This window comes from Narcine bancroftii, chromosome 5, assembly GCF_036971445.1.
Source record: "Narcine bancroftii isolate sNarBan1 chromosome 5, sNarBan1.hap1, whole genome shotgun sequence".
Taxonomy (NCBI): domain Eukaryota; kingdom Metazoa; phylum Chordata; class Chondrichthyes; order Torpediniformes; family Narcinidae; genus Narcine; species Narcine bancroftii.
Genome location: NC_091473.1, coordinates 198,665,556 through 198,809,734, shown reverse-complemented (window position 1 = coordinate 198,809,734; position 144,179 = coordinate 198,665,556).

The following is a 144,179-nucleotide window of genomic DNA, read 5'->3' as shown; positions in this document are numbered from 1 at the left end:
AACATCCATTGGAGCGCTTTCATCCCTAACGTCGAAGTACTCGAGATGGCAGAGGTCGACAGCATCGAGTCCACGCTGCTGAAGATCCAGCTGCGCTGGATGGGTCACGTCTCCAGAATGGAGGACCATCGCCTTCCCAAGATCGTGTTATATGGCGAGCTCTCCACTGGCCACCGCGACAGAGGTGCACCAAAGAAAAGGCACAAGGACTGCCTAAAGAAATCTCTTGGTGCCTGCCACATTGACCACCGCCAGTGGGCTGATAACGCCTCAAACCGTGCATCTTGGCGCCTCACAGTTTGGCGGGCAGCAACCTCCTTTGAAGAAGACCGCAGAGCCCACCTCACTGACAAAAGGCAAAGGAGGAAAAACCCAACACCCAACCCCAACCAACCAATTTTTCCCTGCAGCCGCTGCAACCGTGTCTGCCTGTCCCACATCGGACTTGTCAGCCACAAACGAGCCTGCAGCTGACGTGGACTTTTACCCCCTCCATAAATCTTTGTCCGTGAAGCCAATCCAAAGAAAGAAATAAAAATTTGTATATCAAAAAAAATTTATATATAAAATGTATATAAGAGATGTGTATATAAAATGTGTATATTAAAAATGTGTATATAAAAATGTGTATATAAAATGTGTAACTAGAATATGTATATATAAAATATATATACATATATATATATATATGTATATAAAATGTGAAAAAAAGTATTAAAAATGTGTATATAAAAATGTGAATACAAAATGTGTAAATAAAAAATGTGTATATAAAAAATGTGTATGAAAATTGTGTGAATAAAATGTGTATATAAAATTTGTATATAAAAGTGTATATCAATAATGTGTATATAAAACATGTACATAAAAATGTGTATACAAAACATGTATAAAAAATGTATATAAAATGTGTATATAAAAATGTGTAAATAAAAAATGTGTATATAAAAAATGTGTATGAAAATTTTGTGAATAAAATGTGTATATAAAATTTGTATATAAAATGTGTATATCAATAATGTGTATATAAAACATGTACATAAAAATGTGTATACAAAACATGTATAAAAAATGTATATAAAATGTGTATATAAAAATGTGTCTATAAAAATGTGTATATAAAAAATGTGTATTTAAAATGTGTATCTAAAAATGTGTATACAAAATGTGTATATAAAATATTTATATAAAAATGTGTATATAAAAAGTGTATATTATAAAATGTGTATATAAAATGTGCATATAAAAATGTATATAAAAAAATGTGAATATAAAATGTGTATATAAAATCTGTATATGTGTATATAAAAAATCTAACTTTAAAAATTGTATCAAAAAATTTGTATATAAAATGTGTTTCTAAAAATGTGTATATAATTAATCTATATAAAAAAATTTGCATATAAAAAATTTGTATATAAAAAAGTAAATAAAATGTGTATATAAAAAGTGTGTATATAAAATATGTATAAAAAAGTGAAAATAAAAACGTATTCAAAAATTTCTATATCAAATATATTAAAAAATCTGTATATAAAAAATTGTATATAATAATTGTGCATAAAAATTGTATATAAAAATTTATATATTAAAAAAAGTATATAAAAATGTGTATATAAATAATATGTATATAAAATGTGGGAAGGCGATGGTCCTCCATTTTGGAGACGTGACCCACCCAGCGCAAGATCGTGTTATATGGCGAGCTCTCCACTAGCCACCGTGACAGAGGTGCACCAAAGAAAAGGTACAAGGACTGCCTAAAGAAATCTCTTGGTGCCTGCCACATTGACCACCGCCAGTGGGCTGATATCGCCTCAAACCGTGCATCTTGGCGCCTCACAGTTCGGCGGGCAGCAACCTCCTTTGAAGAAGACCGCAGAGCCCACCTCACTGACAAAAGGCAAAGGAGAAAAAACCCAACACCCAACCCCAACCAACCAATTTTCCCCTGCAACCGCTGCAACCGTGTCTGCCTGTCCCGCATCGGACTTGTCAGCCACAAACGAGCCTGCAGCTGACGTGGACATTTACCCCCTCCATAAATCTTCGTCCGTGAAGCCAAGCCAAAGAATATAAAATGTGTATATAAAAAATGTGTATCTAAAAAAATATGTATACAAAATATGTATATAAAATGTGTATATAAATAAATGTGTATATAAAAATGTGTATACAAAATATGTATATAAATGTGTATATAAAAAATGTGTATATAAAAAATGTGTATGAAAAATTTGCATATAAAAAATTGTATATAAAAAATTTGTATATAAAAAGGTAAATAAAATGTGTATATAAAATGTGTATAAAAAAGTGAAAATAAAAACGTATTAAAAATTTTCTATATCAAATATATTAAAAAATCTGTATATAAAAATTGTGCATAAAAAATTGTATATAAAATTTGTATATAAAAAATTTGTATCTTGAAAGAAGTATATAAAAATGTGTATATAAAAATGTGTACATAAAATGTGTATATAAATAATATGTATATAAAATGTGTATATAAAAAATGTATATAAAAAATGTGTATCTAAAAAATATATGTACAAAATATGTATATAAAAATGTGTATATAAATAAATGTGTATATAAAATGTGTATACAAAATGTGTATATAAAAAATGTGTATGTAAAATGTGTATATGAAATGTGTACATAAAATATGAATATTAAAATTAGTATATAAATTTGTTTATAAAATGTGTATATAAAAATGTGGACAAAAATAATTTGTATATAAGAAGATTTGAAAATAACGTGTATAGAAAATGTGTATATAAAATTTGTATAAAAATTTTGTATATAAAATTTGTATATATCAATCTATATAAAATAAATGTATATAAAAATATTGTATATTAAAGGTGTATATAAAAATGCATTTAAAATGTGTATATAAAAAGTGTGTATAAATATATATATTAAATGTTTATATAAAAATTTGTATATAAAATGTGTATGTAAAAATGTGTATATAAAATGTGTATTTAAAAAATGTGTATATAAAATTTGTACATACAATTTGTATCTAAAATTTATATATTAAATTTGTACATATAATTTGTATATAAAAAATTGTATATTAAATGTGTATAAAATTAGTATATAAAATGTGTATATAAAATAATGTGCATATAAAATGTATGTATAAAAAATGTTTATATAAAATGTGTATATAAAAATGTGTATATAAAAAAATTTGTAAATAAAATGTGTAGATAAAAATGTGTATATAAACATATATATGTAAAATATGTGTATAAATATATGTGTATATATAATATAATATAATATATATAAATATATATATTACTTACCTAGGCCATGTCCACAGGTGATTTGCGACCAGGTATGGTCCGACCTAGGAGGGGAGGCAGGCCCCTCCAGCCCGGGTAAGAAACCTGCATAGGAGAAGGCCACTCTGATATAAAACCTACGACCCAAGGACCTCGCTGCCACGTCCCAGCTTGCTTGGCCATGGGTGTAAAGGGTGAGGCCAGTACTGCGCACACTGCACTCCACCTAAAAGCTCCTTTGCGCAGGCCCGAGGACATGTCCATGTCCTCCCCCTCCACATCCTCCCCCTCAAAAGATGCTCACAAACTCAAGCTAGCATGCTGGAACATCAGAACCATGCTAATCAAGGCTGACAACCACCGACCTGAACGTCCGTCTGCCCTCATCGCACATGACCTCCTCAGACTTGACATCGACATAGCCGCTCTCAGTGAAGTCTGCCTTGCAGATGTAGGCAGCCTCCAAGAACGCGGCACGGGCTACACACTCTACTGGTCTGGCAAGCCTATGGATGAACGAGCCTATCTGGTGTAGGCTTCATGGTCAAGAACTCCATTGCCTCCAAACTCGAAAACCTCCTGACAGGCCACTCAGACCGGATCATGTCCATGCGACTCCCCCTTCAAAACAAGCATCGCATCACCCTCATCAGTGTCTATGCTCCAACCCTCCAGGCGGAACCAGCAGAAAAGGACAAGTTCTACACTGATCTGCGCAACCTCATTCAACGCACCCCTACAGCCGACAAGGTTGTCATCCTTGGCGACTTCAACGCTCGCGTCGGCAAAGACTCAGAAACCTGGCCATGAATCCTGGGCAAACATGGTGTCGGCAAGTGCAACGACAACGGGCGCCTCCTGTTGGAGCTCTGCGCAGAACAATGGCTTGTCATTACAAACACCCTTTTTCAGCAGAGGGACAGCCTGCTCAAACTACAGGGGAATCACGCTGCTCTCCATTGCAAGAAAATCTTCATTGCAAGCAAAATCTTCACTAGGATTCTCCTAAATAGAATAATACCTAGTATCGGCGAGAATGTTCTCCCAGAATCACAGTGCGGCATTCGCGCAAACAGAGGAACTACTGACATGGTCTTTGCCCTCAGACAGCTCCAAGAAAAGTGCAGTGAACAAAACAAAGGACTCTACATCACCTTTGTTGACCTCACCAAAGCCTTCGACACCATGAGCAGGAAAGGGCTTTGGCAAATACTAGAGCGCCTCGGATGCCCCCCAAAGTTCCTCAACATGGTTATCCAACTGCACGAAAGCCAACAAGGTCGGGTCAGATACAGCAATGAGCTCTCTGAACCCTTCTCCATTAACAATGGCGTGAAGCAAGGCTGCGTTCTTGCACCAACTCGCTTTTCAATCTTCTTCAGCATGATGTTGAAACAAGCCATGAAAGACCTCAACAATGAAGACACTGTTTACCGCACAGATGGCAGTTTCTTCAATCTGAGACGCCTGCAAGCTCACACCAAGACACAAGAGCAACTTGTCTGTGAACTACTCTTCCCATTAGGGAATCGTGACCATGGTATGGTTGCTTTTGAGCTGCAATTAGAAAGGGAAAAAGAAAGGAAGTCGGAAGCATCTGTACTGCAGTTAAATAAAGGGGATTATGCAGCTATGAGGGAGGAGCTAGCCAAAATAAAATGGAAAGATACACTAGCTGGGAGGACAACTGGGAAAAATGGCAGATATTTTTGGACATTTTTCACAGGTTTCAGGACAAATTTATTCCAAAGTGGAGGAAAGGCTCTAGGAGATGCAAATGGCAGCCGTGGCTAACTAATGAAATCAAGTGTAATATCAAATCCAAAGGGAGTAAGTATAGGATAGCGAAGCGGAGTGGGAAGTTAGAGGATTGGGAAACCTTCAAAGTGCATCAGAGGGTAGCTAAGAAAGTCATAAGAGAGGGGAAAATTAAGTACGAGAGGAAATTAGCAAATAATATAATGGGGGATAGCAAAAGCTTTTTTAAATATGTGAAGAGGAAGAAATTGGTTTGGTCCAAAATTGGTCCATTAAGAATGGAAAAGGGTGAAATTATTACCGGAAACAAGGAGATGGCTGAGGAATTTAACAAATACTTTGCAACTGTCTTCACCAAGGAGGATATAGGTTATGGTCAGTTAGGGGGTAATGGTCATGCGGTGTCAAGAGACTTGGGGAACTTTCCTGGGGAAGTAGGGGATCTAATGGATATCCAGATCCAGAAACAGGAGGTTGTGAGTAAATTGTTGGGACTGAGGGCTGATAAATCCCCAAGGCCTGATGGGCTGCATCCCAGGGTGCTTAAAGAAGTTGCTATGGAATTTGTGGAAGCACTGGTCGACATTTTCCAAAGTTCCATAGATTCGGGGGAGGTCCCTGAGGATTGGAGAGTGGCTGATGTGGTGCCGATTTTTAAGAAGGGAGGGAGGGAGAAAAAGGGAAATTATAGACCGGTCAGCCTGATGTCGGTGGTGGGGAAGATATTGGAGTCTATCATGAAAGGAGTAATAGCAGAACACTTAGGCAGAAATAATAGTATAAGGGCTAGTCAGCATGGATTCCTTAAGGGTAAGTCATGCTTGACTAACCTTCTGGAATTTTTCGAGGATGTGACAAAAAGGGTGGACTTGGGAGAGCCTGTGGATGTGGTGTATTTGGACTTCCAGAAGGCCTTTGATAAGGTACCGCACGGGAGACTAGTGGGCAAGATCAGGGAGCATGGTATTGGAGGTAAGGTGCTGACATGGATAGGAAATTGGTTAAGAAATAGGAAACAAAGGGTTGGGGTAAGCGGGTCTTTTTCACGATGGCAGGATGTGATGAGTGGAGTGCCGCAGGGATCGGTATTGGGTCCTCAGTTGTTTGTAATTTATGTAAATGATTTGGATGAGGGGATTATTAATAACTTGAGCAAATTTGCAGATGACACGAAACTGGGTGGCGGTGTGGGGTGTGAGGAGGATGTCAGGAAAATGCAGAGGGACTTGGACAGGTTGGGGGAGTGGGCTGCTGAATGGAAGATGACGTTCAATGTAAGCAAATGTGAGGTTATCCATTTTGGGGGCAATAATAGGAAAGCTGAGTATTATTTAAATGGAGACAAGCTAGGGAGTGGGCAGGAGCAAATGGATCTGGGAGTACTTGTTCACCGGTCACTGAAGACTAGCATGCAGGTTCAGAAAGCTGTGAAGAAGGCTAATAGCATGTTGGCTTTCATAAAGAGGGGATTGGAGTATAGGAACAGAGACGCCCTTCTGCAGTTGTACAGGGCCCTGGTGAGACCCCACCTGGAGTATTGCATCCAGTTCTGGTCTCCAATTTTGAGGAAGGACATACTAGCTATAGAGGGTGTGCAGCGCAGATTTACAAGGTTAGTTCCAGGGATGGCGGGGTTGACATATGCTGAAAGGCTAGAAAAACTGGACTTGTATCCGATGGAGTTTAGAAGGATGAGGGGGGACATGATTGAGGTATACAAAATTATCAGGGGGATAGACAGGGTGAAGTCGGATTACTTGTTCCCAAGATGAGGACTAGAGGGCATAGTTTAAGAATACAGGGTAGGCCCTTTAGGACGGAGATGAGAAAACATTATTTTACCCAGAGAAGTGTGAATCTGTGGAATGCTCTGCCACAGAGGGTGGTAGAGGCAGATTCGCTGATTATGTTCAAAAGAGAGTTAGATAAGACTCTAGTGGGCAAAGGAGTTAAGGGTTATGGGGATAAGGCTGGAAAGGGGTACTGATGGTAGTGATCAGCCATGATCTGTAAAATGGTGGTGCTGGCTCGATGGGCCGAAGGGCCTACTCCAGCTCCTATTGTCTATTGTCTATTGTCTATTGACGATGCCACTTTAGTTGCCCATTCAGAGCCAGCTCTTCAGCGCTTGACGTCCTGTTTTGCGGAAACTGCCAAAATGTTTGGCCTGGAAGTCAGCCTGAAGAAAACTGAGGTCCTCCATCAGCCAGCTCCCCACCATGACTACCAGATCTCCATCGGGCACACAAAACTCAAAACGGTCAACCAGTTTACCTATCTCGGCTGCACCATTTCATCGGATGCAAGGATCGACAACAAGATAGACAACAGACTCGCCAAGGCAAATAGCGCCTTTGGAAGACTACACAAAAGAGTCTGGAAAAACAACCAACTGAAAAACCTCACAAAGATTTGTGTATACAGAGCCGTTGTCATACCCACACTCCTGTTCGGCTCCGAATCATGGGTCCTCTACCGGCATCACCTATGGCTCCTAGAACGCTTCCACCGGTGTTGTCTCCGCTCCATCCTCATCATTCATTGGAGCGACTTCATCTCCAACATCGAAGTACTTGAGATAGCAGAGGCCGACAGCATCGAATCCACCCTGCTGAAGATCAAACTGCGCTGGGTAGGTCACGTCTCCAGAATGGAGGACCATCGCCTTCCCAAGATCGTGTTATATGGCGAGCTCTCCACTGGCCACCGAGACAGAGGTGCACCAAAGAAGAGGTACAAGGACTGCCTAAAGAAATCTCTTGGTGCCTGCCACATTGATCACCGTCAGTGGGCTGATATCGCCTCAAACCGTGCATCTTGGTGCCTCACAGTTCGGTGGGCAGCAACCTGCTTTGAAGAAGACCGCAGAGCCCACCTCACTGACAAAAGACAAAAGAGGAAAAACCCAACACCCAACCCCAACCAACCAATTTTCCCTTGCAACCGCTGCAACCGTGTCTGCCTGTCCCGCATCGGACTTGTGAGCCACAAATGAGCCTGCAGCTGATGTGGACATTACCCCTCCATAAACCTTCATCCGCGAAGCCAAGCCAAAGAAAAAAATATATTAAAAAATCTGTATATGATTTTTTGGGAAATGTTTAAAATATGTTTCACACCTATGAACTGTCATCTTTAAATATTAATAACATTGTTATTAAAATGTTTAAAGAAGTTTAAAAAATATACTTTACATCCAGAAAATAAAATGTAGATAAGGAGATTCGCATTTAAATTTCAATTTCAAAAAGTATCATTAAATGCTAATATGAAGCTGCAAACATTGAAATAAATGCTTTTTAGGAAAATATTAAATAAACATAGTTTTCTCAGCTATGAACTATGTTGTTTATAGTTTAACAGCAGATATAAACATCGTCAGAGGTTGGAAAAAATAATTTTCTAAAAGAAAACAAAATGTAGATTAGGAATTTCACATCCTCATTTCAATTTTAAAAAGCATAATATAAATGCTAAAATGAAACTACAAACATTAAAATAAAGGCTCTTTTGAGAAATGTTTAAACATCGTTTCACATCTATGAACTGTCATGTTTAAATATTAATAACATTTGTAAAACATTTAAAAAAGTTTAAAAATATACTTCAGAACCAGAAAACAAAATGTAGATAAGGAAATTTGCATTTAAATTACAATTTCAAAAAGTATAAATAAATGCTAAAATGAAGCTGCAAATATTGAAATAAATTCTTTTTTGGGAAAAGGTTAAACAGTTTTCTCAGCTACGAACTACGTTGTTTAGATAATAACAGCACATTTTAAACGTTCTAAGAGGGTGGGAAATTTTTTTTTGAAAAGAAAACAAAATGTAGATCAAGAAATTGACATCCACATTTCAATTTTAAAAAGTATAAAATAAATTCTAAAATAAAACTACAAACCTGAAAATAAATGTTCTTTCGAGAAACATTTAAACATCATTTCACATCTATGACTGCCATGTTTAAATATTAATAACATTTATAAAACATTTAAAGAAGTTTAAAAATATACTTTACAACCAGAAAACAAATTGTAGATAAGTAAATTCGCATTTAAATTTCAATTTCAAAAAGTATCATTAAATGCTAATATGAAGCTGCAAACATTGAAATAAATGCTTTTTAGGAAAAGATTAAACATAGTTTTCTCAGCTATGAACTACATTGTTTATAGTTTAACAGCACATAAAACATTGTCAGAGGTTGGAAAAAATAATTTTCTAAAAGAAAACAAGATGGAGATCAGGAAATTCACATCCACATTTCAATTTTAAAAAGAATAATATAAATGCTGAAATGGAACTACAAACATTAAAATAAATGCTTTTTTGAGAAATGTTTAAACATTGTTTCACATCTATAAACTTTCATGTTTAAATATTAATAACACCTGTAAAACGTTAATGCTGCAAGCATTAAAATAAATGCATTTTAGTGAAGTTTATACATTTTTTGAAAATTACGATTTGTGTTTTGTATTTGTTAAAAGCACATGTAAAATGTTGTCAGAAGTTGGAAAAAATACTTTTCTACAAGAAAATAAAATGTAGATCAGGAAATTCATGTCCACATTTCCATTTTAAAAAGTATAATATAAATGCTAAAATGAAACATTAAAATAAACATTTAAACCATTTCACATCTATAAACTATCATGCTTAAATTTTAATAACACTTGTAAAACGTTTAAAGAAGTTTAAAAATATACTTTGAGAGCAAATTGTAATGAGGATGTGGAGAGTCTGCAGAGGGATATAGTTAAGCTGGATGAGTGGGCAAAGGTCTGGCAGATGGAGTACAATGTTATTAAGTGTGAGGTTATCCACTTTGGCATGAAAAATAAAAGCTGAATGTTATTTCTTTCTTTGGCTTGGCTTCGCGGATGAAGATTTATGGAGGGGTATGTCCACGTCTGCTGCAGGCTCGTTGATGACTGATAAGTCTGATGCGGGACAGGCAGGCATGGTTGCAGCGGTTGCAAGGAAAAATTGGTTGGTTGGGGTTGGGTGTTGGGTTTTTTCTCCTTTGTCTTTTGTCAGTGAGATGGGCTCTGCGGTCTTCTTCAAAGGAGGTTGCTGCCCGCCCAACTGTGAGGCGCCAAGATGCACGGTTGGAGGTGATATCAGCCCACTGGCGGTGGTCAATGTGGCAGGCACCAAGAGATTTCTTTAAGTAGTCCTTGTACCTCTTCCTTGGAGCACCTCTGTCTCAGTGGCCAGTGGAGAGCTCGCTATATAACATGATCTTGGGAAGGCGATGGTCCTCCATTCTGGAGACGTGACCCACCCAGCGCATGGATTTCGAATATTATTTAAAGGGTGAAAAACTACAGCATGCTGTTGTGCAGAGGGATTTGGGAGTGCTTGTGCATGAATCGCAAAAAGTTAGGTTGCAGGTGCAGCAGGTTATTAAGAAGGCAAATGGAATGTTGGCCTTCATCGCTCGAGGAATTGAATTCAGGAGTAGGGAGGTAATGTTGCAACTGTATAAGGTACTGGTGAGACCCCACCTGGAGTACTGTGTCCAGTTCTGGTCTCCATATTTGAGGAAGGATATCCTGGCTTTGGAGACGGTCCAGAGGAGGTTTACTAGGTTGATCCCTGGGATGAAGGGGTTGACTTTTGATAAAGATTAAATCGTCTAGGATTGTATTCACTCGAGTTCAGAAGAATGAGAGGAGATCTTATAGAAACATATCGGATTATGAAGGGTATGGATAGGATAGATGTAGGAAGGTTTTTTGAGTTGGCCGGGTAAACTAAAATGAGAGGACACAGTCTCAAGATTCGGGGGAGTAGATTTAGGATAGAGATGAGGAAAAATAGTTTATCCCAGAGAGTAGTGAATGTTTGGAATTCTCAAACCAGGGAAGTGGTTGAGGCTGCCTCATTAAACATATTTAAAATTCGGTTAGATAAATTTTTACATGATAGAGGAATTAGGGGATATGGGGAGAAGGCAGGTAGGTGGAGTTAGGTCATAAATTAGATCAGCCATGAATGTATTGAAAATGGCTCGATGGGCCATTTTTGGTCTACCAGAAAATAAAATGTAGATAAGGAAATTCGCATTTAAATTTAAATTTCAAAAAGTATAAATAAATGCTAATATGAAGCTGCAAGCATTGAAATAAATGCTTTTTAGGAAAATATTAAACATAGTTTTCTCGGCTATGAACTACGTTGTTTATAGTTTAACAGCACATGTAAAACGTTTGTCAGAGGTTGCAAAAATACTTTTCTAAAAGAAAACAATATGTAGATTAGGAAATTCACATCCACATTTCCAATTCAATAAAGCATAATATAAATTCTAAAATGAAGCTACAAAAATTAAAATAAATGTGTGTCTACTAATTCATATACATCCCTGGGCCTCATGGTGGATTTTAGGTGTATCTACTTATTCATATGCATCCCTGGGCCTCATGGTGGTGTGAGAAACAGAAGTACCTTCACAGAAATTGCTCGAGACAAAAATTGAGAACAAAGAACATTTATTATACAACAATGCAAAGTTGGGTGCTTTCCCCTTACCCTGGGAATACACACACACACTACTGGGGCTCACCCAACTTTTATACAGTTTATTTCAGTATAGAAGTACCCTCCCCCTTACATTCTTCTGCCTCCTGGATGAGTTTGGCATTAAGCAATCCTGTCTGCCTACATGCTGTTTCTGTGAACTTGGAGGACCAGGGGGTATCCTGTCAGTGTCCCATCATGTAATTGTCCTTATTCACACCTTCCCGACTCTCAGGGCTTACTAACTTCTTATATGTAGAACTTGCTAATTCTGTCTAAGGCTTACTAATTACATATACGGAACTTGCTGATTCTGTCTAAAAGGCTAGAAGTCACTTATCTTATTCAGACTAACTTTACTTCCTACATTCTATTATCTATTATCTATCCTTTTATACTAGCTTTATTCATCTCTCATATTTTCATATTAGTTTTACTCATCTCTCACAATCCTCACTTTTCTTTTAGCTATGCTTCGTGAATTCTTAACTGGAATATAACTTGGTCTTTTTCCCACGAGTCAGTAAACGAACTGCAGTCTCAGCATCATCAGACAGAATTTGGGAAACATACATCCTTTGGGTTATAGTGATCTAGCGAGGGGTCCGTTGAATTAAATACTGCACACGTCTTTAGGCAGGGGAGCACCATAATGGCTAGAATAGCTAGAATAGGCTGTGGGTATCAGACTCCAGTTACCAATAAAAAGTCTAGTCCATCCCACACCGGACCAAGGTGGCCAAGTCTGAACCTGGGCATGGGATACTCCTGAAGAAGTATCTTTAACTGCCTGACCGTTGTGAGCATTGTCATTAACCAGTCTTTCACAAACGCTGCCTTCAGCAGCCAACGAGTAATCGAGAGCCAGGTGGTTTTTTTCAACTGTGGCTCGTATCTGTCGTCTTTCTTCAGCCCATAAGTTCAGGGCAATCGCTGTCTGTTCGGTGATGATCTCCAAGGCTGCCTGGAGTCTGATTAAATGATTTAAATGCCAAGCAGCTGTGGTGTTCTGGAGCAGCTTACATTGTTTACAACTGGAACTCCCCTTACAGTGGTGGTGCTTAACATTCTGAATGTCTGTGTGACCCAAAGGATGATTTACAGGAGACCAAGTTGGGGAGGGGTGTTTCTTGTCACTTAGCCTGTGAGTTGCAGCTTGTCTGCGAACATTAGCATAAGTATCAATGAACCTGTGAGTTGCAGCCTGTTTGTGAACATTAGCATCTGTATTCACTCTATCTCTGCCACATGTATAATTCTGACTAACATTCTGTCTGTCATTGTCCCACCATCTTCTTTGTGTCATCTCTTTAAAACTCCTCTTTTTAATACCTGTAGAGGCCGAAATACAAATCAAATCTACTCTCCTAGGGCCGTTCTGTTCCCCTGGTCCATGTTGGGATCCTATATTAACCCATGCCCCACTATGACTATACTCTATACCTGTCCTTGTCTACATTCTAAAGGTAAATAATTGTCACCTCTGCTGCCCCTGTTCCAGGAGGACTTAATACATTGTGAGCAATTTGGTGATTTCCCAAAAATTGGGAACCAACAAGTAAACAAAACAGCAAATGGTCAAAACAACATTACAGCAGTTTTTCCCGGCGTAGTGTAACTTTCAGATCAGAAGGATGAAGGACTGCACGCCAGGTGGAGGGTAGATTATCAATGTCTTTAGTCCGTGGGTCAGCAGCTTGTTTAATTCATTGTATGTGAGTCCACCCCTTTTCTTTCGTTCGCACGGCAGTGTCTGTAAACAAAAGTATACAATAGGGGCTGTCCCAGACAGGTTTTAGTTGGTGATCTTGCCATGCTTTTACATATACCCAATAACCAGATTTAATAAAATGAATAGGATGCTCCAGGGGTGGGTTTTGAACTAATAAACCCTTTTGTCTTAATTAACTGCCTATGTATTCCCAGGATTTATTAGTTCACGATCCTGTTTACTTGGTGAAATGCTAATTAAGGGTGAATAGCTGCAATTTAATGCCTTATCTGTTTTTACAATAGTTTTCAAAATCGTGGGGCAAGACACCGTTTACCATAACAATCTGACTTCTTTGTGTTAGTGTTAATATTATATTTAGAATTCTACTCGAGATGGCAGAGGTCGACAGCATCGAGTCCACGCTGCTGAAGATCCAGCTGTGCTGGATGGGTCACGTCTCCAGAATGGAGGACCATCGCCTTCCCAAGATCGTGTTATATGGCGAGCTCTCCACTGGCCACCGTGACAGAGGTGCACCAAAGAAAAGGTACAAGGACTGCCTAAAGAAATCTCTTGGTGCCTGCCACATTGACCACCGCCAGTGGGCTGATATCGCCTCAAACTGTGCATCTTGGCGCCTCACAGTTTGGCGGGCAGCAACCACCTTTGAAGAAGACAGCAGAGCCCACCTCAATGACAAAAGGCAAAGGAGGAAAAACCCAACACCCAACCCCAACCAACCAATTTTCCCCTGCAGCCGCTGCAACCGTGTCTGCCTGTCCCGCATCGGACTTGTCAGCCACAAACGAGCCTGCAGCTGACGTGGACTTTTACACCCTCCATAAATCTTCGTCCGCGAAGCCAAGCCAAAGAAAGATATTTAGAATTATTGTAAAAGAAACACAAACCATATTTCCATGGGTTTTGAATATATTCTTTTTTTTTTCTTTCTTTGGCTTGGCTTCGCGGACGAAGATTTATGGAAGGGTAATGTCCAGCTGCAGGCTCGTTTGTGGCTGACAAGTCCGATGCAGGACAGGCAGACACGGTTGCAGCGGTTGCAAGGGAAAATTGGTTGATTGGGGTTGGATGTTGGGATTTTCCTCCTTTGTCTTTTGTCAGTGAGGTGAACTCTGCGGTCTTCTTCAAAGGAGGATGCTGCCCGCTGAACTGTGAGGCGCCAAGATGCACAGTTTGAGGCAATATCAGCCCACTGGCAGTGGTCAATGTGGCAGGCACCAAGAGATTTCTTTAGGCAGTCCTTGTACCTCTTCTTTGGTGCACCTCTGTCACGGTGGCCAGTGGAGAGCTCGCCATATAACACGATCTTGGGAAGGCGATGGTCCTCCATTCTGGAGACGTGACCTACCCAGCACAGTTGGATCTTCAGCAGCGGATTCAATGCTGTCGGTCTCTGCCATCTCGAGTACTTCGATGTTAGGGATGAAGTCGCTTCAATGAATGTTGAGGATGGAGCGGAGACAACGCTGGTGGAAGCGTTCTAGGAGCCGTAGGTGATGCCGGTAGAGGACCCATGATTCGGAGCCGAACAGGAGTGTGGGTATGACAACGGCTCTGTATACGCTAATCTTTGTGAGGTTTTTCAGTTGGTTGTTTTTCCAGACTCTTTTGTGTAGTCTTCCAAAGGTGCTATTTGCCTTGGCGAGTCTGTTGTCTATCTCGTTGTCGATCCTTGCATCCGATGAAATGGTGCAGCTGAGATAGGTAAACTGGTTGACTGTTTTGAGTTTTGTGTGCCCGATGGAGATATAGGGAGGGCTGGTAGTTATGGTGGGGAGCTGGCTGATGGAGGACCTCAGTTTTCTTCAGGCTGACTTCCAGGCCAAACATTTTGGCAATTTCCGCAAAACAGGACATCAAGCACTGAAGAGCTGACTCTGAATGGGCAACTAAAGCGGCATCATCTGCAAAGGGTAGTTCACGGACAAGTTGCTCTTTTGTCTTGGTATGAGCTTGCAGGCGCCTCAGATTGAAGAGACTGGCATCCGTGTGGTACCGGATGTAAACAGCGTCTTCATTGTTGAGGTCTTTCATGGCTTGTTTCAGCATCATGCTGAAGAAGATTGAAATGAGGGTTGGTGCGAGAACGCAACCTTGTTTCACGCCATTGTTAATGGAGAAGTGTTCAGAGAGCTCATTGCTGTATCTGACCCGACCTTGTTGGTTTCGTGCAGTTGGATAACCATGTTGAGGAACTTTGGGGGGCATCCGAGGCACTCTAGTATTTGCCAAAGCCCTTTCCTGCTCACGGTGTCGAAGGTGAGGTCAACAAAGGTGATGTAGAGTCCTTTGTTTTGTTCTCTGCACTTTTCTTGGAGCTGTCTGAGGGCAAAGACCATGTCAGTAGTTCCTCTGTTTGCGCGAAAGCCGCACTGTGATTCTGGGAGAACATTCTCCGCGACACTATTTATTATTCTATTTAGGAGAATCCTAGTGAAGATTTTGCCTGCAATGGAGAGCAGCATGATTCCCCTGTAGTTTGAGCAGTCTGATTTCTCGCCTTTGTTTTTGTACAGGGTGATGATGATGGCATCACGAAGGTCCTTGTCTCTATGGAGCAACCAACCTGCAATTTGTTAGAGTGAGTACATAACAGACATTGCAGCACAAGAGCCCCTGCGAGAGAACTTGAAACATATTCAACCTTTAGTTCTGCCTTAAGTACACAATTAGCCATAATGATTCGGCGAGTGATATTAACTGTATTCTAAAATGAATTTGTTTTAAAAATAGCCGAGTGGGAATAAGACATGTCTTTGTCACTGCAGATGGCAACGAATTTGATGATTATTTAACGTCGCTATTGTAATTTAAACATTAAATGCCTTGCGCCACAGCCCACAGGAGCTGGCCTTATTTAAAGCAATCTGTAAAACCAGCACCGAAAAACATTTAAATTATGTTCTTATGAAGATTGCACACACAATCATTTAAGTACAGGATGGTTTCTATTATATTCCACTTAAAGTTCTGCTGCATGAATCCTGGAGCTTGTGGAGTCATTATTGAATCAAGAAATATTGGTGCCATGCCAATCTCTCTGTAACATGCCAATTTTTCCAGTCCTTAAGCCGAGACGTACTGAATAGCATCTGGTACAAGATCTGTGAGCTATTAAAGATATTGTTATGCCTATGCACCCAATTGTTCTGAACAATGCCACTAATTTAAATCATATTCCAGCTATTGCAGTACTCACAAACCAGTTCGCAGGTTTATTTCTCCATTAGGCTAAATCCAGTCGCGCAGGGTTTACCTCCGTGATTATTTACAATGTAACTTCCGCACGACCGGATTTAAATATAAACCTGATGAATGGGGGAAGTTATCGTGAACTAAATTACAGCGGCAATACAGAGAAATTGTGCTGAGGCATGAGTTTCACTCCGAAGGAAAATGTACCAGAGAAATCAATCATTAAACTTATTGGATTCCCCAGAGATTTCTTTATTCTCCGGAGGTGGGTGATCTTTAAGCTCACGGACCTTGACGCTGAATGTGTAGAACAAATGTACTAAACCTATTGAGAGGGCTCCATAACGCTAACTGCAAGACAGGAGCCTGGAGCCTCAGTTTCAAGAGAACAGAATACAATTCATTAGTGCCACGACGCGCTTAAAGGGACATGCACACTCCCCCTTCAACAGGCTGATCCAGCCACTTTACACATCAGATCCTTTCTTTATCTTACATACACTTAAAACATAAGACTTATAGAACTCATCCTATTTGCGCAAACATTTCTCCCTGCAAATGTTATAACATCGCTCAACTCTCACGTACTCCCTGTGCAAAATGACGTTTGAATACAATTTATTTCATAAAATGAAATTAACTGGTAGTTAACTTCGCTCATTCTACAGTATTGATAAACCATCATTTATGACATTTACATTTTAGCATGAATTTTAATTAATATTGATCAGTGACTGAAGTGAGAAGTTGTGATTTATGAAATTATCTCTGGTCTCTACTCTCCCACTCCCGGTGCTTCTCCCAACGTCCAGGAGCTGGCACACAGCCTCAAACATTTCCCTGTTGTCCCTCCACAACTTCCTTGACTGCCTGCATCAAAATCTTAGCCTTTCCCTTCTGTTTATCCTCAGACCTCTGGATGTATGCCCTTTGTGCGATCTGTAAAAGCTGTGTTATTCCCTGTTCATGCCAATTCTCAGTCTTCTGCAATTTTCTCCTGATGACTGGGGCTGTGTTGTAACGAAGACCGTTAATACCAATTGTTCACCCACTGGGGATTCTATATCCAGACCCCCATATTGCTGTATGGCCGTACGCAATCTATTCAGAAATGCAGAGGGGCTCTCCTCGGGACCTTGGGGAACCTCAAATGCTTTCTTAAAATTCTGTCCCTTTGGAACAAATTCCCTGATTCCATTTATCAGATTAACCCTATATTCCTCCATTAATGTGCGACCATCATTATTATTCTTATCCCAATTTGGTTTTGCCAGGGGGAATTTAAGTTCCCCAGGTATCGCCTCTCGTCCCTCTTGGTGTTCCCTATCCCAGACTCTAATCCCTGCCTGGCGAATCATTCCATGTTCATCCAAAGTGAACCCTAAAGATCGATGTTAACTCATCCCATGTATATATATTTGGTCCCAAAAATTGATCTAATTGTTCGGCACATCCCTGAGGATCCTCTATCAGGGAGGTCATTTCTCTTTTAAAGTTACGCACCTCCATATTAGTCAGGGGCACATTTACGAACCCGAGACCCACTCCCATGGGAACTTCCTGTAAAGGTCTCATCCAGTTAATTTCTGGCTTATCCTCTCCTTTATAATGTCTAGGTTCCTGCTCTCCGGGAAATGAATCAAAGGGTTCTGCCCTTTCCTCCCGGAGGGTCTCACACTGTTCTGAATCCAAGTCTCCTCCCTCTCTTGTCAATTGAGGTGGTAATCTAGTACTTTATGAACGGGTCATCATACCACCCCTACTTTCTTCTCCTTTCTTTAGCTGTGGGGGAGGAGGGGAAGGTGAAGAAGGGTAGAGCATAGGAGAGAGGGGTAAGATAGGAGCCGGCATAGGAGGAGCATAAGGTGGAGGAAGGGAATGTAACACATCTCATCCTTGTGTGTCAGGGACAAAAGGTTCCTCATCCTTCTTGTCCTTACATTCCTTTTCATTCAAAACCAGTTGATCAACCGATCCACTGAACCAGCAGGCTGCATATTTTCTGCTCTCAATATTGTCTCGTTGGTTTTGATAGAGCCAGATGTTCAATGCCTGACACATCCAGTCCTCATTGGATCCGAACTTTGGCCAATATACCGAATTCCCCTTTATCGGATTTTTAACCCATTCCAGACAGCAATACCTGACCATGGTCTGTTTGTCTTTCCCGCGGGTTCTCCCCGCACCCCAATCAGATAGCATTAATCCTAACTTTGCTTAGTTATCTGATCGTCCCGTCCTTCCTGAGGACTATTTCCCTTGCTACTCACACCTCCCATACTAACAGGTAAGTAAAATTCCTCTTACTGGGATCCAGTAGCTATTCCTAGCGCGCTTCCTTAACGTCCTCCCGTCGTTTGTTCTCAATGCCTCTTCTTGGATTTCACTTGCTTCATCCACTGATAAGTCACCCGCCGTCCGTGAGTCCAGCTGAATCAGCCGGGGTGCACCTACCCTCACCGTCGGGCACTCTGTCAGTGGAGGGAGTGGGATCCCGGACGACCCCCCATTTGTGAGAAACAGAAGTACCTTCACAGAAATTGCTTGAGACAAAAATTGAGAACAAAGAACATTTATTATACAACAATGCAAAGTTGGGTGCTTTCCCCTTACCCTGGGAATATGCACACACACTGGGGCTCACCCAACTTTTATAGTTTATTTCAGTATAGAAGTACCCTCCCCCTTACATTCTTCTGCCTCCTAGTCCTTATCTTATTCAGACTAACTTTACTTCCTATATTCTATTATCTATTATCTATCCTTTCATACTGGCTTTATTCATCTCTCATATTTTCATATTAGTTTTACTCATCTCTCACAGTGGAATTTAGGTGTATCTACTAATTCATATGCATCCCTGGGCCCCATAGTGTAAATTAGATTATGTCTTCCTATGCAACTGCATCCCTGGGCCTCATAGTGTAAATTAGATTATGTCTGCTGATTCTAAAAAATAAGCAGGTTCTCAGCCTTGCAGAACCAAAGGCTCCAATAGTAAAAAACACAGTTTAAATCTTCCATTACATTCCACCCCTTGGTCACAGGCTGTCAGACACGAGACTTAACAAGCATAAGAGTACGGAAGCAGCGAAAAAGAGAAACTAAAACTATAATAAACACAAAAATAAGCAATAATGCGAGCAACCAACGGAGAATATTGTGGCCCAGTCCCCCAAATGTACCATTTAACCATGAAAAAGGATTCCAATCAAGGCTCAAACTATCCTTGTGGGCACAATACCCAGACACCGAAGCTCATGAACAGATTTTGAAACATGCTTAACAATATCAGATTTCTTAGTCGATACATCGGGCCGTGTCCCTCACGGGCAATTCCCTCGGAATGTCCTCAACATTACAAATCCAATTGCTGGCATCAAAGCAGCGGTTAAGTCAGATCAACAGGAGTGCAAGACGGAGGACCTGGAACAGAGAAGCCTGACATATGTCACTCACGATGCCGTAAGCATTCAGTATTTAAACAAACTAAACCATACTGTCCCTCAATAGCTACCCACCAAGTGTTACCCTGGGCAGGTGTCACTATTTCCCCTTTTACAGGTGGGCCACTACCTGTTAGTGCCACCCATACCTTTTGTCCAGCAATGACTGTTTTTCCTCTGGAATCAGAAGTGTGAAGAAGTCGGTGGAAAGGTGTACCTCCCTTCAAAGGGCGATGATTCAAATTGTGGACTGCTTGCTGCAGCACATGACACCACCCCTTCAGGGTTCCCAGTGGTGTTAACAAACGAATTTGTTCCTTCAGTAAGCCTTCGTTCAACTAACCTGGCACCCTGCGGGTAATAAGGAATATGGTGGACCCATAAAATTCTGTTGTCAGCTGTCCAATCATAGATTGCCTTCCCAGAGAAGTGCGAGCCATTATCAGACTGAATTTCCTCTGGTACATCATAATGAGAAATTAAATGGTTTAGTCCTTGGATAGCCGTTTTGGTGGGAAAAGCAAAAACCAGGCCCGAAAAGGTGTCAACTATTATTAGGACATAATGTTTACCCATACAGTCTGGCATAGGGCCGATGTAATCAATTTGCCAGACCGCAGCTGAGCGAGCTCCCCATCTTATTCGGCCATGTGGACAAGGAAGAACGGTGCAGGACTTCACAAGCTGGCATGCTGGGCATGTAAGCACGAACATGTGGACATCGTCCTAATGGACGGTTAAGGCATGTGTACAGGCCCACATAGCTGATCCCTTCTACCCCAAATGGCCACTCTGTTCATGTGCACATCGAACAGGGGGACGGTATCAGCGCTACTGCATTACGCTGTGCCATGTTCGTCGTCGCATTGGTATGGGCGTCAACGTGATATACGGTTATCTCATGATGATGGGAAGCATGCCACAACAGCTGCCACAACTGTTTTCCCCATGTACCAGCCAGTCATTCTTTTGCCAATTAGGCATCCATACCACTAGTCCATTAGCCACAGCCCAGGAATCAGTAAACAAGTGAAGAGGGTGAAGTAATGGAAGATTCTAACCTATTTTTTAACCTGTTTTTTAAAATTTCCAGCTCTTGGTTCTGCAGAGCTGAGAACCTTTTTTTTAAAACTTGCAGCTTTGGGTTCTGCAAGGCTGAGAATCTAATTGTTTTTAGACTCAGCAGACATAAGCAAAATTCCACCGAGGGGCCAGAGATGCTGTTATCTGACGAAAGGACATCTGTGTACCAAGAACATTTAATCTTCCTGCTTGTTTTGGTCACAGACTGTCAGAGGCCTAGCCTTGATGCAGAATAAACCATTGTATTAAAAATGATAAGCTGAAAATTATGTTATTCCTTAATTAACCTAGCATGCTAGCTTGCTTGCTTATCTTTCTTGCTGTGCTGGGAATAGGTGTTTGGGTAATATAAGCCATGGTCCCGCTGCTGAAGTGGGAGACTCTCCGAGAGGTGGCAACATCTCTCAGCAAAAAGAAGAAGAACTTCTGGAGTCCAGCCAACGTCCCGGTCAGGGGAGGTGGAGAAGCTGCTACCTGCGTCCTGACAACCTACTACAAGTGTGCAGTCGTTGCCTCGCTTCGGCAGTTGGGACCAGTCCAAGCGTTGATAAGTATAGTTGGGAAGGGCTTGCATATTGTAGTGTGAAATCAGCTTTTGAATTTGTAATAAACATTTGTATAATCTGAACTGCTCTCGGTGTGTGTCTATTTTCTTTCGGTAGCTCAAACACTGTGACCAATCTAAAACGAACAAAGTGTGAGGTACAAGTTTACCCAAGACAATTGGCACAGCGAGCAGGGTTGGTCTCAAGATGTTTCGCCGAAAGAAAGAGGTGAGCCCTGAGCAGTTCTTGATTCCTGGATGGATTTCCAAAGACGATGGGTTTGGCATGTTGGCCAATACCCTGTCTTTGTTGGGACCACCCATTATTTGGGGTGAGAAGTTAGGTTCATCAAGTGCACCTCTGGGAGAGCGGGTTGCCACTCTCCTTAGAGAAAGAAAATTTCCTGATAAAAAGGGGACGCTGACGGATGGTTTTTGGTTGCTAGCGTGAAGCAGAATCAGTTCAAAGAGAAGTAGAATCTCAGAGCAAGAGAAAGCAATTAGAGGAGGAGCTAGAAGTCATGCGACAACGCTGCTCCATGATGAGCGAAATTGTTCGCACCAGTCAGGACAGAGCCAAAGAATTGGAAGATAAGCATGTCCAAACGATCTGCCGTAATATTAAACTCCGGCAGCAGCTCTCTGCAGATAAGTAAAGGCAAGGAGTAGAACCCGATCCACATCGTATTCATGCCATGATAATGAATGGTGACGATCCTGATGTAATTGAGGATTGGGATGGGAATATCTGGAATGATGACCATGGTAATAATGCAGATACTCCTCAGCATGTGCCTAACATACTACCCTCTCCACCCGCTGTTCACACCCGCCCCATAAGGCAGCAGACTTCCCAAACAGACAGAGGGGGGATGATGTAAGGGTAGAGATTGAAGGGATAGATACCCCGGTCTCTCAAGTGGACCCAAGGGAAAATACCCAAACCCCTGCTTATGCTCTATGGCCTACTCCCTCTACGGGATGGCCTCGGCCTCCTCCCCTAGACTGGGTGGAGGGCCCTGTGGACCAAAGTGGGAACAGGGGTCAGAAGACATCAATGATACGTGACTTCTCTCTGTAAAAGAGCTGGCTGCCATTGGAGATCGATGTAGGCAACAGGCAGGAGAAACTCTGGCAGCCTGGCTCCTGCGTGTCTGGGAACAAGGAGGGGGTAATGTATTTTTAACCCCTAAGGAATTGTTAGGATTAGGAACATTGTCTACTGATATCAGGGTCACTGCTGAGCTGCGGGGTAGAGGGAGAGAGGTGGATTACTTACTTACTACTCTAGGGGATGCCCTGCTACGAGTATACCCATCACCAGTAGACTGAGATTTACATTTGCAGAACAATTGGAGAACCCCAGAGGAGGGCATAGCAGTTATTCGTCAACAGGCCCTGGCCCCTGCCTTGTATGCAGGGCGTTTGAGGCTGTGGGTACACGGGGGGAGCCCTGATGAAGAGATATTCACGGCCGGAATGCATACCAGATTGATTCGTTCTGCCCAAACCACTACATGGGGGCTGGTTCTGTCCATAACTAGCCCACTAATTGGGCACCCTGTGTCTGAGTCAGTGCATGCCTTATCTGGGCTTTGAGAATCAGAACTGGGAGGTAAAATCCACTCATGTACAGCCCAGGTTACATCAGACAAGCAGGATGAAAAGAGAGGGACTGCTGCTAATAACGGACCGACAAGAAAGGACCTTTTTCTAACCTTGTTAAAGTTAGGTGTACCTAAAAGTGATATTGATGGGAAACCTACTGCGGTCCTTTATGCCCTTTATAAGAGAAAGGCAGGGGAACATCATCCCCAGCTGCTGAGTCCTCCTGGCCCAGCTGTGCCCTCTGCTCCCCCTGCTGCTTCTATCGAGCAGGCTTCTCCTGCTCCAGTTACCCGTGATGAGGTACAACAAATGGTTAACAAGGCTCTAATGGATAATAGGCCTGGAAGCCCCTGAAACCTACTAAAGCATGAAGGTGTGGGCAGGGCTCCCGTGTCTACACCATTGAGATACAGCGGATACACTGGGACCCACGGCCCTACATACCGTTAACAATCCATTGGGGTGGGGGTAATGACCGCCAATATTTGGCCTTGGTCAATACCGGTGCGGAGCACTCGGTGATTCCGGGTAACCCCGACCTCTGGACTGGACTGACCTTTCGAATAGAGGGGTTGGGAGGAGCGGTCACCCTGGCAAAGGAAATAAAAGTCCGTGCCACGGTGGGTGATAGCCCTTCCCCTATCTGGTTACATGCCCTGGTGGCTGCTACTGACGAGTGTATCCTGGGTATTAATATGTTGGCCGGTACGGCCCTTAATACTAACCAAGGGGGATTTGCATTTGGAATTCGGACCATTACAAAAAAACTAGTAGTGGATCAGGCTAAGTGAGATCTTGTGATGGTGCCACCCCCCATGAAACCAGTGTGCATTCCACAATATTGCCTCCCTGTAGGGCAAGAAGAGATTAGTGCCACCATTGATACTTTGCAAGAAGAAGGGGTAGTGAGGCCCGCAACGTTGCCCTTTAATAGCCCTGTTTGGCCGGTCCAGAAGCCGGACGGGTCCTGGAGAATGACAGTTGATTATCGCTTTTTGAACAAACATGCCCCACCACTTGCTTCAGCAGTTCTGGACATTGTTACCCTTTTCAAAAACATTGCTACTGGGAGCTCAGGAACATGGTATGCTGTCATTGATCTTGCTAACGCCTTCTTCAGTATTCTTATAGCTGAGGACTCACAGGATCAGTTCGCCTTTACGTGGAACGGGCGCCATTATACCTTCACTCGCCTCCCTCAGGGTTATGTACACTCTCCCACTATTTGCCATAGCCTAATTGCCCGTGACCTGGAGACAGTGCCAGTATCGCCTTCCCTCTCAATTCACCATTATATTGATGACGTGATGATCCAAAAGGCCACAGAAGAGATGGTACAGGAAGGTTTGGAGAGTGTCCAAGATACCCTGATGCAAAGAGGGTGGGCCATTAACTCCGCCAAGGTACAGGGCCCGTCCCAGACAGTTATTTTCCTTGGAATTCAGTGGCATGCTGGAGAACAAGTGGTTCCCAATAAAGTTCGCAATAAAATCGCAGACTTGGCCACTCCTACTAACAAACAAGAGACCCAGCGTTTCCTGGGGTTATTGGGATACTGGCGACGCCATATTCCACACTTGGCATTGCTTTTAAGTCCTCTGTATAAGGTTACCCGAAAGAAAACAGACTTTGTATGGGGTGACGATCAAAAAAGGGCATTCCAGTCCGCCAAGCAGGCTATTCTTCAGGCCCTGCCCTTTGCTCCCCGCATCTCAGATACCCGCTACGAACTACAGGTCTCCGTTACTGACGATGTGGCCTGCTGGAGAGGGTCGCCGAGTCCCGCTGGGATTCTAGTCACGTACCATGCCTGAGGCTGCCACTCGTTATTCTGCTTTTGAACAACAGTTACTAGCCTGTTACTGGGGCCTGCTGGAGACTGAAAGAATGACAGGTGATGCAGATGTTCAATTGAGACCTGCACTTCCAATAATGAATTGGGTTTTGGCTAATGATGCTAATCTAAAGATTGGGCGGGCGCAGCAGTCTTCTATTGTTAAATAGAAGTGGTATATTTAGAGTCGTGCAACCAGAGGGCCTGAAGGGGTGGGCCGCATACACGAACAGGTGGCTGAACTTCCGTCTCGTCATGAGGACGTTGAACCTGCCTTGCCCCCTCCTTTACCCCCTTCACCAGTTCAGTGGGGTAAACCATATGATTTGCTCACTCCAGCAGAACAAGAGGATGCCTGGTTTACTGATGGTAGCAGCCGGTGGGTGCAAGGAAAGCAAAAGTGGAAGGCAGTGGCTTACCATCCCAAGTCAGGAACTCACTTATCAGAGGAGGGGGATGGTGGCTCCAGTCAGTATGCTGAGTTGAAGGCAGTCACTTTACCACTAGATCCCCATGATCACCCTCTTCGCCTGTTTACTGATTCCTGGGCTGTGGCTAATGGACTTGTAGTATGGATGCCTGATTGGCAAAAGAATGACTGGATGATACATGACCGCCCAGTGTGGGGCAAAGAGCTGTGGCAGCTGTTGTGGGATGCTTCCCACCACCATGAGATAACTGTGTATCACTTTGATGCCCATACTAATGTGGCGACTAACATGGCACAACATAATGCAGTTGCAGATCAGCTTGCCACCATCAGCCGTGCTGATACCGTCCCCCTGGCTCGATGGGCACATGAACAGAGTGGTCATTTGGGGGAGAAGGGATCAGCTATGTGGGCCCGAACACATGCTTTATCCGTCCATCAGGATGATGTCTGCATGGTCGTGTGTACATGCCCAGAATGTCAACTTGTGAAGTCCTGTGTCGTTCCTCCTGGTCCTCATGGCCGAATAAAACAGGGTGCTCGCCCAGCTACGGTTTGGCAAATTGATTACATTGGCCCCATGCCAGTCTGTATGGGTAAACGTTACATCCTAGTAATGGTTGACACCTTTTCGGACCTGGTTTTTTCCCACCAAGACGGCTGACCAAGCTAGTACTATCCAAGGACTAAATCATTTAGTTTCTCATTATGATGTTCCAGAGGAGATTCAGTCTGATAATGGCTCACACTTCTCCGGGAAAGCAATCTGTGATTGGGCAAATGACAATGGTATCTTACGGGTTACCAAATTCCTTATTACCTGAAGGCTGCTGGGTTAGTTGAACGAATGAATGGCTTACTGAAGGAACAAATTCGTTTGTTAACACCACTGAAGGGGTGGTGTCATGTGCTGCAGCAGGAAGTCATCAATTTAAATCATCACCCTTTAAAAGGAGGTTCACCTTTCCACCGACTTCTTCATGCTTCTGAACTACAGCCTATTCCAGAGTAAAAACAGTCATTGCCCCCCACTCCTGAGCTAGAGAATTCTGGACGAAAGGTATGGGTGGCACCACCAGGTAGTGGCCCTCCTGTTAGTGACACCTGCGCAGGGTAACACTCGATGGGTAACTATTGAGGGACAAGATGATTTAGTCTGTTTAAACACTGAACGCTTACGGTATCGTGAGTGACATGTGTCAGGCTTCTTTGTTCCAGGTTCTCTGTTTTACGCTCCTGGTGATCTGGCTTAACAGCTGCTTTGGTGCCAACAATTGGATTTGTAATAACGAGGACATTCCGAGGGAGTTGCCTGTGTGAGACACGGTCCGATGCATTACATCAAGGAAGTCCTCGGTCACCCGCCTCAAGTGCAGCTTATAAATATGTTATTGTTCAGCATGTTTCAAAATCTGTTAGTGAGCACCAGTGTCTGGGTATTGTGGCCAACAAGAATAATGTGAGCCTTGGTTGGAATCCTTTTTCATGGTTAGCTGGTACATTTGGGGGTTGGGCCACACTAATCTCTGTTGGTTGTTCACTTTATTGCTTGTTTTTGTGATTATTGTAGTTTTGATTTCTCTTTTATGCTCTTTTTGTACTCAAATGCTTGTCAAGTCTTGTGTCTGACAGCCTGTGACCAAGGGGTGGAATGTAATGGAAGATTCTAACTTATTTTTTAACCTGTTTTTTTTAAATTTCCAGCTCTTGGTTCTGCAGAGCTGAGAACCTTTTTTTTAAAACTTGCAGCTTTGGGTTCTACAAGGCTGAGAACCCAATTGTTTTTAGACTCAGCAGATATAAGCAAAATTCCACCGAGGGGCCAGAGATGCTGTTATCTGACGAAAGGACATCTGTGTACCAAGAACATTTAATCTTCCTGCTTGTTTTGGTCACAGACTGTCAGAGGCCTAGCCTTGATGTAGAATAAACCATTGTATTAAAAATGATAAGCTAAAAATTATGTTATTCCTTAATTAACCTAGCATGCTAGCTTGCTTGCTTATCTTTCTTGCTGTGCTGGGAATAGGTGCTTGGGTAAGCAGTTTTTGGGTAATATAAGCCATGGTCCCGCTGATGAAGTGGGAGACTCTCCGAGAGGTGGCAACATCTCTCAGTAAGAAGAAGAACTTCTGGAGTCCAGCCAATGTCCCGGTCAGGGGAGGTGGAGAAGCTGCTACCTGCGTCCTGACAACCTACTACAAGTGTGCAGTCGTTGCCTCGCTTCGGCAGTTGGGACCAGTCCAAGCGTTGATAAGTATAGTTGGGAAGGGCTCGCATATTGTAGTGTGAAATCAGCTTTTGAATTTGTAATAAACATTTGTATAATCTGAACTGCTCTCGGTGTGTGTGTCTATTTTCTTTCGGTAGTTCAAACACTGTGACCAATCTAAAACGAACAAAGTGTGAGGTACAAGTTTACCCAAGACAGGTGATCAGGCGGTCTAGTGGTAAAGTGACCGCCTTCAACTCAGCATACTGACTGGAGCCATCATCCCCCTCCTCCAATAAGTGAGTTCCTGACCTGGGGTGGTAAGCCACCGTCTTCCACTTCTGCTTTCCTTGCACCCACCGGCTGCTACCATCAGTAAATCAGGCATCCTCTTGTTCTGCTGGAGTGAGCGAATCATATAGTTTACCCCACTGAAGTGGTGAAGGGAGTAGGAGAGGGAGAAAGGCGGGTTCAACGGCCTCATGATGAGATGGAAGATCAGCCACCTGTTCGTGTATGCGGCTCATCCCTTCAGGCCATCTATTTAACAATAGAAGACTGCTGAGCCAGCCCGATCTTTATACCCAGTTCATTATTGGAAGTGCAGGTCACAATTGAACATCTTTATTACCTGTCATTCTTTCAGTCTCCAGCAGGGCCCAGTAACAGGCTAGTAACTGTTGTTCAAAAGCAGAATAACGAGTGGCAGCCTCAGGCATGGTACGTGACTAGAATCCCAGCGGCACTCGGCGACCCTCTTGTTTCTGCCAGAGGTTCCAGCAGGCCACATCGTCAGTAACGGAGACCTGTAGTTCGTAGGGGGTATCTGGGATGCGGGGTGCATTGGGCAAGGCCTGAAGAATAGCCTGCTTGGCGGACTGGAACGCCCTTTCCTGATCTTCACCCCATAAAAAGTCTGCTTTCTTTTGGGTAATCTTGTATAGAGGATGTAAAAGCAATGCCAAGTGAGGAATATGGTGTTGCCAGTATCCCAATAACCCTAGGAAATGCTGGGTATCCTTTTTACTAGAAGGAGTGGCCAAGATTGCGATCTTATTGTGAACTTTATCGGGAACCACCTGTTCTCCAGCATGACACTGAATTCCAAGGAAGATAACCGTGTGGGATGGGCCCTGTACCTTGGCGGGGTTAATGGCCCACCCTCTCCATACCTTCCTGTACCATCTGTTCCGTGGCCCCTTGGATCATCACATCATCAATATAATGGTGAATTGAGAGGGAAGGCGATACTGGCACTGTCTCCAAATCATGGGGAATTAGGCTGTGGCAAATAGTGGGAGAGTGCCTCCCTCAGGGAGGCAGGTGAAGGTATACTGGCACCCCTTCCAGGTAAAGGCGAACTGATCCTGTGAGACCTCATCTATAAGAATACTGAAGAAGGCATTAGCGAGATCAATGACAGCATACTATGTTCCTGAGTTCGCAGTAGCAATGTTTTCAATAAGGGTAACAATGTGCGGAACTGCCGAAGCAAGTGGTGGGCCATGTTTGTTCAAAAAACGATAGTCAACTGTCATTCTCCAGGAGCCATCCTGCCTCTGGATCGGCCAAGCAGGGCTATTAAAGGGCGACGTTGCGGGCCTCACTACCCCTTCTTCTTGCAAAGCATCGATAGTGGCAGTAATCTCTTCCTGCCCTCTAGGGAGACAGTATTGTGGAATGCATGCTGATTTCGAGGGGGAGGTGGGGTAGGCATCATCACAGGATCCCACTTAGCCCGACCCACCACTAGTCTTTTTGAAATACTCCAAATTCCAAATGCAAATTACCCTTGGCGAGTATTAAGGGTCGTTCCGGCCTACATATTAATACCCAGGATACACTCGTCAGTGGCAGCCACCAGGGCATGTAACCATATAGGGGAAAGGCCATCACCCACCATGGTGCGGACTTTTATTTCCTTCGCCAGGGTAATCACTCCTCCCATCCCCTCTATTCAAAATGTCGGGCCAGTCCAGAGGTTGAAGTTACCAGGAATCACCAAATGCTCCGCAGCGGTGTCGACCAAGGCTAATTATTAGCGTTCATTACCCCCATCCCAATGGATTGTTAATGGTATGTAGGGCCGCAGGTCCCCATGTTTCCGCCATGTCTCAATAGAGTAGACACGGGGCCCTGCCCACACCCTCATGCTTTAGTAGGGTTCGGGGGCTTCCAGGCCCACATGCCACTATTATCCATAAGAGCCTTTTAAACCAATTGTTGTATCCCATCACAGGTAACTGGAGCAAGAGAAGCTGGCTTGATTGGAGCAGCAGTGGGAGCAGAAGTCACAGCTGGGCCAGGAGGACTGAACAGCTGGGCATGATGTTCCCCTGACTTCCTCTTATAAAGGGCATAAAGGACCGCGGTAGGTTTCCCATCAATATCACTTTTAGGTCTTTCTTTCTTCTTTGGCTTGGCTTCGCGGATGAAGATTTATGGAGGGGGTAAAAAGTCCACGTCAGCTGCAGGCTCGTTTGTGGCTGACCAGTCCGATGCGGGACAGGCAGACACGATTGCAGCGGTTGCAAGGGAAAATTGGTTGGTTGGGGTTGGGTGTTGGGTTTTTCCTCCTTTGCCTTTTGTCAGTGAGGTGGGCTCTGCGGTCTTCTTCAAAGGAGGCTGCTGCCCGCCAAACTGTGAGGCGCCAAGATGCACGGTTTGAGGCGTTATCAGCCCACTGGCGGTGGTCAATGTGGCAGGCACCAAGAGATTTCTTTAGGCAGTCCTTGTACCTTTTCTTTGGTGCACCTCTGTCACGGTGGCCAGTGGAGAGCTCGCCATATAATACGATCTTGGGAAGGCGATGGTCCTCCATTCTGGAGACGTGACCCATCCAGCGCAGCTGGATCTTCAGCAGCGTGGACTCGATGCTGTCGACCTCTGCCATCTCGAGTACCTCGACGTTAGGGGTGTGAGCGCTCCAATGGATGTTGAGGATGGAGCGGAGACAACGCTGGTGGAAGCGTTCTAGGAGCCGTAGGTGGTGCCGGTAGAGGACCCATGATTCGGAGCCGAACAGGAGTGTGGGTATGACAACGGCTCTGTATACGCTTATCTTTGTGAGGTTTTTCAGTTGGTTGTTTTTCCAGACTCTTTTGTGTAGTCTTCCAAAGGCGCTATTTGCCTTGGCGAGTCTGTTGCCTATCTCATTGTCGATCCTTGCATCTGATGAAATGGTGCAGCCGAGATAGGTAAACTGGTTGACCGTTTTGAGTTTTGTGTGCCCGATGGAGATGTGGGGGGGCTGGTAGTCATGGTGGGGAGCTGGCTGATGGAGGACCTCAGTTTTCTTCAGGCTGACTTCCAGGCCAAACATTTTGGCAGTTTCCGCAAAGCAGGACGTCAAGCGCTGAAGAGCTGGCTCTGAATGGGCAACTAAAGCGGCATCATCTGCAAAGAGTAGTTCACGGACAAGTTTCTCTTGTGTCTTGGTGTGAGCTTGCAGGCGCCTCAGATTGAAGAGACTGCCATCCGTGCGGTACCGGATGTAAACAGCGTCTTCATTGTTGGGGTCTTTCATGGCTTGGTTCAGCATCATGCTGAAGAAGATTGAAAAGAGGGTTGGTGCGAGAACACAGCCTTGCTTCACGCCATTGTTAATGGAGAAGGGTTCAGAGAGCTCATTGCTGTATCTGACCCGACCTTGTTGGTTTTCGTGCAGTTGGATAATCATGTTGAGGAACTTTGGGGGACATCCGATGCGCTCTAGTATTTGCCAAAGCCCTTTCCTGCTCACGGTGTCGAAGGCTTTGGTGAGGTCAACAAAGGTGATGTAGAGTCCTTTGTTTTGTTCTCTGCACTTTTCTTGGAGCTGTCTGAGGGCAAAGACCATGTCAGTGGTTCCTCTGTTTGCGCGAAAGCCGCACTGTGATTCTGGGAGAATATTCTCGGCGACACTAGGTATTATTCTATTTAGTAGAATCCTAGCGAAGATTTTGCCTGCAATGGAGAGCAACGTGATTCCCCTGTAGTTTGAGCAGTCTGATTTCTCGCCTTTGTTTTTGTACAGGGTGATGATGGTGGCATCACGAAGATCCTGAGGCAGTTTACCTTGGTCCCAACAAAGCTTGAAAAACTCATGCAGTTTGGCATGCAGAGTTTTGCCGCCAGCCTTCCAGACTTCTGGGGGGATTCCATCCATACCTGCTGCTTTGCCACTTTTCAGTTGTTCGATTGCCTTATATGTCTCATCCAGGGTGGGAACCTCATCCAGCTCTAGCCTTAGGGGCTGTTGAGGGAGCTGGAGCAGGGCGGAATCTTGGACTGAGCGGTTGGTACTGAAAAGAGATTGGAAGTGTTCTGACCATCGGTTGAGGATGGAGATCTTGTCGCTGAGGAGGACTTTGCCGTCTGAGCTGCGCAGCGGGCTTTGGACTTGGGGTGAGGGGCCGTACACAGCCTTTAGAGCCTCGTAGAAACCCCTGAAGTCGCCAATGTCCGCGCTGAGCTGTGTTCGTTTGGCGAGGCTAGTCCACCACTCATTTTGGATCTCCCGGAGTTTGCGCTGAAGATGGCTGCATGCGCGACGGAAGGCTTGTTTTTTCTCTGGACAGGACGGCTTTGTAAGGTGAGCCTGGTGGGCAGCTCGCTTCTTTGCCAGCAGCTCCTGGATTTCCTGGCTGTTTTCGTCAAACCAGTCCTTGTTTTTCCTGGAGGAGAAGCCCAGTACCTCTTCAGTGGATTGCAGTATGGTAGTCTTCAACTGATCCCAGAGGGTTTCAGGGGACGGGTCCGGGAGGCGGGTTGCAACGTCGAGCTTTGCTTTGAGGTTTGCCTGGAAGTTTCCTCTCGCTTCGTCTGACTGCAGTTTTCCAACATTGAACCTCTTTCTGGGGGCTTTATTGTTCCTGGGGCCTAACTTTAACAAGGTTAGAAAAAGGTCCTTTCTTGTCGGTCCGTTATTACCAGCAGCCCCTCTCTTTTCATCCTGCTTGTCTGATTTAACCTGGGTTGTACGTGAGTGGATTTTACCTCCCAACTCTAATTCTCTAAGCCCAGATAAGGCGTGCACCGCCTCAGACACAGGGTGCCCAATTAGCGGAGTAGTTACGGACAGAACCAATCCCCGTATAGAGGGTTGGGCGGAACGAACCAATCGGGTATGCATTATGGCTGTGAATATGTCTTCATCAGGGCTCCCCCCATGTACCCACACCCTTAAAAGCCCTACATACAAGGCAGAGGCCAGGGCCTGCTGACGAATTACTGCTGTACCCTCCTCTGGGGTACCAGTTGTTCTGCAAATGTAAATCCCAATCTACTGGTGATGGGTATGCTTGTAGCAGGGCATCCCCTACAGTGGCAAGTAAGTGATCCACCTCTCTTCCTCTTCCCCATAGCTCAGCAGTGACACGGATATCAGTAGTCAATGTTCCTAATCCCAACAATTCATCAGGGGTTAAATATACATTACCCCCTCCTTGCTCCCAAGCATTCCCACCAAACATCTCTTCACAACATTACTTCTACCACACTTCCTCGCACCACATGCCCTCCCACCACACACCCTTCACTGCACTCTTTCTTCCACACTGCTCCCTACACTAACTTTCACCACACACCCATGCACCAAACACCCTCTCACCATACACACTTCATCACACTCCTTCTCCCACACTTCCTCGCGCCATACGTACTCCCAACAAACGCCCTCCCAACACACACCCTCACACCACACGCCCTCCCACCACATGCCCTCCCACCACATGCCCTCAAACCAAACTCCCTTCACCACATTCCTTCTCCCACATTCCCTCCCACCACATGCTTTCACACCATACATGCTCCCAGCACGCACCATCTCACCACCACACTCCCCCTCCCACATTCCTCCCTACACTACCTTGCCCCACACTCCCTCGCATGACACACCCTCTCACCACACACCTTCCCACCATAGTCTTTCTCCCATACGACCTCCCACCACATTCCCTCGCACCACACGGCCTCCCATCACACACCCTCCCACCACACGCCATCCCATCACAAACCCTTCACCAAATTCCTTCTCCCACACTCTCTCGCACCACAAGCCTTCCCACCACATGGCCTCCCAGAACACGTCCTCCCATCACAACCCTCCTTCTCCCACATTCCTCTACACACTACCATACATCCACCCACCACACTCCCTTCATCCCATTCCTTCTCCCATACACCCTCGCACCACACACCCTCCCACCACACTCTCTCGCACCACAACCACTCCATCCACACACCGCCCCACCACACCCCCTTCACCACACTCCTTCTCCCAGACTCCTCCTCACACTACCTTCACCACACTCCTTCATGTACACTCCCTCCCACCACACACCTGTCCACCACACACCCTCGCACCACACTCACTTCACCACCTTCTACCACACTCACTCGCTCCACATACCTTACAACCACACGCAGTCCCAGCACACGCCCTGCCACAACCACACTCCTTCTCCCCCATTCCTCACCACACTACCTTTCCCGACACACCCTCGCATGACACGCCCTCTCATCACACGACATCCCACCACAGTCCTTCTCTCATACGGCCTCCCACTACATTCCCTCGCACCACACTCCCTCACACCACATTCCCTCCCACTGCATGCTTTCACACCATACATGCTCCCAGCATGCACCATCTCACCACCACACTCCCCCTCCCACATTCCTCCCTACACTACCTTGCCCCACACTCCCTCGCATGATACGCCCTCTCACCACACACCTTCCCACCATAGTCTTTCTCCCATACGACCTCCCACCACATTCCCTCGCACCACACGACCTCCCATCACACGCCCTCCCACCACACGCCATCCCATCACAAACCCTTCACCAAATTCCTTCTCTCACACTCCCTCGCACCACAAGCCTTCCCACCACATGCCCTCCCAGAACACGTCCTCCCATCACCACCCTCCTCCTCCCACATTCCTCTCCACACTACCTTTTACCACATTTCCCCACAGCATACTTCCACCCACCACACTCCCTTCATCACCTTCCTTCTCCCATACACCCTCGCACCACCCACCCTCCCACCACATGCCCTCACAGAACAAACCTTTCACCAACTCCTTCTCACACACAACCTCGCACCAGAAGCCCACCCACCACACACTCTCCCACCATATGCCCTCCCACCACACACCCTCAAACCAAACTCCATTCAACACATTACTTCTCCCACATTCCCTCGCACCACATGCCTTCCCACCACACGCACTCCCAGCACACACTATGCCACCACCACACTACTGATCACACATTCCCCTCCACACTCCCTCGCACGATACGCACACTCAGCACACGCCTTCCCACCTCAGTATTTTTCCCATACAGACTCCCACAACATTCCCTAACACCACACGTCCTTTCACCACAATCCCTTCATCAAACTACTTCTTAAACACAACCTCGCAACAGACGCCCTCCCAACACACACCCTCCCACCACAAGCCCTCAGACCAAACTCCTTTCACCACATTCCTTCTCCCACACTCCATCACACCACATGCCTTCCCACCACACGCCCGTCCAGCACACGCCCTCCAATCATCAGCCTACTTCTCCCACATACCTCCGCGCACTACCTTTCCCCACATTCCCTCGCATGACACGCCTTCTCACCACACACCCTCACACCACATTACCCTGCAGCACAAGCCCTCCCACCATACTCCCTTCATCACACTCCTTCTCCCGCATTCCCTCACACCAGATATCCTTCTACCACACTCCCTTCACCACATTCCTTCTCCCACACTCCCTCGTACCACACGCCCACCCACCACACACCCTCGCACCAAACATCCTCCAACCACACTCCCTTCACAACACTCCTTCTCCCACAGTCCCTCGCCCCTCACGTACCTCCACCACACACCATCCCACCACAAATCTTTCATTGCACTCCTCCCACATTCCTCTCCAAACTAAGCTTCACCACACAAACTTGCACATGTCCTCCCACCACACTTCTTCAATCAGACAGCTTCTTGCACACTTCATTCCCCCACACACCTCCCCACACTAACTTACACCACACTCCCTCACATCACACAACCTCCCAACACACTCCCTTCATCACATGACTTCTCCCAAACTCAATCGCACCACACGCCCTCCCACAACACACACTCCCACCACAAGCCCTCAAGCCAAATTCCCTTCACCACATTCTGTCTCCCACACTCCCTCGCACAACATGCCATCCCACCACACGCCCTCCCAGCACATGCCCTCCCAACAACACCATCCTTCTCCCACATTCCTCTCCACACTACCTTTCCGCACACTCCCTCGCATGATACACCTTCTCAGTACACACCCTCACAGCACAGACCCTGCACCACACTACTTTTCCCAGACTCCTCCACACACTACCTTTCACCACATTCCCCCACAGCAACCGCACTCCCACCATACTCCCTTCATCACACTTCTTCTCCCACACTTCCTCACACCACAGGCCCTCCCACCACACTTGCACCACCGCACTCATTCTCCCACACTCCCTCACACCACACGCCCTACCCCCACGCGCCCTCCCACCACAGGTCCTCCCACCAGACTTCTTTCACCACACTCCTTCTCCCACATTCCTCCCACAATACCTTTCCCCATAAGACACAGCTTCTCCCACACGGACTCCCAATACTTTCCATCACACCACATGCCCTCCCACCACGAACCCTACACCAAACTCCTTCTCACACACAACTACGCACCAGACGCTCTTACACCACACGCCCTCAAACCAAAGTCCTGTCAACACATTACTTCTCCCACATTCCCTCGCACCACATGCCCTCCCAACATCACCCTACTTCTCCCACATACCTCCCCACACTACCTTTCCCCACACGCTCTCGCACGACACGCCTTCTCACCACACACTCTCACACCACAGTCCTTGCACCACACTACTTTTCTCACACTCCTCCACACACTACCTGTTACCAAATACCCCCACAGCACACGCTCTCCCACCATACTCCCTTCATCACACTCCTTATCCCACACTTCCTCGAACCACATGCCCACCCACCACACTGGCACGACCACTCTCCTCCCACAATTCATTGCACCACACACCCTCCCGCCACACCCACCACCACACTCATTCTCCCACACTCCCTCACACTGCACGCACTCACCCAACATGCCCTCCCACCACAGTTCCTCCCACCACACTTCTTTCACCACATTCCTTCTCCCACAATCCTCCTACAATAACTTTCCCCATAAGACCTCCCACCACACACCTTCTCCCACACGGTCCCAAAACATTCAATCGCACTACACAACCTCCCACCAAACTCCCTTCACCAAATTCCTTCTCCAGCACTCCCTCGCACCACATGCCTTCCCAACACACGCCATCCCAGCACGCGCCCTCTCAACATCACCCTTCTTTTCCCACATACCTCCCCATACTACCTTTGCCCACACTCCCTCGTACGATATGCCTACTCACCACAAACCCTCACAGCACACTCCCTGCACACACTACGTTCCCATTCTCCTCCACACACTACCTTTCACCACATTCCCCCGCAGCAAACCCCCTCCCACCATACTCTCTTCATCACACTCCTTCTCCCATACTTCCTTGCAATACATGCCCTCCTACCACACTCCCTTCACCACACTCCTTATCGCACACTGCCTCCCACCACACACCCACCCACCACACGCCTTCCCACCACACTCCCTTCACCACCTTCTACCACACTCCCACGGACCACATTCCTTCCAACCACATGATGTCCCAGCACATGCCCTGCCACCAGCACACTACTTCTCCCACATTCCTCCCCACACTACCTTTCGCCACACTCCCTCGCACGACACACCCTCTCAACACACGCCTTCCCACCACAGTCCTTCTCCCATACGGCCTCCCACTACATTCCCTCACACCACACACCCTCACACCACACGCCCTCCCACCACAAACCATTCACCACACTCCTTCTCATACACAACCTCGCTCCAGACACCCTCCCACTAGACGACCTCCCACCACAAGTGCTCAAACCAAATTCCCTTCACCAAATTCCTTCTCCCACACTCCCTCTCACCACATGCCTTCCCACCACATGCCCTCCCAGCACAAGCCCTCCCAACAACACCATCCTTCTCCCACATTCCTCTCCACACTACCTTTCCCCACACTCCTTCGCACTAAATGCTCTCTCACCACCCAACGTCCAAGCCCACGCCCTGCCACCACCACAATACTTCTCCCACATTCCTCCCCACACTCCATCGCATGACACGCCCTATCAACACACGCCTTCCCACCACAGTCCTTCTCCCATACGGTCTCCCACTGCATTCCCTCGCACCACATGCCCTCCCACCATATGGCCTCCCACCACACGCCCTCAAACCAAACTTCTGTCAATACATTACTTCTCCCACATTCCCTCACACCACATGCCTTGCCACCACACGCCCTCCCAGCGCACGCCCTCCCAACATCACCCTACTTCTCCCACATACGTCCCCACATTACCTTTTCGCACATTCCCTCGCATGACACGCCTTCTCACCACAAACCATTCACCAAACTCCTCCTCACACACAACCACGCACCAGAATCTCACCCATCACATGCCCTCCCACCATATGGCCTCCCACACTCTCACACTACAGTCCCTGTACCACACTACTTTTCTCACACTCCTCCACACACTACCTGTCACCACATTCCCCCGCAGCACACTCCCTCCCACCATACTCCTTTCATCACACTCCTTCTCCCACACTTCATCGCACCACACGCCCTACCATCACACGCACCACCACACACATTCTTCCACATTCCCTCACACCGCACGCGCTCTCCCACCACAGTTCCTCCCACCACACTTCTTTCACCACATTCCTTCTTCCACAATCCTCCCACAATAACTTTCCGCATAAGACCCACCACACACCTTCTTCCACAGGGACTCCCAACACATTCCATTGCACCACATGCCATCCCATCACAAAACCTTTACCAAACTCCTTCTCACACACAACCACGCACCAGATGCCCTCCCACCACACACCCTCTCACTATGCGTCCTCCCACCACACTCCCTCAAACCAAACTCCCTTCACCATATTCCAACTTCCACACTCCCTCGCACCACATGCTTTCCCACCACACGCCCGCCGAGCACACGCCCTCCCACCACCACCCTCCTCCCACATTCCTCTCCACACTACGTTTCACCACAATCTCCCGCACCACAGGCACGAACACCACACTCCCTTCATCGCAATCCTCTTCCCACACTCCCTCGTACCACATGCCTTCCCACCACACCCCTGCTGAGCACATGCCCTCCCACAACCACCCTCCGTCTCCCACACTCCTCCCCACACTACATTTCCACACACTCCCTCACACCACATGCCCTCCTACCACACTACTTCTCCCACACTCACTCACGCCACACGCCCGTCCACCACACACCCTCCCACCACAATCCTTTCACCACCATCCACCACACTCCCTCGCACCACACGCCCTCCCACAAAACGTCCTACCACCACATTCTCTTCACCAACACACTCTTTCTCCCAATGTTCCTCGCACCACAAGTACTCCCACATAAGACTGTCCCACAACACATCCATCACCACACGCCTCCCTCACTCCTCTCCAAACTAACCTTCACCACACTGACTCGCAGAACACGCCCTCCCACCACACATCCTTCATCACACACCTTATTCCACACTTCTATCTCAAAACACCTCCACACTAACTTATAACACTCTCCCTCGCACCACACGCCCTCCCAACACACTCCTTTCATCACATCACTTCTCCCACACTTACTCGCACCACACTCTCTCCCACCACACGTCCTCCCACCAAACTCCCGTTATCACACTCCTTCTCACACACTTACTCGCACCACACGCCCTCCCACTATACGCCCTCCCACCGCATGGCCTCAAACCAAACTCCCTTCACCACATTCCAACTTCCACGCTCCCTCACAGCACATGCCTTCCCAACACACTCCCTCCCAGCGCATGACCTCCTACCACCACCCTCCTTCTCCCACATTCCACCCCACAATACCTTTCACCACATTTCCGAGCACTAAACGCCCTCTCACTGCACTCCCTTCACCACACTCCTTCTCCCACACCAACTTGCACCACACGCCCTCTCACCACACTCCCTTCACTACACTCCTTTTCCCAAACTCACACGTATCACATGTCCTCCCATCACACGCCCCCCACCACACTTCCTCCACTAAACTCCTTCTCCCACACTCCCTCGTACCACACGCACTCCCTCCACAGTCCCTCCCACCACACATGCTTCACCACACTCCTTCTCCAACACTCCCTCACACCACACGCCCTCCCACCAAACTCCCTTAACCACATTCCTTCTCCCACACTCCCTCGCACCACATGCCCTCCCACCACACTCACTTCACCACACTGCTTCTTCCACACTTGCACGCATCACACATCCTCCCACCACACTCTCTTCACTAAACTCCTTCTCCCACATTCCTCCCCACACTACCTTTCCCCACATTACGTCGCACCGCACGGCCTCCCACAAACCTTCCGTCACCACACTCCTTCTCCCACAGTCCCTCGCAACATACCCCTTCACTCTACATGCCATCCCACCATGATCCCTCCCGTCAAACGTCCTCTCACAACACTTCTTTCACCACACTCATTCGCATCACACATCCTCGCACCACATGCCCTCCCACCACACTTCCTTCACCAAACACTTCCACACTAACTCGCATCACACATCCTCCCACCACACGCCCTCCCATCACACTTTCTCCCACAAACTCCTTTTCCCACACTCCCTCACACCACACGCATTCCCAGCACAATGTGAGGGTGTGTGTTGCGAGGGAGTGTGTGAGCAAGAGAGTGGCGAAGAGAGTTTGGTGGGAGGGCGTGTGGGGAATGGTATTGTAGGGAAAGGTATTGTGGGGAGGAGTGTAGGAGAAGGAGTGTGGTGAATGAAGTGTGGTGGGAGGATGTGTGGTGAGAGAGCGATTGGTGGGAGGGCGTGTGATGTGAGGGAGTGTGGGAGAAGGAGTTTGGTGGAGGAAGTGTGGTGGGAGGGCTTGTGGTGAGAGGGCGTTTTGTGCGAGGGAGTGTGGGGAAACTTAATGTGGGAGGAATGTGGGAGAAGGAGGGTGGTGGTGCGAAGGCGTCTGGAGTGAGGTTGTGTTTGAGAAGAAGATTGGTGAAGTGTTTGTGGTGGGAGGGCGTGTGGTGCGAGGGAATGTGCTGTGAGTCTGTATGGGAGAAGGAGTGTGGTGGGAGGACTTGTGGGGAAAGGTATAGAGAGGAGGAGTATGGGAGAAGGAGGGTTGTGAAAGAAGTGTGCTGGATGGGCGTGTTGTGCTAGGGCGTGTGGTTTGTGGGAGTGTGGGAGAAAGAATGTGGTGAAGAGTAGAAGGAGGGCTTGTGGTGCGAGGTAGTGTGGGGAAAGGTAGTGTCGGGAGAAATGTGGGAGAAGGAGTGTGGTGAAGGGAGTGTGGTGGGACGGTGTGTGGTGGGAGTAAGTGTGGTGCGAGGGAGTGTGGTGGGAGGGCGTGTGTTGCGAGGGAGTTTGGTAGAAGAAATTTGGTGAGGAAAGTGTTGTGGGAGGGCATGTGGTGGGAGGGCATGTGGTGGGAGGGCATGTGGTGTGAGGGAGTGTGGGAGAAGCAGTTTCATGGAGGAAGTGTGGCTGGGGGGCGTGTGCTGCGGGGAATGTGGTGAAAGGTAGTGTGGGGTGGAGTGTGGGAGAAGTAGAGTGGTGAAGTGAGTGTGGTGTGAGGGCGTGTGGTGAGAGGGTATGTCGTGCGAGGGAGTGTGGGGAAACATAGTGTGGGAGGATTGTGGGAGAAGGAGGGTGGTGGGGGAAGGTGTGTGGTGTGAAAGGAATTTGGTGCAAGGGAGTGTGCGAGAAGGAATGTGGGGAAGCGAGTTTGGTTTGAGGGCGTGTGGTGGGAGGTAGTCTGGTGCGAGATGTGTGAGAAGGATTTTGTTTAAGGGGTTGTGGTTGGAGGGCGTGTGGTGTGAGGGCGTGTGGTGGGAGAGCTTGTGGCGAAAGGTATTGTTGGGAGGATTGTGGGAGAAGGAGTGTGGTGAAGGAAGTATGGTGGGAAGGACTGTGGTGGGAGTGCGTGTGGAGTGAGGAAGTGTGGGAGAAGGAGTTTCATGGAGGAAGTGTGGCTGGAGGGCGTGTGCTGCGGGGAATGTGGTGAAAGGTAGTGTGGGGTGGAGTGTGGGAGAAGTAGAGTGGTGAAGTGAGTGTGGTGTGAGGGTGTGTGGTGAGAGGGTATGTTGTGCGAGGGAGTGTGGGGAAATGTAGTGTGGGAGGAATGTGGGAGAAGGAGGGTTGTGGGGGAAGGCGTGTGGTGTGAAAGGAATGTGGTGCGAGGGAGTGTGCGAGAAGGAATGTGGGGAAGCGAGTTTGGTTTGAGCGCGTGTGGTGGGAGGTCGTCTGGTGCGAGATGTATGAGAAGGAGTTTGTTTAAGGGTTTGTGGTTGGAGGGCATGTGGTGTGAGGGCGTGTGGTGGGAGAGCTTGTGGCGAAAGTTATTGTTGGGAGTACTGTGGGAGAAGGAGTGTGGTGAAGGAAGTGTGGTGAGAGGGGGTGTGGTGCGAGGGTGTGTGTTATGTTAGTGTGGGGAAGAGTCTGGGAGAAGGAGTGCGGTGAAGGATGTGTGGTGGGAAGGACTGTGGTGGGAGTGCATGTGGAGTGAGGAAGTGTGGGAGAAGGAGTGTAATGACTGGAGTGCGGTGGGAGGGCGTGTGCTGCGGGGGAGTGTGGTGAAATGTACAGTGGGGAGGAGTGTGGGAGAAGAAGTGTGCTGAAGGGTGCGTGGTGGGAGGGACTGTGGTGGGGAGCATGTGGTGCGAGGTAGTGTGGGAGAAGAAGTTTGGTGGAGGATGTGTTGTGGGAGGGCAGAGGGCGTGTCATCCGAGGTTGTGTGGGAGAAGGAGTGTGATGAAGGGAGTGTGGTGGGAGGGTGTGTCGTGCGAGGTATTGTGGTTTAAGATAGTCTGGTGAGGAGTTGTGTAGAAGGACTGCAGTGAAGGGTGTGTGGTGGGAGGGATGGTGGTGGGAGTGCGTGTCGTGTGAGGGAGTGTAGGAGAATGAGTTTATTGGAGGAAGTGTGGTGGGAGGGCTTGTGGTGTGAGGTAGTCAGGGAAAGGAATGCGATTAAGTGAGTGTAATGGGAGGGTGTGTGCTGCGGGGTGTGTGGTGAAAGGTACTGTGGGGAGGAGTGTGGAGAAGTAGTGTGGTAAACTGAGTGTGTCTGAGTGTGTGTGGTGAGAGGGCGTTGTCTTGCGAGGGAGTGTGGGGAAAGGTAGTGTGGGGATGAATGTGGGAGAAGGAGGATGGTGGTGGGAGGGCGTTTTGGGTCAGGGCCTGTGGTGGGAAGGCATGTCGTGCGAGGGAGTGTGGGAGAAGGAAAGTGGTGAAGGGAATTTGGTTTGAGGGCATGTGGTGGGAAGGCGTGTGGTGTGAGTGAGTGTGGGAGAAGGAATGTGATGAAGGGAGTTTGGTTTGAGGGCATGTGGTGGGAGGGCGTCTGGTACGAGGGTGTGTGTAAGAAGGAGTTTGGTGAAGGGTGTTTGGTGGGAGGGCGTGTGGTGGGAGGGCATGTGATGGGAGGGCATGTGGTGGGAGGGCGTATGTTGCGAGGGAATGTGGTGGGAGTCCGTGTGGGAGAAGTAGTGTGGTGAACAGCAATGAACTAGGTTGTTTATATATAAAAAGTACATGTAAAATGTGAGGCCATGTGGGAGAAGGAGTGTGTTGAACAGGTATGTTTATATTTCAAGAGCACATGTAAAACGTTTGTCAGAGGTTGTAAAAATGCTTTTCTGAAAGGAAATAAAATTTAAAAAATAAATTCACATCTACATTTCCAATTTAAAAAAGCATAATATCATTTCCAAAATGAAACTAGAAACATTAATATAAATGCATATTTGGGAAATGTTTAAACATCTATGAACTTTCATGTTTAAATAATCTTTCTTTGGCGTGGCTTCGCGGATGAAGATTTATGGAGGGGGTAAATGTCCACGTCAGCTGCAGGCTCGTTGGTGGCTGACAAGTCCGATGCGGAACAGGCAGGCACGGTTGCAACGGTTGCAGGGGAAAATTGGTTGGTTGAGGTTGGGTGTTGGGTTTTTCCTCCTTTGCCTTTTGTCAGTGAGGTGGGCTCTGCAGTCTTCTTCAAAGGAGGTTGCTGCCCGCCAAACTGTGAGGCGCCAAGATGCACAGTTTGAGACGATATCAGCCCACTGGCGGTGGTCAATGTGGCAGGCACCAAGATATTTCTTTAGGCAGTCCTTGTACCTTTTCTTTGGTGCACCTCTGTCACGGTGGCCAGTGGAGAGCTCGCCATATAACACGATCTTGGGAAGGCGATGGTCCTCCATTCTGGAGACGTGACCCACCCAGCGCAGCTGGATCTTCAGCAGCGTGGACTCGATGCTGTCATCCTCTGCCATCTCGAGTACTTCGACATTAGGGATGAAAGCGCTCCAATGAATATTGAGGATGGAGCAGAGACAACGCTGGTGGAAGCGTTCTAGGAGACGTAGGTGATGCCGGTAGTTTACCCATGATTTGGAGCCGAACAGGAGTGTGGTATGAAAACGGCTCTGTATACGCTTATCTTTGTGAGGTTGTCTTTGTGGTTGTTTTTCCAGACTCTTTTGTGTAGTCTTCCAAAGGCGCTATTTGCCTTGGCGAGTCTGTTGTCTATCTCGTTGTCGATCCTTGCATCTGATGAAATGGTGCAGCCGAGATAGGTAAACTGGTTGACTGTTTTGAGTTTTCTGTGCCCGATGGAGATGTGGTGGGGGGTGCTGGTAGTCATGGTGTGGTGCTGGCTGATGGAGGACCTCAGTTTTCTTCAGGCTGACTTCCAGGCCGAACATTTTGGCAGTTTCCGCAAAACAGGACGTCAAGTGCTGAAGAGCTGGCTCTGAATGGGCAACTAAAGCGGCATCATCTGCAAAGAGTAGTTCACGGACAAGTTTCTCTTGTGTCTTGGTATGAGCTTGCAGGCGCCTCAGATTGAAGAGACTGTCATCCGTGCGGTACCGGATGTAAACAGCGTCTTCATTGTTGAGGTCTTTCATGGCTTGGTTCAGCATCATGCTGAAGAAGATTAAAAAGAGGGTTGGTACGAGGACACAGCCTTGCGTCACGCCATTGTTAATGGAGAAGGGTTCAGAGAGCTCATTGCTGTATCTGACCCGACCTTGTTGGTTTTCGTGGAGTTGGATAATCATGTTGAGGAACTTTGGGGGGCATCCGATGCGCTCTAGTATTTGCCAAAGCCCTTTCCTGCTCACGGTGTCAAAGGCTTTGGTGAGGTCAACAAAGGTGATGTAGAGTCCTTTGTTTTGTTGGAACTGTCTGAGAGCAAAGACCATATCAGTAGTTCCTCTGTTTGCACGAAAGCCGCACTGTGATTCTGGGAGAATATTCTCGGTGACACTAGTTATTATTCTATTTAGTAGAATCCTTGCGAAGATTTTGCCTGCAATGGAGAGCAGCGTGATTCCCCTGTAGTTTGAGCAGTCTGATTTCTCGCCTTTGTTTTTGTACAGGGTGATGATGGTGGCATCACGAAGGTCCTGAGGCAGTTTTCCTTGGTCCCAACAAAGCTTGAAAAACTCATGCAGTTTGACATGCAGAGTTTTGCCGCCAGCCTTCCAGACCTCTGGGGGTATTCCATCCATACCTGCTGCTTTGCCACTTTTCAGTGTTTCGATTGCCTTATATGTCTCATCCTGGGTGAGGACCTCATCCAGCTCTAGCCTTAGGGGCTGTTGAGGGAGCTGGAGCAGGGCGGAATCTTTGACTGAGCGGTTGGCACTGAAAAGAGATTGGAAGTGTTCTGACCATCGGTTGAGGATGGAGATCTTGTCGCGGAGGAGGACTTTGCCGTCTGAGCTGCGCAGCGGGCTTTGGACTTGGGGTGAGGGGCCGTACACAGCCTTTAGAGCCTCGTAGCAACCCCTGAAGTCGCCAATGTCCGCGCTGAGCTGGGTTCGCTTGGCGAGGCTAGTCCACCACTCATTTTGGATCTCCCGGAGTTTGCGCTGAAGATGGCTGCATACGCGATGGAAGGCTTGTTTCTTCTCTGGACAGGACGGCTTTGTAAGGTAAGCCTGGTGGGCAGCTCGCTTCTTTGCCAGCAGCTCCTGGATTTCCTGGCTGTTTTCGTCAAACCAGTCCTTGTTTTTCCTGGAGGAGAAGCCCAGTACCTCTTCAGTGGATTGCAGTATGGTAGTCTTCAACTGATCCCAGAGGGTTTCAGGGGACGGGTCCGTGAGGCAGATTGCATCGTCGAGCTTTGCTTTGAGGTTTGCCTGGAAGTTTCCTCTCGCTTCGTCTGACTGCAGGTTTCAAACATTGAACCTCTTTCTGGGGCCTTTACTGTTCCTGGGCTTTGGCTTGAAGTGAAGGTTGAGCTTGCAGCGAACCAGCCGGTGGTCAGTGTGGCATTCCGTGCTGGGCATGACCCTGGTGTGGAGCACATCTCGTTTGTCACTTTCTTGCACCAGGATGTATTTCAGGAGGTGCCAGTGTTTGGATCGGGGATGCATCCAGGTAGTCTTAAGGCTGTCCCTCTGCTGAAAAAGGGTGTTTGTAATGACAAGCTGCTGTTCTGCGCAGAGCTCCAACAGGAAGCACCCATTGTCGTTGCACTTGTTTAAAGAATTTTTAAAATATACTTTGCAACCAGAAAACAAAATGTAGATAAGGAAATTCGCATTTAAATTTCAATTTTAAAGGTATAAATAAATGCCAATATGTATCTGCAAACATTGAAATAAATGCTTTTTTTTGGGAAAAGATTAAACATAATTTTCTCAGCTATTAACTATGTTGTTTATAGTTTAACAGCATATGTGAAACGTGAGTCATAGGTTGAAAAGAACTTTTTTTCAAGAAACCAAAATGTAGATCAGGAAATTGACATACACATTTCATTTAAAAAGAATATTATAAATGCTAAAATGAAACTCCAAACATAAAAATAAATGCTTTTTTCAGAAATATTTAAACATTGTTTCACACCTATGAACTGCTATGTTTAAATATTAACAGCCTTTGTAAAACGTTTAAAAAAGTTTAAAAATATACTTTACAACCAGAAAACAAAATGAAGATAAAGATATTCGCATTTAAATTTCAAATTCAAAAAGTAAAAATAAATGCCAATATGTATCTGTAAACTGAAATAAATGCTTTTTAGGAAAAGATTAAACCTAGTTTTCTCAGCTATTAAGTACGTTGTTTATAGTTTAACAGCACATTGTGAAACATTAGTCAAAGGTTGAAAAAGTACCTTTTTACAAGAATCCAAAATGTAGATCAGGAATTGACATCCATATTTCACTTAAAAAAATTATATCAATGCTAAAATGAAATGACAAACATAAAAATAAATGTTTTTATGAGAAATGTTTAAACATTGTTTCATGTCTATGAATTTTCATGTTTAAATATTAATAACATGTAAAAGTGTAAAGAAGTTGAAAAATATACCAGGAAACCAGGAAACAAAATGTAGGTAAGGAAATTCGCTTTAAATTTCAATTTCATCAAGAACCAATAAATGTTCAAATGAAGCTACAAACATTGAATTAATGTTTCTTTGTGAAGAGGTTAAACATAGTATTCTCAGCTATGAACTGTGATGTTTATATTTAACAGCACATGTCAAATATTTGTCAGAGTTTTTACAAATACTTTTCTAAGAGGAAATAAAATGTAGAAAAGTAAATTCACATCTACATTTCCAATTTTAAAAACCATAATATGATTTCTAAAATGAAGCTACATGAATGCATTTTTGGGAAATGTTTGAACATCTATGAACTTTCATGTTTAAATATTGATAACACGTAAAACGTTTAAGAATGTTGTAAAATATACTTTACAACTTTTCTGCAAGAAACAGAATGAAGATCAGGAAACTGACAATTTCAAATTAAAATGTAATATAAATGCTAAAATGAAACTACAAACATGAAAATAAATGCTATTTTGAGAAATGGTTAAACATTGTTTCACATATATGAACTTTCATGTATAAATATTAATAACACACAAAACTTTTAAAGAAGTTGAAAAATGCACTTTATAACCAGAAAACAAAATGTAGATAAGGAAATTTGCATTTAATTTCAAATTCAAAAAGTATAAATAAAGTATAAATAAATATGAAGCTGCAAACATTGAAATAATGTTTCTTTGGGAATAGGCTGTTTTAGGCTTATAGTGTTTTCATCTATGAATTACGTTGTTTATATCTAAACAGAACATGTAAAACGTTTGTCAGAGGTTGTAAAAATCATTTTCTAAAAGGAAATAAAATGTAGAACAGTAAATTCACATCTACATTTCCAATTTAAAAAAGCATAATATAATTTCTGCAATGAAGTTACAAACATTAATACAAATACATTTTTGGGAAATGTTTAATTAATGTTTCACACCTATCAACTGTAATTTTTAAATATTAATAGCCTTTGTAAAATGTTTTAAAATATATTTGACAATGAGAAAACAAAATGTAGATAAGGAAATTCGCATTTAAATTTCAATTTCAAAAAGTATAAATAAATGCCAATATGCATCTGTAAACATTGAAATAAATGCTTTTTAGGAAAAGATTAAACATTGTTTACTCAGCTATGAACTACGTTGTTTATAGTTTAACAGCACACGTGGAACATTTGTCAGTGGTAAAACTACTTTTCTACAAGAAACCAAAATGTAGATCAGAAAATTCACATCCACATTTCAATTTTAAAAACAATAATATAAATGCTAAAATGAAACTAGAAACATCAAAATAAATGCTTTTTTGAGAAATGTTTAAACATTGTTTCACATCTATTAATTTTCATGTATAAATATTAATAACACATAAAATGTTTAAAGAAGTTGAAAAATATACTTCGCAATAAAGCATTTAAATTGATGTTTCTAGTTTCATTTTAGCATTTTAGCATTTCTTTTTGAAATTGAATGTGGATGTGAATTTACTGATCTACGTTTTGGTTACTCGTAGAAAAGTACTTTAACAACCTTTGAGAAACGTTTTACATGTGCTGTTAAATTATAAACAACATCGTTCATAGATGAGTAAACTGTTTAATCTTTTCCAAAAAAAACATTTATTTCAATATTTATAGCCTCATATAAGCATTAATTTATACTTTTTGAAATTGAAATTAAACGTGAATTTTCTTATCTACATATATTTTCTGGTTGTGAAGTATATTTTTAAATTGCTTTAAACGTATTACATGTTACTAAAATTTAAAAATGAAAGTTCATACATGTAAAACAATGAATGGATAAATATTTCTCAAAGAAGCATTTATTTTTTGTTATTTAATTTTAGCATTTATATTATTCTTTATAAAATAGAAATGTGGATGTGAATTTCCTGTTCGACATTGATTTCTTTTAGAAAATAACTTTTTCCAACCTCTGACAATGTTTTATGTGTGCTCTTAAACTATATACAACGTTGTTCATATCTGAGAAAACTGTTTAAACTATTCCCAAAAAAGCATTTATTTCAATGTTTCCAGCCATTTATTTATACTTTTTGAAATTGAAATATAAACTATTAACTACGTTGTTTATAGTTTAACAGCACATGTGAAACGTTAGTCATAGGTTGAAAAAGTACCTTTTTACATGAAACCAAATGTAGATCAGGAAATTGACATCCATATTTCACTTAAAAAATAATATGAATGCTAAAATGAAACGACAAAGATAAAAATAAATGCTTTTTTGAGAAATGTTTAAACATTGTTTCACGTTTATGAATTTTCATGTTTAAATATTAATAACATGTAAAACATGCAAAGAAGTTGAAAAATATACCAGGAAACCAGGAAACAAAATGTAGATAAAGAAATTTGCTTTTAAATTTCAATTTCATCAAGAATAAATAAATGCTAAAATGAAGCTGCAAACATTGGGAAAATGTTAAACAGCTATTTGTTGTTGTTTATATATAAACAGGAGGAAAAACCCAACACCCAACCCCAACCAACCAATTCCCCTGCAACCGCTGTTCCCCTGCAACCGCTGCAACCGTGTCTGCCTGTCCCGCATCGGACTTGTCAGCCACAAACGAGCCTGCAGCTGACGTGGACTTTTTACCCCCTCCATAAATCTTCGTCCGCGAAGCCAAGCCAAAGATATATAAACAACGCATGTAAAACGTTTGTCAGAGGTTGTAAAAATGCTTTTCTAAAAGGAAATAAAATTTTAAACAGTAAATTCACATCTACATTTTCATTTTAAAAAAGCATAATATAATTTCTAAAATGAAGCTGCATTAAAGTACTTTAACAACTTTGAGAAATGTTTTACATGTGCTGTAAAACTATAAACAACATCATTCATAGATGTGAAAACTCTGAAATAAATGTTTTTTTGGGAAAAGATTAAACATTTGTTTATATCTAAACAGAACATGTAAAACGTTTGTCAGAGGTTGTAAAAATAATTTTCTAAAAGGAAATAAAATGTAGAACAGTAAATTCACATCTACATTTCCAATTAAAAAAACCATAATATAATTTCTACAATGAAGTTACAAACATTAATTAAACATTTCCCAAAAATGTATTCGTAGTAATGTTTGTAACTTCATTGTACACTCGCATTCCCACCACAGTCCCATGCACCACACACACTTCACCTCACTCCTTCTCCCACACTCCTCCCCACACTAACTTTTGCCACATTCCCTCGCACCACACACCCTCCCACTACACTCCTTTCAGCACACTCCTTCTCCCACATTTACACGTACCACATGTCCATGCACCAGACTCCCATCACCACACTCCTTTCCCACACCAACTCGCAGCAAATGCCCTCCCACCCACAAGCCCATCCACTTATTCCCTTCACTATACTCTTCTCAAACTCATTCACATCACATGTCTGCCTACCACATGTCCTCCCATCACACATCCTCCACTAAACTCCATTTCCCACATTCCCTCACACAACACGCACTCCCACCACAGACCCTCCCACCACACATCCTTCACCACACTCTTTCTCACACACAACCTCGAACCACAAGCCTTCCCAGCACACTACCTCCCACCATATGCCCTCACTCCACGCACGCTCCCACTAAACTCCCTTCACCACATTCCTTCTCCCACACTCCCTCGCACCATAAGCTTTCCCAACACACGCCCTCCCAGCAGACTCCCTCCCACCACCACACTCCTTCTCCCACACTCCACCCCACACTACCTTTCACCACACTCCAGCACACGCCTTTCCACCACACTCCCTTCACCCCACTCCTTCTCGCACACTAACTCCACAACTCGTCCTCCCAACACACGCCCTCCCACCACACTTCCTCCACCAAACTCCTTCTTCCACACTCCCTCATAACACACGCATTCCCACCACAGCCCCATGCACCACACACACTTAATCACACTCCTCCCACACTCCTCCCCACACTAACTTTCACCACATTCCCTTGCACCACACGCCCTGCCACCACACTCCTTTCAGCACACTCCTTCTCCCACATTCACACGCACCACACGTCCTCGCACCAGACTCCCTTCACCACACTCCTTTCCCACACCAACTCGCAGCAAATGCCCTCCCACCCACAGGCCCACCCACTTATTCCCTTCACTATACTCTTCTAAAACTCATTCACATCACACGTCTGCCTACCACATGTCCTCCCACCACACATCCTCCACTAAACTCCATCTCCCACATTCCCTCACACAACACGCACTCCCACCACAGACCCTCCCACCACACATCCTTCACCACACTCTTTCTCACACACAACCTCGAACCACAAGCCTTCCCAGCACACTTCCTCCCACCATATGCCCTCACTCCACGCACGCTCCCACTAAACTCCCTTCACCACATTCCTTCTCCCACACTCCCTCGTACCACATGCTTTCCCACCACACGCGCTCCCAGCACATGCCCTCCCAACATCACCCTACTTCTCCCACATACCTCCCTACTCTCTTTCCCCACACTCCCTCGCATGACACGCCTTCTCACCACACACCCTCACACCACAGTCCCTGCTCCAAACTACTTCTCCCACACTCCTCCACACACTACCTTTCACCACATTACCCCGCAGCACAAGCCCTCCCACCATACTCCCTTCATCACACTCCTTCTCCCACACTCCTTCGCACCACATGCCCTCCTACCAAACTCCCTTCACCACACGCCCTCCAACCATACATCCTCCCACCACACTCCCTTCACCAAACTCCTACTCCCACAGTCCCTTGCACCACACGTACTCCCACCACAGACTGTCCCACCACACATCCTTAACTGCACTCCTCCCACACTCCTCTCCAAACTAACCTCCAGCAACACACCCTCCCACCACACTCCCTCAATCAGACAGCTTCTTTCACACTGCCTTCTCCCACACACCACCCCACACTAACTTACACCACACTCAATCGCACCACACGCCCTCCATCACACGACTTCTCCCACACTCCCTCGCACCACACGCCCTCCCACCACACTCCCATCATCACACTCCTTCTCCCACTCTTCCTTGCACCACAAGCCCTCCCACCACACTTGCCCCACCACACTCCTTCTCCCACATTCCTCCCACAATACTTTTCCCCATGAAACTTCCCACCACACACCTTCTCCCACACAGACTCCCAACACATTCCACCACATAACACACCCTCCCACCACAAACCCTTCACCAAACTCCTTCTCACACAGAACCACGCCCCAGACGCCCTAGCACCACATGCCCTTCCACCACACTCACTTAAACCAAAATGCCTTCACCACATTCCTACTTCCACACCGCCTCGCACTACACGCCTTCCCACCACACTCCCCCGCACCACACCCACTCCATCCACATGCCGTCCAAACACAACAGCTTCAAAACACTCCTTCTCCCACACTCTCCCCACATTACCTTTCCCCACACTCCCTTGCACCACATGCCCTCCAACCACATTCCCTTCACCACACTCCTTCTCGCACACTCCCTCCCACCACACTCCCGCCCACCACACACCCTCCCACCACACTCACTTCAACACCTTCTACCACACTTTCTTGCAAAACATGCCTTCCCACCACATGCCCGCAGAGCACACGCCCTCCCACAATTACCCTCCTTCTCCCACATTCCTCTCCACACTACCTTTCACCACATTCCCCTGCAGCACACGCAGGACCACCACCCTCCCTTCATCACAATCCTTCTCTGACATTTCCTCGCACCACACGCCCTCCCGCCACCAAACTCCTTCTCCCACACTCGCTTGCACCATACCCACTCCATCCACACTCCCTTCACCACACTCCTTCTCGCACACTCCCTCCCACCGCACGCCCGTCCATCACAAACCATTCACCAAACTCCTTCTCACACACAACCTCACACCAGATGCCCTCCCAACACATGCCCTATCACCACACGCCCTCCCACCACACTCCCTCAAACCAAACTCCCTTCACCACATTCCTACTTCCACACTCCCTCGCACCACATGCCTTCCCACCAAACGCCCTGCCAGCACACTTCCTCCCACCACCACCCTCCTCCCACATGTCCTCTTATCACACGCCCTCCCACCACCAAACTCCTTCTCCCACACTCCCTCAAACCACACACCCTCGCACCACACTCCCTCGCACCACACCCACTCCATCCACAAGCCGTCCCGCCACATCCCATTCACAAAACTCCTTCTCCCACATACCTCCCCACACTACCTTTCCCCACATATGATACTCATTCTCACCACACACCCTTACAGCACACTCCCTGCACTACACTACTTTTCCCATTCTCCTCCACACACTACCTTTAACCACATTCCCCGCATCACACGCCCTCCGTCCACACTCCCTCAAACCACACGCCCTCCCACCACACTCCCTTGCACCACACCCACTCCATCCACAAGCCGTCCCGCCACACCCCATTCACAAAACTCCTTCTCCCACATACCTCCCCACACTACCTTTCCCCACATACGATACTCATTCTCACCACACACCCTTACAGCACACTCCCTGCACCACACTACTTTTCCCATTCTCCTCCACACACTACATTTCACCACATTCCCCGCATCACACGCCCTCCGTCCACACCCTCAAACCACACGCCCTCCCACCACACTCCCTCGCACCACACCCACTCCATCCACAAGCCGTCCCGCCACACCCCATTCACAAAACTCCTTCTCCCACATACCTCCCCACACTACCTTTCCCCACATACGATACTCATTCTCACCACACACTCTTACAGCACACTCCCTGCACCACACTACTTTTCCCATTCTCCTCCACACACTACCTTTCACCACATTCCCCGCATCACACGCCCTCCGTCCACACTCTCGCTGAGCACACGCCCTCCCACCACCACCCTCCTTTTCCAACATTCCTCTCCACACTACCTTTCACCACATTCCCCCACAGCATATGCATGACCACCACACTCCTTTCATCACAATCCTTCTCCCACATTTCCTCGCACCACACACCCTCCCACCACCAGATTCCTTCTCCCACACTCCTTCGCACCACACGCCCTCCCACCACACTCTCTCCCACCACACCCACTCCATCCTCACGCCGTCCCACCACTCCTCCTTCACCACACTCGTTCTCCCACCCTCCTAGCCATATTACCTTTCACCACAATTCCACCCACCACACGCCCGCCCACCACACGCCTTCCCACCACACTCCCTTCACCACCTTCTACCACGCTCCCTCACACCACATGCCTTCCAACCACACGACATCCCAGCACACAACCTGTCACCACCACACTACTTGTCCCACATTCCTCCCCACACTACCTTTCCGCACAGTTCCTCGCACAACTGGCCCTTTCAACACAAGCCTTCCCACCACAGTCCTTCTCCCATATGGCCTCCCACTACATTCCCTCGCACCACACGCCCTCACACCACAGGCCCTCCCACCACAAATCATTCACAAAACTCCTTCTCACACACAACCAAAACCCAGATGCACTCCGACCACAGGCCCTCCCACCACAAGCGCTCAAACAAAACTCCCTTTACCAAATTATTTCTCCCACAGTCCCTCTCACCACATGCCTTCCCATGACACGCCCTCCCAGCACACGCCCTCCGAACATCACCCTCCTTCTCCCAAATACCTCCCCACACTACCTTTCCCCACACTCCCTCACTCGATACACCTTCTCCCCACACACCCACACAGCACACTCTCTGCACCACACTACTTTTCACACACTCCTCCACACATTACCTTTCACCACATTCCCCCGCAGCACATGCCCTCCCACCATATTCCCTTAATCACACTCCTTCTCCCACACTTCATCGACCACACGCCCTCCAACCACACACACCACCACACATATTCTCCAACACTCCCTCACACCTCACACCCTCCTTCCATGCGCCATCCCACCACAAGTCCTCCCTACACACTTCCTTCACCACATTCCTTCTCCCACATTCCTCCAACAATAACATTCCCCATAAGACCTCCCACCACACACCTTCTCCCACACGGACTTCCAGTACATTCCATCGCACCACACGTCCTCCGACCACAAACCCTTCAACAAACACTTTCTCACACACAACCACGCACCAGATGCCTTCCCACCACATACCCTCCCACCACACTCCCTTCAACCCACTCCTTCTCCCACACTCCCTAGCACAACAGGCACTCCCACTACCGACCCTCCCACCACACAGCCTTCACTACAATTCTCCCACACTCCCTCGCACTTTTCACACACTTCCTTCACCACATTCCTTCTCACACACAACCTCGCACCACACGCCTTCCCAACACATGTCCTCCCACCATACGCCCTCCCACCAAACTTGCTTTACCACATTCCTTTTCCACACTCCCTAGCACCATAAGCCTTCCCACCACACGCCCTCCCAGCAGACTCCCTCCCACCACCACACTCCTTCTCCAACACTCCACCCCATGCTTCCATCACCACACACCTTCTCCCACACTGACTCCACAGCACGTCCTCTCAACACATGCCCTACCACCACACTTCCTCCACAAAACTCCTTCTCCCACTCTACTTCCCACACTAACTTTTACCATATTCCCTCGCACCACACGTCCTCCCACCGCACTCCTTTCCACACACTCCTTCTCTCACACTCCCTATCGCACACCAATTCACACCAAACGCCCTCCCACCACGCTCACTCGCACCACACACCCACACTTCCTCACACCATGTGCCCTCCCACCACACTCACTTCACCACGCTGCTTCTCCCACACTCGCACACATCACACATCCTCCCACCACACACCATCCCACCACACGCCCCGCACCACACTTCCTCCACTAAACTCCTTCTCCCACACTCCCTCGCACCACATGCCCTCCCACCACACTCACTTCACCACACTGCTTCTCCCACACTCGCACACATCACACATCCTCCCACAACACTCTCTTCCCTAAACTCCTTCTCCCACATTCCTCCCCACACTACCTTTCCCCACATTACGTAGCACCGCATGGCTTCCGACAAACCTTCCTTCACCACACTCCTTCTCCCACAGTCCCTCGCACCATACCCCTCCCACCACTAGCCATCCCACCACGTCTTTCACCACACTCATTCGCATCACACTCATTCGCATCGCACATCCTCGCGCCACATGCCCTCCCACCACACTTCCTTCACCAAACACTTCCACACTAGCTTGCATCACACATCCTCCCACCACACGCCCTCCCACCACACTTTCTCTCACAAACTCCTTTTCCCACATTCCCTCACACCACACACATTCCCAGCACAATGTGAGGGCGTGTGTTGCGAGGGAGTGTGTGAGCAGCAGAATGGCGAAGAAAGTTTGGTGGGATGGCGTGTGGCAAATGGTATTGTGGGGAAAGGTATTGTGGGGAGGAGTGTGTGAGAAGGATTTTGGTGAATGAAGTATGGTGGGAGGACGTGTGGTGGAGGGTGATTGGTGGGAGGGCGAGTGGTGTGAGGGAGAGTCGGAGAAGGAGTTTGGTGGAGGAAGTGTGGTGGGAGGGCTTGTGATGAGAGGGCGTTTCGTGTGAGGGTATTAATAGCAAGGCTATTAATATTTAAACATGAAAATTCATAGATGTGAAACAAAGTTTAAACATTTCACAAAAAAGCATGCAATTTAAAGTTTGTAGTTTGATTTTAACATTTATGTTATTCTTTTTAAAATTGAAATGTAGAAGTGAATTTACAGATCTACATTTTGCTGTCTTGTAGAAAAGTACTTTTTACATGTGCTGTTTCATAGATGTGAAACCATGTTTAATCATTTCTCAAAAAAGCATTTATTTTTTATGTTTGCAATTTCATTTTACCATTTATATTATTCTTTTCAAAATTGAAATCTGGATGTGAATTTCCATATCTACATTTTATTTGCTTGGAGAAAATTACTTTACAACCTTTGAAAAACGTTTTACATGTACTGTTTATATATTAACAATGAAGTTCATGGATGAGAAGACTATCATTCATCTTTACCTAAAATGCATTTATTTAATGTGTGAACATTTATTTTAGCAGATATTTTTACTTTTTCACATTGAAATTGAAAAGCGTATTTATTTTTCTACATATTCTTCTGGATGTGACTTTCCAGATCTACATTATATTTGCTTGTAGAAAAGTACTTTACAACCTATGAAAAACTTTTTACATGTACTGTTTATATATTAACAATGAAGTTCATGGATGAGAAATCTATGTTTCATCTTTTCCAAAAATGCATTTATTTCAATGTGTGAACATTCATTTTAGCAGTTATTTTAACTTTTTCAAATTGAAATTTAAAAGCGTATTTATTGTTCTACATTTTCTTTTCTAGTTGTAAACTATATTTTTAAACTTTGTTAAAAACTTTACAAAGGCTATTAATATTTAAACATGAAAATTCATAGATGTGAAACAAAATTTAAACATTTCTCAAAAAAGCATGTATTTTAAAGTTTGTAGTTTTATTTTAACATTTATGTTATTCTTTTTAAAATTGAAATTTAGAAGTGAATTTACAGATCTACATTTTGCTATCTTGTAGAAAAGTACGTTTTACATGTGCTGTTTCATAGATGTGAAACCATGTTTAATCATTTCTCAAAAAAGCATTTATTTTTTATGTTTGCAATTTCATTTTACCATTTATATTATTCTTTTCAAAATTGAAATCTGGATGTGAATTTCCATATCTACATTTTATTTGCTTGGAGAAAATTACTTTACAACCTTTGAAAAACGTTTTACATGTACTGTTTATATATTAACAATGAAGTTCATGGATGAGAAGACTATCATTCATCTTTACCTAAAATGCATTTATTTAATGTGTGAACATTTATTTTAGCAGATATTTTTACTTTTTCACATTGAAATTGAAAAGCGTATTTATTTTTCTACATATTCTTCTGGATGTGACTTTCCAGATCTACATTATATTTGCTTGTAGAAAAGTACTTTACAACCTATGAAAAACTTTTTACATGTACTGTTTATATATTAACAATGAAGTTCATGGATGAGAAATCTATGTTTCATCTTTTCCAAAAATGCATTTATTTCAATGTGTGAACATTCATTTTAGCAGTTATTTTAACTTTTTCAAATTGAAATTTAAAAGCGTATTTATTGTTCTACATTTTCTTTTCTAGTTGTAAACTATATTTTTAAACTTTGTTAAAAACTTTACAAAGGCTATTAATATTTAAACATGAAAATTCATAGATGTGAAACAAAATTTAAACATTTCTCAAAAAAGCATGTATTTTAAAGTTTGTAGTTTTATTTTAACATTTATGTTATTCTTTTTAAAATTGAAATGTAGAAGTGAATTTACAGATCTACATTTTGCTATCTTGTAGAAAAGTACTTTTTACATGTGCTGTTTCATAGATGTGAAAACATTTTTAATCATTTCTCAAAAAAGCATTTATTTTTCATGTTTGCAATTTCATGTTACCATTTATATTATTCTTTTCAAAATTGAAAACTGGATGTGAATTTCCAGATCTACATTTTATTTGCTGGTAGAAAAGTACTTTAAAACCACTGAAAAACGTTTCACATGCACTGTTTATATATTAACAATGAAGTTCATGGATGAGAAAACTATGTTTCATCTTTTCCCAAAATGCATTTATTTCAATGTTTGAACATTCATTTTAGCAGTTATTTTAACTTTTTCAAATTGAAATTTAAAAGCGTATTTATTTTTCTACATTTTCTTTTCTAGTTGTAAACTATATTTTTAAACTTTGTTAAAAACTTTACAAAGGCTGTTAATATTTAAACATGAATATTCATAGATGTGAAACAAAGTTTAAACTTTTCACAAAAAAGCATATAATTTAAAGTTTGTAGTTTGATTTTAACATTTATGTTATTCTTTTTAAAATTGAAATGTAGAAGTGAATTTACAGATCTACATTTTGCTGTCTTGTAGAAAAGTACTTTTTACATGTGCTGTTTCATAGATGTGAAACCATGTTTAATCATTTCTCAAAAAAGCATTTATTTTTCATGTTTGCAATTTCATTTTACCATTTATATTATTCTTTTCAAAACTGAAATCTGGATGTGAATTTCCAGATCTACATTTTATTTGCTGGTAGAAAATTACTTTACAACCTTTGAAAAACGTTTTACATGTACTGTTTATATATTAACAATGAAGTTCATGGATGAGAAAACTATGTTTCATCTTTTCCTAAAATGCATTTATTTCAATGTTTGAGCATTCATTTAAGCAATTATTTTAACTTTTTCAAATTGAAATTTAAAAGCGTATTTATTGTTGTACATTTTCTTTCCTAGTCGTAAACTATATTTTTAAACTTTGTTAAAAACTTTACAACGGCTATTAATATTTAAACATGAAAATTTATAGATGTGAAACAAAGTTTAAACATTTCTCAAAAAAGCATGTATTTTAAAGTTTGTAGTTTGATTTTAACATTTATGTTATTCTTTTTAAAATTGAAATTTAGAAGTGAATTTACAGATCTACATTTTGCTGTCTTGTAGAAAAGTACTTTTTACATGTGCTGTTTCAGAGATGTGAAACCATGTTTAATCATTTCTCAAAAAAGCATTTATTTTTCATGTTTGCAATTTCATTTTACCATTGATATTATTCTTTTCATAATTGAAATCTGGGTGTGAATTTCCATATCTACATTGTATTTGCTTGGAGAAAACTACTTTACAACTTCTGAAAAACGTTTCAAATGTACTGTTTATATATTAACAATGAAGTTCATGGATGAGAAAACTATGTTTCATCTTTACCTAAAATGCATTTATTTCAATGTTTGAACATTCATTTTAGAAGTTATTTTAACTTTTTCAAATTGAAATTTAAAAGCGTATTTATTTTTCTACATATTCGTTTCTAGTTGTAAACTATATTTTTAAACTTTTTTAAAAACTTTACAAAGGCTGTTAATATTTAAACATGAAAATTCATAGATGTGAAACAAAGTTTAAACATTTCACAAAAAAGCATGTATTTTAAAGTTTGTAGTTTGATTTTAACATTTATGTTATTCTTTTTAAAATTGAAATGTAGAAGTGAATTTACAGATCTACATTTTGCTGTCTTGTAGAAAAGTACTTTTTACATGTGCTGTTTCATAGATGTGAAACCATGTTTAATCATTTCACAAAAAAGCATTTATTTTTAATGTTTGCCATTTCATTTTACCATTTATATTATTCTTTTCAAAACTGAAATCTGGATGTGAATTTCCAGATCTACATTATATTTGCTTGTAGAAAAGTACTTTACAACCTATGAAAAACATTTTACATGTTCTGTTTATATATTAACAATGAAGTTCATGAATGAGAAAACTATTTTTCATCTTTTCCTAAAATGCATTTATTTCAATGTGTGAACATTCATTTTAGCAGTTATTTTAACTTTTGCAAATTGAAATTTAAAAGCGTATTTAAGTTTCTACATTTTCTTTTCTAGTTGTAAACTATATTTTTAAACATTGTTAAAAACTTTACAAAGGTTGTTAATATTTAAACATGAAAATTCATAGATGTGAAACAAAGTTTAAACATTTCACAAAAAAGCATATAATTTAAAGTTTGTAGTTTGATTTTAACATTTATGTTATTCTTTTTAAAATTGAAATGTAGAAGTGAATTTACAGATCTACATTTTGCTGTCTTGTAGAAAAGTACTTTTTAAATGTGCTGTTTCTTAAATGTGAAACCATGTTTAATCATTTCTCAAAAAAGCATTTATTTTTCATGTTTGCAATTTCATGTTACCCTTTATATTATTCTTTTCAAAATTGAAGTCTGGATGTGAATTTCAAGATCTACTTTTTATTTTCTGGTACAAAAGAACTTTAAAACCTCTGAAAAACGTTTCACATGCACTGTTTATATATTAACAATGAAGTTCATGGATGAGAAAACTATGTTTCATCTTTTCCCAAAATGCATTTATTTCAATGTTTGAACATTCATTTTAGCAGTTATTTTAACTTTTTCAAATTGAAAATTAAAAGCGTATTTATTTTTCTACATTTTCTTTTCTAGTTGTAAACTATATTTTTAAACTTTGTTAAAAACTTTACAAAGGCTGTTAATATTTAAACACGAAAATTCATAGATGTGAAACAAAGTTTAAACATTTCACAAAAAAGCATATAATTTAAAGTTTGTAGTTTGATTTTAACAAATATGTTTTTCTTTTTAAAATTGAAATGTAGAAGTGAATTTACAGATCTACATTTTGCTGTCTTGTAGAAAAGTACTTTTTACATGTGCTGTTTCATAGATGTGAAACCATGTTTAATCATTTCTCAAAAAAAGCATTTATTTTTCATGTTTGCAATTTCATGTTACCCTTTATATTATTCTTTTCAAAATTGAAATCTGGATGTGAATTTCCAGATCTACATTTTATTTTCTGGTAGAAAAGTACTTTAAAACCTCTGAAAAACGTTTCACATGCACTGTTTATATATTAACAATGAAGTTCATGGATGAGAAATCTATGTTTCATCTTTTCCTAAAATGCATTTATTTCAATGTGTGAACATTCATTTTAGCAGTTATTTTGACTTTTTGAAATTGAAATTTAAAAGCGTATTTATTTTTCTACATTTTTTTTCAAGTTGTAAACTATATTTTTAAACTTTGATAAAAGCTTTACAAAGGCTGTTAATATTTAAACATGAAAATTCATAGATGTGAAACAAAGTTTAAATATTTCACAAAAAAGCATATAATTTAAAGTTTGTAGTTTGATTTTAACATTTATGTTATTCTTTTCAAAATTGAAATCTGGATGTGAATTTCCATATCTACATTTTATTTGCTTGGAGAAAATTACTTTACAACCTTTGAAAAACGTTTTACATGTACTGTTTATATATTAACAATGAAGTTCATGGATGAGAAATCTATGTTTCATCTTTTCCAAAAATGCATTTATTTCAATGTGTGAACATTCATTTTAGCAGTTATTTTAACTTTTTCAAATTGAAATTTAAAAGCGTATTTATTGTTCTACATTTTCTTTTCTAGTTGTAAACTATATTTTTAAACTTTGTTAAAAACTTTACAAAGGCTATTAATATTTAAACATGAAAATTCATAGATGTGAAACAAAATTTAAACATTTCTCAAAAAAGCATGTATTTTAAAGTTTGTAGTTTTATTTTAACATTTATGTTATTCTTTTTAAAATTGAAATGTAGAAGTGAATTTACAGATCTACATTTTGCTATCTTGTAGAAAAGTACTTTTTACATGTGCTGTTTCATAGATGTGAAACCATGTTTAATCATTTCTCAAAAAAGCATTTATTTTTCATGTTTGCAATTTCATGTTACCCTTTATATTATTCTTTTCAAAATTGAAAACTGGATGTGAATTTCCAGATCTACATTTTATTTGCTGGTAGAAAAGTACTTTAAAACCTCTGAAAAACGTTACACATGCACTGTTTATATATTAACAATGAAGTTCATGGATGAGAAAACTATGTTTCATCTTTTCCCAAAATGCATTTATTTCAATGTTTGAACATTCATTTTAGCAGTTATTTTAACTTTTTCAAATTGAAATTTAAAAGCGTATTTATTTTTCTACATTTTCTTTTCTAGTTGTAAACTATATTTTTAAACTTTGTTAAAAACTTTACAAAGGCTGTTAATATTTAAACATGAATATTCATAGATGTGAAACAAAGTTTAAACATTTCACAAAAAAGCATATAATTTAAAGTTTGTAGTTTGATTTTAACATTTATGTTATTCTTTTTAAAATTGAAATTTAGAAGTGAATTTACAGATCTACATTTTGCTGTCTTGTAGAAAAGTACTTTTTACATGTGCTGTTTCATAGATGTGAAACCATGTTTAATCATTTCTCAAAAAAGCATTTATTTTTCATGTTTGCAATTTCATTTTACCATTTATATTATTCTTTTCAAAACTGAAATCTGGATGTGAATTTCCAGATCTACATTTTATTTGCTGGTAGAAAATTACTTTACAACCTTTGAAAAACGTTTTACATGTACTGTTTATATATTAACAATGAAGTTCATGGATGAGAAAACTATGTTTCATCTTTACCTAAAATGCATTTATTTCAATGTTTGAACATTCATTTTAGAAGTTATTTTAACTTTTTCAAATTGAAATTTAAAAGCGTATTTATTTTTCTACATATTCGTTTCTAGTTGTAAACTATATTTTTAAACTTTTTTAAAAACTTTACAAAGGCTGTTAATATTTAAACATGAAAATTCATAGATGTGAAACAAAGTTTAAACATTTCACAAAAAAGCATGTATTTTAAAGTTTGTAGTTTGATTTTAACATTTATGTTATTCTTTTTAAAATTGAAATGTAGAAGTGAATTTACAGATCTACATTTTGCTGTCTTGTAGAAAAGTACTTTTTACATGTGCTGTTTCATAGATGTGAAACCATGTTTAATCATTTCACAAAAAAGCATTTATTTTTAATGTTTGCCATTTCATTTTACCATTTATATTATTCTTTTCAAAACTGAAATCTGGATGTGAATTTCCAGATCTACATTATATTTGCTTGTAGAAAAGTACTTTACAACCTATGAAAAACATTTTACATGTTCTGTTTATATATTAACAATGAAGTTCATGAATGAGAAAACTATTTTTCATCTTTTCCTAAAATGCATTTATTTCAATGTGTGAACATTCATTTTAGCAGTTATTTTAACTTTTGCAAATTGAAATTTAAAAGCGTATTTAAGTTTCTACATTTTCTTTTCTAGTTGTAAACTATATTTTTAAACATTGTTAAAAACTTTACAAAGGTTGTTAATATTTAAACATGAAAATTCATAGATGTGAAACAAAGTTTAAACATTTCACAAAAAAGCATATAATTTAAAGTTTGTAGTTTGATTTTAACATTTATGTTATTCTTTTTAAAATTGAAATGTAGAAGTGAATTTACAGATCTACATTTTGCTGTCTTGTAGAAAAGTACTTTTTAAATGTGCTGTTTCTTAAATGTGAAACCATGTTTAATCATTTCTCAAAAAAGCATTTATTTTTCATGTTTGCAATTTCATGTTACCCTTTATATTATTCTTTTCAAAATTGAAGTCTGGATGTGAATTTCAAGATCTACTTTTTATTTTCTGGTACAAAAGAACTTTAAAACCTCTGAAAAACGTTTCACATGCACTGTTTATATATTAACAATGAAGTTCATGGATGAGAAAACTATGTTTCATCTTTTCCCAAAATGCATTTATTTCAATGTTTGAACATTCATTTTAGCAGTTATTTTAACTTTTTCAAATTGAAAATTAAAAGCGTATTTATTTTTCTACATTTTCTTTTCTAGTTGTAAACTATATTTTTAAACTTTGTTAAAAACTTTACAAAGGCTGTTAATATTTAAACACGAAAATTCATAGATGTGAAACAAAGTTTAAACATTTCACAAAAAAGCATATAATTTAAAGTTTGTAGTTTGATTTTAACAAATATGTTATTCTTTTTAAAATTGAAATGTAGAAGTGAATTTACAGATCTACATTTTGCTGTCTTGTAGAAAAGTACTTTTTACATGTGCTGTTTCATAGATGTGAAACCATGTTTAATCATTTCTCAAAAAAAGCATTTATTTTTCATGTTTGCAATTTCATGTTACCCTTTATATTATTCTTTTCAAAATTGAAATCTGGATGTGAATTTCCAGATCTACATTTTATTTTCTGGTAGAAAAGTACTTTAAAACCTCTGAAAAACGTTTCACATGCACTGTTTATATATTAACAATGAAGTTCATGGATGAGAAATCTATGTTTCATCTTTTCCTAAAATGCATTTATTTCAATGTGTGAACATTCATTTTAGCAGTTATTTTGACTTTTTGAAATTGAAATTTAAAAGCGTATTTATTTTTCTACATTTTTTTTCAAGTTGTAAACTATATTTTTAAACTTTGATAAAAGCTTTACAAAGGCTGTTAATATTTAAACATGAAAATTCATAGATGTGAAACAAAGTTTAAATATTTCACAAAAAAGCATATAATTTAAAGTTTGTAGTTTGATTTTAACATTTATGTTATTCTTTTCAAAATTGAAATCTGGATGTGAATTTCCATATCTACATTTTATTTGCTTGGAGAAAATTACTTTACAACCTTTGAAAAACGTTTTACATGTACTGTTTATATATTAACAATGAAGTTCATGGATGAGAAATCTATGTTTCATCTTTTCCAAAAATGCATTTATTTCAATGTGTGAACATTCATTTTAGCAGTTATTTTAACTTTTTCAAATTGAAATTTAAAAGCGTATTTATTGTTCTACATTTTCTTTTCTAGTTGTAAACTATATTTTTAAACTTTGTTAAAAACTTTACAAAGGCTATTAATATTTAAACATGAAAATTCATAGATGTGAAACAAAATTTAAACATTTCTCAAAAAAGCATGTATTTTAAAGTTTGTAGTTTTATTTTAACATTTATGTTATTCTTTTTAAAATTGAAATGTAGAAGTGAATTTACAGATCTACATTTTGCTATCTTGTAGAAAAGTACTTTTTACATGTGCTGTTTCATAGATGTGAAACCATGTTTAATCATTTCTCAAAAAAGCATTTATTTTTCATGTTTGCAATTTCATGTTACCCTTTATATTATTCTTTTCAAAATTGAAAACTGGATGTGAATTTCCAGATCTACATTTTATTTGCTGGTAGAAAAGTACTTTAAAACCTCTGAAAAACGTTACACATGCACTGTTTATATATTAACAATGAAGTTCATGGATGAGAAAACTATGTTTCATCTTTTCCCAAAATGCATTTATTTCAATGTTTGAACATTCATTTTAGCAGTTATTTTAACTTTTTCAAATTGAAATTTAAAAGCGTATTTATTTTTCTACATTTTCTTTTCTAGTTGTAAACTATATTTTTAAACTTTGTTAAAAACTTTACAAAGGCTGTTAATATTTAAACATGAATATTCATAGATGTGAAACAAAGTTTAAACATTTCACAAAAAAGCATATAATTTAAAGTTTGTAGTTTGATTTTAACATTTATGTTATTCTTTTTAAAATTGAAATTTAGAAGTGAATTTACAGATCTACATTTTGCTGTCTTGTAGAAAAGTACTTTTTACATGTGCTGTTTCATAGATGTGAAACCATGTTTAATCATTTCTCAAAAAAGCATTTATTTTTCATGTTTGCAATTTCATTTTACCATTTATATTATTCTTTTCAAAACTGAAATCTGGATGTGAATTTCCAGATCTACATTTTATTTGCTGGTAGAAAATTACTTTACAACCTTTGAAAAACGTTTTACATGTACTGTTTATATATTAACAATGAAGTTCATGGATGAGAAAACTATGTTTCATCTTTACCTAAAATGCATTTATTTCAATGTTTGAACATTCATTTTAGAAGTTATTTTAACTTTTTCAAATTGAAATTTAAAAGCGTATTTATTTTTCTACATATTCGTTTCTAGTTGTAAACTATATTTTTAAACTTTTTTAAAAACTTTACAAAGGCTGTTAATATTTAAACGTGAAAATTCATAGATGTGAAACAAAGTTTAAACATTTCACAAAAAAGCATGTATTTTAAAGTTTGTAGTTTGATTTTAACATTTATGTTATTCTTTTTAAAATTGAAATGTAGAAGTGAATTTACAGATCTACATTTTGCTGTCTTGTAGAAAAGTACTTTTTACATGTGCTGTTTCATAGATGTGAAACCATGTTTAATCATTTCACAAAAAAGCATTTATTTTTAATGTTTGCCATTTCATTTTACCATTTATATTATTCTTTTCAAAACTGAAATCTGGATGTGAATTTCCAGATCTACATTATATTTGCTTGTAGAAAAGTACTTTACAACCTATGAAAAACATTTTACATGTTCTGTTTATATATTAACAATGAAGTTCATGAATGAGAAAACTATTTTTCATCTTTTCCTAAAATGCATTTATTTCAATGTGTGAACATTCATTTTAGCAGTTATTTTAACTTTTGCAAATTTAAATTTAAAAGCGTATTTAAGTTTCTACATTTTCTTTTCTAGTTGTAAACTATATTTTTAAACATTGTTAAAAACTTTACAAAGGTTGTTAATATTTAAACATGAAAATTCATAGATGTGAAACAAAGTTTAAACATTTCACAAAAAAGCATATAATTTAAAGTTTGTAGTTTGATTTTAACATTTATGTTATTCTTTTTAAAATTGAAATTTAGAAGTGAATTTACAGATCTACATTTTGCTGTCTTGTAGAAAAGTACTTTTTACATGTGCTGTTTCAGAGATGTGAAACCATGTTTAATCATTTCTCAAAAAAGCATTTATTTTTCATGTTTGCAATTTCATTTTACCATTGATATTATTCTTTTCATAATTGAAATCTGGGTGTGAATTTCCATATCTACATTGTATTTGCTTGGAGAAAACTACTTTACAACTTCTGAAAAACGTTTCAAATGTACTGTTTATATATTAACAATGAAGTTCATGGATGAGAAAACTATGTTTCATCTTTACCTAAAATGCATTTATTTCAATGTTTGAACATTCATTTTAGAAGTTATTTTAACTTTTTCAAATTGAAATTTAAAAGCGTATTTATTTTTCTACATATTCGTTTCTAGTTGTAAACTATATTTTTAAACTTTTTTAAAAACTTTACAAAGGCTGTTAATATTTAAACATGAAAATTCATAGATGTGAAACAAAGTTTAAACATTTCACAAAAAAGCATGTATTTTAAAGTTTGTAGTTTGATTTTAACATTTATGTTATTCTTTTTAAAATTGAAATGTAGAAGTGAATTTACAGATCTACATTTTGCTGTCTTGTAGAAAAGTACTTTTTACATGTGCTGTTTCATAGATGTGAAACCATGTTTAATCATTTCACAAAAAAGCATTTATTTTTAATGTTTGCCATTTCATTTTACCATTTATATTATTCTTTTCAAAACTGAAATCTGGATGTGAATTTCCAGATCTACATTATATTTGCTTGTAGAAAAGTACTTTACAACCTATGAAAAACATTTTACATGTTCTGTTTATATATTAACAATGAAGTTCATGAATGAGAAAACTATTTTTCATCTTTTCCTAAAATGCATTTATTTCAATGTGTGAACATTCATTTTAGCAGTTATTTTAACTTTTGCAAATTGAAATTTAAAAGCGTATTTAAGTTTCTACATTTTCTTTTCTAGTTGTAAACTATATTTTTAAACATTGTTAAAAACTTTACAAAGGTTGTTAATATTTAAACATGAAAATTCATAGATGTGAAACAAAGTTTAAACATTTCACAAAAAAGCATATAATTTAAAGTTTGTAGTTTGATTTTAACATTTATGTTATTCTTTTCAAATTGAAATGTAGAAGTGAATTTACAGATCTACATTTTGCTGTCTTGTAGAAAAGTACTTTTTAAATGTGCTGTTTCATAAATGTGAAACCATGTTTAATCATTTCTCAAAAAAGCATTTATTTTTCATGTTTGCAATTTCATGTTACCCTTTATATTATTCTTTTCAAAATTGAAATCTGGATGTGAATTTCAAGATCTACTTTTTATTTTCTGGTACAAAAGAACTTTAAAACCTCTGAAAAACGTTTCACATGCACTGTTTATATATTAACAATGAAGTTCATGGATGAGAAAACTATGTTTCATCTTTTCCCAAAATGCATTTATTTCAATGTTTGAACATTCATTTTAGGAGTTATTTTAACTTTTTCAAATTGAAATTTAAAAGCGTATTTATTTTTCTACATTTTCTTTTCTAGTTGTAAACTATATTTTTAAACTTTGTTAAAAACTTTACAAAGGCTGTTAATATTTAAACACGAAAATTCATAGATGTGAAACAAAGTTTAAACATTTCACAAAAAAGCATATAATTTAAAGTTTGTAGTTTGATTTTAACAAATATGTTATTCTTTTTAAAATTGAAATGTAGAAGTGAATTTACAGATCTACATTTTGCTGTCTTGTAGAAAAGTACTTTTTACATGTGCTGTTTCATAGATGTGAAACCATGTTTAATCATTTCTCAAAAAAAGCATTTATTTTTCATGTTTGCAATTTCATGTTACCCTTTATATTATTCTTTTCAAAATTGAAATCTGGATGTGAATTTCCAGATCTACATTTTATTTTCTGGTAGAAAAGTACTTTAAAACCTCTGAAAAACGTTTCACATGCACTGTTTATATATTAACAATGAAGTTCATGGATGAGAAATCTATGTTTCATCTTTTCCTAAAATGCATTTATTTCAATGTGTGAACATTCATTTTAGCAGTTATTTTGACTTTTTGAAATTGAAATTTAAAAGCGTATTTATTTTTCTACATTTTTTTTCAAGTTGTAAACTATATTTTTAAACTTTGATAAAAGCTTTACAAAGGCTGTTAATATTTAAACATGAAAATTCATAGATGTGAAACAAAGTTTGAATATTTCACAAAAAAGCATATAATTTAAAGTTTGTAGTTTGATTTTAACATTTATGTTATTCTTTTCAAAATTGAAATCTGGATGTGAATTTCCATATCTACATTTTATTTGCTTGGAGAAAATTACTTTACAACCTTTGAAAAACGTTTTACATGTACTGTTTATATATTAACAATGAAGTTCATGGATGAGAAGACTATCATTCATCTTTACCTAAAATGCATTTATTTAATGTGTGAACATTTATTTTAGCAGATATTTTTACTTTTTCACATTGAAATTGAAAAGCGTATTTATTTTTCTACATATTCTTCTGGATGTGACTTTCCAGATCTACATTATTTTTGCTTGTAGAAAAGTACTTTACAACCTATGAAAAACTTTTTACATGTACTGTTTATATATTAACAATGAAGTTCATGGATGAGAAATCTATGTTTCATCTTTTCCAAAAATGCATTTATTTCAATGTGTGAACATTCATTTTATCAGTTATTTTAACTTTTTCAAATTGAAATTTAAAAGCGTATTTATTGTTCTACATTTTCTTTTCTAGTTGTAAACTATATTTTTAAACTTTGTTAAAAACTTTACAAAGGCTATTAATATTTAAACATGAAAATTCATAGATGTGAAACAAAATTTAAACATTTCTCAAAAAAGCATGTATTTTAAAGTTTGTAGTTTTATTTTAACATTTATGTTATTCTTTTTAAAATTGAAATGTAGAAGTGAATTTACAGATCTACATTTTGCTATCTTGTAGAAAAGTACTTTTTACATGTGCTGTTTCATAGATGTGAAACCATGTTTAATCATTTCTCAAAAAAGCATTTATTTTTCATGTTTGCAATTTCATGTTACCCTTTATATTATTCTTTTCAAAATTGAAAACTGGATGTGAATTTCCAGATCTACATTTTATTTGCTGGTAGAAAAGTACTTTAAAACCTCTGAAAAACGTTACACATGCACTGTTTATATATTAACAATGAAGTTCATGGATGAGAAAACTATGTTTCATCTTTTCCCAAAATGCATTTATTTCAATGTTTGAACATTCATTTTAGCAGTTATTTTAACTTTTTCAAATTGAAATTTAAAAGCGTATTTATTTTTCTACATTTTCTTTTCTAGTTGTAAACTATATTTTTAAACTTTGTTAAAAACTTTACAAAGGCTGTTAATATTTAAACATGAATATTCATAGATGTGAAACAAAGTTTAAACATTTCACAAAAAAGCATATAATTTAAAGTTTGTAGTTTGATTTTAACATTTATGTTATTCTTTTTAAAATTGAAATGTAGAAGTGAATTTACAGATCTACATTTTGCTGTCTTGTAGAAAAGTACTTTTTACATGTGCTGTTTCATAGATGTGAAACCATGTTTAATCATTTCTCAAAAAAGCATTTATTTTTCATGTTTGCAATTTCATTTTACCATTTATATTATTCTTTTCAAAACTGAAATCTGGATGTGAATTTCCAGATCTACATTTTATTTGCTGGTAGAAAATTACTTTACAACCTTTGAAAAACGTTTTACATGTACTGTTTATATATTAACAATGAAGTTCATGGATGAGAAAACTATGTTTCATCTTTTCCTAAAATGCATTTATTTCAATGTTTGAGCATTCATTTAAGCAATTATTTTAACTTTTTCAAATTGAAATTTAAAAGCGTATTTATTGTTGTACATTTTCTTTCCTAGTCGTAAACTATATTTTTAAACTTTGTTAAAAACTTTACAAAGGCTGTTAATATTTAAACATGAAAATTCATAGATGTGAAACAAAGTTTAAACATTTCTCAAAAAAGCATGTATTTTAAAGTTTGTAGTTTGATTTTAACATTTATGTTATTCTTTTTAAAATTGAAATTTAGAAGTGAATTTACAGATCTACATTTTGCTGTCTTGTAGAAAAGTAATTTTTACATGTGCTGTTTCAGAGATGTGAAACCATGTTTAATCATTTCTCAAAAAAGCATTTATTTTTCATGTTTGCAATTTCATTTTACCATTTATATTATTCTTTTCAAAACTGAAATCTGGATGTGAATTTCCAGATCTACATTTTATTTGCTGGTAGAAAATTACTTTACAACCTTTGAAAAACGTTTTACATGTACTGTTTATATATTAACAATGAAGTTCATGGATGAGAAAACTATGTTTCATCTTTTCCTAAAATGCATTTATTTCAATGTTTGAGCATTCATTTAAGCAATTATTTTAACTTTTTCAAATTGAAATTTAAAAGCGTATTTATTGTTGTACATTTTCTTTCCTAGTCGTAAACTATATTTTTAAACTTTGTTAAAAACTTTACAAAGGCTGTTAATATTTAAACATGAAAATTCATAGATGTGAAACAAAGTTTAAACATTTCTCAAAAAAGCATGTATTTTAAAGTTTGTAGTTTGATTTTAACATTTATGTTATTCTTTTTAAAATTGAAATTTAGAAGTGAATTTACAGATCTACATTTTGCTGTCTTGTAGAAAAGTACTTTTTACATGTGCTGTTTCAGAGATGTGAAACCATGTTTAATCATTTCTCAAAAAAGCATTTATTTTTCATGTTTGCAATTTCATTTTACCATTGATATTATTCTTTTCATAATTGAAATCTGGGTGTGAATTTCCATATCTACATTGTATTTGCTTGGAGAAAACTACTTTACAACTTCTGAAAAACGTTTCAAATGTACTGTTTATATATTAACAATGAAGTTCATGGATGAGAAAACTATGTTTCATCTTTACCTAAAATGCATTTATTTCAATGTTTGAACATTCATTTTAGAAGTTATTTTAACTTTTTCAAATTGAAATTTAAAAGCGTATTTATTTTTCTACATATTCGTTTCTAGTTGTAAACTATATTTTTAAACTTTGTTAAAAACTTTACAAAGGCTGTTAATATTTAAACATGAAAATTCATAGATGTGAAACAAAGTTTAAACATTTCACAAAAAAGCATGTATTTTAAAGTTTGTAGTTTGATTTTAACATTTATGTTATTCTTTTTAAAATTGAAATGTAGAAGTGAATTTACAGATCTACATTTTGCTGTCTTGTAGAAAAGTACTTTTTACATGTGCTGTTTCATAGATGTGAAACCATGTTTAATCATTTCACAAAAAAGCATTTATTTTTAATGTTTGCCATTTCATTTTACCATTTATATTATTCTTTTCAAAACTGAAATCTGGATGTGAATTTCCAGATCTACATTATATTTGCTTGTAGAAAAGTACTTTACAACCTATGAAAAACATTTTACATGTTCTGTTTATATATTAACAATGAAGTTCATGAATGAGAAAACTATTTTTCATCTTTTCCTAAAATGCATTTATTTCAATGTGTGAACATTCATTTTAGCAGTTATTTTAACTTTTGCAAATTGAAATTTAAAAGCGTATTTAAGTTTCTACATTTTCTTTTCTAGTTGTAAACTATATTTTTAAACATTGTTAAAAACTTTACAAAGGTTGTTAATATTTAAACATGAAAATTCATAGATGTGAAACAAAGTTTAAACATTTCACAAAAAAGCATATAATTTAAAGTTTGTAGTTTGATTTTAACATTTATGTTATTCTTTTTAAAATTGAAATGTAGAAGTGAATTTACAGATCTACATTTTGCTGTCTTGTAGAAAAGTACTTTTTACATGTGCTGTTTCAGAGATGTGAAACCATGTTTAATCATTTCTCAAAAAAGCATTTATTTTTCATGTTTGCAATTTCATTTTACCATTGATATTATTCTTTTCATAATTGAAATCTGGGTGTGAATTTCCATATCTACATTGTATTTGCTTGGAGAAAACTACTTTACAACTTCTGAAAAACGTTTCAAATGTACTGTTTATATATTAACAATGAAGTTCATGGATGAGAAAACTATGTTTCATCTTTACCTAAAATGCATTTATTTAATGTGTGAACATTTATTTTAGCAGATATTTTTACTTTTTCACATTGAAATTGAAAAGCGTATTTATTTTTCTACATATTCTTCTGGATGTGACTTTCCAGATCTACATTATATTTGCTTGTAGAAAAGTACTTTACAACCTATGAAAAACTTTTTACATGTACTGTTTATATATTAACAATGAAGTTCATGGATGAGAAATCTATGTTTCATCTTTTCCAAAAATGCATTTATTTCAATGTGTGAACATTCATTTTAGCAGTTATTTTAACTTTTTCAAATTGAAATTTAAAAGCGTATTTATTGTTCTACATTTTCTTTTCTAGTTGTAAACTATATTTTTAAACTTTGTTAAAAACTTTACAAAGGCTATTAATATTTAAACATGAAAATTCATAGATGTGAAACAAAATTTAAACATTTCTCAAAAAAGCATGTATTTTAAAGTTTGTAGTTTTATTTTAACATTTATGTTATTCTTTTTAAAATTGAAATGTAGAAGTGAATTTACAGATCTACATTTTGCTATCTTGTAGAAAAGTACTTTTTACATGTGCTGTTTCATAGATGTGAAACCATGTTTAATCATTTCTCAAAAAAGCATTTATTTTTCATGTTTGCAATTTCATGTTACCCTTTATATTATTCTTTTCAAAATTGAAAACTGGATGTGAATTTCCAGATCTACATTTTATTTGCTGGTAGAAAAGTACTTTAAAACCTCTGAAAAACGTTACACATGCACTGTTTATATATTAACAATGAAGTTCATGGATGAGAAAACTATGTTTCATCTTTTCCCAAAATGCATTTATTTCAATGTTTGAACATTCATTTTAGCAGTTATTTTAACTTTTTCAAATTGAAATTTAAAAGCGTATTTATTTTTCTACATTTTCTTTTCTAGTTGTAAACTATATTTTTAAACTTTGTTAAAAACTTTACAAAGGCTGTTAATATTTAAACATGAATATTCATTGATGTGAAACAAAGTTTAAACATTTCACAAAAAAGCATATAATTTAAAGTTTGTAGTTTGATTTTAACATTTATGTTATTCTTTTTAAAATTGAAATGTAGAAGTGAATTTACAGATCTACATTTTGCTGTCTTGTAGAAAAGTACTTTTTACATGTGCTGTTTCATAGATGTGAAACCATGTTTAATCATTTCTCAAAAAAGCATTTATTTTTCATGTTTGCAATTTCATTTTACCATTTATATTATTCTTTTCAAAACTGAAATCTGGATGTGAATTTCCAGATCTACATTTTATTTGCTGGTAGAAAATTACTTTACAACCTTTGAAAAACGTTTTACATGTACTGTTTATATATTAACAATGAAGTTCATGGATGAGAAAACTATGTTTCATCTTTTCCTAAAATGCATTTATTTCAATGTTTGAGCATTCATTTAAGCAATTATTTTAACTTTTTCAAATTGAAATTTAAAAGCGTATTTATTGTTGTACATTTTCTTTCCTAGTCGTAAACTATATTTTTAAACTTTGTTAAAAACTTTACAAAGGCTGTTAATATTTAAACATGAAAATTCATAGATGTGAAACAAAGTTTAAACATTTCTCAAAAAAGCAAGTATTTTAAAGTTTGTAGTTTGATTTTAACATTTATGTTATTCTTTTTAAAATTGAAATTTTGAAGTGAATTTACAGATCTACATTTTGCTGTCTTGTAGAAAAGTACTTTTTACATGTGCTGTTTCAGAGATGTGAAACCATGTTTAATCATTTCTCAAAAAAGCATTTATTTTTCATGTTTGCAATTTCATTTTACCATTGATATTATTCTTTTCATAATTGAAATCTGGGTGTGAATTTCCATATCTACATTGTATTTGCTTGGAGAAAACTACTTTACAACTTCTGAAAAACGTTTCAAATGTACTGTTTATATATTAACAATGAAGTTCATGGATGAGAAAACTATGTTTCATCTTTACCTAAAATGCATTTATTTCAATGTTTGAACATTCATTTTAGAAGTTATTTTAACTTTTTCAAATTGAAATTTAAAAGCGTATTTATTTTTCTACATATTCGTTTCTAGTTGTAAACTATATTTTTAAACTTTTTTAAAAACTTTACAAAGGCTGTTAATATTTAAACATGAAAATTCATAGATGTGAAACAAAGTTTAAACATTTCACAAAAAAGCATGTATTTTAAAGTTTGTAGTTTGATTTTAACATTTATGTTATTCTTTTTAAAATTGAAATGTAGAAGTGAATTTACAGATCTACATTTTGCTGTCTTGTAGAAAAGTACTTTTTACATGTGCTGTTTCATAGATGTGAAACCATGTTTAATCATTTCACAAAAAAGAATTTATTTTTAATGTTTGCCATTTCATTTTACCATTTATATTATTCTTTTCAAAACTGAAATCTGGATGTGAATTTCCAGATCTACATTATATTTGCTTGTAGAAAAGTACTTTACAACCTATGAAAAACATTTTACATGTTCTGTTTATATATTAACAATGAAGTTCATGAATGAGAAAACTATTTTTCATCTTTCCTAAAATGCATTTATTTCAATGTGTGAACATTCATTTTAGCAGTTATTTTAACTTTTGCAAATTGAAATTTAAAAGCGTATTTAAGTTTCTACATTTTCTTTTCTAGTTGTAAACTATATTTTTAAACATTGTTAAAAACTTTACAAAGGTTGTTAATATTTAAACATGAAAATTCATAGATGTGAAACAAAGTTTAAACATTTCACAAAAAAGCATATAATTTAAAGTTTGTAGTTTGATTTTAACATTTATGTTATTCTTTTTAAAATTGAAATTTAGAAGTGAATTTACAGATCTACATTTTGCTGTCTTGTAGAAAAGTACTTTTTACATGTGCTGTTTCAGAGATGTGAAACCATGTTTAATCATTTCTCAAAAAAGCATTTATTTTTCATGTTTGCAATTTCATTTTACCATTGATATTATTCTTTTCATAATTGAAATCTGGGTGTGAATTTCCATATCTACATTGTATTTGCTTGGAGAAAACTACTTTACAACTTCTGAAAATCGTTTCAAATGTACTGTTTATATATTAACAATGAAGTTCATGGATGAGAAAACTATGTTTCATCTTTACCTAAAATGCATTTATTTCAATGTTTGAACATTCATTTTAGAAGTTATTTTAACTTTTTCAAATTGAAATTTAAAAGCGTATTTATTTTTCTACATATTCGTTTCTAGTTGTAAACTATATTTTTAAACTTTTTTAAAAACTTTACAAAGGCTGTTAATATTTAAACATGAAAATTCATAGATGTGAAACAAAGTTTAAACATTTCACAAAAAAGCATGTATTTTAAAGTTTGTAGTTTGATTTTAACATTTATGTTATTCTTTTTAAAATTGAAATGTAGAAGTGAATTTACAGATCTACATTTTGCTGTCTTGTAGAAAAGTACTTTTTACATGTGCTGTTTCATAGATGTGAAACCATGTTTAATCATTTCACAAAAAAGCATTTATTTTTAATGTTTGCCATTTCATTTTACCATTTATATTATTCTTTTCAAAACTGAAATCTGGATGTGAATTTCCAGATCTACATTATATTTGCTTGTAGAAAAGTACTTTACAACCTATGAAAAACATTTTACATGTTCTGTTTATATATTAACAATGAAGTTCATGAATGAGAAAACTATTTTTCATCTTTTCCTAAAATGCATTTATTTCAATGTGTGAACATTCATTTTAGCAGTTATTTTAACTTTTGCAAATTGAAATTTAAAAGAGTATTTAAGTTTCTACATTTTCTTTTCTAGTTGTAAACTATATTTTTAAACATTGTTAAAAACTTTACAAAGGTTGTTAATATTTAAACATGAAAATTCATAGATGTGAAACAAAGTTTAAACATTTCACAAAAAAGCATATAATTTAAAGTTTGTAGTTTGATTTTAACATTTATGTTATTCTTTTTAAAATTGAAATGTAGAAGTGAATTTACAGATCTACATTTTGCTGTCTTGTAGAAAAGTACTTTTTACATGTGCTGTTTCATAGATGTGAAACCATGTTTAATCATTTCTCAAAAAAGCATTTATTTTTCATGTTTGCAATTTCATTTTACCATTTATATTATTCTTTTCAAAACTGAAATCTGGATGTGAATTTCCAGATCTACATTTTATTTGCTGGTAGAAAATTACTTTACAACCTTTGAAAAACGTTTTACATGTACTGTTTATATATTAACAATGAAGTTCATGGATGAGAAAACTATGTTTCATCTTTTCCTAAAATGCATTTATTTCAATGTTTGAGCATTCATTTAAGCAATTATTTTAACTTTTTCAAATTGAAATTTAAAAGCGTATTTATTGTTGTACATTTTCTTTCCTAGTCGTAAACTATATTTTTAAACTTTGTTAAAAACTTTACAAAGGCTGTAAATATTTAAACATGAAAATTCATAGATGTGAAACAAAGTTTAAACATTTCTCAAAAAAGCAAGTATTTTAAAGTTTGTAGTTTGATTTTAACATTTATGTTATTCTTTTTAAAATTGAAATTTTGAAGTGAATTTACAGATCTACATTTTGCTGTCTTGTAGAAAAGTACTTTTTACATGTGCTGTTTCAGAGATGTGAAACCATGTTTAATCATTTCTCAAAAAAGCATTTATTTTTCATGTTTGCAATTTCATTTTACCATTGATATTATTCTTTTCATAATTGAAATCTGGGTGTGAATTTCCATATCTACATTGTATTTGCTTGGAGAAAACTACTTTACAACTTCTGAAAAACGTTTCAAATGTACTGTTTATATATTAACAATGAAGTTCATGGATGAGAAAACTATGTTTCATCTTTACCTAAAATGCATTTATTTCAATGTTTGAACATTCATTTTAGAAGTTATTTTAACTTTTTCAAATTGAAATTTAAAAGCGTATTTATTTTTCTACATATTCGTTTCTAGTTGTAAACTATATTTTTAAACTTTTTTAAAAACTTTACAAAGGCTGTTAATATTTAAACATGAAAATTCATAGATGTGAAACAAAGTTTAAACATTTCACAAAAAAGCATGTATTTTAAAGTTTGTAGTTTGAGTTTAACATTTATGTTATTCTTTTTAAAATTGAAATGTAGAAGTGAATTTACAGATCTACATTTTGCTGTCTTGTAGAAAAGTACTTTTTACATGTGCTGTTTCATAGATGTGAAACCATGTTTAATCATTTCACAAAAAAGAATTTATTTTTAATGTTTGCCATTTCATTTTACCATTTATATTATTCTTTTCAAAACTGAAATCTGGATGTGAATTTCCAGATCTACATTATATTTGCTTGTAGAAAAGTACTTTACAACCTATGAAAAACATTTTACATGTTCTGTTTATATATTAACAATGAAGTTCATGAATGAGAAAACTATTTTTCATCTTTTCCTAAAATGCATTTATTTCAATGTGTGAACATTCATTTTAGCAGTTATTTTAACTTTTGCAAATTTAAATTTAAAAGCGTATTTAAGTTTCTACATTTTCTTTTCTAGTTGTAAACTATATTTTTAAACATTGTTAAAAACTTTACAAAGGTTGTTAATATTTAAACATGAAAATTCATAGATGTGAAACAAAGTTTAAACATTTCACAAAAAAGCATATAATTTAAAGTTTGTAGTTTGATTTTAACATTTATGTTATTCTTTTTAAAATTGAAATGTAGAAGTGAATTTACAGATCTACATTTTGCTGTCTTGTAGAAAAGTACTTTTTACATGTGCTGTTTCAGAGATGTGAAACCATGTTTAATCATTTCTCAAAAAAGCATTTATTTTTCATGTTTGCAATTTCATTTTACCATTGATATTATTCTTTTCATAATTGAAATCTGGGTGTGAATTTCCATATCTACATTGTATTTGCTTGGAGAAAACTACTTTACAACTTCTGAAAATCATTTTACATGTTCTGTTTATATATTAACAATGAAGTTCATGAATGAGAAAACTATTTTTCATCTTTTCCTAAAATGCATTTATTTCAATGTGTGAACATTCATTTTAGCAGTTATTTTAACTTTTGCAAATTGAAATTTAAAAGAGTATTTAAGTTTCTACATTTTCTTTTCTAGTTGTAAACTATATTTTTAAACATTGTTAAAAACTTTACAAAGGTTGTTAATATTTAAACATGAAAATTCATAGATGTGAAACAAAGTTTAAACTTTTCACAAAAAAGCATATAATTTAAAGTTTGTAGTTTGATTTTAACATTTATGTTATTCTTTTTAAAATTGAAATGTAGAAGTGAATTTACAGATCTACATTTTGCTGTCTTGTAGAAAAGTACTTTTTACATGTGCTGTTTCATAGATGTGAAACCATGTTTAATCATTTCTCAAAAAAGCATTTATTTTTCATGTTTGCAATTTCATTTTACCATTTATATTATTCTTTTCAAAACTGAAATCTGGATGTGAATTTCCAGATCTACATTTTATTTGCTGGTAGAAAATTACTTTACAACCTTTGAAAAACGTTTTACATGTACTGTTTATATATTAACAATGAAGTTCATGGATGAGAAAACTATGTTTCATCTTTTCCTAAAATGCATTTATTTCAATGTTTGAGCATTCATTTAAGCAATTATTTTAACTTTTTCAAATTGAAATTTAAAAGCGTATTTATTGTTGTACATTTTCTTTCCTAGTCGTAAACTATATTTTTAAACTTTGTTAAAAACTTTACAAAGGCTGTAAATATTTAAACATGAAAATTCATAGATGTGAAACAAAGTTTAAACATTTCTCAAAAAAGCAAGTATTTTAAAGTTTGTAGTTTGATTTTAACATTTATGTTATTCTTTTTAAAATTGAAATTTTGAAGTGAATTTACAGATCTACATTTTGCTGTCTTGTAGAAAAGTACTTTTTACATGTGCTGTTTCAGAGATGTGAAACCATGTTTAATCATTTCTCAAAAAAGCATTTATTTTTCATGTTTGCAATTTCATTTTACCATTGATATTATTCTTTTCATAATTGAAATCTGGGTGTGAATTTCCATATCTACATTGTATTTGCTTGGAGAAAACTACTTTACAACTTCTGAAAAACGTTTCAAATGTACTGTTTATATATTAACAATGAAGTTCATGGATGAGAAAACTATGTTTCATCTTTACCTAAAATGCATTTATTTCAATGTTTGAACATTCATTTTAGAAGTTATTTTAACTTTTTCAAATTGAAATTTAAAAGCGTATTTATTTTTCTACATATTCGTTTCTAGTTGTAAACTATATTTTTAAACTTTTTTAAAAACTTTACAAAGGCTGTTAATATTTAAACATGAAAATTCATAGATGTGAAACAAAGTTTAAACATTTCACAAAAAAGCATGTATTTTAAAGTTTGTAGTTTGATTTTAACATTTATGTTATTCTTTTTAAAATTGAAATGTAGAAGTGAATTTACAGATCTACATTTTGCTGTCTTGTAGAAAAGTACTTTTTACATGTGCTGTTTCATAGATGTGAAACCATGTTTAATCATTTCACAAAAAAGAATTTATTTTTAATGTTTGCCATTTCATTTTACCATTTATATTATTCTTTTCAAAACTGAAATCTGGATGTGAATTTCCAGATCTACATTATATTTGCTTGTAGAAAAGTACTTTACAACCTATGAAAAACATTTTACATGTTCTGTTTATATATTAACAATGAAGTTCATGAATGAGAAAACTATTTTTCATCTTTTCCTAAAATGCATTTATTTCAATGTGTGAACATTCATTTTAGCAGTTATTTTAACTTTTGCAAATTGAAATTTAAAAGCGTATTTAAGTTTCTACATTTTCTTTTCTAGTTGTAAACTATATTTTTAAACATTGTTAAAAACTTTACAAAGGTTGTTAATATTTAAACATGAAAATTCATAGATGTGAAACAAAGTTTAAACATTTCACAAAAAAGCATATAATTTAAAGTTTGTAGTTTGATTTTAACATTTATGTTATTCTTTTTAAAATTGAAATGTAGAAGTGAATTTACAGATCTACATTTTGCTGTCTTGTAGAAAAGTACTTTTTACATGTGCTGTTTCAGAGATGTGAAACCATGTTTAATCATTTCTCAAAAAAGCATTTATTTTTCATGTTTGCAATTTCATTTTACCATTGATATTATTCTTTTCATAATTGAAATCTGGGTGTGAATTTCCATATCTACATTGTATTTGCTTGGAGAAAACTACTTTACAACTTCTGAAAAACGTTTCAAATGTACTGTTTATATATTAACAATGAAGTTCATGGATGAGAAAACTATGTTTCATCTTTACCTAAAATGCATTTATTTAATGTGTGAACATTTATTTTAGCAGATATTTTTACTTTTTCACATTGAAATTGAAAAGCGTATTTATTTTTCTACATATTCTTCTGGATGTGACTTTCCAGATCTACATTATATTTGCTTGTAGAAAAGTACTTTACAACCTATGAAAAACTTTTTACATGTACTGTTTATATATTAACAATGAAGTTCATGGATGAGAAATCTATGTTTCATCTTTTCCAAAAATGCATTTATTTCAATGTGTGAACATTCATTTTAGCAGTTATTTTAACTTTTTCAAATTGAAATTTAAAAGCGTATTTATTGTTCTACATTTTCTTTTCTAGTTGTAAACTATATTTTTAAACTTTGTTAAAAACTTTACAAAGGCTATTAATATTTAAACATGAAAATTCATAGATGTGAAACAAAATTTAAACATTTCTCAAAAAAGCATGTATTTTAAAGTTTGTAGTTTTATTTTAACATTTATGTTATTCTTTTTAAAATTGAAATGTAGAAGTGAATTTACAGATCTACATTTTGCTATCTTGTAGAAAAGTACTTTTTACATGTGCTGTTTCATAGATGTGAAACCATGTTTAATCATTTCTCAAAAAAGCATTTATTTTTCATGTTTGCAATTTCATGTTACCCTTTATATTATTCTTTTCAAAATTGAAAACTGGATGTGAATTTCCAGATCTACATTTTATTTGCTGGTAGAAAAGTACTTTAAAACCTCTGAAAAACGTTACACATGCACTGTTTATATATTAACAATGAAGTTCATGGATGAGAAAACTATGTTTCATCTTTTCCCAAAATGCATTTATTTCAATGTTTGAACATTCATTTTAGCAGTTATTTTAACTTTTTCAAATTGAAATTTAAAAGCGTATTTATTTTTCTACATTTTCTTTTCTAGTTGTAAACTATATTTTTAAACTTTGTTAAAAACTTTACAAAGGCTGTTAATATTTAAACATGAATATTCATTGATGTGAAACAAAGTTTAAACATTTCACAAAAAAGCATATAATTTAAAGTTTGTAGTTTGATTTTAACATTTATGTTATTCTTTTTAAAATTGAAATGTAGAAGTGAATTTACAGATCTACATTTTGCTGTCTTGTAGAAAAGTACTTTTTACATGTGCTGTTTCATAGATGTGAAACCATGTTTAATCATTTCTCAAAAAAGCATTTATTTTTCATGTTTGCAATTTCATTTTACCATTTATATTATTCTTTTCAAAACTGAAATCTGGATGTGAATTTCCAGATCTACATTTTATTTGCTGGTAGAAAATTACTTTACAACCTTTGAAAAACGTTTTACATGTACTGTTTATATATTAACAATGAAGTTCATGGATGAGAAAACTATGTTTCATCTTTTCCTAAAATGCATTTATTTCAATGTTTGAGCATTCATTTAAGCAATTATTTTAGCTTTTTCCAATTGAAATTTAAAAGCGTATTTATTGTTGTACATTTTCTTTCCTAGTCGTAAACTATATTTTTAAACTTTGTTAAAAACTTTACAAAGGCTGTTAATATTTAAACATGAAAATTCATAGATGTGAAACAAAGTTTAAACATTTCTCAAAAAAGCAAGTATTTTAAAGTTTGTAGTTTGATTTTAACATTTATGTTATTCTTTTTAAAATTGAAATTTTGAAGTGAATTTACAGATCTACATTTTGCTGTCTTGTAGAAAAGTACTTTTTACATGTGCTGTTTCAGAGATGTGAAACCATGTTTAATCATTTCTCAAAAAAGCATTTATTTTTCATGTTTGCAATTTCATTTTACCATTGATATTATTCTTTTCATAATTGAAATCTGGGTGTGAATTTCCATATCTACATTGTATTTGCTTGGAGAAAACTACTTTACAACTTCTGAAAAACGTTTCAAATGTACTGTTTATATATTAACAATGAAGTTCATGGATGAGAAAACTATGTTTCATCTTTACCTAAAATGCATTTATTTCAATGTTTGAACATTCATTTTAGAAGTTATTTTAACTTTTTCAAATTGAAATTTAAAAGCGTATTTATTTTTCTACATATTCGTTTCTAGTTGTAAACTATATTTTTAAACTTTTTTAAAAACTTTACAAAGGCTGTTAATATTTAAACATGAAAATTCATAGATGTGAAACAAAGTTTAAACATTTCACAAAAAAGCATGTATTTTAAAGTTTGTAGTTTGATTTTAACATTTATGTTATTCTTTTTAAAATTGAAATGTAGAAGTGAATTTACAGATCTACATTTTGCTGTCTTGTAGAAAAGTACTTTTTACATGTGCTGTTTCATAGATGTGAAACCATGTTTAATCATTTCACAAAAAAGAATTTATTTTTAATGTTTGCCATTTCATTTTACCATTTATATTATTCTTTTCAAAACTGAAATCTGGATGTGAATTTCCAGATCTACATTATATTTGCTTGTAGAAAAGTACTTTACAACCTATGAAAAACATTTTACATGTTCTGTTTATATATTAACAATGAAGTTCATGAATGAGAAAACTATTTTTCATCTTTTCCTAAAATGCATTTATTTCAATGTGTGAACATTCATTTTAGCAGTTATTTTAACTTTTGCAAATTGAAATTTAAAAGCGTATTTAAGTTTCTACATTTTCTTTTCTAGTTGTAAACTATATTTTTAAACATTGTTAAAAACTTTACAAAGGTTGTTAATATTTAAACATGAAAATTCATAGATGTGAAACAAAGTTTAAACATTTCACAAAAAAGCATATAATTTAAAGTTTGTAGTTTGATTTTAACATTTATGTTATTCTTTTTAAAATTGAAATTTAGAAGTGAATTTACAGATCTACATTTTGCTGTCTTGTAGAAAAGTACTTTTTACATGTGCTGTTTCAGAGATGTGAAACCATGTTTAATCATTTCTCAAAAAAGCATTTATTTTTCATGTTTGCAATTTCATTTTACCATTGATATTATTCTTTTCATAATTGAAATCTGGGTGTGAATTTCCATATCTACATTGTATTTGCTTGGAGAAAACTACTTTACAACTTCTGAAAATCGTTTCAAATGTACTGTTTATATATTAACAATGAAGTTCATGGATGAGAAAACTATGTTTCATCTTTACCTAAAATGCATTTATTTCAATGTTTGAACATTCATTTTAGAAGTTATTTTAACTTTTTCAAATTGAAATTTAAAAGCGTATTTATTTTTCTACATATTCGTTTCTAGTTGTAAACTATATTTTTAAACTTTTTTAAAAACTTTACAAAGGCTGTTAATATTTAAACATGAAAATTCATAGATGTGAAACAAAGTTTAAACATTTCACAAAAAAGCATGTATTTTAAAGTTTGTAGTTTGATTTTAACATTTATGTTATTCTTTTTAAAATTGAAATGTAGAAGTGAATTTACAGATCTACATTTTGCTGTCTTGTAGAAAAGTACTTTTTACATGTGCTGTTTCATAGATGTGAAACCATGTTTAATCATTTCACAAAAAAGCATTTATTTTTAATGTTTGCCATTTCATTTTACCATTTATATTATTCTTTTCAAAACTGAAATCTGGATGTGAATTTCCAGATCTACATTATATTTGCTTGTAGAAAAGTACTTTACAACCTATGAAAAACATTTTACATGTTCTGTTTATATATTAACAATGAAGTTCATGAATGAGAAAACTATTTTTCATCTTTTCCTAAAATGCATTTATTTCAATGTGTGAACATTCATTTTAGCAGTTATTTTAACTTTTGCAAATTGAAATTTAAAAGCGTATTTAAGTTTCTACATTTTCTTTTCTAGTTGTAAACTATATTTTTAAACATTGTTAAAAACTTTACAAAGGTTGTTAATATTTAAACATGAAAATTCATAGATGTGAAACAAAGTTTAAACATTTCACAAAAAAGCATATAATTTAAAGTTTGTAGTTTGATTTTAACATTTATGTTATTCTTTTTAAAATTGAAATGTAGAAGTGAATTTACAGATCTACATTTTGCTGTCTTGTAGAAAAGTACTTTTTACATGTGCTGTTTCATAGATGTGAAACCATGTTTAATCATTTCTCAAAAAAGCATTTATTTTTCATGTTTGCAATTTCATTTTACCATTTATATTATTCTTTTCAAAACTGAAATCTGGATGTGAATTTCCAGATCTACATTTTATTTGCTGGTAGAAAATTACTTTACAACCTTTGAAAAACGTTTTACATGTACTGTTTATATATTAACAATGAAGTTCATGGATGAGAAAACTATGTTTCATCTTTTCCTAAAATGCATTTATTTCAATGTTTGAGCATTCATTTAAGCAATTATTTTAACTTTTTCGAATTGAAATTTAAAAGCGTATTTATTGTTGTACATTTTCTTTCCTAGTCGTAAACTATATTTTTAAACTTTGTTAAAAACTTTACAAAGGCTGTTAATATTTAAACATGAAAATTCATAGATGTGAAACAAAGTTTAAACATTTCTCAAAAAAGCAAGTATTTTAAAGTTTGTAGTTTGATTTTAACATTTATGTTATTCTTTTTAAAATTGAAATTTAGAAGTGAATTTACAGATCTACATTTTGCTCTCTTGTAGAAAAGTACTTTTTACATGTGCTGTTTCAGAGATGTGAAACCATGTTTAATCATTTCTCAAAAAAGCATTTATTTTTCATGTTTGCAATTTCATTTTACCATTGATATTATTCTTTTCATAATTGAAATCTGGGTGTGAATTTCCATATCTACATTGTATTTGCTTGGAGAAAACTACTTTACAACTTCTGAAAAACGTTTCAAATGTACTGTTTATATATTAACAATGAAGTTCATGGATGAGAAAACTATGTTTCATCTTTACCTAAAATGCATTTATTTCAATGTTTGAACATTCATTTTAGAAGTTATTTTAACTTTTTCAAATTGAAATTTAAAAGCGTATTTATTTTTCTACATATTCGTTTCTAGTTGTAAACTATATTTTTAAACTTTGTTAAAAACTTTACAAAGGCTGTTAATATTTAAACATGAAAATTCATAGATGTGAAACAAAGTTTAAACATTTCACAAAAAAGCATGTATTTTAAAGTTTGTAGTTTGATTTTAACATTTATGTTATTCTTTTTAAAATTGAAATGTAGAAGTGAATTTACAGATCTACATTTTGCTGTCTTGTAGAAAAGTACTTTTTACATGTGCTGTTTCATAGATGTGAAACCATGTTTAATCATTTCACAAAAAAGAATTTATTTTTAATGTTTGCCATTTCATTTTACCATTTATATTATTCTTTTCAAAACTGAAATCTGGATGTGAATTTCCAGATCTACATTATATTTGCTTGTAGAAAAGTACTTTACAACCTATGAAAAACATTTTACATGTTCTGTTTATATATTAACAATGAAGTTCATGAATGAGAAAACTATTTTTCATCTTTTCCTAAAATGCATTTATTTCAATGTGTGAACATTCATTTTAGCAGTTATTTTAACTTTTGCAAATTGAAATTTAAAAGCGTATTTAAGTTTCTACATTTTCTTTTCTAGTTGTAAACTATATTTTTAAACATTGTTAAAAACTTTACAAAGGTTGTTAATATTTAAACATGAAAATTCATAGATGTGAAACAATGTTTAAACATTTCACAAAAAAGCATATAATTTAAAGTTTGTAGTTTGATTTTAACATTTATGTTATTCTTTTTAAAATTGAAATTTAGAAGTGAATTTACAGATCTACATTTTGCTCTCTTGTAGAAAAGTACTTTTTACATGTGCTGTTTCAGAGATGTGAAACCATGTTTAATCATTTCTCAAAAAAGCATTTATTTTTCATGTTTGCAATTTCATTTTACCATTGATATTATTCTTTTCATAATTGAAATCTGGGTGTGAATTTCCATATCTACATTGTATTTGCTTGGAGAAAACTACTTTACAACTTCTGAAAAACGTTTCAAATGTACTGTTTATATATTAACAATGAAGTTCATGGATGAGAAAACTATGTTTCATCTTTACCTAAAATGCATTTATTTCAATGTTTGAACATTCATTTTAGAAGTTATTTTAACTTTTTCAAATTGAAATTTAAAAGCGTATTTATTTTTCTACATATTCGTTTCTAGTTGTAAACTATATTTTTAAACTTTTTTAAAAACTTTACAAAGGCTGTTAATATTTAAACATGAAAATTCATAGATGTGAAACAAAGTTTAAACATTTCACAAAAAAGCATGTATTTTAAAGTTTGTAGTTTGATTTTAACATTTATGTTATTCTTTTTAAAATTGAAATGTAGAAGTGAATTTACAGATCTACATTTTGCTGTCTTGTAGAAAAGTACTTTTTACATGTGCTGTTTCATAGATGTGAAACCATGTTTAATCATTTCACAAAAAAGAATTTATTTTTAATGTTTGCCATTTCATTTTACCATTTATATTATTCTTTTCAAAACTGAAATCTGGATGTGAATTTCCAGATCTACATTATATTTGCTTGTAGAAAAGTACTTTACAACCTATGAAAAACATTTTACATGTTCTGTTTATATATTAACAATGAAGTTCATGAATGAGAAAACTATTTTTCATCTTTTCCTAAAATGCATTTATTTCAATGTGTGAACATTCATTTTAGCAGTTATTTTAACTTTTGCAAATTGAAATTTAAAAGCGTATTTAAGTTTCTACATTTTCTTTTCTAGTTGTAAACTATATTTTTAAACATTGTTAAAAACTTTACAAAGGTTGTTAATATTTAAACATGAAAATTCATAGATGTGAAACAAAGTTTAAACATTTCACAAAAAAGCATATAATTTAAAGTTTGTAGTTTGATTTTAACATTTATGTTATTCTTTTTAAAATTGAAATGTAGAAGTGAATTTACAGATCTACATTTTGCTGTCTTGTAGAAAAGTACTTTTTACATGTGCTGTTTCATAGATGTGAAACCATGTTTAATCATTTCTCAAAAAAGCATTTATTTTTCATGTTTGCAATTTCATTTTACCATTTATATTATTCTTTTCAAAACTGAAATCTGGATGTGAATTTCCAGATCTACATTTTATTTGCTGGTAGAAAATTACTTTACAACCTTTGAAAAACGTTTTACATGTACTGTTTATATATTAACAATGAAGTTCATGGATGAGAAAACTATGTTTCATCTTTTCCTAAAATGCATTTATTTCAATGTTTGAGCATTCATTTAAGCAATTATTTTAACTTTTTCAAATTGAAATTTAAAAGCGTATTTATTGTTGTACATTTTCTTTCCTAGTCGTAAACTATATTTTTAAACTTTGTTAAAAACTTTACAAAGGCTGTTAATATTTAAACATGAAAATTCATAGATGTGAAACAAAGTTTAAACATTTCTCAAAAAAGCATGTATTTTAAAGTTTGTAGTTTGATTTTAACATTTATGTTATTCTTTTTAAAATTGAAATTTAGAAGTGAATTTACAGATCTACATTTTGCTGTCTTGTAGAAAAGTACTTTTTACATGTGCTGTTTCAGAGATGTGAAACCATGTTTAATCATTTCTCAAAAAAGCATTTATTTTTCATGTTTGCAATTTCATTTTACCATTGATATTATTCTTTTCATAATTGAAATCTGGGTGTGAATTTCCATATCTACATTGTATTTGCTTGGAGAAAACTACTTTACAACTTCTGAAAAACGTTTCAAATGTACTGTTTATATATTAACAATGAAGTTCATGGATGAGAAAACTATGTTTCATCTTTACCTAAAATGCATTTATTTCAATGTTTGAACATTCATTTTAGAAGTTATTTTAACTTTTTCAAATTGAAATTTAAAAGCGTATTTATTTTTCTACATATTCGTTTCTAGTTGTAAACTATATTTTTAAACTTTGTTAAAAACTTTACAAAGGCTGTTAATATTTAAACATGAAAATTCATAGATGTGAAACAAAGTTTAAACATTTCACAAAAAAGCATGTATTTTAAAGTTTGTAGTTTGATTTTAACATTTATGTTATTCTTTTTAAAATTGAAATGTAGAAGTGAATTTACAGATCTACATTTTGCTGTCTTGTAGAAAAGTACTTTTTACATGTGCTGTTTCATAGATGTGAAACCATGTTTAATCATTTCACAAAAAAGCATTTATTTTTAATGTTTGCCATTTCATTTTACCATTTATATTATTCTTTTCAAAACTGAAATCTGGATGTGAATTTCCAGATCTACATTATATTTGCTTGTAGAAAAGTACTTTACAACCTATGAAAAACATTTTACATGTTCTGTTTATATATTAACAATGAAGTTCATGAATGAGAAAACTATTTTTCATCTTTTCCTAAAATGCATTTATTTCAATGTGTGAACATTCATTTTAGCAGTTATTTTAACTTTTGCAAATTGAAATTTAAAAGCGTATTTAAGTTTCTACATTTTCTTTTCTAGTTGTAAACTATATTTTTAAACATTGTTAAAAACTTTACAAAGGTTGTTAATATTTAAACATGAAAATTCATAGATGTGAAACAAAGTTTAAACATTTCACAAAAAAGCATATAATTTAAAGTTTGTAGTTTGATTTTAACATTTATGTTATTCTTTTTAAAATTGAAATGTAGAAGTGAATTTACAGATCTACATTTTGCTGTCTTGTAGAAAAGTACTTTTTACATGTGCTGTTTCAGAGATGTGAAACCATGTTTAATCATTTCTCAAAAAAGCATTTATTTTTCATGTTTGCAATTTCATTTTACCATTGATATTATTCTTTTCAAAACTGAAATCTGGATGTGAATTTCCAGATCTACATTTTATTTGCTGGTAGAAAATTACTTTACAACCTTTGAAAAACGTTTTACATGTACTGTTTATATATTAACAATGAAGTTCATGGATGAGAAAACTATGTTTCATCTTTTCCTAAAATGCATTTATTTCAATGTTTGAGCATTCATTTAAGCAATTATTTTAACTTTTTCAAATTGAAATTTAAAAGCGTATTTATTGTTGTACATTTTCTTTCCTAGTCGTAAACTATATTTTTAAACTTTGTTAAAAACTTTACAAAGGCTGTTAATATTTAAACATGAAAATTCATAGATGTGAAACAAAGTTTAAACATTTCTCAAAAAAGCATGTATTTTAAAGTTTGTAGTTTGATTTTAACATTTATGTTATTCTTTTTAAAATTGAAATTTAGAAGTGAATTTACAGATCTACATTTTGCTGTCTTGTAGAAAAGTAATTTTTACATGTGCTGTTTCAGAGATGTGAAACCATGTTTAATCATTTCTCAAAAAAGCATTTATTTTTCATGTTTGCAATTTCATTTTACCATTTATATTATTCTTTTCAAAACTGAAATCTGGATGTGAATTTCCAGATCTACATTTTATTTGCTGGTAGAAAATTACTTTACAACCTTTGAAAAACGTTTTACATGTACTGTTTATATATTAACAATGAAGTTCATGGATGAGAAAACTATGTTTCATCTTTTCCTAAAATGCATTTATTTCAATGTTTGAGCATTCATTTAAGCAATTATTTTAACTTTTTCAAATTGAAATTTAAAAGCGTATTTATTGTTGTACATTTTCTTTCCTAGTCGTAAACTATATTTTTAAACTTTGTTAAAAACTTTACAAAGGCTGTTAATATTTAAACATGAAAATTCATAGATGTGAAACAAAGTTTAAACATTTCTCAAAAAAGCATGTATTTTAAAGTTTGTAGTTTGATTTTAACATTTATGTTATTCTTTTTAAAATTGAAATTTAGAAGTGAATTTACAGATCTACATTTTGCTGTCTTGTAGAAAAGTACTTTTTACATGTGCTGTTTCAGAGATGTGAAACCATGTTTAATCATTTCTCAAAAAAGCATTTATTTTTCATGTTTGCAATTTCATTTTACCATTGATATTATTCTTTTCATAATTGAAATCTGGGTGTGAATTTCCATATCTACATTGTATTTGCTTGGAGAAAACTACTTTACAACTTCTGAAAAACGTTTCAAATGTACTGTTTATATATTAACAATGAAGTTCATGGATGAGAAAACTATGTTTCATCTTTACCTAAAATGCATTTATTTCAATGTTTGAACATTCATTTTAGAAGTTATTTTAACTTTTTCAAATTGAAATTTAAAAGCGTATTTATTTTTCTACATATTCGTTTCTAGTTGTAAACTATATTTTTAAACTTTGTTAAAAACTTTACAAAGGCTGTTAATATTTAAACATGAAAATTCATAGATGTGAAACAAAGTTTAAACATTTCACAAAAAAGCATGTATTTTAAAGTTTGTAGTTTGATTTTAACATTTATGTTATTCTTTTTAAAATTGAAATGTAGAAGTGAATTTACAGATCTACATTTTGCTGTCTTGTAGAAAAGTACTTTTTACATGTGCTGTTTCATAGATGTGAAACCATGTTTAATCATTTCACAAAAAAGCATTTATTTTTAATGTTTGCCATTTCATTTTACCATTTATATTATTCTTTTCAAAACTGAAATCTGGATGTGAATTTCCAGATCTACATTATATTTGCTTGTAGAAAAGTACTTTACAACCTATGAAAAACATTTTACATGTTCTGTTTATATATTAACAATGAAGTTCATGAATGAGAAAACTATTTTTCATCTTTTCCTAAAATGCATTTATTTCAATGTGTGAACATTCATTTTAGCAGTTATTTTAACTTTTGCAAATTGAAATTTAAAAGCGTATTTAAGTTTCTACATTTTCTTTTCTAGTTGTAAACTATATTTTTAAACATTGTTAAAAACTTTACAAAGGTTGTTAATATTTAAACATGAAAATTCATAGATGTGAAACAAAGTTTAAACATTTCACAAAAAAGCATATAATTTAAAGTTTGTAGTTTGATTTTAACATTTATGTTATTCTTTTTAAAATTGAAATGTAGAAGTGAATTTACAGATCTACATTTTGCTGTCTTGTAGAAAAGTACTTTTTACATGTGCTGTTTCAGAGATGTGAAACCATGTTTAATCATTTCTCAAAAAAGCATTTATTTTTCATGTTTGCAATTTCATTTTACCATTGATATTATTCTTTTCATAATTGAAATCTGGGTGTGAATTTCCATATCTACATTGTATTTGCTTGGAGAAAACTACTTTACAACTTCTGAAAAACGTTTCAAATGTACTGTTTATATATTAACAATGAAGTTCATGGATGAGAAAACTATGTTTCATCTTTACCTAAAATGCATTTATTTAATGTGTGAACATTTATTTTAGCAGATATTTTTACTTTTTCACATTGAAATTGAAAAGCGTATTTATTTTTCTACATATTCTTCTGGATGTGACTTTCCAGATCTACATTATATTTGCTTGTAGAAAAGTACTTTACAACCTATGAAAAACTTTTTACATGTACTGTTTATATATTAACAATGAAGTTCATGGATGAGAAATCTATGTTTCATCTTTTCCAAAAATGCATTTATTTCAATGTGTGAACATTCATTTTAGCAGTTATTTTAACTTTTTCAAATTGAAATTTAAAAGCGTATTTATTGTTCTACATTTTCTTTTCTAGTTGTAAACTATATTTTTAAACTTTGTTAAAAACTTTACAAAGGCTATTAATATTTAAACATGAAAATTCATAGATGTGAAACAAAATTTAAACATTTCTCAAAAAAGCATGTATTTTAAAGTTTGTAGTTTTATTTTAACATTTATGTTATTCTTTTTAAAATTGAAATGTAGAAGTGAATTTACAGATCTACATTTTGCTATCTTGTAGAAAAGTACTTTTTACATGTGCTGTTTCATAGATGTGAAACCATGTTTAATCATTTCTCAAAAAAGCATTTATTTTTCATGTTTGCAATTTCATGTTACCCTTTATATTATTCTTTTCAAAATTGAAAACTGGATGTGAATTTCCAGATCTACATTTTATTTGCTGGTAGAAAAGTACTTTAAAACCTCTGAAAAACGTTACACATGCACTGTTTATATATTAACAATGAAGTTCATGGATGAGAAAACTATGTTTCATCTTTTCCCAAAATGCATTTATTTCAATGTTTGAACATTCATTTTAGCAGTTATTTTAACTTTTTCAAATTGAAATTTAAAAGCGTATTTATTTTTCTACATTTTCTTTTCTAGTTGTAAACTATATTTTTAAACTTTGTTAAAAACTTTACAAAGGCTGTTAATATTTAAACATGAATATTCATTGATGTGAAACAAAGTTTAAACATTTCACAAAAAAGCATATAATTTAAAGTTTGTAGTTTGATTTTAACATTTATGTTATTCTTTTTAAAATTGAAATGTAGAAGTGAATTTACAGATCTACATTTTGCTGTCTTGTAGAAAAGTACTTTTTACATGTGCTGTTTCATAGATGTGAAACCATGTTTAATCATTTCTCAAAAAAGCATTTATTTTTCATGTTTGCAATTTCATTTTACCATTTATATTATTCTTTTCAAAACTGAAATCTGGATGTGAATTTCCAGATCTACATTTTATTTGCTGGTAGAAAATTACTTTACAACCTTTGAAAAACGTTTTACATGTACTGTTTATATATTAACAATGAAGTTCATGGATGAGAAAACTATGTTTCATCTTTTCCTAAAATGCATTTATTTCAATGTTTGAGCATTCATTTAAGCAATTATTTTAACTTTTTCAAATTGAAATTTAAAAGCGTATTTATTGTTGTACATTTTCTTTCCTAGTCGTAAACTATATTTTTAAACTTTGTTAAAAACTTTACAAAGGCTGTTAATATTTAAACATGAAAATTCATAGATGTGAAACAAAGTTTAAACATTTCTCAAAAAAGCAAGTATTTTAAAGTTTGTAGTTTGATTTTAACATTTATGTTATTCTTTTTAAAATTGAAATTTTGAAGTGAATTTACAGATCTACATTTTGCTGTCTTGTAGAAAAGTACTTTTTACATGTGCTGTTTCAGAGATGTGAAACCATGTTTAATCATTTCTCAAAAAAGCATTTATTTTTCATGTTTGCAATTTCATTTTACCATTGATATTATTCTTTTCATAATTGAAATCTGGGTGTGAATTTCCATATCTACATTGTATTTGCTTGGAGAAAACTACTTTACAACTTCTGAAAAACGTTTCAAATGTACTGTTTATATATTAACAATGAAGTTCATGGATGAGAAAACTATGTTTCATCTTTACCTAAAATGCATTTATTTCAATGTTTGAACATTCATTTTAGAAGTTATTTTAACTTTTTCAAATTGAAATTTAAAAGCGTATTTATTTTTCTACATATTCGTTTCTAGTTGTAAACTATATTTTTAAACTTTTTTAAAAACTTTACAAAGGCTGTTAATATTTAAACATGAAAATTCATAGATGTGAAACAAAGTTTAAACATTTCACAAAAAAGCATGTATTTTAAAGTTTGTAGTTTGATTTTAACATTTATGTTATTCTTTTTAAAATTGAAATGTAGAAGTGAATTTACAGATCTACATTTTGCTGTCTTGTAGAAAAGTACTTTTTACATGTGCTGTTTCATAGATGTGAAACCATGTTTAATCATTTCACAAAAAAGAATTTATTTTTAATGTTTGCCATTTCATTTTACCATTTATATTATTCTTTTCAAAACTGAAATCTGGATGTGAATTTCCAGATCTACATTATATTTGCTTGTAGAAAAGTACTTTACAACCTATGAAAAACATTTTACATGTTCTGTTTATATATTAACAATGAAGTTCATGAATGAGAAAACTATTTTTCATCTTTTCCTAAAATGCATTTATTTCAATGTGTGAACATTCATTTTAGCAGTTATTTTAACTTTTGCAAATTGAAATTTAAAAGCGTATTTAAGTTTCTACATTTTCTTTTCTAGTTGTAAACTATATTTTTAAACATTGTTAAAAACTTTACAAAGGTTGTTAATATTTAAACATGAAAATTCATAGATGTGAAACAAAGTTTAAACATTTCACAAAAAAGCATATAATTTAAAGTTTGTAGTTTGATTTTAACATTTATGTTATTCTTTTTAAAATTGAAATTTAGAAGTGAATTTACAGATCTACATTTTGCTGTCTTGTAGAAAAGTACTTTTTACATGTGCTGTTTCAGAGATGTGAAACCATGTTTAATCATTTCTCAAAAAAGCATTTATTTTTCATGTTTGCAATTTCATTTTACCATTGATATTATTCTTTTCATAATTGAAATCTGGGTGTGAATTTCCATATCTACATTGTATTTGCTTGGAGAAAACTACTTTACAACTTCTGAAAATCGTTTCAAATGTACTGTTTATATATTAACAATGAAGTTCATGGATGAGAAAACTATGTTTCATCTTTACCTAAAATGCATTTATTTCAATGTTTGAACATTCATTTTAGAAGTTATTTTAACTTTTTCAAATTGAAATTTAAAAGCGTATTTATTTTTCTACATATTCGTTTCTAGTTGTAAACTATATTTTTAAACTTTTTTAAAAACTTTACAAAGGCTGTTAATATTTAAACATGAAAATTCATAGATGTGAAACAAAGTTTAAACATTTCACAAAAAAGCATGTATTTTAAAGTTTGTAGTTTGATTTTAACATTTATGTTATTCTTTTTAAAATTGAAATGTAGAAGTGAATTTACAGATCTACATTTTGCTGTCTTGTAGAAAAGTACTTTTTACATGTGCTGTTTCATAGATGTGAAACCATGTTTAATCATTTCACAAAAAAGCATTTATTTTTAATGTTTGCCATTTCATTTTACCATTTATATTATTCTTTTCAAAACTGAAATCTGGATGTGAATTTCCAGATCTACATTATATTTGCTTGTAGAAAAGTACTTTACAACCTATGAAAAACATTTTACATGTTCTGTTTATATATTAACAATGAAGTTCATGAATGAGAAAACTATTTTTCATCTTTTCCTAAAATGCATTTATTTCAATGTGTGAACATTCATTTTAGCAGTTATTTTAACTTTTGCAAATTGAAATTTAAAAGCGTATTTAAGTTTCTACATTTTCTTTTCTAGTTGTAAACTATATTTTTAAACATTGTTAAAAACTTTACAAAGGTTGTTAATATTTAAACATGAAAATTCATAGATGTGAAACAAAGTTTAAACATTTCACAAAAAAGCATATAATTTAAAGTTTGTAGTTTGATTTTAACATTTATGTTATTCTTTTTAAAATTGAAATGTAGAAGTGAATTTACAGATCTACATTTTGCTGTCTTGTAGAAAAGTACTTTTTACATGTGCTGTTTCATAGATGTGAAACCATGTTTAATCATTTCTCAAAAAAGCATTTATTTTTAATGTTTGCCATTTCATTTTACCATTTATATTATTCTTTTCAAAACTGAAATCTGGATGTGAATTTCCAGATCTACATTATATTTGCTTGTAGAAAAGTACTTTACAACCTATGAAAAACATTTTACATGTTCTGTTTATATATTAACAATGAAGTTCATGAATGAGAAAACTATTTTTCATCTTTTCCTAAAATGCATTTATTTCAATGTGTGAACATTCATTTTAGCAGTTATTTTAACTTTTGCAAATTGAAATTTAAAAGCGTATTTAAGTTTCTACATTTTCTTTTCTAGTTGTAAACTATATTTTTAAACATTGTTAAAAACTTTACAAAGGTTGTTAATATTTAAACATGAAAATTCATAGATGTGAAACAAAGTTTAAACATTTCACAAAAAAGCATATAATTTAAAGTTTGTAGTTTGATTTTAACATTTATGTTATTCTTTTTAAAATTGAAATGTAGAAGTGAATTTACAGATCTACATTTTGCTGTCTTGTAGAAAAGTACTTTTTACATGTGCTGTTTCAGAGATGTGAAACCATGTTTAATCATTTCTCAAAAAAGCATTTATTTTTCATGTTTGCAATTTCATTTTACCATTGATATTATTCTTTTCATAATTGAAATCTGGGTGTGAATTTCCATATCTACATTGTATTTGCTTGGAGAAAACTACTTTACAACTTCTGAAAAACGTTTCAAATGTACTGTTTATATATTAACAATGAAGTTCATGGATGAGAAAACTATGTTTCATCTTTACCTAAAATGCATTTATTTAATGTGTGAACATTTATTTTAGCAGATATTTTTACTTTTTCACATTGAAATTGAAAAGCGTATTTATTTTTCTACATATTCTTCTGGATGTGACTTTCCAGATCTACATTATATTTGCTTGTAGAAAAGTACTTTACAACCTATGAAAAACTTTTTACATGTACTGTTTATATATTAACAATGAAGTTCATGGATGAGAAATCTATGTTTCATCTTTTCCAAAAATGCATTTATTTCAATGTGTGAACATTCATTTTAGCAGTTATTTTAACTTTTTCAAATTGAAATTTAAAAGCGTATTTATTGTTCTACATTTTCTTTTCTAGTTGTAAACTATATTTTTAAACTTTGTTAAAAACTTTACAAAGGCTATTAATATTTAAACATGAAAATTCATAGATGTGAAACAAAATTTAAACATTTCTCAAAAAAGCATGTATTTTAAAGTTTGTAGTTTTATTTTAACATTTATGTTATTCTTTTTAAAATTGAAATGTAGAAGTGAATTTACAGATCTACATTTTGCTATCTTGTAGAAAAGTACTTTTTACATGTGCTGTTTCATAGATGTGAAACCATGTTTAATCATTTCTCAAAAAAGCATTTATTTTTCATGTTTGCAATTTCATGTTACCCTTTATATTATTCTTTTCAAAATTGAAAACTGGATGTGAATTTCCAGATCTACATTTTATTTGCTGGTAGAAAAGTACTTTAAAACCTCTGAAAAACGTTACACATGCACTGTTTATATATTAACAATGAAGTTCATGGATGAGAAAACTATGTTTCATCTTTTCCCAAAATGCATTTATTTCAATGTTTGAACATTCATTTTAGCAGTTATTTTAACTTTTTCAAATTGAAATTTAAAAGCGTATTTATTTTTCTACATTTTCTTTTCTAGTTGTAAACTATATTTTTAAACTTTGTTAAAAACTTTACAAAGGCTGTTAATATTTAAACATGAATATTCATTGATGTGAAACAAAGTTTAAACATTTCACAAAAAAGCATATAATTTAAAGTTTGTAGTTTGATTTTAACATTTATGTTATTGTTTTTAAAATTGAAATGTAGAAGTGAATTTACAGATCTACATTTTGCTGTCTTGTAGAAAAGTACTTTTTACATGTGCTGTTTCATAGATGTGAAACCATGTTTAATCATTTCTCAAAAAAGCATTTATTTTTCATGTTTGCAATTTCATTTTACCATTTATATTATTCTTTTCAAAACTGAAATCTGGATGTGAATTTCCAGATCTACATTTTATTTGCTGGTAGAAAATTACTTTACAACCTTTGAAAAACGTTTTACATGTACTGTTTATATATTAACAATGAAGTTCATGGATGAGAAAACTATGTTTCATCTTTTCCTAAAATGCATTTATTTCAATGTTTGAGCATTCATTTAAGCAATTATTTTAACTTTTTCAAATTGAAATTTAAAAGCGTATTTATTGTTGTACATTTTCTTTCCTAGTCGTAAACTATATTTTTAAACTTTGTTAAAAAATTTACAAAGGCTGTTAATATTTAAACATGAAAATTCATAGATGTGAAACAAAGTTTAAACATTTCTCAAAAAAGCAAGTATTTTAAAGTTTGTAGTTTGATTTTAACATTTATGTTATTCTTTTTAAAATTGAAATTTTGAAGTGAATTTACAGATCTACATTTTGCTGTCTTGTAGAAAAGTACTTTTTACATGTGCTGTTTCAGAGATGTGAAACCATGTTTAATCATTTCTCAAAAAAGCATTTATTTTTCATGTTTGCAATTTCATTTTACCATTGATATTATTCTTTTCATAATTGAAATCTGGGTGTGAATTTCCATATCTACATTGTATTTGCTTGGAGAAAACTACTTTACAACTTCTGAAAAACGTTTCAAATGTACTGTTTATATATTAACAATGAAGTTCATGGATGAGAAAACTATGTTTCATCTTTACCTAAAATGCATTTATTTCAATGTTTGAACATTCATTTTAGAAGTTATTTTAACTTTTTCAAATTGAAATTTAAAAGCGTATTTATTTTTCTACATATTCGTTTCTAGTTGTAAACTATATTTTTAAACTTTTTTAAAAACTTTACAAAGGCTGTTAATATTTAAACATGAAAATTCATAGATGTGAAACAAAGTTTAAACATTTCACAAAAAAGCATGTATTTTAAAGTTTGTAGTTTGATTTTAACATTTATGTTATTCTTTTTAAAATTGAAATGTAGAAGTGAATTTACAGATCTACATTTTGCTGTCTTGTAGAAAAGTACTTTTTACATGTGCTGTTTCATAGATGTGAAACCATGTTTAATCATTTCACAAAAAAGAATTTATTTTTAATGTTTGCCATTTCATTTTACCATTTATATTATTCTTTTCAAAACTGAAATCTGGATGTGAATTTCCAGATCTACATTATATTTGCTTGTAGAAAAGTACTTTACAACCTATGAAAAACATTTTACATGTTCTGTTTATATATTAACAATGAAGTTCATGAATGAGAAAACTATTTTTCATCTTTTCCTAAAATGCATTTATTTCAATGTGTGAACATTCATTTTAGCAGTTATTTTAACTTTTGCAAATTGAAATTTAAAAGCGTATTTAAGTTTCTACATTTTCTTTTCTAGTTGTAAACTATATTTTTAAACATTGTTAAAAACTTTACAAAGGTTGTTAATATTTAAACATGAAAATTCATAGATGTGAAACAAAGTTTAAACATTTCTCAAAAAAGCATATAATTTAAAGTTTGTAGTTTGATTTTAACATTTATGTTATTCTTTTTAAAATTGAAATTTAGAAGTGAATTTACAGATCTACATTTTGCTGTCTTGTAGAAAAGTACTTTTTACATGTGCTGTTTCAGAGATGTGAAACCATGTTTAATCATTTCTCAAAAAAGCATTTATTTTTCATGTTTGCAATTTCATTTTACCATTGATATTATTCTTTTCATAATTGAAATCTGGGTGTGAATTTCCATATCTACATTGTATTTGCTTGGAGAAAACTACTTTACAACTTCTGAAAATCGTTTCAAATGTACTGTTTATATATTAACAATGAAGTTCATGGATGAGAAAACTATGTTTCATCTTTACCTAAAATGCATTTATTTCAATGTTTGAACATTCATTTTAGAAGTTATTTTAACTTTTTCAAATTGAAATTTAAAAGCGTATTTATTTTTCTACATATTCGTTTCTAGTTGTAAACTATATTTTTAAACTTTTTTAAAAACTTTACAAAGGCTGTTAATATTTAAACATGAAAATTCATAGATGTGAAACAAAGTTTAAACATTTCACAAAAAAGCATGTATTTTAAAGTTTGTAGTTTGATTTTAACATTTATGTTATTCTTTTTAAAATTGAAATGTAGAAGTGAATTTACAGATCTACATTTTGCTGTCTTGTAGAAAAGTACTTTTTACATGTGCTGTTTCATAGATGTGAAACCATGTTTAATCATTTCACAAAAAAGCATTTATTTTTAATGTTTGCCATTTCATTTTACCATTTATATTATTCTTTTCAAAACTGAAATCTGGATGTGAATTTCCAGATCTACATTATATTTGCTTGTAGAAAAGTACTTTACAACCTATGAAAAACATTTTACATGTTCTGTTTATATATTAACAATGAAGTTCATGAATGAGAAAACTATTTTTCATCTTTTCCTAAAATGCATTTATTTCAATGTGTGAACATTCATTTTAGCAGTTATTTTAACTTTTGCAAATTGAAATTTAAAAGCGTATTTAAGTTTCTACATTTTCTTTTCTAGTTGTAAACTATATTTTTAAACATTGTTAAAAACTTTACAAAGGTTGTTAATATTTAAACATGAAAATTCATAGATGTGAAACAAAGTTTAAACATTTCACAAAAAAGCATATAATTTAAAGTTTGTAGTTTGATTTTAACATTTATGTTATTCTTTTTAAAATTGAAATGTAGAAGTGAATTTACAGATCTACATTTTGCTGTCTTGTAGAAAAGTACTTTTTACATGTGCTGTTTCATAGATGTGAAACCATGTTTAATCATTTCTCAAAAAAGCATTTATTTTTCATGTTTGCAATTTCATTTTACCATTTATATTATTCTTTTCAAAACTGAAATCTGGATGTGAATTTCCAGATCTACATTTTATTTGCTGGTAGAAAATTACTTTACAACCTTTGAAAAACGTTTTACATGTACTGTTTATATATTAACAATGAAGTTCATGGATGAGAAAACTATGTTTCATCTTTTCCTAAAATGCATTTATTTCAATGTTTGAGCATTCATTTAAGCAATTATTTTAACTTTTTCAAATTGAAATTTAAAAGCATATTTATTGTTGTACATTTTCTTTCCTAGTCGTAAACTATATTTTTAAACTTTGTTAAAAACTTTACAAAGGCTGTTAATATTTAAACATGAAAATTCATAGATGTGAAACAAAGTTTAAACATTTCACAAAAAAGCATATAATTTAAAGTTTGTAGTTTGATTTTAACATTTATGTTATTCTTTTTAAAATTGAAATGTAGAAGTGAATTTACAGATCTACATTTTGCTGTCTTGTAGAAAAGTACTTTTTACATGTGCTGTTTCAGAGATGTGAAACCATGTTTAATCATTTCTCAAAAAAGCATTTATTTTTCATGTTTGCAATTTCATTTTACCATTGATATTATTCTTTTCATAATTGAAATCTGGGTGTGAATTTCCATATCTACATTGTATTTGCTTGGAGAAAACTACTTTACAACTTCTGAAAAACGTTTCAAATGTACTGTTTATATATTAACAATGAAGTTCATGGATGAGAAAACTATGTTTCATCTTTACCTAAAATGCATTTATTTAATGTGTGAACATTTATTTTAGCAGATATTTTTACTTTTTCACATTGAAATTGAAAAGCGTATTTATTTTTCTACATATTCTTCTGGATGTGACTTTCCAGATCTACATTATATTTGCTTGTAGAAAAGTACTTTACAACCTATGAAAAACTTTTTACATGTACTGTTTATATATTAACAATGAAGTTCATGGATGAGAAATCTATGTTTCATCTTTTCCAAAAATGCATTTATTTCAATGTGTGAACATTCATTTTAGCAGTTATTTTAACTTTTTCAAATTGAAATTTAAAAGCGTATTTATTGTTCTACATTTACTTTTCTAGTTGTAAACTATATTTTTAAACTTTGTTAAAAACTTTACAAAGGCTATTAATATTTAAACATGAAAATTCATAGATATGAAACAAAATTTAAACATTTCTCAAAAAAGCATGTATTTTAAAGTTTGTAGTTTTATTTTAACATTTATGTTATTCTTTTTAAAATTGAAATGTAGAAGTGAATTTACAGATCTACATTTTGCTATCTTGTAGAAAAGTACTTTTTACATGTGCTGTTTCATAGATGTGAAACCATGTTTAATCATTTCTCAAAAAAGCATTTATTTTTCATGTTTGCAATTTCATGTTACCCTTTATATTATTCTTTTCAAAATTGAAAACTGGATGTGAATTTCCAGATCTACATTTTATTTGCTGGTAGAAAAGTACTTTAAAACCTCTGAAAAACGTTACACATGCACTGTTTATATATTAACAATGAAGTTCATGGATGAGAAAACTATGTTTCATCTTTTCCCAAAATGCATTTATTTCAATGTTTGAACATTCATTTTAGCAGTTATTTTAACTTTTTCAAATTGAAATTTAAAAGCGTATTTATTTTTCTACATTTTCTTTTCTAGTTGTAAACTATATTTTTAAACTTTGTTAAAAACTTTACAAAGGCTGTTAATATTTAAACATGAATATTCATTGATGTGAAACAAAGTTTAAACATTTCACAAAAAAGCATATAATTTAAAGTTTGTAGTTTGATTTTAACATTTATGTTATTCTTTTTAAAATTGAAATGTAGAAGTGAATTTACAGATCTACATTTTGCTGTCTTGTAGAAAAGTACTTTTTACATGTGCTGTTTCATAGATGTGAAACCATGTTTAATCATTTCTCAAAAAAGCATTTATTTTTTATGTTTGCAATTTCATTTTACCATTTATATTATTCTTTTCAAAACTGAAATCTGGATGTGAATTTCCAGATCTACATTTTATTTGCTGGTAGAAAATTACTTTACAACCTTTGAAAAACGTTTTACATGTACTGTTTATATATTAACAATGAAGTTCATGGATGAGAAAACTATGTTTCATCTTTTCCTAAAATGCATTTATTTCAATGTTTGAGCATTCATTTAAGCAATTATTTTAACTTTTTCAAATTGAAATTTAAAAGCGTATTTATTGTTGTACATTTTCTTTCCTAGTCGTAAACTATATTTTTAAACTTTGTTAAAAACTTTACAAAGGCTGTTAATATTTAAACATGAAAATTCATAGATGTGAAACAAAGTTTAAACATTTCTCAAAAAAGCAAGTATTTTAAAGTTTGTAGTTTGATTTTAACATTTATGTTATTCTTTTTAAAATTGAAATTTTGAAGTGAATTTACAGATCTACATTTTGCTGTCTTGTAGAAAAGTACTTTTTACATGTGCTGTTTCAGAGATGTGAAACCATGTTTAATCATTTCTCAAAAAAGCATTTATTTTTCATGTTTGCAATTTCATTTTACCATTGATATTATTCTTTTCATAATTGAAATCTGGGTGTGAATTTCCATATCTACATTGTATTTGCTTGGAGAAAACTACTTTACAACTTCTGAAAAACGTTTCAAATGTACTGTTTATATATTAACAATGAAGTTCATGGATGAGAAAACTATGTTTCATCTTTACCTAAAATGCATTTATTTCAATGTTTGAACATTCATTTTAGAAGTTATTTTAACTTTTTCAAATTGAAATTTAAAAGCGTATTTATTTTTCTACATATTCGTTTCTAGTTGTAAACTATATTTTTAAACTTTTTTAAAAACTTTACAAAGGCTGTTAATATTTAAACATGAAAATTCATAGATGTGAAACAAAGTTTAAACATTTCACAAAAAAGCATGTATTTTAAAGTTTGTAGTTTGATTTTAACATTTATGTTATTCTTTTTAAAATTGAAATGTAGAAGTGAATTTACAGATCTACATTTTGCTGTCTTGTAGAAAAGTACTTTTTACATGTGCTGTTTCATAGATGTGAAACCATGTTTAATCATTTCACAAAAAAGAATTTATTTTTAATGTTTGCCATTTCATTTTACCATTTATATTATTCTTTTCAAAACTGAAATCTGGATGTGAATTTCCAGATCTACATTATATTTGCTTGTAGAAAAGTACTTTACAACCTATGAAAAACATTTTACATGTTCTGTTTATATATTAACAATGAAGTTCATGAATGAGAAAACTATTTTTCATCTTTTCCTAAAATGCATTTATTTCAATGTGTGAACATTCATTTTAGCAGTTATTTTAACTTTTGCAAATTGAAATTTAAAAGCGTATTTAAGTTTCTACATTTTCTTTTCTAGTTGTAAACTATATTTTTAAACATTGTTAAAAACTTTACAAAGGTTGTTAATATTTAAACATGAAAATTCATAGATGTGAAACAAAGTTTAAACATTTCACAAAAAAGCATATAATTTAAAGTTTGTAGTTTGATTTTAACATTTATGTTATTCTTTTTAAAATTGAAATTTAGAAGTGAATTTACAGATCTACATTTTGCTGTCTTGTAGAAAAGTACTTTTTACATGTGCTGTTTCAGAGATGTGAAACCATGTTTAATCATTTCTCAAAAAAGCATTTATTTTTCATGTTTGCAATTTCATTTTACCATTGATATTATTCTTTTCATAATTGAAATCTGGGTGTGAATTTCCATATCTACATTGTATTTGCTTGGAGAAAACTACTTTACAACTTCTGAAAATCGTTTCAAATGTACTGTTTATATATTAACAATGAAGTTCATGGATGAGAAAACTATGTTTCATCTTTACCTAAAATGCATTTATTTCAATGTTTGAACATTCATTTTAGAAGTTATTTTAACTTTTTCAAATTGAAATTTAAAAGCGTATTTATTTTTCTACATATTCGTTTCTAGTTGTAAACTATATTTTTAAACTTTTTTAAAAACTTTACAAAGGCTGTTAATATTTAAACATGAAAATTCATAGATGTGAAACAAAGTTTAAACATTTCACAAAAAAGCATGTATTTTAAAGTTTGTAGTTTGATTTTAACATTTATGTTATTCTTTTTAAAATTGAAATGTAGAAGTGAATTTACAGATCTACATTTTGCTGTCTTGTAGAAAAGTACTTTTTACATGTGCTGTTTCATAGATGTGAAACCATGTTTAATCATTTCACAAAAAAGCATTTATTTTTAATGTTTGCCATTTCATTTTACCATTTATATTATTCTTTTCAAAACTGAAATCTGGATGTGAATTTCCAGATCTACATTATATTTGCTTGTAGAAAAGTACTTTACAACCTATGAAAAACATTTTACATGTTCTGTTTATATATTAACAATGAAGTTCATGAATGAGAAAACTATTTTTCATCTTTTCCTAAAATGCATTTATTTCAATGTGTGAACATTCATTTTAGCAGTTATTTTAACTTTTGCAAATTGAAATTTAAAAGCGTATTTAAGTTTCTACATTTTCTTTTCTAGTTGTAAACTATATTTTTAAACATTGTTAAAAACTTTACAAAGGTTGTTAATATTTAAACATGAAAATTCATAGATGTGAAACAAAGTTTAAACATTTCACAAAAAAGCATATAATTTAAAGTTTGTAGTTTGATTTTAACATTTATGTTATTCTTTTTAAAATTGAAATGTAGAAGTGAATTTACAGATCTACATTTTGCTGTCTTGTAGAAAAGTACTTTTTACATGTGCTGTTTCATAGATGTGAAACCATGTTTAATCATTTCTCAAAAAAGCATTTATTTTTCATGTTTGCAATTTCATTTTACCATTTATATTATTCTTTTCAAAACTGAAATCTGGATGTGAATTTCCAGATCTACATTTTATTTGCTGGTAGAAAATTACTTTACAACCTTTGAAAAACGTTTTACATGTACTGTTTATATATTAACAATGAAGTTCATGGATGAGAAAACTATGTTTCATCTTTTCCTAAAATGCATTTATTTCAATGTTTGAGCATTCATTTAAGCAATTATTTTAACTTTTTCAAATTGAAATTTAAAAGCGTATTTATTGTTGTACATTTTCTTTCCTAGTCGTAAACTATATTTTTAAACTTTGTTAAAAACTTTACAAAGGCTGTTAATATTTAAACATGAAAATTCATAGATGTGAAACAAAGTTTAAACATTTCTCAAAAAAGCAAGTATTTTAAAGTTTGTAGTTTGATTTTAACATTTATGTTATTCTTTTTAAAATTGAAATTTTGAAGTGAATTTACAGATCTACATTTTGCTGTCTTGTAGAAAAGTACTTTTTACATGTGCTGTTTCAGAGATGTGAAACCATGTTTAATCATTTCTCAAAAAAGCATTTATTTTTCATGTTTGCAATTTCATTTTACCATTGATATTATTCTTTTCATAATTGAAATCTGGGTGTGAATTTCCATATCTACATTGTATTTGCTTGGAGAAAACTACTTTACAACTTCTGAAAAACGTTTCAAATGTACTGTTTATATATTAACAATGAAGTTCATGGATGAGAAAACTATGTTTCATCTTTACCTAAAATGCATTTATTTCAATGTTTGAACATTCATTTTAGAAGTTATTTTAACTTTTTCAAATTGAAATTTAAAAGCGTATTTATTTTTCTACATATTCGTTTCTAGTTGTAAACTATATTTTTAAACTTTTTTAAAAACTTTACAAAGGCTGTTAATATTTAAACATGAAAATTCATAGATGTGAAACAAAGTTTAAACATTTCACAAAAAAGCATGTATTTTAAAGTTTGTAGTTTGATTTTAACATTTATGTTATTCTTTTTAAAATTGAAATGTAGAAGTGAATTTACAGATCTACATTTTGCTGTCTTGTAGAAAAGTACTTTTTACATGTGCTGTTTCATAGATGTGAAACCATGTTTAATCATTTCACAAAAAAGAATTTATTTTTAATGTTTGCCATTTCATTTTACCATTTATATTATTCTTTTCAAAACTGAAATCTGGATGTGAATTTCCAGATCTACATTATATTTGCTTGTAGAAAAGTACTTTACAACCTATGAAAAACATTTTACATGTTCTGTTTATATATTAACAATGAAGTTCATGAATGAGAAAACTATTTTTCATCTTTTCCTAAAATGCATTTATTTCAATGTGTGAACATTCATTTTAGCAGTTATTTTAACTTTTGCAAATTGAAATTTAAAAGCGTATTTAAGTTTCTACATTTTCTTTTCTAGTTGTAAACTATATTTTTAAACATTGTTAAAAACTTTACAAAGGTTGTTAATATTTAATCATGAAAATTCATAGATGTGAAACAAAGTTTAAACATTTCACAAAAAAGCATATAATTTAAAGTTTGTAGTTTGATTTTAACATTTATGTTATTCTTTTTAAAATTGAAATTTAGAAGTGAATTTACAGATCTACATTTTGCTGTCTTGTAGAAAAGTACTTTTTACATGTGCTGTTTCAGAGATGTGAAACCATGTTTAATCATTTCTCAAAAAAGCATTTATTTTTCATGTTTGCAATTTCATTTTACCATTGATATTATTCTTTTCATAATTGAAATCTGGGTGTGAATTTCCATATCTACATTGTATTTGCTTGGAGAAAACTACTTTACAACTTCTGAAAATCGTTTCAAATGTACTGTTTATATATTAACAATGAAGTTCATGGATGAGAAAACTATGTTTCATCTTTACCTAAAATGCATTTATTTCAATGTTTGAACATTCATTTTAGAAGTTATTTTAACTTTTTCAAATTGAAATTTAAAAGCGTATTTATTTTTCTACATATTCGTTTCTAGTTGTAAACTATATTTTTAAACTTTTTTAAAAACTTTACAAAGGCTGTTAATATTTAAACATGAAAATTCATAGATGTGAAACAAAGTTTAAACATTTCACAAAAAAGCATGTATTTTAAAGTTTGTAGTTTGATTTTAACATTTATGTTATTCTTTTTAAAATTGAAATGTAGAAGTGAATTTACAGATCTACATTTTGCTGTCTTGTAGAAAAGTACTTTTTACATGTGCTGTTTCATAGATGTGAAACCATGTTTAATCATTTCACAAAAAAGCATTTATTTTTAATGTTTGCCATTTCATTTTACCATTTATATTATTCTTTTCAAAACTGAAATCTGGATGTGAATTTCCAGATCTACATTATATTTGCTTGTAGAAAAGTACTTTACAACCTATGAAAAACATTTTACATGTTCTGTTTATATATTAACAATGAAGTTCATGAATGAGAAAACTATTTTTCATCTTTTCCTAAAATGCATTTATTTCAATGTGTGAACATTCATTTTAGCAGTTATTTTAACTTTTGCAAATTGAAATTTAAAAGCGTATTTAAGTTTCTACATTTTCTTTTCTAGTTGTAAACTATATTTTTAAACATTGTTAAAAACTTTACAAAGGTTGTTAATATTTAAACATGAAAATTCATAGATGTGAAACAAAGTTTAAACATTTCACAAAAAAGCATATAATTTAAAGTTTGTAGTTTGATTTTAACATTTATGTTATTCTTTTTAAAATTGAAATGTAGAAGTGAATTTACAGATCTACATTTTGCTGTCTTGTAGAAAAGTACTTTTTACATGTGCTGTTTCATAGATGTGAAACCATGTTTAATCATTTCTCAAAAAAGCATTTATTTTTCATGTTTGCAATTTCATTTTACCATTTATATTATTCTTTTCAAAACTGAAATCTGGATGTGAATTTCCAGATCTACATTTTATTTGCTGGTAGAAAATTACTTTACAACCTTTGAAAAACGTTTTACATGTACTGTTTATATATTAACAATGAAGTTCATGGATGAGAAAACTATGTTTCATCTTTTCCTAAAATGCATTTATTTCAATGTTTGAGCATTCATTTAAGCAATTATTTTAACTTTTTCAAATTGAAATTTAAAAGCGTATTTATTGTTGTACATTTTCTTTCCTAGTCGTAAACTATATTTTTAAACTTTGTTAAAAACTTTACAAAGGCTGTTAATATTTAAACATGAAAATTCATAGATGTGAAACAAAGTTTAAACATTTCTCAAAAAAGCAAGTATTTTAAAGTTTGTAGTTTGATTTTAACATTTATGTTATTCTTTTTAAAATTGAAATTTTGAAGTGAATTTACAGATCTACATTTTGCTGTCTTGTAGAAAAGTACTTTTTACATGTGCTGTTTCAGAGATGTGAAACCATGTTTAATCATTTCTCAAAAAAGCATTTATTTTTCATGTTTGCAATTTCATTTTACCATTGATATTATTCTTTTCATAATTGAAATCTGGGTGTGAATTTCCATATCTACATTGTATTTGCTTGGAGAAAACTACTTTACAACTTCTGAAAAACGTTTCAAATGTACTGTTTATATATTAACAATGAAGTTCATGGATGAGAAAACTATGTTTCATCTTTACCTAAAATGCATTTATTTCAATGTTTGAACATTCATTTTAGAAGTTATTTTAACTTTTTCAAATTGAAATTTAAAAGCGTATTTATTTTTCTACATATTCGTTTCTAGTTGTAAACTATATTTTTAAACTTTTTTAAAAACTTTACAAAGGCTGTTAATATTTAAACATGAAAATTCATAGATGTGAAACAAAGTTTAAACATTTCACAAAAAAGCATGTATTTTAAAGTTTGTAGTTTGATTTTAACATTTATGTTATTCTTTTTAAAATTGAAATGTAGAAGTGAATTTACAGATCTACATTTTGCTGTCTTGTAGAAAAGTACTTTTTACATGTGCTGTTTCATAGATGTGAAACCATGTTTAATCATTTCACAAAAAAGCATTTATTTTTAATGTTTGCCATTTCATTTTACCATTTATATTATTCTTTTCAAAACTGAAATCTGGATGTGAATTTCCAGATCTACATTATATTTGCTTGTAGAAAAGTACTTTACAACCTATGAAAAACATTTTACATGTTCTGTTTATATATTAACAATGAAGTTCATGAATGAGAAAACTATTTTTCATCTTTTCCTAAAATGCATTTATTTCAATGTGTGAACATTCATTTTAGCAGTTATTTTAACTTTTGCAAATTGAAATTTAAAAGCGTATTTAAGTTTCTACATTTTCTTTTCTAGTTGTAAACTATATTTTTAAACATTGTTAAAAACTTTACAAAGGTTGTTAATATTTAAACATGAAAATTCATAGATGTGAAACAAAGTTTAAACATTTCACAAAAAAGCATATAATTTAAAGTTTGTAGTTTGATTTTAACATTTATGTTATTCTTTTTAAAATTGAAATGTAGAAGTGAATTTACAGATCTACATTTTGCTGTCTTGTAGAAAAGTACTTTTTACATGTGCTGTTTCATAGATGTGAAACCATGTTTAATCATTTCTCAAAAAAGCATTTATTTTTCATGTTTGCAATTTCATTTTACCATTTATATTATTCTTTTCAAAACTGAAATCTGGATGTGAATTTCCAGATCTACATTTTATTTGCTGGTAGAAAATTACTTTACAACCTTTGAAAAACGTTTTACATGTACTGTTTATATATTAACAATGAAGTTCATGGATGAGAAAACTATGTTTCATCTTTTCCTAAAATGCATTTATTTCAATGTTTGAGCATTCATTTAAGCAATTATTTTAACTTTTTCAAATTGAAATTTAAAAGCGTATTTATTGTTGTACATTTTCTTTCCTAGTCGTAAACTATATTTTTAAACTTTGTTAAAAACTTTACAAAGGCTGTTAATATTTAAACATGAAAATTCATAGATGTGAAACAAAGTTTAAACATTTCTCAAAAAAGCAAGTATTTTAAAGTTTGTAGTTTGATTTTAACATTTATGTTATTCTTTTTAAAATTGAAATTTTGAAGTGAATTTACAGATCTACATTTTGCTGTCTTGTAGAAAAGTACTTTTTACATGTGCTGTTTCAGAGATGTGAAACCATGTTTAATCATTTCTCAAAAAAGCATTTATTTTTCATGTTTGCAATTTCATTTTACCATTGATATTATTCTTTTCATAATTGAAATCTGGGTGTGAATTTCCATATCTACATTGTATTTGCTTGGAGAAAACTACTTTACAACTTCTGAAAAACGTTTCAAATGTACTGTTTATATATTAACAATGAAGTTCATGGATGAGAAAACTATGTTTCATCTTTACCTAAAATGCATTTATTTCAATGTTTGAACATTCATTTTAGAAGTTATTTTAACTTTTTCAAATTGAAATTTAAAAGCGTATTTATTTTTCTACATATTCGTTTCTAGTTGTAAACTATATTTTTAAACTTTTTTAAAAATAAAAACAAAGTTTAAACATTTCACAAAAAAGCATATAATTTAAAGTTTGTAGTTTGATTTTAACATTTATGTTATTCTTTTTAAAATTGAAATGTAGAAGTGAATTTACAGATCTACATTTTGCTGTCTTGTAGAAAAGTACTTTTTACATGTGCTGTTTCATAGATGTGAAACCATGTTTAATCATTTCTCAAAAAAGCATTTATTTTTCATGTTTGCAATTTCATTTTACCATTTATATTATTCTTTTCAAAACTGAAATCTGGATGTGAATTTCCAGATCTACATTTTATTTGCTGGTAGAAAATTACTTTACAACCTTTGAAAAACGTTTTACATGTACTGTTTATATATTAACAATGAAGTTCATGGATGAGAAAACTATGTTTCATCTTTTCCTAAAATGCATTTATTTCAATGTTTGAGCATTCATTTAAGCAATTATTTTAACTTTTTCAAATTGAAATTTAAAAGCGTATTTATTGTTGTACATTTTCTTTCCTAGTCGTAAACTATATTTTTAAACTTTGTTAAAAACTTTACAAAGGCTGTTAATATTTAAACATGAAAATTCATAGATGTGAAACAAAGTTTAAACATTTCTCAAAAAAGCATGTATTTTAAAGTTTGTAGTTTGATTTTAACATTTATGTTATTCTTTTTAAAATTGAAATTTAGAAGTGAATTTACAGATCTACATTTTGCTGTCTTGTAGAAAAGTACTTTTTACATGTGCTGTTTCAGAGATGTGAAACCATGTTTAATCATTGCTCAAAAAAGCATTTATTTTTCATGTTTGCAATTTCATTTTACCATTGATATTATTCTTTTCATAATTGAAATCTGGGTGTGAATTTCCATATCTACATTGTATTTGCTTGGAGAAAACTACTTTACAACTTCTGAAAAACGTTTCAAATGTACTGTTTATATATTAACAATGAAGTTCATGGATGAGAAAACTATGTTTCATCTTTACCTAAAATGCATTTATTTCAATGTTTGAACATTCATTTTAGAAGTTATTTTAACTTTTTCAAATTGAAATTTAAAAGCGTATTTATTTTTCTACATATTCGTTTCTAGTTGTAAACTATATTTTTAAACTTTGTTAAAAACTTTACAAAGGCTGTTAATATTTAAACATGAAAATTCATAGATGTGAAACAAAGTTTAAACATTTCACAAAAAAGCATGTATTTTAAAGTTTGTAGTTTGATTTTAACATTTATGTTATTCTTTTTAAAATTGAAATGTAGAAGTGAATTTACAGATCTACATTTTGCTGTCTTGTAGAAAAGTACTTTTTAAATGTGCTGTTTCATAGATGTGAAACCATGTTTAATCATTTCACAAAAAAGCATTTATTTTTAATGTTTGCCATTTCATTTTACCATTTATATTATTCTTTTCAAAACTGAAATCTGGATGTGAATTTCCAGATCTACATTATATTTGCTTGTAGAAAAGTACTTTACAACCTATGAAAAACATTTTACATGTTCTGTTTATATATTAACAATGAAGTTCATGAATGAGAAAACTATTTTTCATCTTTTCCTAAAATGCATTTATTTCAATGTGTGAACATTCATTTTAGCAGTTATTTTAACTTTTGCAAATTGAAATTTAAAAGCGTATTTAAGTTTCTACATTTTCTTTTCTAGTTGTAAACTATATTTTTAAACATTGTTAAAAACTTTACAAAGGTTGTTAATATTTAAACATGAAAATTCATAGATGTGAAACAAAGTTTAAACATTTCACAAAAAAGCATATAATTTAAAGTTTGTAGTTTGATTTTAACATTTATGTTATTCTTTTTAAAATTGAAATGTAGAAGTGAATTTACAGATCTACATTTTGCTGTCTTGTAGAAAAGTACTTTTTACATGTGCTGTTTCAGAGATGTGAAACCATGTTTAATCATTTCTCAAAAAAGCATTTATTTTTCATGTTTGCAATTTCATTTTACCATTGATATTATTCTTTTCATAATTGAAATCTGGGTGTGAATTTCCATATCTACATTGTATTTGCTTGGAGAAAACTACTTTACAACTTCTGAAAAACGTTTCAAATGTACTGTTTATATATTAACAATGAAGTTCATGGATGAGAAAACTATGTTTCACCTTTACCTAAAATGCATTTATTTAATGTGTGAACATTTATTTTAGCAGATATTTTTACTTTTTCACATTGAAATTGAAAAGCGTATTTATTTTTCTACATATTCTTCTGGATGTGACTTTCCAGATCTACATTATATTTGCTTGTAGAAAAGTACTTTACAACCTATGAAAAACTTTTTACATGTACTGTTTATATATTAACAATGAAGTTCATGGATGAGAAATCTATGTTTCATCTTTTCCAAAAATGCATTTATTTCAATGTGTGAACATTCATTTTAGCAGTTATTTTAACTTTTTCAAATTGAAATTTAAAAGCGTATTTATTGTTCTACATTTTCTTTTCTAGTTGTAAACTATATTTTTAAACTTTGTTAAAAACTTTACAAAGGCTATTAATATTTAAACATGAAAATTCATAGATGTGAAACAAAATTTAAACATTTCTCAAAAAAGCATGTATTTTAAAGTTTGTAGTTTTATTTTAACATTTATGTTATTCTTTTTAAAATTGAAATGTAGAAGTGAATTTACAGATCTACATTTTGCTATCTTGTAGAAAAGTACTTTTTACATGTGCTGTTTCATAGATGTGAAACCATGTTTAATCATTTCTCAAAAAAGCATTTATTTTTCATGTTTGCAATTTCATGTTACCCTTTATATTATTCTTTTCAAAATTGAAATCTGGATGTGAATTTCCAGATCTACATTTTATTTGCTGGTAGAAAAGTACTTTAAAACCTCTGAAAAACGTTACACATGCACTGTTTATATATTAACAATGAAGTTCATGGATGAGAAAACTATGTTTCATCTTTTCCCAAAATGCATTTATTTCAATGTTTGAACATTCATTTTAGCAGTTATTTTAACTTTTTCAAATTGAAATTTAAAAGCGTATTTATTTTTCTACATTTTCTTTTCTAGTTGTAAACTATATTTTTAAACTTTGTTAAAAACTTTACAAAGGCTGTTAATATTTAAACATGAATATTCATTGATGTGAAACAAAGTTTAAACATTTCACAAAAAAGCATATAATTTAAAGTTTGTAGTTTGATTTTAACATTTATGTTATTCTTTTTAAAATTGAAATGTAGAAGTGAATTTACAGATCTACATTTTGCTGTCTTGTAGAAAAGTACTTTTTACATGTGCTGTTTCATAGATGTGAAACCATGTTTAATCATTTCTCAAAAAAGCATTTATTTTTCATGTTTGCAATTTCATTTTACCATTTATATTATTCTTTTCAAAACTGAAATCTGGATGTGAATTTCCAGATCTACATTTTATTTGCTGGTAGAAAATTACTTTACAACCTTTGAAAAACGTTTTACATGTACTGTTTATATATTAACAATGAAGTTCATGGATGAGAAAACTATGTTTCATCTTTTCCTAAAATGCATTTATTTCAATGTTTGAGCATTCATTTAAGCAATTATTTTAACTTTTTCAAATTGAAATTTAAAAGCGTATTTATTGTTGTACATTTTCTTTCCTAGTCGTAAACTATATTTTTAAACTTTGTTAAAAACTTTACAAAGGCTGTTAATATTTAAACATGAAAATTCATAGATGTGAAACAAAGTTTAAACATTTCTCAAAAAAGCAAGTATTTTAAAGTTTGTAGTTTGATTTTAACATTTATGTTATTCTTTTTAAAATTGAAATTTTGAAGTGAATTTACAGATCTACATTTTGCTGTCTTGTAGAAAAGTACTTTTTACATGTGCTGTTTCAGAGATGTGAAACCATGTTTAATCATTTCTCAAAAAAGCATTTATTTTTCATGTTTGCAATTTCATTTTACCATTGATATTATTCTTTTCATAATTGAAATCTGGGTGTGAATTTCCATATCTACATTGTATTTGCTTGGAGAAAACTACTTTACAACTTCTGAAAAACGTTTCAAATGTACTGTTTATATATTAACAATGAAGTTCATGGATGAGAAAACTATGTTTCATCTTTACCTAAAATGCATTTATTTCAATGTTTGAACATTCATTTTAGAAGTTATTTTAACTTTTTCAAATTGAAATTTAAAAGCGTATTTATTTTTCTACATATTCGTTTCTAGTTGTAAACTATATTTTTAAACTTTTTTAAAAACTTTACAAAAGCTGTTAATATTTAAACATGAAAATTCATAGATGTGAAACAAAGTTTAAACATTTCACAAAAAAGCATGTATTTTAAAGTTTGTAGTTTGATTTTAACATTTATGTTATTCTTTTTAAAATTGAAATGTAGAAGTGAATTTACAGATCTACATTTTGCTGTCTTGTAGAAAAGTACTTTTTACATGTGCTGTTTCATAGATGTGAAACCATGTTTAATCATTTCACAAAAAAGAATTTATTTTTAATGTTTGCCATTTCATTTTACCATTTATATTATTCTTTTCAAAACTGAAATCTGGATGTGAATTTCCAGATCTACATTATATTTGCTTGTAGAAAAGTACTTTACAACCTATGAAAAACATTTTACATGTTCTGTTTATATATTAACAATGAAGTTCATGAATGAGAAAACTATTTTTCATCTTTTCCTAAAATGCATTTATTTCAATGTGTGAACATTCATTTTAGCAGTTATTTTAACTTTTGCAAATTGAAATTTAAAAGCGTATTTAAGTTTCTACATTTTCTTTTCTAGTTGTAAACTATATTTTTAAACATTGTTAAAAACTTTACAAAGGTTGTTAATATTTAAACATGAAAATTCATAGATGTGAAACAAAGTTTAAACATTTCACAAAAAAGCATATAATTTAAAGTTTGTAGTTTGATTTTAACATTTATGTTATTCTTTTTAAAATTGAAATTTAGAAGTGAATTTACAGATCTACATTTTGCTGTCTTGTAGAAAAGTACTTTTTACATGTGCTGTTTCAGAGATGTGAAACCATGTTTAATCATTTCTCAAAAAAGCATTTATTTTTCATGTTTGCAATTTCATTTTACCATTGATATTATTCTTTTCATAATTGAAATCTGGGTGTGAATTTCCATATCTACATTGTATTTGCTTGGAGAAAACTACTTTACAACTTCTGAAAAACGTTTCAAATGTACTGTTTATATATTAACAATGAAGTTCATGGATGAGAAAACTATGTTTCATCTTTACCTAAAATGCATTTATTTCAATGTTTGAACATTCATTTTAGAAGTTATTTTAACTTTTTCAAATTGAAATTTAAAAGCGTATTTATTTTTCTACATATTCGTTTCTAGTTGTAAACTATATTTTTAAACTTTTTTAAAAACTTTACAAAGGCTGTTAATATTTAAACATGAAAATTCATAGATGTGAAACAAAGTTTAAACATTTCACAAAAAAGCATGTATTTTAAAGTTTGTAGTTTGATTTTAACATTTATGTTATTCTTTTTAAAATTGAAATGTAGAAGTGAATTTACAGATCTACATTTTGCTGTCTTGTAGAAAAGTACTTTTTACATGTGCTGTTTCATAGATGTGAAACCATGTTTAATCATTTCACAAAAAAGCATTTATTTTTAATGTTTGCCATTTCATTTTACCATTTATATTATTCTTTTCAAAACTGAAATCTGGATGTGAATTTCCAGATCTACATTATATTTGCTTGTAGAAAAGTACTTTACAACCTATGAAAAACATTTTACATGTTCTGTTTATATATTAACAATGAAGTTCATGAATGAGAAAACTATTTTTCATCTTTTCCTAAAATGCATTTATTTCAATGTGTGAACATTCATTTTAGCAGTTATTTTAACTTTTGCAAATTGAAATTTAAAAGCGTATTTAAGTTTCTACATTTTCTTTTCTAGTTGTAAACTATATTTTTAAACATTGTTAAAAACTTTACAAAGGTTGTTAATATTTAAACATGAAAATTCATAGATGTGAAACAAAGTTTAAACATTTCACAAAAAAGCATATAATTTAAAGTTTGTAGTTTGATTTTAACATTTATGTTATTCTTTTTAAAATTGAAATGTAGAAGTGAATTTACAGATCTACATTTTGCTGTCTTGTAGAAAAGTACTTTTTACATGTGCTGTTTCAGAGATGTGAAACCATGTTTAATCATTTCTCAAAAAAGCATTTATTTTTCATGTTTGCAATTTCATTTTACCATTGATATTATTCTTTTCATAATTGAAATCTGGGTGTGAATTTCCATATCTACATTGTATTTGCTTGGAGAAAACTACTTTACAACTTCTGAAAAACGTTTCAAATGTACTGTTTATATATTAACAATGAAGTTCATGGATGAGAAAACTATGTTTCATCTTTACCTAAAATGCATTTATTTAATGTGTGAACATTTATTTTAGCAGATATTTTTACTTTTTCACATTGAAATTGAAAAGCGTATTTATTTTTCTACATATTCTTCTGGATGTGACTTTCCAGATCTACATTATATTTGCTTGTAGAAAAGTACTTTACAACCTATGAAAAACTTTTTACATGTACTGTTTATATATTAACAATGAAGTTCATGGATGAGAAATCTATGTTTCATCTTTTCCAAAAATGCATTTATTTCAATGTGTGAACATTCATTTTAGCAGTTATTTTAACTTTTTCAAATTGAAATTTAAAAGCGTATTTATTGTTCTACATTTTCTTTTCTAGTTGTAAACTATATTTTTAAACTTTGTTAAAAACTTTACAAAGGCTATTAATATTTAAACATGAAAATTCATAGATGTGAAACAAAATTTAAACATTTCTCAAAAAAGCATGTATTTTAAAGTTTGTAGTTTTATTTTAACATTTATGTTATTCTTTTTAAAATTGAAATGTAGAAGTGAATTTACAGATCTACATTTTGCTATCTTGTAGAAAAGTACTTTTTACATGTGCTGTTTCATAGATGTGAAACCATGTTTAATCATTTCTCAAAAAAGCATTTATTTTTCATGTTTGCAATTTCATGTTACCCTTTATATTATTCTTTTCAAAATTGAAAACTGGATGTGAATTTCCAGATCTACATTTTATTTGCTGGTAGAAAAGTACTTTAAAACCTCTGAAAAACGTTACACATGCACTGTTTATATATTAACAATGAAGTTCATGGATGAGAAAACTATGTTTCATCTTTTCCCAAAATGCATTTATTTCAATGTTTGAACATTCATTTTAGCAGTTATTTTAACTTTTTCAAATTGAAATTTAAAAGCGTATTTATTTTTCTACATTTTCTTTTCTAGTTGTAAACTATATTTTTAAACTTTGTTAAAAACTTTACAAAGGCTGTTAATATTTAAACATGAATATTCATTGATGTGAAACAAAGTTTAAACATTTCACAAAAAAGCATATAATTTAAAGTTTGTAGTTTGATTTTAACATTTATGTTATTCTTTTTAAAATTGAAATGTAGAAGTGAATTTACAGATCTACATTTTGCTGTCTTGTAGAAAAGTACTTTTTACATGTGCTGTTTCATAGATGTGAAACCATGTTTAATCATTTCTCAAAAAAGCATTTATTTTTCATGTTTGCAATTTCATTTTACCATTTATATTATTCTTTTCAAAACTGAAATCTGGATGTGAATTTCCAGATCTACATTTTATTTGCTGGTAGAAAATTACTTTACAACCTTTGAAAAACGTTTTACATGTACTGTTTATATATTAACAATGAAGTTCATGGATGAGAAAACTATGTTTCATCTTTTCCTAAAATGCATTTATTTCAATGTTTGAGCATTCATTTAAGCAATTATTTTAACTTTTTCAAATTGAAATTTAAAAGCGTATTTATTGTTGTACATTTTCTTTCCTAGTCGTAAACTATATTTTTAAACTTTGTTAAAAACTTTACAAAGGCTGTTAATATTTAAACATGAAAATTCATAGATGTGAAACAAAGTTTAAACATTTCTCAAAAAAGCAAGTATTTTAAAGTTTGTAGTTTGATTTTAACATTTATGTTATTCTTTTTAAAATTGAAATTTTGAAGTGAATTTACAGATCTACATTTTGCTGTCTTGTAGAAAAGTACTTTTTACATGTGCTGTTTCAGAGATGTGAAACCATGTTTAATCATTTCTCAAAAAAGCATTTATTTTTCATGTTTGCAATTTCATTTTACCATTGATATTATTCTTTTCATAATTGAAATCTGGGTGTGAATTTCCATATCTACATTGTATTTGCTTGGAGAAAACTACTTTACAACTTCTGAAAAACGTTTCAAATGTACTGTTTATATATTAACAATGAAGTTCATGGATGAGAAAACTATGTTTCATCTTTACCTAAAATGCATTTATTTCAATGTTTGAACATTCATTTTAGAAGTTATTTTAACTTTTTCAAATTGAAATTTAAAAGCGTATTTATTTTTCTACATATTCGTTTCTAGTTGTAAACTATATTTTTAAACTTTTTTAAAAACTTTACAAAGGCTGTTAATATTTAAACATGAAAATTCATAGATGTGAAACAAAGTTTAAACATTTCACAAAAAAGCATGTATTTTAAAGTTTGTAGTTTGATTTTAACATTTATGTTATTCTTTTTAAAATTGAAATGTAGAAGTGAATTTACAGATCTACATTTTGCTGTCTTGTAGAAAAGTACTTTTTACATGTGCTGTTTCATAGATGTGAAACCATGTTTAATCATTTCACAAAAAAGCATTTATTTTTAATGTTTGCCATTTCATTTTACCATTTATATTATTCTTTTCAAAACTGAAATCTGGATGTGAATTTCCAGATCTACATTATATTTGCTTGTAGAAAAGTACTTTACAACCTATGAAAAACATTTTACATGTTCTGTTTATATATTAACAATGAAGTTCATGAATGAGAAAACTATTTTTCATCTTTTCCTAAAATGCATTTATTTCAATGTGTGAACATTCATTTTAGCAGTTATTTTAACTTTTGCAAATTGAAATTTAAAAGCGTATTTAAGTTTCTACATTTTCTTTTCTAGTTGTAAACTATATTTTTAAACATTGTTAAAAACTTTACAAAGGTTGTTAATATTTAAACATGAAAATTCATAGATGTGAAACAAAGTTTAAACATTTCACAAAAAAGCATATAATTTAAAGTTTGTAGTTTGATTTTAACATTTATGTTATTCTTTTTAAAATTGAAATTTAGAAGTGAATTTACAGATCTACATTTTGCTCTCTTGTAGAAAAGTACTTTTTACATGTGCTGTTTCAGAGATGTGAAACCATGTTTAATCATTTCTCAAAAAAGCATTTATTTTTCATGTTTGCAATTTCATTTTACCATTGATATTATTCTTTTCATAATTGAAATCTGGGTGTGAATTTCCATATCTACATTGTATTTGCTTGGAGAAAACTACTTTACAACTTCTGAAAAACGTTTCAAATGTACTGTTTATATATTAACAATGAAGTTCATGGATGAGAAAACTATGTTTCATCTTTACCTAAAATGCATTTATTTCAATGTTTGAACATTCATTTTAGAAGTTATTTTAACTTTTTCAAATTGAAATTTAAAAGCGTATTTATTTTTCTACATATTCGTTTCTAGTTGTAAACTATATTTTTAAACTTTTTTAAAAACTTTACAAAGGCTGTTAATATTTAAACATGAAAATTCATAGATGTGAAACAAAGTTTAAACATTTCACAAAAAAGCATGTATTTTAAAGTTTGTAGTTTGATTTTAACATTTATGTTATTCTTTTTAAAATTGAAATGTAGAAGTGAATTTACAGATCTACATTTTGCTGTCTTGTAGAAAAGTACTTTTTACATGTGCTGTTTCATAGATGTGAAACCATGTTTAATCATTTCACAAAAAAGAATTTATTTTTAATGTTTGCCATTTCATTTTACCATTTATATTATTCTTTTCAAAACTGAAATCTGGATGTGAATTTCCAGATCTACATTATATTTGCTTGTAGAAAAGTACTTTACAACCTATGAAAAACATTTTACATGTTCTGTTTATATATTAACAATGAAGTTCATGAATGAGAAAACTATTTTTCATCTTTTCCTAAAATGCATTTATTTCAATGTGTGAACATTCATTTTAGCAGTTATTTTAACTTTTGCAAATTGAAATTTAAAAGTGTATTTAAGTTTCTACATTTTCTTTTCTAGTTGTAAACTATATTTTTAAACATTGTTAAAAACTTTACAAAGGTTGTTAATATTTAAACATGAAAATTCATAGATGTGAAACAAAGTTTAAACATTTCACAAAAAAGCATATAATTTAAAGTTTGTAGTTTGATTTTAACATTTATGTTATTCTTTTTAAAATTGAAATTTAGAAGTGAATTTACAGATCTACATTTTGCTGTCTTGTAGAAAAGTACTTTTTACATGTGCTGTTTCAGAGATGTGAAACCATGTTTAATCATTTCTCAAAAAAGCATTTATTTTTCATGTTTGCAATTTCATTTTACCATTGATATTATTCTTTTCATAATTGAAATCTGGGTGTGAATTTCCATATCTACATTGTATTTGCTTGGAGAAAACTACTTTACAACTTCTGAAAAACGTTTCAAATGTACTGTTTATATATTAACAATGAAGTTCATGGATGAGAAAACTATGTTTCATCTTTACCTAAAATGCATTTATTTCAATGTTTGAACATTCATTTTAGAAGTTATTTTAACTTTTTCAAATTGAAATTTAAAAGCGTATTTATTTTTCTACATATTCGTTTCTAGTTGTAAACTATATTTTTAAACTTTTTTAAAAACTTTACAAAGGCTGTTAATATTTAAACATGAAAATTCATAGATGTGAAACAAAGTTTAAACATTTCACAAAAAAGCATGTATTTTAAAGTTTGTAGTTTGATTTTAACATTTATGTTATTCTTTTTAAAATTGAAATGTAGAAGTGAATTTACAGATCTACATTTTGCTGTCTTGTAGAAAAGTACTTTTTACATGTGCTGTTTCATAGATGTGAAACCATGTTTAATCATTTCACAAAAAAGCATTTATTTTTAATGTTTGCCATTTCATTTTACCATTTATATTATTCTTTTCAAAACTGAAATCTGGATGTGAATTTCCAGATCTACATTATATTTGCTTGTAGAAAAGTACTTTACAACCTATGAAAAACATTTTACATGTTCTGTTTATATATTAACAATGAAGTTCATGGATGAGAAAACTATGTTTCATCTTTTCCCAAAATGCATTTATTTCAATGTTTGAACATTCATTTTAGCAGTTATTTTAACTTTTTCAAATTGAAAATTAAAAGCGTATTTATTTTTCTACATTTTCTTTTCTAGTTGTAAACTATATTTTTAAACTTTGTTAAAAACTTTACAAAGGCTGTTAATATTTAAACACGAAAATTCATAGATGTGAAACAAAGTTTAAACATTTCACAAAAAAGCATATAATTTAAAGTTTGTAGTTTGATTTTAACAAATATGTTATTCTTTTTAAAATTGAAATGTAGAAGTGAATTTACAGATCTACATTTTGCTGTCTTGTAGAAAAGTACTTTTTACATGTGCTGTTTCATAGATGTGAAACCATGTTTAATCATTTCTCAAAAAAAGCATTTATTTTTCATGTTTGCAATTTCATGTTACCCTTTATATTATTCTTTTCAAAATTGAAATCTGGATGTGAATTTCCAGATCTACATTTTATTTTCTGGTAGAAAAGTACTTTAAAACCTCTGAAAAACGTTTCACATGCACTGTTTATATATTAACAATGAAGTTCATGGATGAGAAATCTATGTTTCATCTTTTCCTAAAATGCATTTATTTCAATGTGTGAACATTCATTTTAGCAGTTATTTTGACTTTTTGAAATTGAAATTTAAAAGCGTATTTATTTTTCTACATTTTTTTTCAAGTTGTAAACTATATTTTTAAACTTTGATAAAAGCTTTACAAAGGCTGTTAATATTTAAACATGAATATTCATAGATGTGAAACAAAGTTTAAACATTTCACAAAAAAGCATATAATTTAAAGTTTGTAGTTTGATTTTAACATTTATGTTATTCTTTTTAAAATTGAAATGTAGAAGTGAATTTACAGATCTACATTTTGCTGTCTTGTAGAAAAGTACTTTTTACATGTGCTGTTTCATAGATGTGAAACCATGTTTAATCATTTCTCAAAAAAGCATTTATTTTTCATGTTTGCAATTTTATTTTACCATTTATATTATTCTTTTCAAAACTGAAATCTGGATGTGAATTTCCAGATCTACATTTTATTTGCTGGTAGAAAATTACTTTACAACCTTTGAAAAACGTTTCAAATGTACTGTTTATATATTAACAATGAAGTTCATGGATGAGAAAACTATGTTTCATCTTTTCCTAAAATGCATTTATTTCAATGTTTGAGCATTCATTTAAGCAATTATTTTAACTTTTTCAAATTGAAATTTAAAAGCGTATTTATTGTTGTACATTTTCTTTCCTAGTCGTAAACTATATTTTTAAACTTTGTTAAAAACTTTACAAAGGCTGTTAATATTTAAACATGAAAATTCATAGATGTGAAACAAAGTTTAAACATTTCTCAAAAAAGCATGTATTTTAAAGTTTGTAGTTTGATTTTAACATTTATGTTATTCTTTTTAAAATTGAAATTTAGAAGTGAATTTACAGATCTACATTTTGCTGTCTTGTAGAAAAGTACTTTTTACATGTGCTGTTTCAGAGATGTGAAACCATGTTTAATCATTTCTCAAAAAAGCATTTATTTTTCATGTTTGCAATTTCATTTTACCATTGATATTATTCTTTTCATAATTGAAATCTGGGTGTGAATTTCCATATCTACATTGTATTTGCTTGGAGAAAACTACTTTACAACTTCTGAAAAACGTTTCAAATGTACTGTTTATATATTAACAATGAAGTTCATGGATGAGAAAACTATGTTTCATCTTTACCTAAAATGCATTTATTTCAATGTTTGAACATTCATTTTAGAAGTTATTTTAACTTTTTCAAATTGAAATTTAAAAGCGTATTTATTTTTCTACATATTCGTTTCTAGTTGTAAACTATATTTTTAAACTTTTTTAAAAACTTTACAAAGGCTGTTAATATTTAAACATGAAAATTCATAGATGTGAAACAAAGTTTAAACATTTCACAAAAAAGCATGTATTTTAAAGTTTGTAGTTTGATTTTAACATTTATGTTATTCTTTTTAAAATTGAAATGTAGAAGTGAATTTACAGATCTACATTTTGCTGTCTTGTAGAAAAGTACTTTTTACATGTGCTGTTTCATAGATGTGAAACCATGTTTAATCATTTCACAAAAAAGCATTTATTTTTAATGTTTGCCATTTCATTTTACCATTTATATTATTCTTTTCAAAACTGAAATCTGGATGTGAATTTCCAGATCTACATTATATTTGCTTGTAGAAAAGTACTTTACAACCTATGAAAAACATTTTACATGTTCTGTTTATATATTAACAATGAAGTTCATGAATGAGAAAACTATTTTTCATCTTTTCCTAAAATGCATTTATTTCAATGTGTGAACATTCATTTTAGCAGTTATTTTAACTTTTGCAAATTGAAATTTAAAAGCGTATTTAAGTTTCTACATTTTCTTTTCTAGTTGTAAACTATATTTTTAAACATTGTTAAAAACTTTACAAAGGTTGTTAATATTTAAACATGAAAATTCATAGATGTGAAACAAAGTTTAAACATTTCACAAAAAAGCATATAATTTAAAGTTTGTAGTTTGATTTTAACATTTATGTTATTCTTTTTAAAATTGAAATGTAGAAGTGAATTTACAGATCTACATTTTGCTGTCTTGTAGAAAAGTACTTTTTACATGTGCTGTTTCAGAGATGTGAAACCATGTTTAATCATTTCTCAAAAAAGCATTTATTTTTCATGTTTGCAATTTCATTTTACCATTGATATTATTCTTTTCATAATTGAAATCTGGGTGTGAATTTCCATATCTACATTGTATTTGCTTGGAGAAAACTACTTTACAACTTCTGAAAAACGTTTCAAATGTACTGTTTATATATTAACAATGAAGTTCATGGATGAGAAAACTATGTTTCATCTTTACCTAAAATGCATTTATTTCAATGTTTGAACATTCATTTTAGAAGTTATTTTAACTTTTTCAAATTGAAATTTAAAAGCGTATTTATTTTTCTACATATTCGTTTCTAGTTGTAAACTATATTTTTAAACTTTTTTAAAAACTTTACAAAGGCTGTTAATATTTAAACATGAAAATTCATAGATGTGAAACAAAGTTTAAACATTTCACAAAAAAGCATGTATTTTAAAGTTTGTAGTTTGATTTTAACATTTATGTTATTCTTTTTAAAATTGAAATGTAGAAGTGAATTTACAGATCTACATTTTGCTGTCTTGTAGAAAAGTACTTTTTACATGTGCTGTTTCATAGATGTGAAACCATGTTTAATCATTTCTCAAAAAAAGCATTTATTTTTCATGTTTGCAATTTCATGTTACCCTTTATATTATTCTTTTCAAAATTGAAATCTGGATGTGAATTTCCAGATCTACATTATATTTGCTTGTAGAAAAGTACTTTACAACCTATGAAAAACATTTTACATGTTCTGTTTATATATTAACAATGAAGTTCATGAATGAGAAAACTATTTTTCATCTCTTCCTAAAATGCATTTATTTCAATGTGTGAACATTCATTTTAGCAGTTATTTCAACTTTTGCAAATTGAAATTTAAAAGCGTATTTAAGTTTCTACATTTTCTTTTCTAGTTGTAAACTATATTTTTAAACATTGTTAAAAACTTTACAAAGGTTGTTAATATTTAAACATGAAAATTCATAGATGTGAAACAAAGTTTAAACATTTCACAAAAAAGCATATAATTTAAAGTTTGTAGTTTGATTTTAACATTTATGTTATTCTTTTTAAAATTGAAATGTAGAAGTGAATTTACAGATCTACATTTTGCTGTCTTGTAGAAAAGTACTTTTTAAATGTGCTGTTTCATAAATGTGAAACCATGTTTAATCATTTCTCAAAAAAGCATTTATTTTTCATGTTTGCAATTTCATGTTACCCTTTATATTATTCTTTTCAAAATTGAAATCTGGATGTGAATTTCAAGATCTACTTTTTATTTTCTGGTACAAAAGAACTTTAAAACCTCTGAAAAACGTTTCACATGCACTGTTTATATATTAACAATGAAGTTCATGGATGAGAAAACTATGTTTCATCTTTTCCCAAAATGCATTTATTTCAATGTTTGAACATTCATTTTAGCAGTTATTTTAACTTTTTCAAATTGAAAATTAAAAGCGTATTTATTTTTCTACATTTTCTTTTCTAGTTGTAAACTATATTTTTAAACTTTGTTAAAAACTTTACAAAGGCTGTTAATATTTAAACACGAAAATTCATAGATGTGAAACAAACTTTAAACATTTCACAAAAAAGCATATAATTTAAAGTTTGTAGTTTGATTTTAACAAATATGTTATTCTTTTTAAAATTGAAATGTAGAAGTGAATTTACAGATCTACATTTTGCTGTCTTGTAGAAAAGTACTTTTTACATGTGCTGTTTCATAGATGTGAAACCATGTTTAATCATTTCTCAAAAAAAGCATTTATTTTTCATGTTTGTAATTTCATGTTACCCTTTATATTATTCTTTTCAAAATTGAAATCTGGATGTGAATTTCCAGATCTACATTTTATTTTCTGGTAGAAAAGTACTTTAAAACCTCTGAAAAACGTTTCACATGCACTGTTTATATATTAACAATGAAGTTCATGGATGAGAAATCTATGTTTCATCTTTTCCTAAAATGCATTTATTTCAATGTGTGAACATTCATTTTAGCAGTTATTTTGACTTTTTGAAATTGAAATTTAAAAGCGTATTTATTTTTCTACATTTTTTTTCAAGTTGTAAACTATATTTTTAAACTTTGATAAAAGCTTTACAAAGGTTGTTAATATTTAAACATGAAAATTCATAGATGTGAAATAAAGTTTAAATATTTCACAAAAAAGCATATAAAGTTTGTAGTTTGATTTTAACATTTATGTTATTCTTTTCAAAATTGAAATCTGGATGTGAATTTCCATATCTACATTTTATTTGCTTGGAGAAAATTACTTTACAACCTTTGAAAAACGTTTTACATGTACTGTTTATATATTAACAATGAAGTTCATGGATGAGAAGACTATCATTCATCTTTACCTAAAATGCATTTATTTAATGTGTGAACATTTATTTTAGCAGATATTTTTACTTTTTCACATTGAAATTGAAAAGCGTATTTATTTTTCTACATATTCTTCTGGATGTGACTTTCCAGATCTACATTATTTTTGCTTGTAGAAAAGTACTTTACAACCTATGAAAAACTTTTTACATGTACTGTTTATATATTAACAATGAAGTTCATGGATGAGAAATCTATGTTTCATCTTTTCCAAAAATGCATTTATTTCAATGTGTGAACATTCATTTTAGCAGTTATTTTAACTTTTTCAAATTGAAATTTAAAAGCGTATTTATTGTTCTACATTTTCTTTTCTAGTTGTAAACTATATTTTTAAACTTTGTTAAAAACTTTACAAAGGCTATTAATATTTAAACATGAAAATTCATAGATGTGAAACAAAATTTAAACATTTCTCAAAAAAGCATGTATTTTAAAGTTTGTAGTTTTATTTTAACATTTATGTTATTCTTTTTAAAATTGAAATGTAGAAGTGAATTTACAGATCTACATTTTGCTATCTTGTAGAAAAGTACTTTTTACATGTGCTGTTTCATAGATGTGAAACCATGTTTAATCATTTCTCAAAAAAGCATTTATTTTTCATGTTTGCAATTTCATGTTACCCTTTATATTATTCTTTTCAAAATTGAAAACTGGATGTGAATTTCCAGATCTACATTTTATTTGCTGGTAGAAAAGTACTTTAAAACCTCTGAAAAACGTTACACATGCACTGTTTATATATTAACAATGAAGTTCATGGATGAGAAAACTATGTTTCATCTTTTCCCAAAATGCATTTATTTCAATGTTTGAACATTCATTTTAGCAGTTATTTTAACTTTTTCAAATTGAAATTTAAAAGCGTATTTATTTTTCTACATTTTCTTTTCTAGTTGTAAACTATATTTTTAAACTTTGTTAAAAACTTTACAAAGGCTGTTAATATTTAAACATGAATATTCATAGATGTGAAACAAAGTTTAAACATTTCACAAAAAAGCATATAATTTAAAGTTTGTAGTTTGATTTTAACATTTATGTTATTCTTTTTAAAATTGAAATGTAGAAGTGAATTTACAGATCTACATTTTGCTGTCTTGTAGAAAAGTACTTTTTACATGTGCTGTTTCATAGATGTGAAACCATGTTTAATCATTTCTCAAAAAAGCATTTATTTTTCATGTTTGCAATTTCATTTTACCATTTATATTATTCTTTTCAAAACTGAAATCTGGATGTGAATTTCCAGATCTACATTTTATTTGCTGGTAGAAAATTACTTTACAACCTTTGAAAAACGTTTTACATGTACTGTTTATATATTAACAATGAAGTTCATGGATGAGAAAACTATGTTTCATCTTTTCCTAAAATGCATTTATTTCAATGTTTGAGCATTCATTTAAGCAATTATTTTAACTTTTTCAAATTGAAATTTAAAAGCGTATTTATTGTTGTACATTTTCTTTCCTAGTCGTAAACTATATTTTTAAACTTTGTTAAAAACTTTACAAAGGCTGTTAATATTTAAACATGAAAATTCATAGATGTGAAACAAAGTTTAAACATTTCTCAAAAAAGCATGTATTTTAAAGTTTGTAGTTTGATTTTAACATTTATGTTATTCTTTTTAAAATTGAAATTTAGAAGTGAATTTACAGATCTACATTTTGCTGTCTTGTAGAAAAGTACTTTTTACATGTGCTGTTTCAGAGATGTGAAACCATGTTTAATCATTTCTCAAAAAAGCATTTATTTTTCATGTTTGCAATTTCATTTTACCATTGATATTATTCTTTTCAAAATTGAAATCTGGATGTGAATTTCCAGATCTACATTTTATTTTCTGGTAGAAAAGTACTTTAAAACCTCTGAAAAACGTTTCACATGCACTGTTTATATATTAACAATGAAGTTCATGGATGAGAAATCTATGTTTCATCTTTTCCTAAAATGCATTTATTTCAATGTTGAACATTCATTTTAGCAGTTATTTTGACTTTTTGAAATTGAAATTTAAAAGCGTATTTATTTTTCTACATTTTTTTTCAAGTTGTAAACTATATTTTTAAACTTTGATAAAAGCTTTACAAAGGTTGTTAATATTTAAACATGAAAATTCATAGATGTGAAATAAAGTTTAAATATTTCACAAAAAAGCATATAAAGTTTGTAGTTTGATTTTAACATTTATGTTATTCTTTTCAAAATTGAAATCTGGATGTGAATTTCCATATCTACATTTTATTTGCTTGGAGAAAATTACTTTACAACCTTTGAAAAACGTTTTACATGTACTGTTTATATATTAACAATGAAGTTCATGGATGAGAAGACTATCATTCATCTTTACCTAAAATGCATTTATTTAATGTGTGAACATTTATTTTAGCAGATATTTTTACTTTTTCACATTGAAATTGAAAAGCGTATTTATTTTTCTACATATTCTTCTGGATGTGACTTTCCAGATCTACATTATTTTTGCTTGTAGAAAAGTACTTTACAACCTATGAAAAACTTTTTACATGTACTGTTTATATATTAACAATGAAGTTCATGGATGAGAAATCTATGTTTCATCTTTTCCAAAAATGCATTTATTTCAATGTGTGAACATTCATTTTAGCAGTTATTTTAACTTTTTCAAATTGAAATTTAAAAGCGTATTTATTGTTCTACATTTTCTTTTCTAGTTGTAAACTATATTTTTAAACTTTGTTAAAAACTTTACAAAGGCTATTAATATTTAAACATGAAAATTCATAGATGTGAAACAAAATTTAAACATTTCTCAAAAAAGCATGTATTTTAAAGTTTGTAGTTTTATTTTAACATTTATGTTATTCTTTTTAAAATTGAAATGTAGAAGTGAATTTACAGATCTACATTTTGCTATCTTGTAGAAAAGTACTTTTTACATGTGCTGTTTCATAGATGTGAAACCATGTTTAATCATTTCTCAAAAAAGCATTTATTTTTCATGTTTGCAATTTCATGTTACCCTTTATATTATTCTTTTCAAAATTGAAAACTGGATGTGAATTTCCAGATCTACATTTTATTTGCTGGTAGAAAAGTACTTTAAAACCTCTGAAAAACGTTACACATGCACTGTTTATATATTAACAATGAAGTTCATGGATGAGAAAACTATGTTTCATCTTTTCCCAAAATGCATTTATTTCAATGTTTGAACATTCATTTTAGCAGTTATTTTAACTTTTTCAAATTGAAATTTAAAAGCGTATTTATTTTTCTACATTTTCTTTTCTAGTTGTAAACTATATTTTTAAACTTTGTTAAAAACTTTACAAAGGCTGTTAATATTTAAACATGAATATTCATAGATGTGAAACAAAGTTTAAACATTTCACAAAAAAGCATATAATTTAAAGTTTGTAGTTTGATTTTAACATTTATGTTATTCTTTTTAAAATTGAAATGTAGAAGTGAATTTACAGATCTACATTTTGCTGTCTTGTAGAAAAGTACTTTTTACATGTGCTGTTTCATAGATGTGAAACCATGTTTAATCATTTCACAAAAAAGCATTTATTTTTAATGTTTGCCATTTCATTTTACCATTTATATTATTCTTTTCAAAACTGAAATCTGGATGTGAATTTCCAGATCTACATTATATTTGCTTGTAGAAAAGTACTTTACAACCTATGAAAAACATTTTACATGTTCTGTTTATATATTAACAATGAAGTTCATGAATGAGAAAACTGTTTTTCATCTTTTCCTAAAATGCATTTATTTCAATGTGTGAACATTCATTTTAGCAGTTATTTTAACTTTTGCAAATTGAAATTTAAAAGCGTATTTAAGTTTCTACATTTTCTTTTCTAGTTGTAAACTATATTTTTAAACATTGTTAAAAACTTTACAAAGGTTGTTAATATTTAAACATGAAAATTCATAGATGTGAAACAAAGTTTAAACATTTCACAAAAAAGCATATAATTTAAAGTTTGTAGTTTGATTTTAACATTTATGTTATTCTTTTTAAAATTGAAATGTAGAAGTGAATTTACAGATCTACATTTTGCTGTCTTGTAGAAAAGTACTTTTTACATGTGCTGTTTCATAGATGTGAAACCATGTTTAATCATTTCTCAAAAAAGCATTTATTTTTCATGTTTGCAATTTCATTTTACCATTTATATTATTCTTTTCAAAACTGAAATCTGGATGTGAATTTCCAGATCTACATTTTATTTGCTGGTAGAAAATTACTTTACAACCTTTGAAAAACGTTTTACATGTACTGTTTATATATTAACAATGAAGTTCATGGATGAGAAAACTATGTTTCATCTTTTCCTAAAATGCATTTATTTCAATGTTTGAGCATTCATTTAAGCAATTATTTTAACTTTTTCAAATTGAAATTTAAAAGCGTATTTATTGTTGTACATTTTCTTTCCTAGTCGTAAACTATATTTTTAAACTTTGTTAAAAACTTTACAAAGGCTGTTAATATTTAAACATGAAAATTCATAGATGTGAAACAAAGTTTAAACATTTCTCAAAAAAGCATGTATTTTAAAGTTTGTAGTTTGATTTTAACATTTATGTTATTCTTTTTAAAATTGAAATTTAGAAGTGAATTTACAGATCTACATTTTGCTGTCTTGTAGAAAAGTACTTTTTACATGTGCTGTTTCAGAGATGTGAAACCATGTTTAATCATTTCTCAAAAAAGCATTTATTTTTCATGTTTGCAATTTCATTTTACCATTGATATTATTCTTTTCAAAATTGAAATCTGGATGTGAATTTCCAGATCTACATTTTATTTTCTGGTAGAAAAGTACTTTAAAACCTCTGAAAAACGTTTCACATGCACTGTTTATATATTAACAATGAAGTTCATGGATGAGAAATCTATGTTTCATCTTTTCCTAAAATGCATTTATTTCAATGTTGAACATTCATTTTAGCAGTTATTTTGACTTTTTGAAATTGAAATTTAAAAGCGTATTTATTTTTCTACATTTTTTTTCAAGTTGTAAACTATATTTTTAAACTTTGATAAAAGCTTTACAAAGGTTGTTAATATTTAAACATGAAAATTCATAGATGTGAAATAAAGTTTAAATATTTCACAAAAAAGCATATAAAGTTTGTAGTTTGATTTTAACATTTATGTTATTCTTTTCAAAATTGAAATCTGGATGTGAATTTCCATATCTACATTTTATTTGCTTGGAGAAAATTACTTTACAACCTTTGAAAAACGTTTTACATGTACTGTTTATATATTAACAATGAAGTTCATGGATGAGAAGACTATCATTCATCTTTACCTAAAATGCATTTATTTAATGTGTGAACATTTATTTTAGCAGATATTTTTACTTTTTCACATTGAAATTGAAAAGCGTATTTATTTTTCTACATATTCTTCTGGATGTGACTTTCCAGATCTACATTATTTTTGCTTGTAGAAAAGTACTTTACAACCTATGAAAAACTTTTTACATGTACTGTTTATATATTAACAATGAAGTTCATGGATGAGAAATCTATGTTTCATCTTTTCCAAAAATGCATTTATTTCAATGTGTGAACATTCATTTTAGCAGTTATTTTAACTTTTTCAAATTGAAATTTAAAAGCGTATTTATTGTTCTACATTTTCTTTTCTAGTTGTAAACTATATTTTTAAACTTTGTTAAAAACTTTACAAAGGCTATTAATATTTAAACATGAAAATTCATAGATGTGAAACAAAATTTAAACATTTCTCAAAAAAGCATGTATTTTAAAGTTTGTAGTTTTATTTTAACATTTATGTTATTCTTTTTAAAATTGAAATGTAGAAGTGAATTTACAGATCTACATTTTGCTATCTTGTAGAAAAGTACTTTTTACATGTGCTGTTTCATAGATGTGAAACCATGTTTAATCATTTCTCAAAAAAGCATTTATTTTTCATGTTTGCAATTTCATGTTACCCTTTATATTATTCTTTTCAAAATTGAAAACTGGATGTGAATTTCCAGATCTACATTTTATTTGCTGGTAGAAAAGTACTTTAAAACCTCTGAAAAACGTTACACATGCACTGTTTATATATTAACAATGAAGTTCAGGGATGAGAAAACTATGTTTCATCTTTTCCCAAAATGCATTTATTTCAATGTTTGAACATTCATTTTAGCAGTTATTTTAACTTTTTCAAATTGAAATTTAAAAGCGTATTTATTTTTCTACATTTTCTTTTCTAGTTGTAAACTATATTTTTAAACTTTGTTAAAAACTTTACAAAGGCTGTTAATATTTAAACATGAATATTCATAGATGTGAAACAAAGTTTAAACATTTCACAAAAAAGCATATAATTTAAAGTTTGTAGTTTGATTTTAACATTTATGTTATTCTTTTTAAAATTGAAATGTAGAAGTGAATTTACAGATCTACATTTTGCTGTCTTGTAGAAAAGTACTTTTTACATGTGCTGTTTCATAGATGTGAAACCATGTTTAATCATTTCACAAAAAAGCATTTATTTTTAATGTTTGCCATTTCATTTTACCATTTATATTATTCTTTTCAAAACTGAAATCTGGATGTGAATTTCCAGATCTACATTATATTTGCTTGTAGAAAAGTACTTTACAACCTATGAAAAACATTTTACATGTTCTGTTTATATATTAACAATGAAGTTCATGAATGAGAAAACTGTTTTTCATCTTTTCCTAAAATGCATTTATTTCAATGTGTGAACATTCATTTTAGCAGTTATTTTAACTTTTGCAAATTGAAATTTAAAAGCGTATTTAAGTTTCTACATTTTCTTTTCTAGTTGTAAACTATATTTTTAAACATTGTTAAAAACTTTACAAAGGTTGTTAATATTTAAACATGAAAATTCATAGATGTGAAACAAAGTTTAAACATTTCACAAAAAAGCATATAATTTAAAGTTTGTAGTTTGATTTTAACATTTATGTTATTCTTTTTAAAATTGAAATGTAGAAGTGAATTTACAGATCTACATTTTGCTGTCTTGTAGAAAAGTACTTTTTAAATGTGCTGTTTCATAAATGTGAAACCATGTTTAATCATTTCTCAAAAAAGCATTTATTTTTCATGTTTGCAATTTCATGTTACCCTTTATATTATTCTTTTCAAAATTGAAATCTGGATGTGAATTTCAAGATCTACTTTTTATCTTCTGGTACAAAAGAACTTTAAAACCTCTGAAAAACGTTTCACATGCACTGTTTATATATTAACAATGAAGTTCATGGATGAGAAAACTATGTTTCATCTTTTCCCAAAATGCATTTATTTCAATGTTTGAACATTCATTTTAGCAGTTATTTTAACTTTTTCAAATTGAAAATTAAAAGCGTATTTATTTTTCTACATTTTCTTTTCTAGTTGTAAACTATATTTTTAAACTTTGTTAAAAACTTTACAAAGGCTGTTAATATTTAAACACGAAAATTCATAGATGTGAAACAAACTTTAAACATTTCACAAAAAAGCATATAATTTAAAGTTTGTAGTTTGATTTTAACAAATATGTTATTCTTTTTAAAATTGAAATGTAGAAGTGAATTTACAGATCTACATTTTGCTGTCTTGTAGAAAAGTACTTTTTACATGTGCTGTTTCATAGATGTGAAACCATGTTTAATCATTTCTCAAAAAAAGCATTTATTTTTCATGTTTGTAATTTCATGTTACCCTTTATATTATTCTTTTCAAAATTGAAATCTGGATGTGAATTTCCAGATCTACATTTTATTTTCTGGTAGAAAAGTACTATAAAACCTCTGAAAAACGTTTCACATGCACTGTTTATATATTAACAATGAAGTTCATGGATGAGAAATCTATGTTTCATCTTTTCCTAAAATGCATTTATTTCAATGTGTGAACATTCATTTTAGCAGTTATTTTGACTTTTTGAAATTGAAATTTAAAAGCGTATTTATTTTTCTACATTTTTTTTCAAGTTGTAAACTATATTTTTAAACTTTGATAAAAGCTTTACAAAGGTTGTTAATATTTAAACATGAAAATTCATAGATGTGAAATAAAGTTTAAATATTTCACAAAAAAGCATATAAAGTTTGTAGTTTGATTTTAACATTTATGTTATTCTTTTCAAAATTGAAATCTGGATGTGAATTTCCATATCTACATTTTATTTGCTTGGAGAAAATTACTTTACAACCTTTGAAAAACGTTTTACATGTACTGTTTATATATTAACAATGAAGTTCATGGATGAGAAGACTATCATTCATCTTTACCTAAAATGCATTTATTTAATGTGTGAACATTTATTTTAGCAGATATTTTTACTTTTTCACATTGAAATTGAAAAGCGTATTTATTTTTCTACATATTCTTCTGGATGTGACTTTCCAGATCTACATTATTTTTGCTTGTAGAAAAGTACTTTACAACCTATGAAAAACTTTTTACATGTACTGTTTATATATTAACAATGAAGTTCATGGATGAGAAATCTATGTTTCATCTTTTCCAAAAATGCATTTATTTCAATGTGTGAACATTCATTTTAGCAGTTATTTTAACTTTTTCAAATTGAAATTTAAAAGCGTATTTATTGTTCTACATTTTCTTTTCTAGTTGTAAACTATATTTTTAAACTTTGTTAAAAACTTTACAAAGGCTATTAATATTTAAACATGAAAATTCATAGATGTGAAACAAAATTTAAACCTTTCTCAAAAAAGCATGTATTTTAAAGTTTGTAGTTTTATTTTAACATTTATGTTATTCTTTTTAAAATTGAAATGTAGAAGTGAATTTACAGATCTACATTTTGCTATCTTGTAGAAAAGTACTTTTTACATGTGCTGTTTCATAGATGTGAAACCATGTTTAATCATTTCTCAAAAAAGCATTTATTTTTCATGTTTGCAATTTCATGTTACCCTTTATATTATTCTTTTCAAAATTGAAAACTGGATGTGAATTTCCAGATCTACATTTTATTTGCTGGTAGAAAAGTACTTTAAAACCTCTGAAAAACGTTACACATGCACTGTTTATATATTAACAATGAAGTTCATGGATGAGAAAACTATGTTTCATCTTTTCCCAAAATGCATTTATTTCAATGTTTGAACATTCATTTTAGCAGTTATTTTAACTTTTTCAAATTGAAATTTAAAAGCGTATTTATTTTTCTACATTTTCTTTTCTAGTTGTAAACTATATTTTTAAACTTTGTTAAAAACTTTACAAAGGCTGTTAATATTTAAACATGAATATTCATAGATGTGAAACAAAGTTTAAACATTTCACAAAAAAGCATATAATTTAAAGTTTGTAGTTTGATTTTAACATTTATGTTATTCTTTTTAAAATTGAAATGTAGAAGTGAATTTACAGATCTACATTTTGCTGTCTTGTAGAAAAGTACTTTTTACATGTGCTGTTTCATAGATGTGAAACCATGTTTAATCATTTCTCAAAAAAGCATTTATTTTTCATGTTTGCAATTTCATTTTACCATTTATATTATTCTTTTCAAAACTGAAATCTGGATGTGAATTTCCAGATCTACATTTTATTTGCTGGTAGAAAATTACTTTACAACCTTTGAAAAACGTTTTACATGTACTGTTTATATATTAACAATGAAGTTCATGGATGAGAAAACTATGTTTCATCTTTTCCTAAAATGCATTTATTTCAATGTTTGAGCATTCATTTAAGCAATTATTTTAACTTTTTCAAATTGAAATTTAAAAGCGTATTTATTGTTGTACATTTTCTTTCCTAGTCGTAAACTATATTTTTAAACTTTGTTAAAAACTTTACAAAGGCTGTTAATATTTAAACATGAAAATTCATAGATGTGAAACAAAGTTTAAACATTTCTCAAAAAAGCATGTATTTTAAAGTTTGTAGTTTGATTTTAACATTTATGTTATTCTTTTTAAAATTGAAATTTAGAAGTGAATTTACAGATCTACATTTTGCTGTCTTGTAGAAAAGTACTTTTTACATGTGCTGTTTCAGAGATGTGAAACCATGTTTAATCATTTCTCAAAAAAGCATTTATTTTTCATGTTTGCAATTTCATTTTACCATTGATACTATTCTTTTCAAAATTGAAATCTGGATGTGAATTTCCAGATCTACATTTTATTTTCTGGTAGAAAAGTACTTTAAAACCTCTGAAAAACGTTTCACATGCACTGTTTATATATTAACAATGAAGTTCATGGATGAGAAATCTATGTTTCATCTTTTCCTAAAATGCATTTATTTCAATGTGTGAACATTCATTTTAGCAGTTATTTTGACTTTTTGAAATTGAAATTTAAAAGCGTATTTATTTTTCTACATTTTTTTTCAAGTTGTAAACTATATTTTTAAACTTTGATAAAAGCTTTACAAAGGTTGTTAATATTTAAACATGAAAATTCATAGATGTGAAATAAAGTTTAAATATTTCACAAAAAAGCATATAAAGTTTGTAGTTTGATTTTAACATTTATGTTATTCTTTTCAAAATTGAAATCTGGATGTGAATTTCCATATCTATATTTTATTTGCTTGGAGAAAATTACTTTACAACCTTTGAAAAACGTTTTACATGTACTGTTTATATATTAACAATGAAGTTCATGGATGAGAAGACTATCATTCATCTTTACCTAAAATGCATTTATTTAATGTGTGAACATTTATTTTAGCAGATATTTTTACTTTTTCACATTGAAATTGAAAAGCGTATTTATTTTTCTACATATTCTTCTGGATGTGACTTTCCAGATCTACATTATTTTTGCTTGTAGAAAAGTACTTTACAACCTATGAAAAACTTTTTACATGTACTGTTTATATATTAACAATGAAGTTCATGGATGAGAAATCTATGTTTCATCTTTTCCAAAAATGCATTTATTTCAATGTGTGAACATTCATTTTAGCAGTCATTTTAACTTTTTCAAATTGAAATTTAAAAGCGTATTTATTGTTCTACATTTTCTTTTCTAGTTGTAAACTATATTTTTAAACTTTGTTAAAAACTTTACAAAGGCTATTAATATTTAAACATGAAAATTCATAGATGTGAAACAAAATTTAAACATTTCTCAAAAAAGCATGTATTTTAAAGTTTGTAGTTTTATTTTAACATTTATGTTATTCTTTTTAAAATTGAAATGTAGAAGTGAATTTACAGATCTACATTTTGCTATCTTGTAGAAAAGTACTTTTTACATGTGCTGTTTCATAGATGTGAAACCATGTTTAATCATTTCTCAAAAAAGCATTTATTTTTCATGTTTGCAATTTCATGTTACCCTTTATATTATTCTTTTCAAAATTGAAAACTGGATGTGAATTTCCAGATCTACATTTTATTTGCTGGTAGAAAAGTACTTTAAAACCTCTGAAAAACGTTACACATGCACTGTTTATATATTAACAATGAAGTTCATGGATGAGAAAACTATGTTTCATCTTTTCCCAAAATGCATTTATTTCAATGTTTGAACATTCATTTTAGCAGTTATTTTAACTTTTTCAAATTGAAATTTAAAAGCGTATTTATTTTTCTACATTTTCTTTTCTAGTTGTAAACTATATTTTTAAACTTTGTTAAAAACTTTACAAAGGCTGTTAATATTTAAACATGAATATTCATAGATGTGAAACAAAGTTTAAACATTTCACAAAAAAGCATATAATTTAAAGTTTGTAGTTTGATTTTAACATTTATGTTATTCTTTTTAAAATTGAAATGTAGAAGTGAATTTACAGATCTACATTTTGCTGTCTTGTAGAAAAGTACTTTTTACATGTGCTGTTTCATAGATGTGAAACCATGTTTAATCATTTCTCAAAAAAGCATTTATTTTTCATGTTTGCAATTTCATTTTACCATTTATATTATTCTTTTCAAAACTGAAATCTGGATGTGAATTTCCAGATCTACATTTTATTTGCTGGTAGAAAATTACTTTACAACCTTTGAAAAACGTTTTACATGTACTGTTTATATATTAACAATGAAGTTCATGGATGAGAAAACTATGTTTCATCTTTTCCTAAAATGCATTTATTTCAATGTTTGAGAATTCATTTAAGCAATTATTTTAACTTTTTCAAATTGAAATTTAAAAGCGTATTTATTGTTGTACATTTTCTTTCCTAGTCGTAAACTATATTTTTAAACTTTGTTAAAAACTTTACAAAGGCTGTTAATATTTAAACATGAAAATTCATAGATGTGAAACAAAGTTTAAACATTTCTCAAAAAAGCATGTATTTTAAAGTTTGTAGTTTGATTTTAACATTTATGTTATTCTTTTTAAAATTGAAATTTAGAAGTGAATTTACAGATCTACATTTTGCTGTCTTGTAGAAAAGTACTTTTTACATGTGCTGTTTCAGAGATGTGAAACCATGTTTAATCATTTCTCAAAAAAGCATTTATTTTTCATGTTTGCAATTTCATTTTACCATTGATATTATTCTTTTCATAATTGAAATCTGGGTGTGAATTTCCATATCTACATTGTATTTGCTTGGAGAAAACTACTTTACAACTTCTGAAAAACGTTTCAAATGTACTGTTTATATATTAACAATGAAGTTCATGGATGAGAAAACTATGTTTCATCTTTACCTAAAATGCATTTATTTCAATGTTTGAACATTCATTTTAGAAGTTATTTTAACTTTTTCAAATTGAAATTTAAAAGCGTATTTATTTTTCTACATATTCGTTTCTAGTTGTAAACTATATTTTTAAACTTTTTAAAAAACTTTACAAAGGCTGTTAATATTTAAACATGAAAATTCATAGATGTGAAACAAAGTTTAAACATTTCACAAAAAAGCATGTATTTTAAAGTTTGTAGTTTGATTTTAACATTTATGTTATTCTTTTTAAAATTGAAATGTAGAAGTGAATTTACAGATCTACATTTTGCTGTCTTGTAGAAAAGTACTTTTTACATGTGCTGTTTCATAGATGTGAAACCATGTTTAATCATTTCACAAAAAAGCATTTATTTTTAATGTTTGCCATTTCATTTTACCATTTATATTATTCTTTTCAAAACTGAAATCTGGATGTGAATTTCCAGATCTACATTATATTTGCTTGTAGAAAAGTACTTTACAACCTATGAAAAACATTTTACATGTTCTGTTTATATATTAACAATGAAGTTCATGAATGAGAAAACTATTTTTCATCTTTTCCTAAAATGCATTTATTTCAATGTGTGAACATTCATTTTAGCAGTTATTTTAACTTTTGCAAATTGAAATTTAAAAGCGTATTTAAGTTTCTACATTTTCTTTTCTAGTTGTAAACTATATTTTTAAACATTGTTAAAAACTTTACAAAGGTTGTTAATATTTAAACATGAAAATTCATAGATGTGAAACAAAGTTTAAACATTTCACAAAAAAGCATATAATTTAAAGTTTGTAGTTTGATTTTAACATTTATGTTATTCTTTTTAAAATTGAAATTTAGAAGTGAATTTACAGATCTACATTTTGCTGTCTTGTAGAAAAGTACTTTTTACATGTGCTGTTTCAGAGATGTGAAACCATGTTTAATCATTTCTCAAAAAAGCATTTATTTTTCATGTTTGCAATTTCATTTTACCATTGATATTATTCTTTTCAAAATTGAAATCTGGATGTGAATTTCCAGATCTACATTTTATTTTCTGGTAGAAAAGTACTTTAAAACCTCTGAAAAACGTTTCACATGCACTGTTTATATATTAACAATGAAGTTCATGGATGAGAAATCTATGTTTCATCTTTTCCTAAAATGCATTTATTTCAATGTGTGAACATTCATTTTAGCAGTTATTTTGACTTTTTGAAATTGAAATTTAAAAGCGTATTTATTTTTCTACATTTTTTTTCAAGTTGTAAACTATATTTTTAAACTTTGATAAAAGCTTTACAAAGGTTGTTAATATTTAAACATGAAAATTCATAGATGTGAAATAAAGTTTAAATATTTCACAAAAAAGCATATAAAGTTTGTAGTTTGATTTTAACATTTATGTTATTCTTTTCAAAATTGAAATCTGGATGTGAATTTCCATATCTACATTTTATTTGCTTGGAGAAAATTACTTTACAACCTTTGAAAAACGTTTTACATGTAGTGTTTATATATTAACAATGAAGTTCATGGATGAGAAGACTATCATTCATCTTTACCTAAAATGCATTTATTTAATGTGTGAACATTTATTTTAGCAGATATTTTTACTTTTTCACATTGAAATTGAAAAGCGTATTTGTTTTTCTACATATTCTTCTGGATGTGACTTTCCAGATCTACATTATTTTTGCTTGTAGAAAAGTACTTTACAACCTATGAAAAACTTTTTACATGTACTGTTTATATATTAACAATGAAGTTCATGGATGAGAAATCTATGTTTCATCTTTTCCAAAAATGCATTTATTTCAATGTGTGAACATTCATTTTAGCAGTTATTTTAACTTTTTCAAATTGAAATTTAAAAGCGTATTTATTGTTCTACATTTTCTTTTCTAGTTGTAAACTATATTTTTAAACTTTGTTAAAAACTTTACAAAGGCTATTAATATTTAAACATGAAAATTCATAGATGTGAAACAAAATTTAAACATTTCTCAAAAAAGCATGTATTTTAAAGTTTGTAGTTTTATTTTAACATTTATGTTATTCTTTTTAAAATTGAAATGTAGAAGTGAATTTACAGATCTACATTTTGCTATCTTGTAGAAAAGTACTTTTTACATGTGCTGTTTCATAGATGTGAAACCATGTTTAATCATTTCTCAAAAAAGCATTTATTTTTCATGTTTGCAATTTCATGTTACCCTTTATATTATTCTTTTC